This window comes from Candoia aspera, chromosome 1, assembly GCF_035149785.1.
Source record: "Candoia aspera isolate rCanAsp1 chromosome 1, rCanAsp1.hap2, whole genome shotgun sequence".
NCBI classification, from domain to species: domain Eukaryota; kingdom Metazoa; phylum Chordata; class Lepidosauria; order Squamata; family Boidae; genus Candoia; species Candoia aspera.
In genome coordinates this window covers 275,665,931-275,808,904 of record NC_086153.1, presented here as the reverse complement: position 1 = coordinate 275,808,904, position 142,974 = coordinate 275,665,931, and the positions used below count along the sequence as shown (strand labels likewise).

The window sequence follows — 142,974 nt, the reverse complement described above, 5'->3', positions numbered from 1 at the left end:
GAATGTATTAGCACTCAGGCAGATTGTACCTACCCCCCCTTTTTAAAGTGGAACTTGGAAGACTTTTTGTTTGAAAGAAACAAGCAATTGTCACAAACCTGCCTTGTCTAAAGTCTTTGCTGAACCAGTTTTGCTTCTGTCTTTTTTTTTTTTTTTTTAAGAGGCTCAACTAGACAATTAGGATTAATAAATCAAAATCCTTCATGAGCCACCTGGAAAGAAAAGACTGATGGCAAAGCCCTCAAGAGAAAGAAATGTGCAGATACATGCTACACAGAAGAAATATTTACAAGAGGTAACCAGGCAGTAATCAAGTTGAAGTATCAAAACATCATAACCATGAATTGCAAAAGGGTATAACTATTTAAATTCAGGGAAGTGACATCATTCCTTCTTGTCTAATGATAATTAGATGCAAGCCAATGGTGTCTGTCACATTCTATATTCAGACATGTCCTAGAGCATTATTTCTTGTCTTAGGCAACTTTAAGATCTATGGACTTCAACTCCCAGAATTCTGAGAGTGGAAGTCCACACATCTTAAAGTTGCTAAGGTTGAGAAACAACCTTAAGGTTGTCCTAGAATAAAGAGCTTCAGGTAGTCAATCATGTATCTTGCACACCCATAAGTAATCCTATGACAACTTCACATCTTCTTTTGATAATCAAAACTGGTATGACAAATTAGAGAGTTATTTTTTTAATTATTAAATATACACATCGGTGTTCTTTCAAATGTTATGATATTGTAAAATAGACGTTCTCTGAGGAGATGGCACCAATCTCAGGACCTGCTGGAACTTAACACCAAGAGGATGCCAAATGCTGCCCAGAGTTGACAGAAGACATTAAACCCAAGGTAGCTTGGGCAAGAGGAAAAGAAGAGACTTTTTATCTTGCTTGTGGAACCACTCAATTGTGGATTCAGATTTTTTTTTTCTTTTTAAGGAGGAGGAATGTAAGATCAAGGAAAAGTTAAAGCTAATCTCTAATCTCTTCAAACCAGGCAATGGGGATTTTTTCTCTCTCAAGAAATCATTACAATTCTAATGTATACAAGCAAAGGCAAGATAATTTCTGCCACTGTGGGAAGAAAGAAGGAAAAAAAGCTAGGAATTCAGGGAGCTGATTTTCTTTTTTTACAAGAAAAGGAAGAAAGCTAGGAATCTACAGCAAACAGAGAGCCTCTTTACTGATAATATCTCCCATCTCCATTGTGAATATTGGTCAAGAATTAAATGACTCTTTTAAAAACACACATTTTCAGAATATGTTCAATGTGGCTTCCCCTTTTCACATATACTAATAAATCAAGATTTTGCAACACTTTCATATACTGAATTCCATGGGAACCACAGTGGGGCAGGAATGCTGCCTTCATGCTTTGATCTTGCTCCTCCTTCTGTAAACCTTCACAAAGAGTTTCTACTTTGGGCACAGTCTCCCAAATCTCTGGAAAGAGTTACAAAGGAAAGAAGCAATAAAAAGGAAAGAGAGCCTGCATCTAAAAACTTAGATTTCTTTATTTATTTAAATGTACCAATCACTTTTTACTGTTAAAAGTAACCCAAAGCTAGGTATGAAACACAACAAAACAATAGAACCAAATAAAATTTCAACCATTAAAAAAACCATATAAACAGAACTGTTCAACAGCATCAAGAAAAGGCATAGCAATACAAAGACAGCTTAAGGCCTGATGAAAAAAGAATTCTGAGATCACCCAGAGCTTACATGAATCAAACCCAGTCATAACTGAGTAGAGAATATGTTCCACAATCATGAATGTTACTTCACCTGACGCTACTAGTGAAGGAGAGGAAAGGAAACTTGGTACCCTGCAAGAACCCAACTAAAAAAGCTTTTTTAAATTTAGCTGGGAAAGGGTGAGTGTATGAAAGGAAGGCTAGGCTTGAATCAAAAGTACAGCTTTTAGCAGCTAGGCACATAATATCTTACTTGAGATTTGTGGAGAGCAACTGCAGACTGTCTGGGTATCAGCATCAAGTTCCAAAGTGCTCAGATTTGATCAGGTACTTGATATTTTTGCAACAGGGTATTTCATCATTTTGCAATTAAATACTTTTATGGCAGCTTTTCTCTACCAAGTATCTTCCAGATGAGCTGAACTGAGTCAGGCTATATGGTTATGTTGCATGTTGTGTTGAAGAAGCCTGCTTTACATCATTAGTTATCCTAAGCCCAGAGCAGGCAGCTTGATGTCCTCCAGATATTTTGGACTACCTGTCATAAGCTCCAGGCACTGTGGCTGGCAATACTGAGATTTTTACTCCAAAATATCTGTTTGGCATCAGGCTGGGGAAGGCTGCCCTAGTCATCTGTAAGTTGATGCAACTGCATTAGATGGAAAAGACTTTTTTCTTCACATTTTGATGCATGTATTTCTGTGGCTTGCTCCCTGGTCCAAGTAATAAAAAAGCAGGCAGCTGATCAAAAACGCTGACCCTGGTCAACCCAATAAATGGCAAAGCCAAGCAACAAGGCTTAAAAAGTCTTTTAAGATCAGGAGTTCTCATGGCCAAATACAGAATGTCATTTTAATATTTGCCTCCTGTTGCCCCAAAATATACAAATCACAGTTACTGTTGTAACAGCCAGCAAGAGTCCCTTTGAAAATATTGTCCTCTTCAAGTGATCCAGAGATTTCTTTTAAGTAGCATGAGAGCAGCCTTCTCTTTGTTTGGAAACATTAATGCTTTTTGCTTTCAAAGTCATGGAGTGAGTGTACAGTTAAGCAGCTATTGCTATTAATGTTCTCCCCATTACTCAAGAATGCCTTGTAGTTTCTTGGTCACAAATAACTTCGGAGAAATGAATTTAACAATCTACAGGAATTATTTACCAAAGCATCTTATGAACTTTCCTTCATAGAATAATGTTTGTCAATTTTGATAATTTTTGGCATTAAGAAGAAAAAAGGGGAAATATAGAATATTTCAATTAACTTAAATCCCACAATGTTCTTATTTTTAGGCAAAAAAATGTTGCTGAATGGAGTAAAAGAAGGTCTAGATTCAAAAATTCTTCAGGGAAGATTTCAATCATCAAAGATTCAGCAACCATCTGCATAAATTAAAGTAGCTGCTCAAAGGCAAATTCTTCCTGGCTGATTTCAAAGGTTAGGGTGGATCATAAATCATATGATGGGCTTTATTTAATGGCTTTAGACTGAGGGAGGCAACCTGCTACCCCCAAGCCCCATTTTAAGGTGGGAAGACAAATACTACAATGTAAAATAGGCACTTAAAAAATTTAAAAAAATCCCTCCCAAGTAATTGGGGCGGTACACATATTCAAGTACAAGACAACATACATAAAGTTGCAAACATCTACAGATTATTTAGAAGCTATTTTGTTTGCAATGTTTTAAATTATTGTGTGGATTTTACAATACTATGTTCCCTCTTGGGATTGGGAACATGACAGCAATCCTACAAATCCTGACTTCAGAAAATACATGTACTGTAACAGACTCTAAGAGAAGCATGTCTTTCATGTCATATGCATGAGAGATACCGCATCACATATGTCTCTCTAAAACATATTTATTGTTTGCTAATTTAGAATAGCAACTCAGCACTACGTACGAATGATGTACCAGGCTAGAAAATGGGAGACCATGAGTTCTAGTCCTGCCTTGGACACAAAGCCAGCTGGGGGACCTTGGGCCAGTCACTCTCTCTCAGCCCTAGGAAGGAGGCAATGGCAAACCACTTCCAAAATCTTGCCAAGAAAACTGCAGGGATTTGTTCAGGCAGTTGCCAGGAGTCAACACTGACTTGAGGGCGCACACAGACATACACACTACGTACAAGAGATCAATGGAATGAAAACCACACACAATTGATTCCAATAGTATAGGTTTACTCAAATTGTTTATCCTTCCTGTAACATACTCAAAGCCACACAAATCTGACCAGATGCTAGATTCATAAATGAAAGCAGCAATGGGTGGAAATCCAGCTTTCTAATAAGAAATTAGTTGGTTCTGAACAGCAGCAGGCAGCACACAAAAGAGAAGGTATTCAATTAAGAATACTGTGTTAGGATCTAATCACTGAACTCTTTGAAAATGCAAAATACATTGCAAGCAGCAGTTTTGTCCATGATTTTTTGTATTGTTAAATGCACACCAATAACTTGAGGCATATTAACAATTTCTGCCCACGCTGCCACTCATAGACTCATACAGGCAGGACACGTGGGAACAAAAGAAGACCAGGAGGCAGCAACAGAGGAACGGGCACAGAGCAAGAAAAACATCCGCTGGTTTTGCGAAAAATACTATATGACTTATACTAAATACATAATGACAACTGATGCTTAGAAGAAATCTTGCCACATCATTTCTGTAGAAAGTGAAAAGTTCAGATACTCCTTCCACCTACTCCTGCCGTGATGTCACAGCATCTTAAAATAGGCAAACCAGAAACAAGTCAACGATCAACAGTATTTCCCTCTTAAAACCCCCAATTCTTTTCTCTTGGTTCCAATGTTTGCAAGGCTTTGTGGAACTGACTACCCAGCTACAATCAATATTTTTTTTTCATATGCAAAATCTTTCAGACACCACAAGAATAGTTTATGTTCAGTATGGAAAGATTTTGAAACATCTATTTTTTTTCTCCGGTTGTAAAACAAAGGCATATGAATTGTCCTATAGCAAAAAGCACTCCATAATTGTCAGCTAGTTTACTATTCTAGACATTACAGGCACTACTTAAAGCTCCTGATCTCACAAATAGCTCCATCATGGCCCCAGAAACAAGCAGAACCCTGTCCCCTACACTTAATAAAATACAACTTTGTACATAAAACCTGATGTTACTCAGGAGGCAAAGCAATGGGTTTCCATTTTTGCTCTTCAACCAGCATGATATGATTACAATCATGATAAGACCACTTAGTCTCTTTACAAATTCTTAATCTGCTGAGCTGATTGATGTCACTGGGGGCAAACACATTTGTAGTTTATTACAGCTCTTCCTAAGGGCCAATACATTTGCACATTTGGCTGTGCAGTTTTTTATTTTTTTTACTATCTGTAACAAAGTCTTTTCGTTGCTTTTTAAAGCAACCCTTCAGTGTTGCTATACTGAAAGCAAATCAGCTATATCGCCAGAATAACAGATGTTACACAACTACTCAGAATAAACTGCAGAGAAGACTCAAAATAAATCAAAGCTAGCTTTTTTTCAAGCCAGATAGTGGCTCCTATAGATAATGAGAAATATGAGAAATACAACCAAGTTCAATGATTTAAGAAAAAACTTTGGAGCATTTTCAGCCCAAGTTTAAAACACCAGAGCACCAATGAAGTCAGCAGTATAAAGAGATTTTTTTTAAAGCTGGCTATACTGTATTAACACAGATATGCAACTAATTTGATTTGAAAACATTATCCTTTCCTACCATAGGACACTATAAAGAGGACTGCTAGACCTTTACAATGGCTGAATCAAGACCATACAGACTGAACTCAAGTTCCCACTGAAATTAAAAAAACTTTAAGTTCAACTAATTTAATTTAGACTCAATCACTGCTTTGCTGAGGAACAATCATGTTTTGAAACCTAGGTGATTGCTAACAATTTTCCTATCCATAAATATGTTGCAAATATTCTTATGTAAGTAATATATGAACTCCCAAATGCAACACCAGTTTAACTGGAAGCAAAGCCAAAAGTAAACAGAGAGCGGTATACAAATACCATACATGCAATGACCATAACATTAATAGCTGATGATACAGACTAAGTGGCATAACAGATAGAAAAAGTAAACTTACAAAGAATCTAAATTGTTAAGAGAACTGGATGAAAATCAGAATTAAATGTTAACAGAGACAAATGCAGAAATAAACCAAATGCACAAGTATCAAATGGAGATGTAGTCCATGTAATTGAGATTTTAAAAAGTGAGGAAATTATTGACACTGGGTATGTTCAACCAGAGGTTGGACAGCCATCTGTCTGGGATGCTTTAATTTGGATTTCTGCACTGAAATGGCCTTTTCCAATTCTATACAGATCATACCATATATATATGTATTGTTTTCATTTGATTATTGTATGCTGCCCAGAGCCACTTTCCGTGAGATGGGCAGCTATATAAATTTGACTAATAAGTAATGACTATATATCAAACATGAGGAGAAAAAGACAATAAATATTTTTCGAAATAACGTTCTTGGAGAATATACCAAATCTGTCTTTCATTTTATCCGATCTCCATTTTATGACAAGCTAAAGAAGTCACCATGAAATATTCCATGACACCTAAAATGATCAATCTGTACAGTCATATGAAAAAGTAAGTACATCCCATAGAAATGTTTGACTTTTTCAACATATTTCAACATAGTTATTTGACCTTCATTTCAACAATAGTGATGGATAAAGGAGATATAATATAGCAAGCAACATGCACTATTTACATTTTGTAGTCCACTGTATATTGTAAATAAACATAAATGCAAATTTCACATGTGGAAAAAGTAAGCATACTCCAACATTTTATCACTGCCTCAAACAGTTAAAATTGGTATTGGTATGGGAGGAACCTATCTTATTGAAATCTCAGACATTTAGTTTGATTTGCTTGTTGTCACTGAAATGTGTAGTATCACCATGCCTAGATCAAAAGACTTCAGCAAAGGATCGTTACCTTGCCGTGGTGCTGGAGCTTGAGCACCTCAATGATGCCATGAGCTAAACCGTGAAGGGCCACCCAAGACGGGAAGGTCATGACAGAGAGGTCAGACTAAATGCGATCCCTGGGGAAGGTAATGGCAACCCACCCCAGTATTCTTGCCGTGAAAACTAAATGGATCAGTACAACCAGAGATATGTCGGTATACCATCGGAAGATGAGACCCCCAGGTCGGAAGATGGTCAAAATGCTACTGGGGAGGAACAGAGCATGAGTTCAACTAGCCCCAGACGTGATGACGCAGCTAGCTCAAAGCCGAAAGGACGGCTAGCGGCCGACGGTGCTGGTGGTGAACGGCGAATCCGATGTTCTAAGGATCAACACACCATTGGAACCTGGAATGTAAGATCCATGAACCAGGGCAAATTGGATGTGGTTATTGGTGAGATGTCAAGATTAAAGATAGACATTCTGGGCGTCAGTGAACTGAAATGGACTGGAATGGGCCACTTCACATCAAATGACCACCAGATCTACTACTGTGGACAAGAGGACCACAGAAGAAAGGGAGTAGCCTTCATAATTAATAGTAAAGTGGCTAAAGCAGTGCTTGGATACAACCCAAAAAATGACAGAAAGATCTCAATTCGAATTCAGGGCAAGCCATCTAACATCACAGTGATCCAAATATACGCCCCAACCACAGATGCTGAAGAAGCTGAAGTAGAGCAGTTCTATGAGGATCTGCAGCACCTACTGGACAACACGCCTAAAAGAGATGTTATTTTCATCACAGGAGACTGGAATGCTAAGGTGGGCAGTCAAATGACACCTCAAATTACAGGTAAGTATGGCCTGGGAGAACAAAATGAAGCAGGACATAGGCTGATAGAATTTTGCCAAGACAACTCACTCTGCATAACAAACACTCTCTTCCAACAACCTAAGAGACGGCTTTATACATGGACTTCACCAGATGGACAACACCGAAATCAGATTGATTACATCCTTTGCAGCCAAAGGTGGCGGACATCTGTACAGTCGGTAAAAACAAGGCCTGGAGCTGACTGTAGTTCAGATCACAAACTTCTTCTTGCACAATTTAGGATCAGACTAAAGAGATTAGGGAAGACCCACAGATCAGCTAGATATGAGCTCACTAATATTCCTAAGGAATATGCAGTGGAGGTGAAGAATAGATTTAAGGGACTGGACTTAGTAGACAGGGTCCCGGAAGAACTATGGACAGAAGTTGGCAGCATTGTTCAGGAGGCGGTGTCATGAGTAAGGATGGCGAGCAGGGGGCTCCTTTCCAGACTGTTAAGCGCATGCGTAGCACTGAGGAATTGGTGAGCCATTCCAAGAGGCACAGATTGGGACCGCCTTAACCTGCGGGGTTTATATGGCTGGGTTTTTCCCACGCTTGTTCAGTTTGTTAGGATTACTGTTATGTATTAGCAATAAAACATTAGAGAACAGTTCCCTGTCTCAGAGTGTTTCCTGGGACTCAGGACAGGCGGCAACAACATACATCCCAAAGAAAGAGAAAACCAAGAAGGCAAAATGGCTGTCTGCTGAGACACTAGAAGTAGCCCAAGAAAGAAGGAAAGCAAAAGGCAACAGTGATAGGGGGAGATATGCCCAACTAAATGCAAAATTCCAGAGGCTAGCCAGAAGAGATAAGGAATTATTTTTAAACAAGCAATGTGCGGAAGTGGAAGAAGACAATAGAATAGGAAGGACAAGAGACCTCTTCCAGAAAATTAGAAACATTGGAGGTAAATTCCAGGCCAAAATGGGTATGATCAAAAACAAAGATGGCAAGGACCTAACAGAAGAAGAAAAGATCAAGAAAAGGTGGCAAGAATATACAGAAGACCTGTATAGGAAGGATAATAATATCGGGGATAGCTTTGACGGTGTGGTCAGTGAGCTAGAGCCAGACATCCTGAAGAGTGAGGTTGAGTGGGCCTTAAGAAGCATTGCTAATAACAAGGCAGCAGGAGACGACAGCATCCCAGCTCAACTGTTCAAAATCTTGCAAGATGATGCTGTCAAGGTAATGCATGCTATATGCCAGCAAATTTGGAAAACACAAGAATGGCCATCAGATTGGAAAAAAATCAACTTATATCCCCATACCAAAAAAGGGGAACACTAAAGAATGTTCAAACTATCGAACAGTGGCACTCATTTCACATGCCAGTAAGGTAATGCTCAAGATCCTGCAAGGTAGACTTCAGCAGTTCATGGAGCGAGAATTGCCAGATGTACAAGCTGGGTTTAGAAAAGGCAGAGGAACTAGGGACCAAATTGCCAATATCCGCTGGATAATGGAAAAAGCCAGGGCGTTTCAGAAAAACATCTATTTCTGTTTTATTGACTATTCTAAAGCCTTTGACTGTGTGGACCATAACAAATTGTGGCAAGTTCTTAGTGGTATGGGGATACCAAATCATATTGTCTGCCTCCTGAAGAATCTGTATAATGACCAAGTAGCAACAGTAAGGACAGACCACGGAACAATGGACTGGTTTAAGATTGGGAAAGGAGTACGGCAGGGCTGTATACTCTCACCCTACCTATTCAACTTGTACGCAGAACACATCATGTGACAAGCTGGCCTTGAGGAATCCAAGGCTGGAGTTAAAATCTCTGGAAGAAACATTAACAATCTCAGATATGCAGATGATACCACTTTGATGGCTGAAAGTGAAGAGGAACTGAGGAGCCTTATGATGAAGGTGAAAGAAGAAAGTGCAAAAGCTGGCTTGCAGCTAAACCTCAAAAAAACCAAGATTATGGCAACCAGCTTGATTGATAACTGGCAAATCGAGGAGGAAATGTAGAAGCAGTGAAAGACTTTGTATTCCTAGGTGCAAAGATTACTGCAGATGCTGACTGCAGTCAGGAAATCAGAAGACGCTTAATCCTTGGGAGAAGAGCATTGACAAATCTCGATAAAATAGTTAAGAGCAGAGACATCACACTGACAACAAAGGCCCGCATAGTTAAAGCAATGGTGTTCCCTGTAGTAACATATGGCTGCGAGAGCTGGACCATAAGGAAGGCTGAGCGAAGGAAGATCGATGCTTTTGAACTGTGGTGTTGGAGGAAAATTCTGAGAGTGCCTTGGACTGCAAGAAGATCAAACCAGTCCATCCTCCAGGAAATAAAGCCAGACTGCTCACTTGAGGGAACGATATTAAAGGCAAAACTGAAATGCTTTGGCCACATAATGAGAAGACAGGACACCCTGGAGAAGATGCTGATGCTAGGGAGAGTGGAAGGCAAAAGGAAGAGGGGCCGACCAAGGGCAAGATGGATGGATGATATTCTAGAGGTGACGGACTCGTCCCTGGGGGAGCTGGGGGTGTTGACGACCAACAGGAAGCTCTGGCGTGGGCCGGTCCATGAAGTCACGAAGAGTTGGAAGCGACTAAACGAATAAACAGCAAAAAGATCAAAAGAGCTCTCTGAGGCCTTTAGAAAGAAGGTTATAGATGCCTATGAGTCTGGGAAGGGATTTAAAAAGATCACCAAACAATTGGACATCAATCATTCCACTGTTCAGATGATCATCTACAAGTGGAGAAGATCTCAACAACTGCCAACATTCCTAGGCCAGGCCATCCCAGCAACTTCAGCCCAAGACCGGAATGCAAGATGCTGAAAGAAATCTCTAAGAACCTAAGAATTTTATCGTATGACCTACAGGTAGCTCTCACCACTACTGATGTTAAAGTGCATGAGTTATTTGGCCACAGTACCAGAAGACATGTTTGGTGAAAACAAAGACAGCATTTCACCAGAAGAACCTGATACCAACAGTAAAGCATGGTAGTGGAAATGTTATGGTTTGGTGCTGCTTTGCTACATCAGGGCCTGGGCAGCTCACCATCACAGAATCCACTAAGAATACTTCATTATACCAGGGAGTGCTTGAGGATAATGAGACCATCTCTCAGAAGATTGAAGCTCAACCGAAAATGGACCTTGCAACATGACAATGTCCCTAAACTTTCCAATAAATCCACCAAGGAATGGTTGGGGAAAATGGCTGGTTCTGGAATGGCCAAGTCAAAGCTCAGATCTAAATCCCATTGAGATGCTATGGGATGATTTGAAATGAACCCTGCATGCAAGAAACCCCTCGAACATTGCACAACTGAAAACATTCTGCATGGAGGAGTGGGAAAAATTTTCTCCCACTCCTCCATGCAGAATGAGAGGTTGGTAGACAATTATAAGAAATGTCTGTTTCTGACAAAGGGGGCAATACCAGGTATTAGAGCCAAGGGTGTACTTACTTTTTCCATAGAAGGAAATGGCACATCTGTTAATTTCTTGTTGAATAAATGATTGCAAAGTCATTTTTCATAGTTATTTTGCTCAGTTACATCATCTTTATATACTCTTTGAACAAAGATAAAATATTGGTATGTCCACATACGTCGAAAGAAAAAACTTTACATGGGGTGTACTTGCTTTTTCACATAACTATATGCAAAAGTATGTTTCCAAGCCCAAGGATGCTCTTTCCAGCCCAGTTTCTGGGCAGATCGGCAGACTTCCAGACAAGCACTGAATTGTAGTCACCCAACAATATAAAAATATTAAACTGATTGTAGTGTTTTAAATTGCTTTACTTATATCTTTCACCTTGACATGACTTCTTGAAAAGTAAGCCCTGTCTTATCGAACTTTTAAGAGTGTCAGTAAGCATGTGGATACAGATTTATGTCTGATAAAATGCATCTTTGAAAGGCTCTTGATAAACCCCCATCAAAGATTTTTGAGCAGCCTGAATCATCTCAGGGTAAAAAGAAAGGGTCTCATAAAGACTGGTATCCTACTAAACACTGGGTTCTGGCAGTGGAGGGATATAAACAGTATGTTTCCTTTAAGATGAACTTACGTTCTTGTGGCTACATGAACTACATGCAGGTTTCTTGGCAACCATAGAGAAATGGTTAACCACTGCCTTCCTTCAGGATGCTTTTTGACTTCTCAATCTACTCTACAGACCTGGTGATCACCCACCTAAGTATTAACCCAACCAAATCCTGCTTAGCTTCCAAGAACAAGTATTGTCATTTGCTGAGAATGCCTTGTAAACAGGAAGAGATCCCCCCTGCCTTCTCTCAACTTATTAAACCTAGGATGATCCAAAGAAGCTGAACAGTGAAGATTAATTATAGACAAAAAGAAGTACTTCCTCATACTATACATAATTAACTAGGATAATTCACTAAAACAAGGTAGAGTGATGCACAGTAACTTGTATGTCTTGAAACCGGAATGAGAAAAATGCATGGGCAGCAAGATGACAAGTGGCTATTGGCATAAAGATTATCTATTTCTCCATGATCAGAGGAAGTATTTCTTTCAATGCTGTTTCCAGAGAACACGAGTGGAAAGAAGCTATTACACCTTGAACACATTGTGTGCCACACTGGGAACAGAACAGTGGAGTAGGACATTCTTGTCTGTGTTGTGCCATTCACAAAAAGTATTCCCTACGCAACTAGAAATATCTTTGATTACATCAATTTGTGGTTATCTAATGAAATGCCTTAAACCTCACATCTATAAAAAACATCCTGGGAGATGTAAAACTAGGCAAGACTAAGTATGCTGTTAGTTTCAAGGGGGCAGTGAATAATGGACTAATGCTGTGAGCCTAACAAATACCTATGGATTTTTAAATCGTTACTGATATTAGTCTCTATTTCCTGGAAAATAAAAGAGGCATTCATTCATTCATTGCATTATACTCATGTCTGCCCAATAACCAGACCTTTAAGAGAACCACCACCTATCAGGAAAAAAGCTACTGGTGCTTTTAAGGAGGCCAGATTGATGCTTGGGATCAATACTCAGTTAACTGTCTTTGATAATATAGGAGCAGCAGGATAATATGAACTTTGTTACTTGAGTGGAACAAGGAAGTTGGCAAATAAACCTTGTGCCCTGTACCCAAAGGCATTTAGGTGTTCCATATCAGGGAGAGAAAGAAATCTATTGCAAAGATTACTGTCTGTCAAGGAAACTATGTAAAACATATGAAGCCATTTAAGCACTGCATATAAATAAATAAATAAATTCTGAAGTTCTACCTGAGGCAATCTGCTAATCATTTTGTTGATGAGGTATAGTCCATATTACACAGTCTCACCACAACCTAGTAGTTAGAGCCAAATTTGAAGCATAGAGTTAATATATTTAATGGATGTGATCAAAGGTGCACAAAACAGCCAGAGAGGTAAAGATTAATTAAATCCTTGCTGATTAATTCCCACAGATCTTCAAATATACATGTGCTAAATATAAAAGGCAGAAACATTAGGTATTTATACAATGTAACAGAATTTGACTAAAATGAAGTATATCTTCTGATTTAAGATATACTTGTCCAGGAATACATATACAGAAAAGTACCAAATGTATGTGACTTCAAAAATGCCTAAAAGATCAGGCACACATATGCAATTTTCATCTTTTATTATAATTCTCTCCCCATACATACCACCTTCCTGCCTCATAGACCTCAAAACTGAATAGGTTCATTTGAGAAATAACGTATGTCCTTTTAATCTCAATGTCACAGTATGGAGAATTTACAGCAGGTAATCTTACTTCCCACATTACTACAGCTATTTGGTTTTTCATTCCAGCATCCCTCATAATTAGCTACAAAAAATCCAGGCAAAGTAAGAATAGTTTTCAATTATAAAAGTGTAAGGTGACATTAAAGAGCTTACATCTGAATACCTGGACTGCGGGACATTAATTCACTGGTACCAGCGGTTCACATACTTCAGCTGACAACTGAAAGGATAATTCACCCCTACATCTAAGAATGTTCACATTTCCTGCGATCAAGAGAAATGCTTATACCAATGCAAGTCATTTCTTCAACTTTTTAAAATTTGCTGTCCAAACTGAAAATATGATATGAAAGCTACAATATATAATCTTTCATTTAATCAATATTAAATGCAATGTTCTTCCATAATTAGCAACAAGCTAACAAACAGGAACCAGTCAGGTGGCAGCTCAGGCCAAGTTGAAAATAAAAGTGAGCTAGTATGCTCTTTTTAGCATTGCTCCTGAATTCCCACCTCCTCACCATAAGCTAACTTTGCCGGCAGAACCATATTAGGAAGTCCTTACGTGGTGCACAAAACTTATCTACCAACTCATCACAGAAATGAAAGGTCCACCAGATTATTCCAGAATAAGAAACCAAATATAGAATCTGAACAATCTTGGATGCATTTACAAATAAAAGAACACTCTATACATTCCAGCTATCTCAATATTCCAGATTTTTAAAAACTGCTGCAGTGAAAAGCTAAAGTATTTTCACAACCCTGTGAGATTTTAGATTTAATTTTTAAAAATTCTATCTATCTATCTCCAGTTAGCCTCCAAGAGATTTGCTTCAGGGAACTAACTGACTCAGAACCAAAAGTTTACAATTAACATTTTCCTGATTATTTATGTATTTACCATATGTTTATCACTGCCCATCTCCCCCACACAGGAGTTTACAGTTTCATTGGCACAAATGTTCAGTCTATTCCTCTGAATCTTCTGTCCAGAGAACTAATCTGTATATAACAAAAGAAGCAAATTGCTGAAGGATCCAAAGATTAAAATCTGAATTGCCACATGGTACATTCTTATGAAGAGGGAAATTATTGCTTTGCAGCATTATCCTGCATTAATTATCCAAATTTACATGCTACAGCAGCCAATAGGCACTAGAATATCAGAATTCTATGGTCTTTCCCCTTACAATGATTGCATTGTGACTGTATTTCATGCATTCTGACAAAAAAGTATAGTAGCTGATGAGGAAGACAAAGTCAAGTTTAAAATTCCCAGTCAGCCACGAAACCACTAGATATCCTTGGGCAAATTAGGATTCTTAAAAAGTTAAACAGATTTACAACTTCAAGATTTATTTTAAAAGCACATACATTACACTCTGAAATATTAAGGCTGCATCCATGTAACAGCATAGCAATCTGTCAAATTAAATTGCAAAGACAGAAGCGATAATGAATTTCTAGGAAATACAAAAAATTTAACCTGGAAAAACTTAATGATAGAGAAAATGGTTAAGATATGAAAGAAATTGAATTATTTATCAATTTACAATGCACCCAATCCCAGAGGACTCCAGGTGGTGTACAGCAATACAAAAAATAAAAATACATAATCATAGAACCCAAAAAGCTGATATAGGACTACTTGCTTGCTGAAACAATATAGCCTTGGCTTGCTTATAGAACAGTAACAAGGAAGGCTGCACATACCTCTGCAGGAAGAGTTTTATAAAGTGTCAAACGTGCAAGGTAGTCCAGACAAGAAGCATGCCCAGATGAACTAATTCTACTTTACTGTAAGGTTACATTAACAGAATCTTGCAAGTCTGAAAGCGTATTTCTCCGTCACCTTTACAGCCCAAGAAACTAGGGAGGGTCCTTCTGAAACATTTGCCATGCCCGCATTCCTGCTGCGAGCTAAACTGCCTCTTATCCAATGTTCCCCTGGCTATGGCTCTCCCCCCATCTCCCAAGGTCATTCCCACATATTAGGTGAGGGCTGCCACAGAGAATGCCTGTGGTCTAGTCCATATCTCATGAAGTAGAGTGACTTTTACTAGGTCCTCTTTCGGTGATTGAATCAGGTGGGCAGATTCAATCCTGGGAATATGGTGCCTGATAAAATCTTGATGCTGAGCTATATAGGGCTTTAAGGTAATCCCAGCCCTTCAAATTGGACTCAGAATTCTTGCCGCTACATGTTGTATCAGCTGCAGCTTCCAGATAATCTCCAAAGGCAGCCTCATACACAACATGCTAGAACAGTCTAATTGGATGCTGATCAGGGTCTGAGTTACTCTGATGAGAGCACTATGGTTCAAATACGGTTGTAACTGGAGCACTTACCAAAGCCAAATGAAAGCCACATCGCCATGGTTTCCAACTGTTTGAGGACAACTGAAAGTCCAAAAAATTCCCAAGTCATAGATCACCTTCTTCAGGGGAATGCAGCACCATCCAGAGTAACTACTAGGACTGATGTTATTGGATGCTTATTACAACTGCTCTGTCCTGATAGGATCTGAACTTATTTTGCCCCATCCAGATCTTCAAACCCTCCAGATACTGGTTCAGGACTACCATGACATCTCCAGCTTGGTGCATGGTAGTAATGTGTAGAATATCAGCAGCATACTTACGATGGCTTGCTCTTAACCAATAAATTTCTCTCCTCTGGTTTCGTGTAGATGGTAAACAGCATGGAGGAGAGCACCGAGCCCTGTGACTTCTCACCGGAGCTCCCGTGGACTCAAGCACTTCCTTCCATAACAACTGACTAGAATTGCCCACTTAAGTAAGAGTGGGACCACTGCAAAACTATACCCTCTAATCCTAATCCTTGTAGTCAGTCTAAAACAATAACATGGTTGATAGTATCTATAATGGTATGTGGGAATGACTTTAGGAGACAAAAGGAAGAGCTGCAGACTAGGCAACAGTCAGAAAAGAGGCAGCTGAGCCTGCAGAAGGAATAGGGTTATGGCAAATATCTCAGAAGGTACCCTCCCTAGTTTCTTGGACTGTAAAAGCAAGCAGGGAGAGATGTACTTTCAGACTTGCAAGACTGTTAATATAACCTTACAATAAAAATAAAGCTAGTACTTCTGGATGTGCTTCTTGTCTGGACTACCTCGCAAGGCTAACAGTATCAAAGGCCTCTTGGTTTAACAAGGCCAAGCAGGGTGTATTCCCCCCATCTAAGTCCCAATATAATTCATCTACCAGAGCAACAAATTCAGCATCGATACCATGACCAGGCCTGAATCCTAACTGAAAATGATCTTGTTTTCTCTAGGAGCTGATTCCTCACCATCTTCTCAATACCCTCACCAACAGGGCAGGTTGGAGACTGGGCAAAGTTTCCAAACAGAACGGGGTCCAGGGATGGCCTCTTCAAGAGAGAATATCACAGCAGCTCCTTCATAGTAAGTAGCATTACCCCCTTCCTCAAAGAAGCATTGATCATCCCCTGCAGCCAGCCACTCACACACTGCCTAGCTGCCCAAAAGGAGCCAGATGTTGCATGGGTCTAGCCCAAAAACTAGAGTTATTGCTATCTACTTCCTCAGGTACACCAAGCTCAAAACTACCAGATCACACCATAAGACACTGCCTTGTGCATTGCCATGGCCTGATGTCCAGCCCAGAGCAGAGATGAGTAACTTTATCTGCCAAGAAACCCAAAACTCATTTGGTGAGCTTGCAGAATTTATATCCTATCTATCTTTCCCCAAAAGGACCTTAGTAATCCTAAACGGGGCTGTAAGTCAGAAAATTGAGACTGCAACTAGCATGGAGAGGAACTTCTATTTTGTTAAGATTTATTGCCACTGTGTAGGCTTGAACATGAGCACTTGTCAGGGCTCAGTTACCTCCACTTCTAGATTTTTTTCCCACTATCATTGTAGACATCTTTTTGATTGTTTGTTTTTTTACTTCAGTCAGTTCCTCAGTAAACCAAGGAGTATCCTGGGATCTGCAAATTGGCAGAGGCCTCACTGGAGCAATCTCATCAAATGCTCTGGCGACCTCTCTGTTCCACAGATCACAAGGCAAAAGCTGGAACCGCCCACACAATTGCCAAGGAACTCCCTAAGAGCTCTCTGGAAATCTTATGGATCCATTAGATGCTTGGGGTGGACTGTTCTAATCAGTCCTCTAGCTTTATTTATTTGCTGCCCAACTCAACCAGTGTGGCTATGGGCTGTGTACAGTTTAAAAACAAACAATAAATCAAAGAAAAAACACCTAACAATAAACAATACAATATATAAATGCCAAATATAAAATGGTAACCAAGCACATACCAAAATAATCACAGGAGACTCCCACTCAACTGGCTCCTAATACCTGGGGGAAGAGCAGGGTCTTAACAGCTTTCCTAAAGGCATTTTTTTTTCAAAAAAAAAAAAAAAGCATTTTCACAACCTTGTGAGATTTAAGTTATTTTTAATAATCCTGTTACATACATCTGTCCAGTTAGCCTCCAAGAGATTTGCTTCAGAGAACTAACTCAGAATCAAAAGTTTACAACTAACATTTTCCTAATTAGCTTGCCTATGTGTTTTCATCGGCACCAATCTGAATCCTCACTGGAAAGGGTCTGCCTCCAGCTAATCTGCTTCCTCTTGAGCCCTCTGAAGCTGAAGGCCAACCACCTTCTCAACCATCTTCTCTCAAATGGGAAGGTTGGAGACTTTATGAAAATTGTCCAGATTATCTGGATCCAAGAATGGTCTCTTGAGAAGGGGACACACCACTGCCTCTTTCAGAGCCAAAGGAACCACCCTTTCTCTCAAAGAGGCATTTACCACTGCATGGATCCAACCACAAGCTCCCTTCCTAGGACCAACCAGGAGAGGCATGGATCTAATACACAGGTGGCCACATCCATAGCTAAAAGACCCTGCCCACTTCTTCAGGGCCATTAGGCTCGGACTCCTCCCAGATAACATCACAAGACCATCATCTCCATAGGATCTCGTCAGCTGGAATCCAACTCAGAGCAGTCCAAGTGACCACCAGGTGTCAAGAATAGACATTACAGTGACCCTGCAGGTACTCCACTGCTCCCTCCTGACCCAGAAGGTAGAACTGGGTTTTAGTGGAAAAAATAAACCTAGCAAACAAAATGGAGACTGCACATACGCATGCGTGCACATACATCCTTCATATATCACCAGGGTCAAACTCAGTTCCTCTCTTTGCCTAATCCCATCAGACCGAAACTGAACCCCCCCACATCCTAGAGAAATCCCATCCAGACCAAAGTATAGAAGCTTCCCCACCAGCTCCCAGCACAGCCCAAGGGCAATCTTTACAAGGAAACTGCAACCTAGAGAAACTTCAACCTTCCATCCTCCACCAGCCTGTTTATCTCAACATTTCATCTTCTTAACAAGGGGCTTGCCCAGCTCTGCTGCCCTCCTGGAAGGCCCATTTTGCCTAACAATAGAGCTCAGCCCAAGTACAGCTGCCCAGCTTCCCCAAACTGGCCAGCCAATCAGATTCCTATTATTCCCACCTTGTAGCCCTCAACTTCTATAAAAACCTTACTTTTCCATTGTTCAAGGTCCCTCTTTCTTCTAAAGCAGGCACCCAATGCCCATTGCAATAAACACTGTTCTCCTCAATGTATTGTGCTCTTTACTTTGGCAAAATTCCACAACAGGGCTGCCCTGAACAGGGCCACTGACCAACACTTGGAGGTTGCAATAAGGGTGGAGAAATAAGCCTTTTTCGCCACCCTAAATAGCCACAAGATAGGCTCTAACAAAGGCTCTTCATCTCCCTCAGGCCCTCAGAAAACCAGGGGCACTCTGGGCCCAGAGAGAGTCCGCCTAGGGATCCATGACCCACAATTTGAAGAGGAAGAGATCTGACCAGGGCCGCAACTGGGGGGAGCAAGTGGAGCATGTGCCCCGGGCACTACACTGGGGTGGGGTGCCAAAATGAGCGCTGGGGTGTGTGTGTGTGTGTGCCAAAATGGGCATGGAATCCATGTTTGCTCCGGGTGACACAGACCCTAGTTGCAGCCCTGGATCTGATCACAGCAAAAAATTGATGAAATGTCCTCCATATTCAGTTTATGCTTCATCTGCGCCAAAGTAAAGAACAGGTTTAATTTACGCCCTCCTGCATGGGTTGGAACCGTGATTACTTGCAACAAGGCCATGGTTGCCACAGAGGCCATGAACTCAAAAGCTGCACAGAAACAATCCATCAGAGCATGGAGTTGCAATCATTCTTGTTCTGAGATGAAATTCAGGGGCTTGCAGAAGGCTACTGTGGGGTAGCTAGGGGGTTGATACACCTACAATTTTGTTGTTTATTCGTTCAGTCGCTTCTGACTCTTCATGACTTTACAGACCAGCCCACACCAGAGCTTCCTGTCGGTCGTCAACACCCCCAGCTCCCCCAGGGATGAGTCCATCACCTCTAGAATATCATCCATCCATCTTGCCCTTGGTCGACCCCCCTTCCTTTTGCCTTCCATTCTCCCTAGCATCAGCATCTTCTCCAGGGTGTCCTGTCTTCTCATTATGTGGCCAAAGTATTTCAGTTTTGCCTTTAATATCATTCCCTCAAGCGAGCAGTCTGGCTTTATTTCCTGGAGGATGGACTGGTTTGATCTTCTTGCAGTCCAAGGCACTCTCAGAATTTTCCTCCAACACCACAGTTCAAAAGCATCGATCTTCCTTCTCTCAGCCTTCCTTATGATCCAGCTCTCGCAGCCATATGTTACTACGGGGAACACCATTGCTTTAACTATGCGGGCCTTTGTTGTCAGTGTGATGTCTCTGCTCTTAACTATTTTATCGAGATTTGTCATTGCTCTTCTCCCAAGGATTAAGCGTCTTCTGATTTCCTGACTGCAGTCAGCATTTGCAGTCATCTTCGCACCTAGAAATACAAAGTCTTTCACTGCTTCTACATTTTCTCCCTCGATTTGCCAGTTATCAATCAAGCTGGTTGCCATAATCTTGGTTTTGTTGAGGTTTAGCTGCAAACCAGCTTTTGCACTTTCTTCTTTCACCTTCATAAGGCTCCTCAGTTCCTCTTCGCTTTCAGCCATCAAAGTGGTATCATCTGCATATCTGAGATTGTTAATGTTTCTTCCAGAGATTTTAACTCCAGCCTTGGATTCCTCAAGCTCAGCATGTCGCATGTGTTCTGCATACAAGTTGAATAGGTAGGGTGAGAGTATACAGCCCTGCCGTACTCCTTTCCCAATCTTAAACCAGTCTGTTGTTCCGTGGTCTGTTCTTCCTGTTGCTACTTGGTCGTTATACAGATTTTTCAGGAGGCATACAAGATGACTTGGTATCCCCATACCGCTAAGAACTTGCCACAATTTGTTATGGTCCACACAGTCAAAGGCTTTAGAATAGTCAATAAGACAGAAATATATATTTTTCTGAAACTCCCTGGCTTTTTCCATTATCCAGCGGATATTGGCAATTTGGTCCCTAGTTCCTCTGCCTTTTCTAAACCCAGCTTGTACATCTGGCAATTCTCGCTCCATGAACTGCTGAAGTCTACCTTGCAGGATCTTGAGCATTACCTTACTGGCATGTGAAATGAGTGCTACTGTTTGATAGTTTGAACATTCTTTAGTGTTTCCCTTTTTTGGTATGGGGATATAAGTTGATTTTTTCCAATCTGATGGCCATTCCTGTGTTTTCCAAATTTGCTGGCATAAAGCATGCATTACCTTGACAGCATCATCTTGCAAGATTTTGAACAGTTCAGCTGGGATGCCATCGTCTCCTGCTGCCTTGTTATTAGCAATGCTTCTTAAGGTCCATTCAACCTCACTCTTCAGGATGTCTGGCTCTAGCTCACTGACCACACTGTCAAAGCTATCCCCGATGTTGTTATCCTTCCTATACAGGTCTTCCGTATATTCTTGCCACCTTTTCTTGATCTTTTCTTCTTCTGTTAGGTCCTTGCCATCTTTGTTTTTGATCATACCCATTTTGGCCTGGAATTTACCTCCAATGTTTCTAATTTTCTGGAAGAGGTCTCTTGTCCTTCCTATTCTATTGTCTTCTTCCACTTCCGCGCATTGCTTGTTTAAAAATAATTCCTTATCTCTTCTGGCTAGCCTCTGGAATTTTGCATTTAGTTGGGCATATCTCCCCCTATCACTGTTGCCTTTTGCTTTCCTTCTTTCTTGGGCTACTTCTAGTGTCTCAGCAGACAGCCATTTTGCCTTCTTGGTTTTCTCTTTCTTTGGGATGTATTTTGTTGCCGCCTCCTGAACAATGTTGCGAACTTCTGTCCATAGTTCTTCCGGGACCCTATCTACTAAGTCCAGTTCCTTAAATCTATTCTTCACCTCCACTGCATATTCCTTAGGAATATTAGTGAGCTCATATCTAGCTGATCTGTGGGTCTTCCCTAATCTTTTTAGTCTGATCCTAAATTGTGCAAGAAGAAGTTCGTGATCTGAACTACAGTCAGCTTCAGGTCCTGTTTTTACCGACTGTATAGATGTCCGCCACCTTTGACTGCAAAGGATATAGTCAATCTGATTTTGGTGTTGTCCATCTGGTGAAGTCCATGTATAAAGCTGTCTCTTAGGTTGTTGGAAGAGAGTGTTTGTTATGCAGAGTGAGTTGTCCTGGCAAAACTCTATCAGCCTATGTCCTGCTTTGTTTTGTTCTCCCAGGCCATGCTTACCTGTAATTCCAGGTGTCGTTTGACTGCCCACCTTAGCACTCCAATCTCCTGTGATGAAAATAACATCTCTTTTAGGCGTGTTGTCCAGGAAGTGCTGCAGATCCTCAGAGAACTGCTCTACTTTAGCTTCTTCAGCATCTGTGGTTGGGGTGTATATTTGGATCACTGTGATGTTAGATGGCTTACCCTGAATTCGAATTGAGATCATTCTATTGTTTTTTGGATTGTATCCAAGCACTGCTTTAGCCACTTTACTATTAATTATGAAGGCTACTCCCTTTCTTCTGTGGTCCTCTTGTCCACAGTAGTAGATCTGGTGGTCATCTGATGTGAAGTGGCCCATTCTGGTCCATTTCAGTTCACTGACACTCAAAATGTCTATCTTTAATCTTGACATCTCACCAATAACCACATCCAATTTGCCTTGGCTCATAGATCTTACATTCCAGGTTCCAATGGCATGTTGATCCTTAGAACATCGGATTCACCGTTCACCACCAGCACCGTCGGCCGCTAGCCGTCCTTTCGGCTTTGAGCTAGCTGCGTCATCACGTCTGGGGATAGTTGAACTCATCCTCTGTTCCTCCCCAGTAGCATTTTGACCATCTTCCGACCTGGGGGTCTCATCTTCCGATGGTATACCGACATATCTCTGGTTGTACTGATCCATTTAGTTTTCACGGCAAGAATACTGGGGTGGGTTGCCATTACCTTCCCCAGGGATCACATTTAGTCTGACCTCTCTGTCATGACCTTCCTGTCATGGGTGGCCCTTCACGGTTTAGCTCATGGCATCATTGAGGTGCTCAAGCTCCAGCACCATGGCAAGGTAATGATCCTTTGCTGAAGACACCTACAATAGAACAGCCAAATTCCATTCACAACAGTTGCATTCAGTCACTTCCTACATATAATCACGGCAACACCTCCTCCCCAACCTTTGCACTATGGTTGTTTCAGGACAGGGCAGATTTCTGACAGGGCAACATCCCCATTGTTATCCAGCCAGGTTTCAATAATACATGCCAGGTTGTGAATGGATGCAGTCTTCTTGATCTATGCTTAGAAATACACCAAACCCAAAGATAAATATATGCATTTACAGCTAGTCCTCATTTAACATCCACTCATTCAGCAACCATTCAAAGTAATGCCGGAACTGAACGAGGTGTACTTATGACGAGTCTTCATAGTTGCGGCCACAGCAGCATCCCCATGGTCATGTGATCATGATTCAGGCACTTGGCAACCGACTCGCAATTACAATGTCACCGTGTCCCACAGTCACATGATCGCCATTTGTGACTTTCACTTCTGACAAGCAAAGTCAATGCAGAAGCCAGCAGGAGGTCACAAATGGCGATCACATGACTGCAGGACACTGAGACCTCATGGGATTTGCCTAATGATGGCAACTGGGACTGCCAGAACTGCCATTGTAAGTCGGTTCAGTCACGTGACATTGTGCCTTATGAGCATGTCACCTACTGACAGAGTCCCTGGTCCCAATTACCATTGGTAAGCAAGGACTACCTGTATTTCCCCCACAAACCTGTTTTTAATCATTGCTTCAAAATTTCTGGAAAAAAAATTCCCATACTCCCATTATCTTAATTCAGAGGAAGAGGGAAAGTTATATTTGGTTACATCTTCTGAGCTTAGCATGAGCTCTTGATGCTTTTGGATTTTTTCAACTAGAAGGAGTATTTTAACAGTTCATGAAATAATACAGACAGGGGTAGTGATGGCGGCAGCAATAGTAACAAAAATGATGGGAAGGGGATTTATGCACACTGGAAACAAGAGTCAAATGATTCCCATGGCATTCATGGAATATACAGTAAGACAGAAAATAAAGAAATGAAGAACTACAATCTCTTAAATATAAAAGTGCTTCAAAAGTTTTTGTGTTTTAGGAAAACATTTCAGTTAATGTTGAGCTATTTTGGTCTAGTAAAAGTATCCTGTTTGCAAACTTTAGAATATGGAACAAGTACCCATAGCTGTTTCCTGTTTTCACTCACTTTTTGTGCTGCAAAACAATATCGTAACATTAAAAGCTGCGCTTATGTTTGCTTATGTGATTTTGGAAGAATTAGACTCAATATTTTAGACATGTATAATAAATGTTTAAATAATAAATCTTTCATGGTAATAAAGAACTCCTAGTAACAAATATTGTCACAAATTCCTTTCTCCCCTCATACAGGAAAGAACCGAAGCAGAGAGAATTAGCATTAGCTAAAGATACACAACCACATAGCAAGTTTATCAAATAATCGTTCGCTTAAAAAAAAATCAAACACAACAGATTTAATTATAAGGAATGGTAATTATTTCTAAACACTAAGCCAGCTGTAGCAGCAGCAATGACTACGACTTCTTTTGCATAACATGTTTAAATGTCTGTCCTTCCCTCATTACAGTATAGGAAGAATTTATTTTCAAATGCCCTGTACTTCTTACAGCCTCTCTGCTTTCAACTTAAAAGCGATAAAGATGCAAATACTGAAATATATATTAAAGCTATTATTTAACAGTTGGCTGTATGGAATTTTTCCAAACCCCAAATATATTGATGAAGGAATATTTTACAGGCAATTTTCTGATATCACTATTCAATTACAATAAATTACATATTCAGCCTAGCTGGGAAGCCTGCCATCAAAACACAACAAAAACTCCTTATTATGATTACTTCATATCTAATCTATTGGGGTAGTGGAAGCAAAAGAATAAATATGAATGCTCTAAATTATTTTCAACTGCCTAATAGTCAAAACTTTAAGAAACGTTAATGGACAGAACAGGAACAGAACAGAAAACTCCAGGAAAATATCGGTCAGTATGCTAGCTTTGAATGATGCACTGTGTACTGTATGTCAGAGGCACTGTCAAGATTTCCATCAGAACTAGGAAGTTTCCTGTACACTGTGTCTACATTACCAATGTCTCAACAAGAATGGAATAAAAATAAACAGAGTAGTGATAAATAGCTGGCCGTTTCAAATTTTTTACAAGCAGCTTTTTTAAAATGCGTGCAGTCAGCTTAGGGTTACAATACAATTACAGTGCATCAGCATCAAGCTGTTGTATTCATTTTGTTAGATTTATAGCCTGTCTTTTCCACAGACAGCTTACATGGGAATCTCCCTCAATTTTACCCCTACAACAATAACCTTGTCGGACAGGCTTGGCTGAGAGGGTGGACTTGAACCTGTTGTAATTCAACAACTTAACCACAATACAACACTGGCTGTTACTTTAGAAACGATGAACAATCCCAAGGGAAAAATAACATGTTGCATTTACAGTATTCCTAAAGATGTCAAACACATATGGCTTGAATGATATTTTGCCCTTTTAATTCCTAGCTTCGCACTGCCTTATAAAATAAACCTAAAATGTTACTCAAAGCTGAAAACCAATCTGAGTCTTTCCAAACCAACAAAACCGATATACCAAATCATTCCATGACCATTTGACTTAGACTAGTAGTCTACAATTCTTTATGCTTGATTTTTCAAATTAGAAATCAGAACTCTTCACCCATGGTTAAATCATGCTTTTTGTCCTTTTCAAAAAGACAATACTAATACCTACTCAGCAACTATGACAGATACTTTGCTCCAGTTTACTATACTAGATAAAGGTAGGAAGGAATTAGAAGTTTAAAGTACTAACACTTGAATGTGAAGTTTGACATTCTTTTTACAAGTTGGAAAAGGAAGTGTGGAGGAAAACCATCTAAACAATGTTTGATTAGCCTATATTACCTGACTCAATTCATTCACACCCTGCACATACCTCACCATTTATGGGTTTCAAGGTTCAGGCACTGAAAAAAGCAAATTGCTTTTGCCTGTATCAGAACAGAGAGTAAGAGCCTCGTGTGGCGCAGAGTGGTAGGCGGCAGTATTGCAACCAAAACTCTCCCTACGACCCGAGTTTGATCCCAGCGGAAGCTGGATTCTCGCATAGCCGGCTCAGGTTGACTCAGCCTTCCATCCTTCCGAGGTCGGTAAAATGAGCACCCAGCTTGCTGGGGAAGGTGACAACTGGGGAAGGCGGTGGCAAATCACCCCACTATAGTCTGCTGAGAAAACGTCGTGAAAGTGGTGTCCCCCCAAAGGGTCAGACATGACTCGGTGCTTGCACAGGGGACCTTTCACTTTTTTCCCCCCCATAACAGAATAAGGACAGATTCTGTCTTGTTGCTATTGTATTAAACTTATATCCCACCAGAAATAGGCAACTAATAATAAAATAACAGTACCTTAAACAGAACATTAGAATTTTAATTTAGTTGGAACAATTTACTTTTCTGAAGTAAATTCAATACTTCATAGGGCCTTACACATACATTCATTTATTTCTTGTTCCAGTTCTGGTACAACCAAGTATATTTAATTAGCAAAGTAGACTTAAAGCACCAATCAAAGCGAATATTTGTAGCTCAGGGTTGAACTGTGGAGTCCTTGGTGCTCTCTGAGCCTTGTTGTTCTCTTGCAGACGTTTCATTGCCAGACTAGGCAACATCTTCAGTGCGAAAAGAGAGAGGGCCTTGCTCTCTGTTTATATACAGTGGCTTGCCCTGCTTATGTTGGTGGGGGAGTTGTTCTCTCCTTGGGAGTTTTTTGATTGGGCTGTTGCTTGCTGCTTGGTTGATTGGCTGAGTTAACAGTTCCTAACAGGGTGTACTGTGCTGTTTGATGGTTCATCTGGTGTTAATCCTAGTGTTGATTTTTGCACATCTGGGTGTTGATTGCTGGCAAGGGAGTAACTCCTGGAGTTATTTACAACATACAATGCAAAGACTAACAGCCACTATGTAGGACAGACAGGCAGAAGACTAGCAGAGTGCATCCACGAACACCAACTAGGAGTCAGAAGACACGATGAGAACTCCTTAATCTCACAACACATGGACAGACTCAACCATAGTTTCAACTGGGAAACTGTGAGCATCCTAAACCAAGCCAAATCCAAAAACGCCAGAGAATTCCTGGAAGCTTGGCACTCAGACAAAGCAGCCATCAACAGACACATAGAGATAAACAGCATTTACATACCATTCAAAAGAGACAATAGAAAAGCCAAAAGACCAGTACACTCCCTTGCCAGCAATCATCACCCAGATATGCAAAAATCAACACTAGGATCAACACCAGATGAACCAGCAAACAGCACAATACATCCTAATCAAGGAACTATTAACTCAGGCAATCAACCAAGCAGCAAACAACAGCCCAATTAAAGAACTCCCAAGGAGAGAACAACACCCCTACCAACACAAGCAGGGCAAGCCACGGTATATAAACTGAGAGCAAGGCCCACTCCCTCCTCGCACTGAAGATGTTGCCTAGCTTAGCAATGAAACGTCTGCAAGAAAACAACAAGGCTCAGAGAGCACCAAGGACTCCACAGACTAAAGTATCATTACCATAATGCTTCAATACTAAAGCAGCAAAATGTATCTATAAATTTAAATAATAAATAAATTATCCTTCAAGTCAGCATTAATAATCTTGCCCACATATAATTAAACTTTAGAGGCTGAAAACTTGCATTAAAAATTACATCCTCCTTAGTTAGAAATATAGGTTTGGAGCATCCCATCCAAGTATCCACTAGCAGAAGAGGGGAAAGGCAATCTTTGCTGATTCCCCCTTCATTTACACTCCCTTATACTTCTGAGGATCAGCCCCAAGAAACTGTGGAACATTTTAGAATAATGTGAGTCACACAGGGTAGCCAGAGAGAGTTGCAAAAGACTGAAATAAAATCACTGCTCGTTTCCTCCAATGGAAACCCAGTGAGAATCCCTTTCATGATTGAATAAAGTTGTTTATCTATGGAGCATTGTGTTAGAATCTAATTCACTGTTATTTTTAAGAGTGATGCTCTAAAACCTCTCTCTAAAAGAGTTTAAAATCTTGAACTACAATGATAGAAAAGATCCTGCCAAGCACAGCCTTATTACACAATAAGATTTACAGGAACACAAAGAAAGCACAAGGAAACAACTTGGCAACACTTCTGAGTTACTGAGAAATTCAACAACTATTTCCACATTTTGCTTTTTCCTAGTTATGACCAATATTTGATGCAATATTGCAATAAAAGTTTTTCAGAAAGCCCCAAAGAAACATTTCCTAAGAACAAAAACATGTCAATTTAGAGCCTATTATAGGACCTCTCCACAGAAGATCACCCACTCCCAAATTCCACATACCAAAGCTTTCCTCCCAACTTTGGAATTGACAATGGGATGTAGTTGTACTGCACTTTGGGACACATGAAGGACAATAAGAGGAAAGATCCGCACTTTGTTTCCACCTTCACCATTAAGAAAGTGGCAAAGGCTGAAAGGAAGATTGATAGCATTAGTCCTTCATAACTGACAATTATGAACATACAACACAAATCAGCATCCTGACCAACATTTTGCTGTCCCTGCTCAGTAATCAAGTTTAAAACCCAGCGGCACTAAATCTATATTAAATAACCACTTTGAAAGAATTACAGACCAAGTTCCAAAATCACTGATTGCTTCCTCTTTTTTTAAACTCCTAATTCTGTCACTAATTTCTGTACTGAAGAGGTAAGAAGCGACTGTGTTCTTGCTAACAGGATGTGTTGCATACATGCTAGCATAATATTTTTTCAAATAAAGCAAATCCTCAAGACACATGCAAATATACAAAATCCCAGACACCCATTTATTTAGTCTTTGGCATAAACTGATTTGGTTAAGTATCTAAATCATGTAAGATCTTTAGCAGGGTATGGCAAATTCATTGTAAAAAAAATTAGCATGGATATAGCCATATTAATATTTTATACTGAATTTACACTATGGCAATATCATAAATACAAACCTACCTACATATACCAAAACTGTTTTTAGATGTGACTTTATGGGACACAATACAGAAATATATTAAAGAAATCAAATACTGTAACGAGAGTGTAAACCGCTATGAAAGAAACCATCAACATGCTACAATCAATGAAACTGTTGAGAATTAAACATAAAATTCTAGGACTTAATATTACTTCTTTCCCATTTATTAAAGTAGAATAACTACATCAAAGAAGTTAAAGCAGTGAGATGTAGAGTAATACTGTAAGATTAATGGCCAGTGTAACACTATAAATAATGGTACTGTTTAAAACAAAAAGTATAACAACTTACAATTAAATGTTCAAAAGAATTCAAGAGGTATCACCACTTGATACCTTGATGTTGTCTCTTACATATATTTTGTATATATGGATGAAAAACAGGCTTTTGAATGGGAAGTTCAAGAAAGCAGTGCAGCCTTTATACATGTTTACACAAAAGAAAAGTCCCACTGCATGGTGTGACTTGGCTCAGGCAAGGATAGACAGAATTGCAACTTAAGCAAATTAGAGAATATATTCTACCTGCTCCAGGTTGACATTCATATAAAACAAGATCAGTATCATATAATCATCTACTGTTTCTATTCTAGTAACCAACTACCTGATACAATTAGCAAGTCTTACATAAAGCTACTCAGAAAAGACTGTTATAGGAAAGTGATTTCTTCCTACCTTTTTAATCCAATAACAGACTTACTCTTTCCCACTTCCACCTTCTTCTACCTTTTAGGACTTATTACAAAACTGAAACCAGCATATGAATTACATTTAGAATTTCATTTTTAAAAGCCCAAATATTTTTGCAGCAGTGACTACCTAATAAAAATTATGGTTTGCTAAGAAAGCAAAGATTTCACCCAGAAATTTTCTGTCTTTTAAATAAAGAATGAAGCAACTACATTAAGCCCAGCTTTCTTTAAGAAAGCCCACGTTACTACAATATCACCCAAGCAAGCTGCAGATTGAGACACAAAGAAACTGAAAGGCATTCCACTTCCCACTCCACCCTCTACGAATATATTTCGTATAATACTTGTTCTGTTAAGTCACCCAACCTAAGGTTTCCCTTTAGCCATGGCCCAGGAGAACAGCTACAAGAGCCTTAATTCATCTCCGTTTCAGAATCCGTGGTTGACGCTAGACCGTCCTCCAGGAAGTGCTCCAAATCTGGCTGTTCCACAGCAGCTTCGTCCCGACAAGTTTTCAAGTGTCCCAGGCAAGGGGATTTCCACCACCTGGGCTTCCCTTTAAGAAAAGGGAAGAGAACTGCAGCCCGTTTCCGTTACGGACACCCCCACCTCCAAACACACACAGGGATTCACTGATGTTGACCTTCACCTCGACTCTCAAATCCACCCTTGACCTTTGCAAGCCATCCTCCGTCGCATCTACTGAGAGTGAAACCCCAGAAGTCTCGTCCTTCCCAGGCTCTGCAAAGCAGGTGCGAGCGTCTGGCAAGGGAACAATCGAGCAATTCCGACCGAACCCTGCCGGTGGAGGCGCCCAGCAGCCGTCCTCCTCGCTCGCTCTTTTACCCGTTTGGCTAACAAAGAGCCAAGAACTGAAGGGGGGAGAGAGGGAGGCGCCTTCACACCCTTCCACCCGCGCCGCCGAGACACTCCTCCTCTTTCCAAGCCAGTCGCCACCGAGCTACTCACCCAGCGGCCGCGGCAATTCGACTGGTTCCAGAACTGGAGCAGCTGGTCCCCCAATTCGGCTCCTCGCTCCACGGATCCGGGAGCCCGGGTTGCTGTAAGGCCTGCGTGCCCTTGGCTGCCTGGCGCTGGGAATGGCGGGGGAGGGGAACGGAGCCGTCTCCTCCTGCCGCAGGGCTCGGCCGCTGCAACCACATTCACGGCAGGGAGAGCGCCGCGCGCAACGGGAGGCCGGGCATGGAGCGGCCCGTGCTCGCCTGAAGCCCCGCGCGCGAGAAGGCGCCGCTTCGCCCGCCGGTCGCCTTCGCCGCTGCTGCTCCCGCCTGCTTTGCCCTCCTACTCCCTTCAACTCTGTTGCTCCGGCTTCCCCGCTGCCAGAAGCAACAGCCGCTCCGAAGTGGCTCCACCCACCCTCTAGCGCGAGCTGGCCTCACGCGCCGGGCCTGCCGAGGAGGAGGGGAAGGGGGCGGCCCTACGCGCGGGTTTAAAGGGCCGCTGAATGGCGAGCAGAGGCCGGAGTGGGAGAGGCTGGAAGGGGGGGGGCGGAGCCGTGGCTGAGGCGGGGCCTCGCCAGCTAACCAGCCAGCGCCTTGCTGCACGTGGACTGCCAGCGTTGCGGCGCTCTGTCCCTTCTCCCCCGCCCTCGGCAACGGAGTAGAGGGGTCCTCGCGGGAGCGGTGGGCGGAGGAGGGAGTAGCTTTCCTTCGCGAGTACCGAGGATGGTGGTATCAAGATTAACCAAATAAAGTGGTGTTTTCTACTCTCTCGACATGCCCCGTTTTGCATACCTTTTGCTTTGGAATATTCTCATTAACATTCCTCCTCCCTTCGCTTGTTAAAGGTTAGCAACGCTTGAAGATGCTTTGCGTGGATTAGCCTCGACACAGGAGAGGTGCTTTTCAACGCAAAATAGCGTGGCACGTAGGAACAAGCCGACAGTCGAAACTTTATGAACTCTTCCCGAGTTTTTCTCGTATCCTTTTTATCTGAGCACTATTTTCACTATCACTTCCATTCACCAAAGAAAATTTCCTTCTGCGAGATAGGAAACTTCCTTTGGTGTGCAATAGTTTCAGGAGCAGTAATTTTTACTTGTTGCAGCAAAAGCAAAATTGGGTTTGGGGCACCTTCGTCACTAGTCTTTCAGCTGCCAGAAATCTGCTTATTTTTCATGTAGCTTATCTCATACTGAATTATTTTAAAATGGAAGTGGGCATAAAACAGAAAATTACGTTTTGTTCCAAACCTGGAATAAACCATTATTGCGAGAAGTTCCACTACTCTGTTTCCGATTAGCAGAAGTTCAGCCTGTTCCAGATTTTGGCTGAGCAAGATAGTCTTAGAGCCCCTCCCAGTGGCGTCCACTGCAAATAATTAGGAAACCAAGATGATGTGTGTAGTGATGTCATCATACATATGCCTGCATTATATACTTGCATCCTGACAAGTATGTAAGTTGTGGCATTGCATGATGATACCTTGCACATTATCTCGATAAAATAGTTAAGAGCAGAGACATCACACTGACAACAAAGGTCCGCATAGTTAAAGCAATGGTGTTCCCCGTAGTAACATGGCTGCGAAAGCTGGACCATAAGGAAGGCTGAGAGAAGGAAGATCGATGCTTTTGAACTGTGGTGTTGGAGGAAAATTCTGAGAGTGCCTTGGACTGCAGGAAGATCAAACCAGTCCATCCTCCAGGAAATAAAGCCAGACTGCTCACTTGAGGGAACGATATTAAAGGCAAAACTGAAATGCTTTGGCCACATAATGAGAAGACAGGACACCCTGGAGAAGCTGCTGATGCTAGGGAGAGTGGGAGGCAAAAGGAAGAGGGGCCGACCAAGGGCAAGGTGGATAGATGACATTCTAGACGTGATGGGGAGCTGGAGGTGTTGACCGACAGGAAGCTCTGGTGTGGGCTGGTCCATGAAGTCACGAAGAGTCAGAAGCAACTGAACGAATAAACAACAACAACACCTTGCACATTTCATCGTATTGCCCACCCTGCCTCAACAGATGCCCATAAATGCCCCCTCTATCTTAGTAATACTGCATGTTTATCTCCCACAAAGCAGCAATTTGGATGAGAAAGGGGGAAAACCTAGTCTTTAAAATCAATACAAATAATTGTCTGTTTTGTTTACTAACTCTTCAGTGTTCCAGACAATGAAGATGAATGTGAAACAAATGCTTGAAATTTTCTAAACTCTCACCTAAATTGGGAAAAAAGAAAAATCTTTTGGGTGATGAACTATGCCATGTTTTGGGTTTGTTAGCATAACCTTAGCATAGCCTGCTATGCTAGCCTGTCCAGCTTACAGGATCTAAACCCTGGCTTGTCTCTTGCCTAATACTGGCCACAAGCCGGATTGCTTTGGCTACCCTGCATTTTTCCTGAAGAGAGAGACTCAGGTCCCAACTGTATCCTATCCTGTGCTCTGTCATAATAAAATGCGTCTGCGTTCTTTCATGCAGGGTGAGGTCCGTTTCACAGACTTCAGTGGGAAGGCAATTTGTTGGGTCACATGCGGATCTGGTTATGCTACCGTGAGAGTGTGATCTTTGATTAGAGGGGTGTAAGATACAGTCTGAAATGTGTTCCTCCGTGTGCCTCTCATGTTCTGCCTCCAGCTCCACCCTCTTGTTGCCTATCTCAGCTGACAGAATGTTCCACCAGCATATGTGGGAATTTCACCAGTTGTGATGGTGCCCTATCTCAGCTTCCATCTCTTTCCTCCCCCCAACTAAAGTTTTTCAGCTGGCAGAGCCTGAATAAATCTGAAACTTCAAAATACTAATGAGCATACCCTTTTCAGCATGTGAAGATTTCAAAATGGTAAATTATGCAAATATTAGATAAACTTTTGTTTTTGTAGACCATTTGAAACAAATTGAAAAATAACCATCATTGAGAGAAGCTATGACCATACTGTATCCCATATTATGCAATTTTTATTTGTCAACATTGAGTGAAAAAGAACTAAATGAACCAATCAGTTGTTAACTGAGTTCTTTCTGCAACCACAACCGACAAACAAGCTTATTTTTAACAGTGTGCTCAACAAGCACCAAGCTGCAAGTATTTCTTATCTATGTAGATTTGTTTAAGATAGTATCTTTGAATCACTTTAATTGCTTAAATGAAGGGTGAGTCTTACCAAAAAAACAAGGATACTCATTAGGAAAGCCACATCTGATGATAATATGGCAGATTTTTTTGGGGGGGGGGTAACATTTCTGATGATTTTTTTTCCCTCTCCTCAATTATAGTTTTTATGAGCCAAAAAAAAAAAACCAGCACAAAACACAGGTCTGAAGAAATGGAAAATTGTTAGAACAGTACAAACAAGACGTGTGACATTAAAAGCCAATTATACCTTTCAAGGCCATGAAGACTTCTCCCCATTATATTATAGACTCTAATTTTCCAGTGTGTGATAAAAGGAGGACTGTGTAATATAGGGCTATAGTACTACAGCCTCCTTTCAGTAATCATTTCCTTCCAGAGTGGAGATAATTCTCATCTAGAGGCATGAGACCCAAATCTCTCTTAAGAGAATCAGTTCATGTTCAACTCTCCAGAGCAAAATTAGATGGATGAAAAACTGCTGCATTATATAGTGTTCCTTATATTCTTTCATATTTCAGTCTTTACCAGGTATGCAGAACTAAGGGGCCTCTACGGCGACAGTATAGGCAGCCTGCAGAAGCTTTTGCTTCATTCCCTAGAGCACCTCAAATTAGTAATTTGTAATGTGAGAGAAGGAAAAATATTATGTACATGGAGACTGTAATTAATATTTAATTTTATTTAGATTAAAATAAATGAAATAAAAACAAAATTAGTTTTTGTCCTCATCCAACCCTCTTCTTTGTCTTGACTCCACCTAAATTTTTGATACAGCCCATAGCATGCTATTCCAAAGCCAAGTATGGCCTTGAAGAGAAAAAAGTGGCACCTGCCCTTTATCTACAGGAACTAACAGTGGCCCTCCCTGACTTCTCTTTCATTCCTGTTGGAAGTTGCTAAGAATCCTATCTGGAACCTTTCATATGCGAAGCACATGCCACTGACCTGAAACCTTTCTCAACAGAGCCATGGAGTGTTATGTAGAATGTACTTTTGGAATTCATTTTATGACTGCAATCTGCAACTGAGAAAATAAAAGCTTTTTGAATTTCAATCTGTATTTTTTTAATCCTTCAAATCACTTTGTTGATAATGGTAAATATACACACAATACATACATAATGGGTATTCTTAATTCCAGCAGTGTTACAAGAATTATAATAAAGCAGTGGCTCACAGGACTAGGCAACCTAGCAGGAAGTCTTTGCTGGACTTAGATTGACAAGCAGACAATCACCCAGTGATCTTCCCCCATTCACACTCCAAGTCTCCAGATACTGGGAGAGAATCACAATGGCATGGCGTGGTTGGTCCAGGGCAGAGATGTATAATTGGGTATCATTAACATACTGATGATTCTCTGCTCCATGTCGATGGATGATCTCCCCCAGTGACTTCATGTAGGTGTTAAATAGGATTGGGGGAGAGTAGAAACCCCACAAAGAAGGGATCTGAGGCTTGATCTATCCCCACCTACCAACCCCAACTGGATCTGACCTGGGGCAAGGGAGAAGAATCACTTCTTGCAGCACCCACTCCCAAACTCCTGAGCTGATTCAGAAAGTGCAGTTCTGGTTAGGATTTCTTCTAAAAATTTTGCTGTTGAAGACCTACTGTCTCAAGAACATTGGGTCCAAATAAGGGCCAATCTGTTTCTGTTAAAAGCAAGAGGATTTTTCCTACTTTTCATACTGGCAGGTGGTTTCCTAAGCTCTTGATTATAATAAATTGCACTTCATATGCAACCAGCAATCTTTTATACATCAGCTGCTTTCTGGGTTCCACAAACAGCACCTGCAAACATAAATCTGTAGTTCAGTTGACAGCTGCAGGGCAGATGGGCAGATGGAGTCTTGTGAGTCTGAAATTGCCACCTTTTTCCTGGCAGAGTTCACATCTTTAACATCAAAATACAGACCTTTTACAGACCACTTCCAGCAAGGGAATTTGCTGAATTTCAATTTGTTAAAACTATAAAGGGAAAATAAAGGTAGCTTGCTTTTCTGGAAGGCTCCATAAATATATGTGATACAGAAAATGGCACAAAAAGATTTTGTCTTCCATGTCTATACTTAGAAGGCAAAATGGAGATGATCAATAAATAGAATAATGGGGCTTCCGGTAGGAATGGCAGACTGAACGGCTCAGGCAGGTTTTCCTGAAGCCCAGAAACATTCTCTGGATCAAGGGGAATACCTGGAATCATCCCAACTGTCCTCCGGATGGCTGCTTGCAACCAGAAGGTCGCAAACAGCATTTCGCATTCAACTGGTAAGAGCCAGCTGGGAGGCAGGGACTTCATCACTTTCCAAGCCACACTACAGCCTTAAAGGGACACTAAGACCGGCCACCCCATTTCTAAATCACCATTTTTTTTTAAGTATATGTACCCCAAGAGAGGCTTTCTAAAGTGAGGAAAAGCTGGTTCTTTTGGTGCTTAACATTATTTTTGGGATTATTTTTTTTTAAAAAAATTAAGTTTTGGATTTCATTTGAGAGATTGAGAGTAAACAATCGTCTTCCTGTTATTTTTGTATTAAATTTGAAGATACTAGCATTTTCCTATATGTTGAATCGGCTGATCTGAATCTTCAGCTTTCTGTTTTCACTTTCCCTTGAGAACTGTCTGCTATCTCACTCTCACTTTGTGTAAGCAACTTTCGAACTTATCCATATCGCTGACTTTTGCTGATTAAGTTCCTAGGGGGCACCATAATCTACCACGTGAGACATGGAGGATTTCAAACAGATCCTTTCTGACCTTCACCAGGACTTTAAATATCTTTTGATTTTTATCAAACCTTTATGCAAGATATCCAGGACATTGTGGAAAATATGAGATCTAAAATGTGCCATCAGGTTGGGGATGTGGTAGATGAAATTGAGGAATCTAAGAGCGATAGAAAGGTTTCTTTTAAGACTGAGATTGGGATTTCTGTCAAGATGCTAGGTGAAGACTGGATAATGGAGTTGGAGAAATCTAAGGGAGAGAGTGATCTGCAAGCCATAAGTAAAATTGATCTCCTGGTGGAATGCCATGAAAAGAACCTGGAATCTTTGAGGGGGGCAGTTGGGCTGTTTGATTCTCTCAAGAGGAAAGCTCTGTGCACATTGTGGGGATATGTAACTGCTTTGGTTTATTTTGAAGTGGGATAAGGGTTGAAGAATGTTCATCAGGTTTGCTTTAAGGATTTGATTGATGCTCTTTGCCTTTAAAGATTTGGATTTACTGTTTTGAATTGGCTTTGTTTTTTGGGTTTATTAAGATTAAAATTATTAAAACTGTTGTATTAGGGTTAAAGAATGTTTATCTGGTTTGCTGTAAGGATTTGACTGATGTCAGCATGTCAGATTGTATCCACAGCAATAACTGGGTCAGCATAACAGAAGAAACACTTCTTTAACAGCGGGACAGCTAAGGATGTCATAAGAGGCAGTCTCAAATATGGGCTGGGGACCAAATGAAGGCAATGTCTCAAAGACACTTAACCTTCAACAACAACAACAACAAAAAGAGTTGTTGAAGCACATCTGTGCTATGGTTTGGAAAGTGGCGAAAGACCCTCTTACTCCCCTGCCCCCCTTTCTTGCACACACAGAATGCAAGAGTGCTACTTTGACCACAGAAGTTCCATTTTACCAGTATATGAGTTATTTTTATCCTAGCGCATACACACTCCTTTAAACATTTGCAAAGCACTTCTGTACATAATTATGAGCAGGAAGGTAAGAAAAACACATTTAGTCTGTAAGGATTGCCTACCCTAATAGATTCAGACTCACAAGCAGGAACTTAATGATATCTGATTTATTAAAGAATAGTATGCAAATACAGAGAAAGCTGAGAATGAGCAAAAGCATGCCAAATACAAACTAAAAATCCTTGGCTCAAACGTAATCCCGCCCCTCGCCCTGCCGTTGCAAACTCCGCCCCCCCCCCCCCCCAGGTGCTGGTAACCGTTTCTGCTGATGTCCTGGGAAAGGAACCTTGAACACACAAGATAACCCAAACACATTCCAATCCAGCTGCTAACATATAACAATCCTACGAGACGGAATCCTCCTCCCCTCCCAGATGAAACATGCATTAGCCAAATGACATGCGAAACGTTACGATGTAACGGTAACATTGGAACGGTGAAGATGACATAATCTCAGCAGGGGAGAAAGTTAATTTGACTACCAATTGGTGGATGCGGGGAAAAAGCAACATTAAGCTTTCTTTTTATAGTTGAAAGATCATTGCCACACTTTATCCTATACTATTAATAATGGCATGGTAAGTGAAAATTCAGCAAGTGCAACTGTAATATGAAGAGGTCAAAAGTAAGCTTGGCAGAATGCTTCTCTTATTACAGCCATCAGCTGCCACCACACATAAGCCAAGGGATAAGGAATAAGTGCTGAAGAGCTTTAAAAGGAAGGATTCTGCCCAAGTATCTCAGTGGTGTTCATAGATAAGAATAGGTGATCAAAGGACTGTTTGACTTTGTCTTGATTCATGCAGGGTAGCCACTTATGTATCACCTATAGAAGCCAAAGATCTCCATAAATCTTTATATGTGAATGGGTTGGTGCAAATCAAGAAATAAATAGAAATACACTCATGAAGAAGACTAACTTCTGGTTCTTTAGGTGAGTCATGAATTGGGCACCCTTCAAATAGAGGGCTAACTGTCTTCTCCAAAGAAGCCATCAATTCTAGCTTATGGGATCAGTGAGTGAAGAAAAAGATGTTAGGCGCTCATATTAAAATGCAGTGTGTTTGTTTGTTCGTTTATTTATTTATATGTGTGTGTGTATATATATACACACACACACATATACACACACACACTGTATAGCTCCATAACTATGAAAAGCAATTTTAACTATATATTATAAGCACAATGTACTGTAATAAATCACTATTATTGCCTGATGCATATCGTACATTATTTTTCTTAAGACTGTATAAAGTGTTCTTTATTCTGAAATTTTTCAGGAAGCAAAAAAGGTTTGTGTGTATGTTTTTTTTTCCAGGTAAAAATGTAGTTTTCCATACAGCTCAACTGTTGATCAGAAGTATAGTTCTTCTAGTTTATCCTAGAACCAAAGTAATCCAGTAAAATTTGCCTAAGCAAAATCCATAGATCCTGGGAGGAGATACAGAGATAAAAAGCTCAGAATGTTGCTACTGTGTAGGCAAGAAGAGGTTTTAGTAGACCAATAAAAGTACATAGTAGGTTTCGCTACCGAATGCCTAGGACTGCTGAGAAGAAAATAGCTTACGTATTGACAATTGCCTGGTTCGTGTTTCAATCTGGGTAGTATCAATTGGCGAAGCAGTCACAATCTCCATACCTGACCAGCACCTGGAAAGGCAAGTATGTCAGCAGAATCTACTTATTTGTAGCTTCTTCTGTGCACCAGTGTGCATAGCTTATATAGTTGCCTATATACTACTGTATACATGGTCATATATAGTATGTATAGGCTCCTGGTATAAGTTCCACTGAATGTATGGATATGAGAGATGGTCTTGATGGACCAATAGATGAACATCGTTATGGTCTGTTGATACTTTTGCTTTCTTTGAAACCCAAACCTCAAGCATATATTGCATTCCTTTATATGCAACATGTTGTTTATCCTTTTAGTAAAGATGGTGTGATGGAATGTGTCCCTGAGAAGTGGGGCGATGTGATGGATCTCGGAGCTGAGGGAGGAAAGAGTGCATTCCAGGAAGATAAACATTCTCACGTTGTTGAGAGCATTGAGAGGCCGACAAAGAAAGTTAGGCTGGCCCTGCCTTAGAGTTCCAGGAATATTTTTCTCTTAGATCAGTTAGGGTACCTTTAGTCTGGCAAGATTCTGTATATGGCAGGAACAATAAAGAAACTAGAGTGCAACTCTGGCTCAGCTTGGTTCTTGCCAGCTTTCCTGACAGATGATAAAGATTAGAAATGAGACCTCTGAAGACCAGCCTTAGGCCCTTCCTAAGTGTCTTGTGAAAAATCCAGCCATTCTTCTCCCTCCTACTAGAACAGGGTTTCTCAACCAGGGTTCCGTGGAACCCCAGGGTTCTGCAAAAGGTCACTAGGGTTTCCCTGGAAGATCACAATTTATTTAAAAAACTATTTCAAATTTGGGCAACTTCACATTAAAAAGGTAAATTTCATTCTTTATTTTTAGTTTAAGAACACTGTTAGTGCATATATACAGGCCTACACATGAAACGAACATAATTTTGTAACTTCTGGCTGTAATGGTTGCCTATCCCAAATTGTACTCAGACTCACAAGCAAGTGCTTGAATAAAATCTGTTTTATTTAAGAATAGTATGCAAGTACAAAGAAAGCTGAGAATGAACAAAAGCGCGCCAAATACAAACTAAAAACCCTCGGTGCAAATGTAAGCCCTCCCCCCGTAGAACCGTTTCAAGTTCCCCATCCCAGGTGCCCCTAACGAGTTCTGCTAATCAACGGGTAAAAAGACCTTGAACACCAACGATAACCCAAACACATTCCATCCCCAAGAAAACGGATGGACAGCCTGGTACAAGGTCTCCCAGCAGCTCCCTCCCAACTAGAATGTGCGTCTGCACCATGGCATGCAAAACGTTACGATGTAAATCAAACATCGCAACAGCGAACATGACACTGGCCTATATTTGAGCCTGAATGTGCAGGGGTTCCCCAAGGCCTGAAAAATATTTCAAGGGCTCCTCCAGGGTCAAAAGGTTAAGAAAGGCTATTCTAAAAGATTTCTCTATAGGAACCATCTTTTGCATCACTACACATTGAAGGCTCTTCTTTGATTTCATACACCAAACTGTGATACATTACATGTAATAATCATTTGGAGGATATATAAGCAGATGTTCTCAGGCTTAGTCAGTGTAAATATTCAGTTCATCTCTGGGCATTGCCTTTGTCTGAGAACACTTCCTTAGCCACCAATCACCTAGTAAGAATAGATTATACCAGGGTGAGCTAACGTGTTTTTTATTTATTTATTTATGTATGTATTTATTTATTTATTTTCTATCCCGCCTTTATTATTTTTATAAATAACTCAAGGCAGCAAACAAGTCTATTACTCCTTCCTCCTCCTATTTTCCCTACAACAACAACCCTGTGAGGTGAGTTGGTCTGAGAGAGTGACTGGCCCAAGGTCACCCAGTTGGCTTTCATGCCTCAGGCGGGACTAGAACTCTCAGTCTCCTGGTTTCTAGCCTGGTGCCTTAACCACTAGACTAAGCTAGTCTATTTTACTGTATTATTCTGAAAAAATCTATTCCTGCTAGTAAATTTTAGCTCATTAATTCTCTGTGTTATGTTACTTTAGAGACAATTTTTGAATGTATTTTTCTTCAGTTCTCTTTCTATTTCACCTGCAATTTGTCTTACTCATACCTAAACTACTGGAGTTCCTCCAGACTCATGCCTATTATTATCTAAGCCTTGTTGAATCAATGCAAAATCCGTTTGGATCCTAACTTGCATCCCACTATATTTTGTCAACTACAGTGAATGGAGAATGCAAGGGTATTTACCATTCAAAAAGATGCAGGCTACCATCTTCCACAGACTCCTCCTCTTTAACATCCATGTGGAGTCATGGAACTGATGCCAAGCTCTTTGTTCTCTACAAACAAATGCAGCAAGTTAATGGATTTTACTACTACTACTAATAATAATAATTTGTTTTTATGTACATTTGAATGGTAATTTTTATGTGGTTATGTTTTTAGTGCTATTTTATTGTAAACCACCCAGAGTCCCCCATTGGGGGAGATGGGCGGTGATATAAATTACTTAAATAAATAATAATAATATTGCATATTTGTGACAAGTAAGCAACTTTTCTTCCAGTAGTCCTACAGCTGCTGACTCTGGTTGCTCAGCCAACAGTCCTGAGTCCTGTGGCCAACTTGTCACCAGATGTCCAGAAACTCCAACACCTAACATGGTCCTTGTTGACCCAGGTGACGACTGACCCTTGAACACCATCGGCCTTGACAAAACCACCATCAGTCAGTTGCAAAAGGCAGCTTTACTTGGAACAGCTTACATCCTGTGATGATACCCTTAATATTACTAAACAACAACAACTGCCTATCCCAGGTCCTTGGGAAAGACTCAATAGATGGACAAAAATGCCAAATCCAGTCTAAACATCTGGCTGACTGTGCAATCAACCATAATATTGTCTTATCAAAGATCCGAGCCGTGAAATCACATATATATTGTGGAATAACAGAGATGGGTGAACAGGAATCCACTGTAGCTCCTGAACTTACTTGGTGGTATCCATTTTATGAATGTCTATTTGGTGTATTCTGCCTGTAGACAAAAGTCTTGTAGAGAGATTATTCAATGAAACAGGAAGTTAGATCAATAGTGAACTCCTGTAAAGCAGCTATCTTTAAAGGAAAGTTTGGCATATGACCTTCCTTCCTTCCTTCCTTCCTTCCTTCCTTCCTTCCTTCCTTCCTTCCTTCCTTCCTTCCTTCCTTCCAGAAGGTCACAAGATGCTTTCAAGGTTGGAGAAATACAGTATTGTGGAAGTTCTGGATATCAGACCAATAAATGGTCAGTTTTCTGAAAGAAAGTGGTGTTTCTGCAGAAAAATATAGGCAAAGGATATAGAAACATCAAAATCATAGGGTTTAGGATTAGAAGGGGAATTGTATCCACTCTCCTGCTCAGTGCAGGAATCCTGATTAAATTATCCCTAACCATTGCTTCTCTGTGCTTGAACACATCTAGCAAAGAGGAACTCATTATCTCCCTAAATAATTGTTTTTACCATGAAATTGCTCTTGCCAGGAATACACTTTTCTTAATATTCAAGCTGAGTCTGCCTTCCCATAATTTAAATCTGTTATTCCATGACCTGCATTCTGGAATGCTAAATAATAAGTTTATAGCTGTCTTTTGTCTGATGCCCCTGAAAGCATGTAATGCTATCATATCCTTTCCAAGCCTTCTCAAAGTTAAATCTTTCCAGTTTCCTTAATTTCTCCAGTTTCCTACCCCTTGATCATATTCTTTGACCTTTTTTATACCCATCTGAGTTTATCTGAATTCTTTTTAAAGTATGATGTCCACCACTTGAGGTGAGATCTAACCAATGGAGAATAATGGTGATTTGGAGATTATAGTTCTATTGAAGATACGATTTTGGGTAATAGTGAGGCCGCTGTAAAAAGCCTGGGAGATTAGAAGCATGTACCATGGTTTTTAGAAGAGATAATTAGATAAGAAGGCTCTGGGAAAGGCTCTGTCTTCCATACCTACAAGTCTTAATCCTGGATATTTGCATGTTCAGGCTATGCCCAGGAAGAATAATTATTACGTGAATCTCCTCTCAGAGATGAAATTACCTGTTACCTGTAAAATACCTAAGTATTGTGTTGGTGCAATGAAAATGAAATGCTGAATGCTGCTGTATTTCCTTTTTAATTATGTTTTATGTAATTTACTAGCTGTTGATCAAAATAAAGATTGAAGGTTTAGGCTAAGGATTATTTTGAATTGTGTTAATTGCAGCAACTATATGTCTGAAGTATAAAACCAAGGGTATCCAGTAATCCTCCATAACTCTTAGGTGAATGGGTACTCTTTGTTGTACTTATCTCTTTACATACACCTGGGCAACAGGAAAAGCACTGAAGGTACAGGCACATTTTCCTACTGCAGGGTTTTCAAACTTTTTTCAGGCTGTAGAACCAGTTATTTATAAAAGAAATTCCTAGAAGCCCTGACCAAGAGGCAAAGTTCTAGCGATTAAAAAAAAAATACTTACGTTTGAGTGAGCTTGGGGTTTTTTTGTTTGTTTTTTGCTCTTAGACTCTGATGGAACCACATGAAATTCTTGTGGAACGCTACGATTTGACAAAACACCTTTGAAACACACTGTCCTCCTGCATCTTTCTCTTCCTTTCCTTCCACTCATGTTGTTTCCCATAGAAGAACAGTTCTGCTTAGCCAGTTGAGAACCACCAGCATGGAAACTGGACTCATGCGATAGAGATTTCAGCTCTCATTGCCTAAAGGACTGTAAGAGAACTATATTAATTCAACCCACGTGTGGAATTAATGGATTCATTGCCCTCTTTTAATTGCATTGCTTTGTTATCAAAATATATTTGTTTAATTTTATTCTTTGGATTTTGTTGCCATGACTCTTATTTCAAGAGGAAGATGTCTCACAAGGTGATGGCTGTGGGGAAAAATGGGGGGATTTTAAGTAATTCCCTCCAATCCTGTGTAAAAAAAAAAGACATACAAAATACCAAGTTTAAATAAATTCAAATTTTCTGATCAGTGAGTGCCCTCTAGCGATGACAAATAATTAAATCCAGTTCTGTAAACTTAAAAAAAAAACCCTTAATATCTTCATGCTGTATTTTTAAAAATCTCCTTCCAGAAACAGCTTTTCTGGACCTGTATCAATATGAATTCTTATTTTGTTTCTTCATAATAAACAGCAATGCATCCATTCAAATAGACAGGTGCCTGTGAGGAATTTAAGGGGCTCAGACATCCTCCTGTAGCTCGGACTGAGGACTGGGTGTTGGCAGAATGCTGGGAAAGCCTTTAGCCCAGGAGAGATCAGAAAAGTCACACACCAGGCATTTCTATAAAAATAATTTATTTACAAAAAGCAAAACATATTTAAAGGACTTAGCTCTCATTGAGAGCAAGCCTGGCTTGCTACATATCGGCAGAGAGAAAAAGAGGAAGTAAGAAACAAGTCTGGGCAGGATCCTCCCCCCAGGCGATTTGCATGAAGCACGTGAAAGGAGACAATCAAATACAACCTCTTCACCCGGCCAAAATGATTAGATACAATAGCAGTCTTAATCGTTAGTAGGAAAACATCAACACTCCACTTTTTACACTATAGATTAAGATGCAAACCAATCTTCTGACAACTTTATATGTCTTTCCATTCACATTACTTTACCATTATCTCCCCTTTGGTTTAACAGAAAGCTACCATTCTTCTTCCTGTGTTTTTCCAAACCTAGGTTGTTATAATTCCAAGGCTTTTTTTTATGTGAAATGGCTTTTCATGCAGGCTTCAAAATCAAGCCTTTGTTTTTCTGTTGATGTGAACAGCAGCAAATCATCAACATAAATGCACAGATACATACAGCCTTGTTTGTCCTTCTTCATATATACACAGGGATCTGCTTTTCCTTTTTCAAAACCAAAATTCTGCAGTTTTTCATCTACTTTTTGGTTCCAGGATCTAGCAGCCTGTTTTAACCCATAGATTGACTTCTGCAGTTCACAGACTAGATTCTCCCCTTTTTCATAGCCAGGGGATTGCTGCATGTATAATTTGTGATCTAAATCACCATAGAGAAATGCAGTTTGAATGTCATAGTGGTTAACTGACATTCCTTTCAGTGCAGCAACTTTTAACAGTAATCTAATTGATTCACCTTTAGTAACTGGTGCAAAAGTCTTGTCAAAGTCTAAATCTTTCCTTTGAGTGAACCCTTTTGCAACCAACCTTGCTTTATATTTTTGGATTTTGCCATCAGCATCCCTTTTTAGTTTGAAAAACCCACCTACAACCCAGACAGCGTTCATTGGGAGGTAGATTTACCAGTTTCCATGTTTTATTTTCTTTCAAGGATGCTAACTCCTGTTGCATGGCAGAATGCCAATTTTGTGCAATCTCGGGTGGTAAAGCATTCACTTGTTCTAAAGACTCAGGTTCTGTGAATATGTGAAAAGCCTTTACTGTTTCAGCCTGAAAACGTGATGGAGGAACGCCTTTATTACTCCTCTGAGATCTGCCAGGTAATACAGGGCTTAAATTTTGACTCCTATCACTTTCCTGAGAAGCATCTGTCTCATCAGACAGATCTTCGGTTTGCTTTTCTGGTTTAATGTCCTCATCAGGCAAAAGATCACCATCAGCAAGTCCTTGCTGTTCTCTTGTGGTGGTCAGATCAACTGGAGAGCTAGAATTTAATCTCTTTTGTTCAGCAAAAGAAGCGCTTTTGCTAATTATTAATTTCTCTCCCATTATGAACCTGTAGCTCCTCTGGCTTTGTTCATAGCCAACAAAGATGGCTTTCTTTGTTGTGGAGCCTCCTTTCCTTCTCTGCTGTTTTGGAATGTGAACCCATGCAGTGCTACCAAACACTCTAAGATGGCTTACCTTTGGTTTCACACCATAAAACAAATGGAATGGAGTGTCCTGAATCACAGAGTTATACAACCTGTTCTGTACATAACAAGCAGTCGATCAAGCTTCTCCCCAGTACTTAAAACATAATCGTGAATCTTTTAACATGCATTCCATCGCATTTTTCAAGGTTCTGCCCTTTCTTTCAGCAACACCATTTTGCTGAGGGGTGTAAGGGTTAGAAAGAATTTGTTCTATCCCCTTTTCCACTAGGAACCTTCTGAATTTGTGAGAAAGGTATTCTCCTCCTCTATCACACTGGAGTGCAGATACAGGCCTAGGGAATTTTCCATTTGCCCATGTCACAAAACTTTTAAATTTCTCAAATGCCTCATCTTTATGTTTTAAGATGTAGATAAATGTGTATCTTGAGAAATCATCAATGATGGTCATTGCATACCTTGCTTGTCCAAGACTTGGAGCAAAAGGACCAATAATGTCAGAGTGTACAATTTCCAAAGGTCTAGTTGTAACTCTGTCACTGTGCTTACTCACAGGAGCTTTTAGTGTTTTGCATTCTTTGCAAACTACACAGTCTAAGTATTTATCACAGGGTTTTATCTTTAGGTCAGCACACAGCTGTGGCATTTGTGCTATATGCTTGAAATTAGCATGACCAAATCTCCTGTGCATCAGGTGTACACATTGGTCATGATATGGAGTGTTGCCAACTGCAGCCTTGCAGCTTGGCTTCCTTGCATTTTTCACAATGTACAAGGAGTCTTTTAACATACTAGTAGCACACAATTTTCCATTTTTTTCGTATCTCACAACCATTTTTCTTAAATGTTATGATATACCCTGTTGCAGCCAATTGTGCCACAGATAAAAGGTTTGATTGTAAATTTGGCACATACAACACACCTTTTACAGTTTCTCCTAAGCAGGATAAATACAAGTCACCTTGTCCCATAATTTTGGTCACAGACCCATCAGCCAAAGATACACTTTGTCTTTCAGTTTTAGACAGTGACACAAAAGGGCTTTTACAATTACATAAATGACAATTGGCCCCAGAATCTAACACCCATACATCAGAATTACCCTTCTCAGCAACCTGTGCAATTTGGGTTGTCTGAAGAGCCTTCTTCTGTGTTGCCCTTGTGTTCTTCTTCTCTGTCTTTCTACTCTTGGGTCTCATGGCACAGTCTCTTTGCAAATGTCCAGCTGAACCACAAGTGAAGCATCGCTGGCTGGCTAGCGCTGTGGCCTCAGGTTCCTTTCCCTTCTTTTCCCTCATTTTCTGGTATTGCAGCTTTCCAGAAGAGATGGGGGGGGATCTTTCCTCTCTCTTCTCCCATTCAGTGAGTAAGCGCTGTGTAACATACGATGGGGTGAGGTCTGCTTCAGGCATAGCCTCCAGGGTACAAATCAGCGTGTCCCACGTTGCATTCAGTGAGGACAGGAGGATATATGATTTTGTGAGAGGTGTAAATTCTATTCCTCTCTCCTGCAACTCAACAAACAGCTGCTGAATATAATGCAGGTGCTCAGGAAGGCTATCTCCTTCTGCAAGGTAGGCTCTGTACAGCTTTTTCGTCAGGGTAACTTTACTCCCTGCTGTTGCCTTTACATATAAGTCTCTCAAAGCGTCCCAAAGTTGCTTTGCAGACTGCATGCCTCGCACGTGGACTAGCTGATTGTCCTCAACTCCCAAGATAATGGTGGCTCTAGCCCGCTCATCCTGTCTCAGCCATTCAGCACTGGGATTTTGGGGGTTTTGCTCACCAATTGGCAGCCAAAGATTCTCTCTGCGAAGATACATCTCCATCTTCAGGGCCCAATTCAAATAGTTGGTCTCTGATAGGCGCTCCAGAGGCATCGCTGAGGGCTGGGAGGTAGCCATGGCTTCTTCCTTCTTTTGCAAGTCACCTCAGCTAGCTTCTTTGTCCTGTAGACCGGCAGTTGCTGGAAAATCTCCAGGTGGCTCCAAAGAAAATCTTCACAGGTCTTTGCTACCTGCCTTTAAATTGTGCATGAGGTGTGGAGCTGATCTCTCTTTTCTCTCTGGGTTTTACTGGGCTGCTCACTGGGCACATAACCTGTTGGCAGAATGCTGGGAAAGCCTTTAGCCCAGGAGAGATCAGAAATGTCAGACACCAGGCATTTCTATAAAAATAATTTATTTACAAAAAGCAAAACAAAAGCAAAACATATTTAAAGGACTTAGGTCTCATTGAGAGCAAGCCTGGCTTGCTACATATCAGCAGAGAGAAAAAAGAGGAAGTAAGAAACAAGTCTGGGCAGGATCCTCCCCCCAGGCGATTTGCATGAAGCACGTGAAAGGAGACAATCAAATACAACCTCTTCACCCGGCCAAAATGATTAGATACAATAGCAGTCTTAATCGTTAGTAGGAAAACATCAACACTGGGAATAGCATAGTCAGCGCTGGCAGTACTGGACTACTCAAACAGTAGCTTTATGCAGTGTTTCTCAACCTTGGCAACTTGGAGATGTGTGGACTTCAACTCCCAGAATTCCCCGGCCAGCGCTTCAAGTTGACAAGGTTGAGAAACACTGGCCCAATGTATAGGGGAACCCTAACCCATTCCCCAGGGCTAGATTGACACCTGAAGCCACAAACCGTGTGATTTGTGAACATTGTGGTGTTTTACTGCATGTGATGCTACAGTATTGGCTCTTTCCATGGGGTCATTATCATCAGTGCAGTTCCTGCCTGGAAAGCTGCTCACGGCATGTTTGGGGGGATATTTCTGTATTTAGTGAATGCATTTTCATGTTGGTTATCCAGAAAAGGCTTCTGGAATGGGAAACACAGATTGTGCATCTATGATAAGGCATTCCATTTGTTAGGAAGTTAGAGGAGGCCAGGCACAGTGATCCAACTAAAGGAAAATAATTCCTTTATTTATATATTTCTTTTTCTTTATTATATTCTTATTTTTTCTTTTCTATTTTTCTTTCTTTTTTTTTCTTTTCTGTACTTTCTATTTTTTCTTTTTATTCTTTTATTTTTTTAACCTGTATTCGTTTTTATCTTTTTAATTGTAACTTTTAATAAAATTACTATTTGAAAAAAGAAGCTGAAGGGCAGGCAAGTTGCCATTCGCAAAAAGTCCTTAGATCTTTCTCTTCCAGCTGGAAGTTCCCCCTCACTTCTGAAGGCCAGGCACTTCGTGTTTAATCAGGGACCCTCCACTCTTTAGGAACAATTGGAGGGGTGGTGTGGCTTTACTGCTGTTCTGCACAAGCAGTGGTTTTTTTCCCCTCCTGGCTACAAAAGCAAACATACTGAATAGATAAGCAGAAGGGGGAGTGGGGGTGGGATGCGGGTATCCCACCCTTGGACAGCTAGATGGCCTCTTTCATTCTCCCAAGCCCCAAAGAGCAGCAAACAGGGATGCTAATTGTTGGCAGAGTGCTAGGAAAGCATTTGGCCCAGGAGAGATCAGAAAAGTCACACATCAGGCATTTCTATAAAAATAATTTTATTTACAGAAAGCAAACATATTTAAAAGCTTCTGCATTCTTACAGGCTCTCAGTGAGAGCTGCTTAACTCTCTACTTGCCTACACAGAAGGGAAACTGAAACTAAAACAAGTCCAGGCAAGTTCCTCCCTTAGGCAATGCAACCATTAACACATGAAAAGGGGACAATTAAATTCAACCTCTTCACCCAGCCAAAATGATTAGTTACCATAGTAACCTTAATCTGTAGTAGAAAACAATATATTAACACTAATATGGTAATGTGAACCCTTTGCAGAAAGAGGGCAAGGCTAGCAGCTGTATAGAAGTGTACTCAGAGGAAGCAGGGGGGACCCCAGAGGATTCTCTAAAAGCTGTGTTTTAGCTTAAATCCTCTGGATTAGGGATGGGCAATTTGTGGTCCACTGATGCTGCTGACTTTCACTTCTCAGCATCCCTCACCATTGGATCTGCTGACAGGAGCCATTAATTCAGTGTTTCTCAACCTTGGAGACCTTAAGACATGTGGACTTGAACTCCCAGAATTCCCCAGCCAACATGCTGGCTGGAGAATTCTGGGAGTTACTATTTTTATTTATTATTATTTATTAAATTTGTCCCTGCCCATCTCCTCCCATCAGGGGACTCTGGGCGGTTTACAATAAAATAGTCAATTAAAACAGCAAACATACAATATAAATACAATATATAAATATATCATTACTCCTAATAAATAAATATAAAAATAAGAGTAAAAATAAGAATATGAATAAAATCCAAGTGGCAGAAGAATCCGATACAGTCCATATGTGGGAGGAGTGGTCTAAGATACCAGCCATCCCCAAGTGGAACTACTCCCCTCTCCACCCCAAGCGAGGCAGCAGAGCCAGGTCTTCAGGCTCCTCCGGAAGGCCAGGAGCAATGGGGCCACTTTCACCTCTGGGGGTAGCATGTTCCACAGGGTGGGAGCTATGGCAGAGAAGGCCTGCTTCCTGGACCCCGCCAAATGAAGTCCTCTTGCAGACGGGGTCCGCAACATGCCCTCTCTGGATGTGTGGGATGGGCTTATGTAATGGGGAAGAGGCAGTCCCTCAGGTAACCTAGCCCCATACCATGTAGGGCTTTAAAGGTGATAACCAACACCTTGAATTGGACCTGGCAGCAAACTGGCACCCAGTGCAGCTCGTGCAGTAGAGGTGTTATGTGTGCCGATCTAGGGGCGCCAAAAATAACCCTCACAGCTGCGTTCTGGACCAGCTTTAGCTTCTGGATACTCTTCAAGGGTAGACCCATGTAGAGCGCATTGAAATAGTCTATGTGGGAGATAACAAGGGCAGGAGTGACTGAAGCGCCTCCCAATCCAGGAATGGGCATAACTGGTGCACAGCATGAAGCTGCGCAAAGGCTCTCCTGGCCACGGCTGCCACCTGCTCTTTGAACAGGAGCTGTGAGTCCAGGAGTACCCCCAGATTACACACCAGGTCTGTCTGGGGCAGTGCAACCCCATACAGAACCAGAGATGACAAAGTCCCAGATGCAGAAGAGCCATTAACCCACAGCCACTCCATCTTATCAGGGTTCAGCTGAAGCCTGTTGTTCCCCATCCAGACCCCTACAGCCCCCAGGCACCGAGAGAGGGTAGTCTCTTACATCACTTACCTCACCCAGGATGGAGATGTATACTTGGGTATCATCAGCATACTGATGATACCTCACCCCCTGGTGACGGATGATCTCACCCAGTGGTTTCATGTAGATGTTGAAAAGGAGCGGAGAGAGAATTGAACCCTATGGTACCTCACAAAGGAGGGGCCGAGGGTTGAATCTCTCACTCCCTATCACCACCGATTGCAACTGGCCCTGGAGGGAGGAGGTGAACCAGCACAAAACCATGCCACCCACCTGCAACTCCCTGAGCTGCCCCAAAAGGATACCATGGTCGATGGTATCAAAAGCAGCTGAGAGGTCAAGAAGGGCCAGAATGGATGCACTGCCTCCATCCCGCTCCCGCCAGAGATCATCCATAAGTGCAACCAATGCCGTTTCTGTCCCATATCCGGGCCTGAAACCTGACTTAAAGGGATCTAGATAATTCATTTCATCCAGGATCCTCTGGAGCTATAAAGCCACCACTTTCTCAACCATTTTCCCCAAAAAGGGGAGGTGGGAGATGGCAAAAATTGTCCAGAACAGTAGGGTCCAGAGATGGTTTCTTGAGGAGGGGGTGTACCAATGCCTCTTTAAAGGCAGCCAGGAACACCCCCTCAGGGATGTATTAACCATCACCTGGACCCAACCACATGTCACCTCCTGAGCTGCCTTCACCAGCCAGAAGGGACATGGGTCTAGATGACACATGGTGGCATTTACTGTCTGGAGGATCCTGTCCACTTCCTCAAGTCTAACAGGATCAAACTGTTCCCAGAAAACTGGGTAAGCATGTTCCCCTGGTATGTCTCCAGACCATGCCTCACACTTAGAGTCTAACTTGGAGCAGATCTGAGCGATTTTGTCCTGCAGATGCCCAGCAAATTCCTCTGCATGGCCCTGTAGGTGGGTCACTAGGCCCACCTTCCCCAAAAGAGATTGAGTAATTTTAAACAGGGCCATGGGGTGGCATTCTGTGGATGCAATAAGAGCGGAGAAGTATTGACACTTTGCCGCTCTTACCGCCACAAGGTAGGTCTTAATAGCGGCTCTAGCTTGTGTTTGGTCGGATTTGGTCTTTGACTTCCTCCAGGGGTGCTCTAGACATCTCTTAACCCTCTTCAGAACCCTCAGCTCCTCTGTAAACCACGGGGAGTGTTGGGTTTGATTGGACAAGAGAGGCCACACAGGCGCAATCCTGTCCAAGACCCTGGCCACCTCCCTATTCCAGGCAGCAGCCAAGGCCTCCACTGGACCATGCAGCAGATCCTTGGGTATAACCCCCAGCTCCCTCTGAAGCCCTGGCGGATCCATCTGTCGCTGGGGGCAGACCAATCAAATGGGTCCTGCCTCCCTATGGAGGGGGACGGCATAGGAGAATCTCAGGGTCACCAGGGCATGATCTGACCATGACAATGGGGATAGCTGTAACTCTCCCCTCAGATCACATTGCCACTACTCTGACAAGAAAATCAAGTCCGGGGTGAGGCCACTGTCCTGAGTTGGGTCCTGAATCATCTGAGCCATGAACTCTCAAGCCACCTCCGAGGCACACCCCATGGATGGCAGGTTGAAGTCCCCCAGAACCATAAGCCTGGGGAACTTCACCACCAGCCCTGAGATGGCCTTCAGCAGCTCAGGCAGGGAGGTTGCTATGCAGCAGGGAGGCTGGTACAGTAGCAACACTCCCAACTGTTCTCGGGAACCCAACTTGAAAAACTGGGTCTCACAACTGGCCACTTGTGGAGCAGTGTCCCTGAAGGTCACCAGAGACTCCCAGATGACAACTGCCACCCCCCCTCCCCTGCCCTGGGGTCTTGGCTGGTGCCATACCATAAACCCGGTAAACTTAAAGTTGAAGTCCACATGTTTTAAAGTCCCCAAGGCTGAGAAACACCACTCTAAATCATAATTCACTGGTTCCCTATATGTGTTCCAGAAAATGGAGGATAATTTTGATCTAGTTTTGCAAGGACAACTTCCTAATCACGTGGTGATCTTTTTGATCAAAGTCAGTGTCATGTTCCCCGTTGCAGTGTTTCTGCATCGTAACGGTTCACTTGCCAAAGTGCTGATATGTGTGCTGGCTGGGAGGGTGCTGCTGAGAGCCTTGTACGGGAGACGTGCTGGACTGTGCCAGGGAGGAATGTGTTTCGGCTATCTCTTAAATGTCAAGGTCTTTTTACCCGTTGATCAACAGAGCTCGTTAGGAGCACCTGGGAATGTGGGGTTGTACTGGATGTGAAGGAGGGGGTGGGATGATGTTTGAAACGATGCTATTTAGTTTGAGTTTAGGCGCACTTTTCTCATTCTCAGCTTTTTACCTGTTTGCATACTATTCTAAATAAACCCAGAACCTGAATTGTAATTTTGAGTCTGAGAGTTTTATTTAGATTAAGGCAATCATTACATAAAGCTGAGAATCTTTGTTCAAACCAACCTCGCTACTCTTTACTGGAAAAAATTTCTTGCAAAAGGGGAACTAGTGATGGCAGAAGGGGGGAAGGATCCTACGGGGCTCGAGGAGGAGACGGGACAACTTCCAGAGTCAACGTTCCTGAGCAGGGACCCGAGCCCCATCCCAACCCACCCAACACCCCACTCGGGGGACTCCAGCTCTAGCCCGGGGTCAAAGAAACCACCACCAGACGATGTGACGGGGCAGGAACAATTTTTGTGGGATGCCCTGACGGACCCCCGGCCCGGCACGTCCCGCTCCATGTGGAAGCTGCGCTGGCCAGACACTCTGAGGGAGGTGCGCCCAGATGTGTCGGGGAGCCCGCTACCTGAGAGACCGGGGCTGGAGGACTCTGCCACACCGGACAGGATCAGGGTCCTGGAATCCAAGATCGGGTCTATGGAACATGTGCTGCGCTCTATGTCGGCTGCCTTTGGGGACCTCGTAAAAATAGTCCGAGGTCCCGGAGCAATGGGGCCACCCAGCCTCCCGCCTTCCCCGTCACGGGCTGCAGAAGGAAGAAGCCAACCAAGGGACTTTCCATCCGGTCCGCGAGGATCCACTCCCATTGTGGGGGCCCCAAGTCATCCATCAGGAGGGGTCCCACATGTTGGAGGAACTCCCCGGGACTTCCCGGTAAAGTTTGACAGTGACCCCGCTAACTTATCTTTCTTTCTCACCAATGCCGCCAGTTACATGAGACAGCATGGCCACCTCTTTTCTTCAGAGGAAGAGAAGATCTCGGCAGTGGCCACGAAATTGAAGGGCAGGGCTGCGGACTGGTATGTCCAGCTGTCGGAGATTGGAGCACCAGCCCTGGCAACTTTTGATACCTTCTTGGCTGCGCTAAAGTGCTATTTTGAGGATCCCTTGGCTAAAGAGAGAGCTAAGGACGCTCTTAAAAAACTGGTACAAGGCCAAAAGGCTGTTGCTGATTATGCTCTTGAATTCAAGGTTTTGGCGGGTAAAGTTCCTGAATGGTCCGAGGCCACCTTGATTGATAGATTTAAGGATGGCCTCAATCGCGAGGTCTTGCGCTGGGTGCTTGGGCGAGACGATCCGAGCTCATTACATGACTGGATTTGCCTCGCTGGTAAGGCTGAACATGCCCAGCGCACCTTTATGATGGCCACCAAAGAAGACAAGCCTGCCACCACTACCCGGGCACCATTCCTACCATCAACCTCGAGATGGGATGCAGAGAGGCAACGCCGCTTTGTCCAGGGACAGTGCATCACCTGTGGAAAACTGGGTCACTGCGCCGTAGACTGCCCCAAGGTTAAGGCAACGGATCGTCCGTCCAAATTGCCACAAAAGACAACAAAGAAACCACTCAACCCTCCTCGCCGGTTGGCGGGGGCACTGGTGACTGCGGACGATGATGATGTCTACACACCGGGAGACACTTTGGCTGCTCTGGAACAGCCAGTGGAAAACGCTTTCCACCTGCCTTAACCGGCGCCGCGGGGCAGGTGATGGAATCTGGGCACAATTCCAACATGGTGAGTGCTGATTGCCCTATCCTCGCTGTCAAAATTGAATTAGGATTTCAATTCAAGTCCGTCGAGGTCTGGGCTTTACTAGACTCGAGCTGTTCCAGATGTTTAATCCATCCTGACTTAGTCAAGGCATTGGATTTGCCCTGCTTCCCTCTTCCGAAGCCGCTGCTTTTTCAGCAGCTTGATGGCTCCACGGCGGGGGGGGGGGGGGGGGCTGCCACCCAGTTTACTGGGGAAGTCGCTTTACGTATGGGGTTGCACTTCGAACTCATTCACTTCATCATAACCCCAGTGGGAAATCCTTTAGTTGTGTTGGGGATTCCATGGTTCACCTCTCATAATCCCTACATCAATTGGAAGTCCCGCTCTATTACCTTTGAGGATGGCTTCTATCAAGCTCCTCTTCTGGGACGTTCCATGCCTATGACGGCGGGGAGAGCAGAGCTTGTTGATTCTCTAGATCCCCCGTCCCCCTTAGAGGGTCTACCGGCTACGTACGCAGACTTTGCTGATGTTTTTGGGGAGGAAGAAGCCAACCAATTACCCCCCCATCGCAAGACAGACTGCTCCATTGAACTTCTTCCTGAGTTTAGGCGCGCTTTTCTCATTCTCAGCTTTTTACCTGTTTGCATACTATTCTAAATAAACCCAGAACCTGACTTGTAATTTTGAGTCTGAGAGTTTTATTTAGATTAAGGCAATCATTACAGTCAGATTCATGGACTAAAATGGCCAGGCATTTGCCAAGGTGCAGATCCCAGTAGGGCCTCAAGAGCACCCCATATTTCAGATTCATCATCTGCACCTAGTTCAACAGATTCTTCCTCATGGAGGTTCCAGAGCCAAATTAAACTTCTTGTGGTAATGTGAAGACCATACTCTAAATGTTTAAGGGATGAAATTGATGCTTTATACCCCTTTAATCCTTCCAAAGCCAATTCTTTTGGACTTGTGCATTGTTTTGTGCGCAGTTTTTACTCGCTTGAGTACCAAGTACATAGCTGTACTGAGAAGGAACCAACATTTGATAACAACACCAGTGGACATGAGCTGGGCCCATCAAGATGCTGGGATTCTATAAAGGAGATGCCTACTGAAGGGACTTCCCCCCAATCTAACCAGTTCCTATAACCAGCAACAACTCATGCCATTTGTGTGTAACTCTTCTGTCAAGTGTCCAAACAGTGATCAGGTGCTCAGACAACTGGCTCTTTTAGATCCAGAGACAATAAACACACCAGTAGATAAAGAAACATTAAGCTTTATTATAAGCTTAAGCAAACAAATTTAAACAGAAACACAGTTCAAACAGAAACACAGTTTAGGCAGATTAAACAAAAGCATAAAAGCATAGCATAAAGAAGAGAAATCATAATATACCCAAACAAGGTGAAACCCTCTTCCCTTCAGCTGCCAGGAGCCTCCTGACCAAGGCAGCAGGAATACCCCAGGGTGGCTTAATTCCACAGCACTCAGCACGCAGAGTCTGTGCAGAAGCTCCCAAAACTCAAAAGACAATTCTAAGGGTTTCATCAAAGTCTGGCCCTCAAACCTCGTGACCCTGTTTCCATGGTACCAAGGCTGCATGGCCCAACCTTGACTGGGATAGTTCCCAGGGTCTGAAGCACCTGTTTCCAAGAGCCTGGGAGGCTATACAGATAAGATAGTGCTTAACCAAAACAATCTGGGGGTTTTCTCTTATCTCTCCCTCCACTCCAAACAGAGAGAAAAAAACAAGCCAGCTAAACATTGGCATAACTCAAAATAAACTCTAATCTTCTTTGTGTGAAGAAGAAAATCAAAATATATCTCTTGACTCCTCAAAATAACAATGGTCTTCCACACTGCCACTACAGTAACCCGGGAGTTCCTCCTGGCAGGAAAATCCCAGTCTTAACTTCAGGCTTGCCATAGGCAGGTGGTTTCATGTCTTACCAGGATGCTGGTGGGATATCCAAATGTTAGTGTTAGTGTATTAGCATATTTGTTTCACAGATTCTCCTATATGAATGAAATTAGTAACTGCATTTCATGCGTAGTCTTCAGTAGAGGTTCTTTCTTCCCATAGGCTTTTAGGGCTTTCTATGGTCTCTCTAGGATGGTTACCTCCTCCATTCTTTTTGGAACATCTGAGTTCATTCTGGAATATAAATATCAATTATTTCCATAAGATGAACACAAGCAGATCTGGAAAGTACCACTTAATGTCAAAGAAAAGGGGGGTCTGGTGTACTGTATGTTTGTAGGTCACAGATTTGATAGGTCTTTCCCCCCAAGTTTAAGTTTATACATCATGCTAAGCCCTAAGTTTCCTTCATTTTGCCTTACCATGTTATGTAAACTCAGTCACTATAGTTTATAAATCATAGTTTACAGCACAGCATGTGGGAACCCAGTCAATTCTTGCTTATTGACCATGGTTAATCAAAGAATGCTTTGTATCATATGTAGACACAATCAGAACTTACTCACTTGATCGGCATGCTGCAGCACAGTGGCAAGTCTATGACCTGCAAAATCCCACTCATTTGGGGGGGCTCAGGCAAGCTGTTTGTTCCCATTTGCAATACAGAGGAAATATCATTGGTCAGCCCCTTAATTTGTCCTAAGGGCTATTGAGAAAAAATGTTCTGGAAACTGATTTTCACTTCTGAATTTTGAGGACTGTTACGGCATCAGCAAAAACAGGGATGGGGGAACCTTGCGAAGACGTATCATTTGCTGGTGATCTATCCCCTCCGCTTAACTGAAAATACCAGCCCTCCCGTAGCTTAGCGACTCCTCGTCCTTTATTCACACCCCTCCTTTCCACCGCTCCTCCCGCATCAGCTCCTCACTGTCCCCACGATGTTGCGGGAAGCGGAAGATCGGGGGGCTGGTTGTCGTTCGGTCCCCCCCTCGCCTTTTCTCCTCCCCCGGAAAGCCAACCGCTCATCTTCACGTTGTCAGCAGGAGGAGCCGCGAGGTAAGCCGCGAGACGGAGGTGGGTCTCCTTCGCGGAGATGGGCAGCCGTTGACCTCCGCCGATTTCAGCCTGGGATTGGCTTCTTGAAATGCTTGGGACCGAGGAACCAAATCGCCAGCAAACCGCGTGCTCCGGCGGGGCTGCAGGGGAGGTACTGCGCGGCGTTTGCCGGACGCCATGCAGAGGCCGCCGCCGCCACTACGGGTTACCTGGACTGACCCTCCAGGATTGCAGCCTGCTGCCTGACAGATCTGCTGGCTGCCTCCAACCTTCTCCCCCCGCCGCCGAACGACGAAAGCACTAGAAACCCGCGACGGAAGGGGTGAGTGAACGGCAGCCCCGCCAGCGGCGAGGGCTCTGTCGGAAGCGGGCTTCCTGGGACCAGCGGGGTGGGTGGGGACGGGAAGCCTCGGGGAAGCTCCCGTCGAGTACCGAAGGCTGACAAATGAATGGCCCTGGGTTGCCTTCACCAGATCGGGGGCGTTTCTGGGGCGCGGATTTCCTGCATCCCGGATGTCAGGGAGAGGCTGTTGCTCCCAAATCGGGGGAGCTGCCGCTAGTGGTTCTGGATGTAGCCAGAATTCAGGAAAGGTGGCACGATAAACCCCATAACAAGGTCTCTCCTTTGCCTTTCGGAACGGTGATCGGGGTTCCTGATGCCATTTCCGCCCACCCACCCGACCTTCCCAGGCTAGGTCTGCTAGACAACAAAATGGGGGGGAGGGTGAGAGAAAAGAAAGGTGGGGTTCTTTCCCCGCCCCCTCGCGTGTAACCTGCTCATCCTCCGCTAGTGCTGCTCGGCGACCCTTCGGAGTTACTAAGAGCTCCCACTTTTCGCCACCGCTGCAGCAACCGCGCAGGAAGACCCGACTTCCTCTTGCGGGCATGGAGAGGCAGGGGCGACGGTGGATCTCAGCGAGGTTGTTTTTCCAGTAAAATCCACCCGATTCTCCTGCCTGTCCTTTAAATTGTCTACTTCTCTTTCAGATTCTGGAGGGAGCCAGGCATGGTGGATCCGGTGGCGGATTCTGGCAAGGGAACATGCCCCGATCCCGCGGGTGCCGCGGGGGTAGAAGAGGCTGCGGCAGCCGCTACCGCCGCGACGTCCGAGGCTGCAGTTCAGCCGCTCGCGCCCCCTCCAGCAGCGGCGCCCCCTCCGCTGGGAGACCCGGAGAAAGCTCGCGAACAGTCGCCGATGCTGCACCTGGATCTGTACAACTTCGACTGCCCAGAAGCCGAGGGCAGCCGCTACGTGCTCACCAGCCCCCGCTCCCTCGAAGCCTGCGCGCGCTGTGCCGTCAAGCCGGTGGAGCTGCTGCCCCGGCCGCTCAGCGAGCTGATCAAGGAGGCCCCCGGCAGGTCCATGCGCGTGGCAGCCGGCCTCTATGAGGCCTACGAAATGGATCGGCAGAGGAAGCTGCAGCAGTGCCGGGAGGAGCGGGACAGGATCGTCCGGGAGGAGAAGCGGAGGCTCTTCACACCCGCCCTGGCCGGCAGCCTGCCTTCCTCCCCGGCCTCCAGGGCGGCGCTCAAGAGCAGCCCTGCCCAAGGGAGCTGCCCTCCTGTGGGCAAGCTGAGGGCAGGGGGCCCCCCTCCGCCCCCCCTCAGTGGCCCCAAGACCAAGAAGAGCCACTCCCTGGATTCCCTGCAAAAGCGGAGGGAGGACTTCCTCTCTGCCAAGACCTCCTCCGACTCAGGGGCCTCTTCCTCCTACAGCGGAGACAGTGCCAAGGACAGATGGCCCCTGGGGCTGCCCAGGACTAAGACGGTGGCCACCATGACCGCCCTGGTGGGTCGCAGTTTCAGCCTGAGTGACCTGAGCCACTCCCCGCAGACCACCGAGAAAGTGGAGAGGATCGTCAAGGAGGTGAAGCAGCAGAAAGGCTTCCGGGAGGTGTCGGAGAGGGACCGGAAGATTGCGGCCCTGATGATAGCGAAGCACCAGGAGGAGAGCCTGTGGAAGGAGCAGCGGTACAATGCCCACCTCCAGTGGGACGTGCAGAGGAGGCTGGCCGAGCAGCGGAGGGGGCAGGAGGAGCGGGAGAAGCAGCGAGCTTTGCTGCAGGGCCACATGATGTGGGAGTCCCGGCTGGAGAAGCGCCGTGGCAGGCTGACCTACACGCGGGAGGAGGCTGCCCAGGTGAAGCAACAGCAGAGCTCAGTGGAGGATGAGAAGTGGCGGGAACACCTGGAGAAGCAGGAGCGGCTGAAGCGGGAGAGGCTGGAGAAGGCTGCTCTGGAGGACAAGAGGAGGAAGTGCCACCAGGAGCACAACCTGAAGGCCCGGGAGGAAGGCAGGAAAGAGGCCAGGGAGCGGGAGGTGCAGCTGCTGCAGGAGAAGCTCACCTTGGCTGCCCAGAAGAAGCTGACGAAGGAACAACTTCTGCAGAGAGGGAAGAAGCTGCTCAACCAAGCAGAGAAGCAGAAGCACGAGGCGATTCTCAGGGGGCTGGCCAGGCAGGAGGCCGAAGGGAAGGCCGTGCTGAGGGCGTCTGTGGAAGGCAGCCTGAGCAAGGCCCAAGAGAACTATGAGCAGCTCATTGAGAAGAGGAACCAGGAGCTGAGAGAGCGAGCCAGGCGGGAGGAGATGCAGATCCAGAGGGCCAAGCTGGCTGTGGTGCGCAGGGAACAGGAGCAGAAGGAGCACTGGAGAGCCTTGGCCCAAGCCTCGGAGAGGAAGCTCCAGCATGCCACTCAGGTGGCCGAGGAGGTCGTCCAGCAGAAGGCCCGGAAGGTGGTACAGAGCCGGCTGGAGAAGGAGAAGGTGCAGAAGTTGAACAAGAGGAAGGTCGAGGAGGGCGAAGATGTCCGCCGGAGGGAGATCCTGTTGTCTATTGAGAAAAAGCTGGAGCGGAGTGAACAGATTTGTAAGGAGAAGAAAAGCGTCTTGGAAAACGCAAGGTCTGTGGCTCGGGCATCATTCCACGTGCGGGAAAAAGTCCGGGAAGAGATGAACCTTCGCACCTTTGACAAGATGGCCTTGGAGGCAGAACTGCAGGCCAGCCTGGTTAAAAAATGAATTGTCTTTTCTACTTGGGGTTCGGTGGGGATCTATGTTTTGCTGCCTGCTGTCAGAATTGGGAGATTTTAAAACAATCTTTATTATTTTGTGGAGCACAAAAACTCTGGCATATACTTCATAGACCTTTTTCAAATGCTCTTGTTATACATATTCAAACAACTCATTCAACCATCCATGCAAAGAAAAGATGTATCCCTCCCTTCTTCTGTTGAATAAAATATTGTTTTCATGGAATCAAACCAAGACACATACGTTTTATATAATAGGAACAACTCTTCCCTCCCCCTACTACCCAAGGGCAATTTCATTTCCCTCATATTCAAATGAAGTATTATATTGATATATCTGAGTCTCAATTGGATGTCACTCACTTTGGATCAGACTGCAGTGGAACTTTTGGTCTCTTATAATATGTGTCCATACAATATTTGAGAAGAGTTTATTTCGTACGTCTGGCCCATGTGCATTTTATTTATCCTTGCTGTTGGAAACTCTAGGCCTTGTAACTTTTTAAAAACAAAACTGAAATTCTGATTCATGACATGAGAGCATGTTGAAAAACCTGTTCCAATAAAATTACAAACATAGAAAATGTCATTTATACAGTCAATTTCATTAACTATTATTTATTTATGTATTAATTCCGTTTGTATGGCCATCCATCTCTCCAAAGGAAAAACAAAGCTCTTCATTAAAACCAAATGAAACAATTAAATCTCCATAGTCATCAATCACATGGGCCCATTCCAGAGTTCCCATAACTCACATCCTGGCCTCAGTACCTGGGGGAAGACTCAGGTCTTCATGGCCTATTTGTAGATGATTGCATTTTGCCGTTACTTTTTGCAAGATTCATAATGGGAAGAGTAAGCCTTATGTATACTGTTGTCAGTACTGATCTATACAAATAATTGTCCCAAATATATATAGTGTACTTGCATAATAAAAGGCCACTATTTGGGGATAGAAAACAGAAGGTATAACGCTGCAGAGAAAGGTCTATGAAAAGCCTATAGATTAATAATATACTTTCATCAGCTCAACTACTGTATGCAACTGTATGTCGATGTCTCAATTGGTGCTAATAACAAAATATACAAACAACATGCCTTGGAATCAGTATGTTTTGTAATATCCCTGCTCAACAGGCAAGCACATTTTTATTAGTTGCAGAGTCTCTTAATGAAGTGTGACCCCCTGAGAATTCTTCTATGCAGAAATAAATTACCACATTTATTCTCTGCTTAGCTGTTAAAATCAAAACGCCTCACTTTACAAGTGGTGTCTTATAAATCCGGGTTCAGAAGATGCTTGCTTTCAAAGCTCCAGGGCAGGCCCTATTTTTAAGTAAGGCAATCATTTAGACAGCAGATGCTGGAAGTGAGGTGAAATAGACTAGCACTTGGAGTATTAGAAACCATGGCTGGGTGTGCTGCCTGGAAGCAGGAGAAGCTGCTGTCCTGCCAATGTGGAAGTAATCTCCAATTCCCAGCCCTATTGGCATCTAAACATGGATATTGCAGGATAATATGATCTTGTCCTGGATTTAAAGACATGTATGGTATTAAAAGGGACGCGGTGGCGCTGCGGGTTAAACCGCTGAGCTGCCGATCGGAAGGTCGGCGGTTCGAAACCGCGCGGCGGGGTGAGCTCCCGTTGCTCGTCCCAGCTCCTCACCTAGCAGCTCGAAAACATGCAAATGTGAGTAGATCAATAGGTACCGCTTCGGCGGGAAGGTAACGGCATTCCGAGTCGTCATGCTGGCCACATGACCCGGAAGTGTCTATGACAACGCCGGCTCCAAGGCTTAGAAACGGAGATGAGCACCGCCCCCTAGAGTCGGATTCGACTGGACTTTACGTCAAGGGAAACCTTTACCTTTACCTATGGTATTAAAAATGGTTATTATGAAAAGGATAATGTTGCAAGCAAAATAATATTTTAAAATTTGGCAGATGTATCAAAAGCTTTTACCCCTCTGTTTTCATATGAAGATCTAAGCAGACAGAATTTGTATGTCAGATACCTTTTGTAAAAAGGAGGCCTCTTGAAAGGTATCTCCGAAATATTTTGTTGTTGTTTAAAGGATATGGTAATAGTGATATGGCACTTGATAGTATCCATACAAAATTGGGGAGTTTCAGGTTTCAGAATGTGTAAGCTTACAAATGTGCTGAGGGCATAATAATAATAATAATAATAATAATAATAATAGTAGTAGTAGTAGTAGTAGTAGTAGTTGGAAGAGGCTATTAAGGCCACTGAGTCTAACAGACTACTCAGTCAAGACAATCCATGCAGGAATCCAAATTAAAGTATCTATAATCGATAGACTTGAGTGAGTTCTGGAGGAAATTCCTAGCAGCTGTTTAACTACGTCTCTAGGTAATTGGTTCCACTGCTGAAAGTCTGTCTGAAGTGACTTTGTAGATGTTTCATTAAAGGCTCTTTTTCCAAAATTCAAGGAATATGCATTTTTATACCAAGGTCATGCTACTCTTAAACATGCAGCTGTAATTTTTTGATGGGTCTAATATGACTATAATATGAACAATGCTTGCTGTCCAAGTATCAGTACAAGTGGATAGATTTTACTGGTTTTAAACTCCTAAAGTCAGACCCAAAGTGCATATTGCTTGCTGGAAACTCTGATGCAGGAGCAAGTTATTAAATAATTGAAAAAGGATCATGTAAACTATGTTGACTAACATCTTTTAATTCAATTTAAATATTAAGTCAAACTTAAATTTTATTCTCAGCCACCTTTTGGAGTGTGGTCCTTAAGCATGTCATTAAAGACAACAACAGCCTGAGACTGAAAAAAAAAGCATTCCTCTTTCTTAGAAGTGTTTTAGTGGGACAGAATGTTGTGAGAACTCTTATATACATATATAACTCATTCTTATATACATATATAAATAGGATTTTGTGCAACGTTTCTCAACCTTGGCACCTTTAAGACAGGTGGACTTCAACTCCCAGAATTTCCCAGCTGGCCATGCTGCCTGGGGAATTCTGGGAGTTGAAGTCCACCCATCTTAAAGTTGCCAAGGTTGAGAAACGCTGATTTAGTGGGATGCTTGAAGTCAGACTATTGTACAAGTCTCTATTTCAACCTCCTATTGTCCAGATATGTTGACCTCATTTTCCAAAATACCTAGTCAGTGTGAGAAATGCCTTGATAGTTGAGAATTATGAGAGCTGACATCTAAAATACATGGTGGGCACCAAGCTACAAAAAACAACATTATTTTATGGAAGAAATTGAGTGACATGCAGGCAAAAGGTCATTCACAGGATAGCTCCATCTATTGGGAGAGTTCATTGGCTTCCCCTATGTGCTTTTTCATCCTTTTTAAAGATGCTGTAAGAAGCTGCAGTCTTGAATGGAGGATCAAAGGGAGTTTTTGTATGTTTGTTTTTAATGATTAAAATAAACAAAATGTCACAAAAAGAAAAATAATAAAGAAACAAAAAAGATCTACATAATATCCATTCAGTAGCAATATGAAATTAAGTTGGTTCTGAAATATCTCATTCAATCTAGATCAGTGTTTCTCAAACTCAGCAACTTTAAGATGGGTGAACTTCAACTTCATGCTGGCTGGGGAATTCTGGGAGTTGAAGTCCACCCATCTTAAAGTTGTTGAGGTTGAGAAACACTGATCTAGACCATATAGAAATATATTTCTTCATCTTCTCATTCTTAGAATACAAAGACTTTTCAAAAATAGGTAACAGATTCATATCCTGAATCCATTCCTTAAAATCAGAAGGATAAGTTTCTTTCCATTTACATAAGATTATCTTTCTGTCGAGCCCCAGGCCTGAAAGAGCCAAAATTCTTTGCAGGACTGCCTGCTCCCTTGAGGATCTGCCTATCTTATGCAGTCCAATAAGAGGCCATAACTCCAGGTCCTCTCACAGAGACAATGCCAAGTTGTAAGTCCTCAGAGGCCTTCGTGCTTTTGGGACAATCTGCCCCCCCCCCCCCCCCCGCCCCTGTGGTTATATGGTTACCCTTGACCCTGCAGGCCTTTAGAAAGTCAGTCAAGACCTGGTTTTTTTCCCAGGTTGTGAGGTCTGAATGAGTGACATCCCAGATGGTTGAGCAGCAGTATATTTTAGTCTGGTTGCCATTTTATTCTTTACTATATTAGTTGTCTTTTAATTGATCCTGTTGTTTTTGCTTGGGTTGGGTTTGTGGTGATTTTACATTGATACTAAATGGATATTATGTCTTTTTTAAAAATTAGGGTCTTTTTTGTTACTCTGAGTTTATTTTAATCATCTGGAGGACCATATAGTGCCTATTTTAGTGTTAAGTACCAATTTTGTATCAGCTGCCCCCCCAAATGGTGTTATTGGCATATGTAAAATGATTAATAAATTAATCATTTTGTATCAGCTGCCCCCCCAAATGGTGTTGATATTGGCATAATGTTAAATGATTAATAAATTAATCATCCTAGTTGATGTGACCTCCCCCACAGAGACTTCTAAATGGAGCATCCAGATTATTTCCATTCTCTTATTTTGCCATCTGCTTTTTGCAGCTATGCAGGATAATGAATGCTTAAAGATTTAAAGCTTTATGGTATTGAGCCTTTTATCTTTCCTTTGCCTGAAATTTCAGGACATCCTTTATTTGTTGTTGACTTTCCTCTTTGCATGCCACCCAGAGTCACTTTGATTTGGGTGGCCATATTTTTTTTTAAAAAAAATCTATATTTTGGGAATATAGTTTAATGTCATGTTTACATCTTTAACTATTATCGTTCTTTCCAAAATTGTATAAACTTACATTATAATGTGAAACCCAAACCAAGCTACGGCTGAATAAGAGCAGTTTATATGAGTTAAAGAGCTCCCAAATTTCTTACAATGCCAACACAAAAAATCTGATGCCCAAAATTTTTTTTAAAACACCCACACCCACCCACCCACACACACACGTGTTTATCCTGCAGTATGAAAAGCATGCTGTACCAGGCAAGACCTTTAGGTGATATAGTCCTTGCTTAACGACCACAATTGAGACCAGAATTTTGGTTGCTAAATGAAACAGTCATTAAGTGAATCCAATCAAATTTTACAACCTTTTTTGCAGCAGTCATTAAGTGAATCTCCATGGCCATTAAGTGAACCACATGGTCGTTAAGCAAATCACATGGTTCCCCATTGATTTTGCTTGCCAGAAGCCATCTGAGAAGGTCAAAAACGGCAATCATGTGACCATGGGATGCTGCGACGGTCATAAATGCAAACCGGTTGCCAAGTGCTCAGATTGTGATCATGTAACCACAGGGTCATTGCAACAGTCATAAGTGCGAGCATTGGCTGTAAGTCAATTTTTTCAGCACCAGTCTAAACCATCACTAAATGAATGGTCATTAAGTAAGGACTACCTGTATATCCATCCAGCCTTTCCTTTGGCTCCTTTCTTGAAACTAATAATATCAAAGGCTACATTTAATTTTTTAAAAAGGATACCTATAGCTGTATGGGCTGTATCATTTGTTCACTTAAACTGACACATCTTTTACCCAAAGAACTAAAAGGCAACATTCACTAATGGGGGAAAAAAGACATCACCTATGAATGATTTTTTAAAAATTTGTTTCATTTTGAGTTTCTTGTATCTTCACAGAGCATTTTTGTAAAAATCTGACACTTCTGATCACAATAATAATCCGACTCATGCACAAATGAATCATGCAGATTTCAGATTTACTGAGAATGTGTACAGATCAAGAGAAAAAACTGCGATTGAAGATTCCCGCCTAAACTACCCAATTAAAAGCAAGCAGTCACCCCATTCCCCCCTCTGTCTATTCTTCCCACCGATTCTAACGGCCACACAGGCCAAGCCCAGGTGCCTCTGGCTGGTATGGCCTTGACTTTGTCCAATTAGTCCAAACAGCATACTTTCACGCTCCTTGATGCTTCCCCCTCCCCACTGGTTCCTGACATGCATTGACTCGTCATGATAGATGAGCATGGTCAAACGATTCATCCCTCTTTTGGTCGTGGATTCTGACAATTTTCCTTAGGTTTCATATACCTTGTACATATATTCATTACCACAGCAACAGCAAATATCCTTTATGAATAGAAATAAAGGATGTCCTGTGATTGGGGGAGATGGGCGGTGATATAAATTTAATTAACAAACAAACAAATAAATAAATTGAGGAGAAAGGAAAGATAAAAGACTCAATATAGTAACTCTTCAAGCATTCATTGTCCTGCGTAGCTGCAGAAAGCAGGTGACAAAATGAGAATATAGAAATAATCTGGATGCTTCATTTAGAAATCTCTGAGTGGAGGGGCAATACACATCAGTTAGAATGTTAATTTATTAATCATTTTACATTCTGCCAGCATCAAAGCCATTGGAGGGGGCAGTTTATACAAAATTGATACTTAACATAAAATAGGGGATGGAGCTATATGGTCCTTCAGACGTTGCTGACCTCTGATTCCCAGCATCCCTCATTATGAGAAGCTTTTGAAGGATCATGAGTCCCTTCCACCTCCCAGACCTTGCCAGTACTTGCAACAACAGTTAATCTGGTGTTTTGCAGTTTTTTGTACCAGAACAGCAATTTAGTAGAAGTAAAAGGTCTCGCATACTTGCTACAGTATGAATGCAGTGAACTGCAATAGGCATGCTACCCTGCTTTCCCATGATAATCAGGGACAGTAAGAGAGTTATAGACCTAGGCCAGAGGCCCAAGGGCCATTAGAACACTGTCAAAGGCTTAGCCATTCTCATTAAAATTATACTTGAGCAAAAAAAAATGTTTTCTCTTTCTGATAAATAGAATATGTTGACCCAAAGAAGACACTGGAAGTTACACTTTCCATCTAGGTAGCCTCTGTGGCTGCCAACATGTTATTAGAAAGATGAAGCATAGAAGCACAGGTACATTATAAACACATGAGCGGAAAGGCAAAGAGATGTGGAATAAAATGTGAAAATTATCTTTAGCTGGATGAAATGTAGATTATAATGTGTTTCTAATAGAAGAGAATATCCTTAGCTCAGAGCAGAACTGTAGAATTCTTGGTGCTGTCTGAGCCTGGTTGTTTGCTTGCAGACGTTTCATTCCCAACTAGGTAACATAATAAGTGCAAGTGAGTGTGGAGTTTACTACCTGTTTATATGCAGTAGCTTGCCCTGCCAGTTTTGATGGGGATGTGGTATGTCAATAAAAACACAATGTTAACTTAATGCAGTGGGTATGGATTATTTAAGAAAACTGAGTGGTAAAACAAGAAGGGATAAGGTCAACAGTGAAGCATTATGTATTGAATACACAAGTGAGCAACCAGTAAAAAAGTATATTGAAGTGGTTTTGTCCTATAGAAAGAATGAATGAGGGTCAAATAACAAAACACGGAAAGGAAGGAAAAGTTAATGGGCCAAGAGGAAGAAGAAGACAAAGAACATCATGCCCTGAAGGAACTTATGAGTTCTTCAAAGGGTGGAGAAGTTTAAAGAACAAAAGGCAGGATGTGAAGTGGTGCCTAGAGATGGTGGAAGCAAGGATGGGTAGTTTGCCCTGAAAGATATGGAGAGATACAGTGCAGGGGTTGGTATAAGCTAGAATTATCTGTATTTCTTTTTGTTACCTCATGCCTTTCATTTCTTTGGCTTACTATTTATGACTTCTTTCCTGTGTTTTGCATAATGTGGCTTATCACAGAAGGGAATAGCATGATATAGCTGTTTGAATATCTCCAAAAAAGAAATATTAGAAGAAAAAAAATCTGACTCCATTATCCTCTCTTCAACTAATATAAGACAGTTCTGTTGTTTCAAAGTGTAGATTGAAGTAAATATATAACTGTCTTTGAACTCCAAATTTCTTCTAGGACAGAGAAAAATAAATATTTCTGTGTGTTTAGCAAAAAGCTTTTAATTGTATAAATATGTTATCAGTTTACACTACTGCCTACTTTTTCAGTGTGTGTGTGTGTGTGTGTGTGAATCTATTATCCCAGGAAGTTTACTTTATTAAATAAATATGATTTGAGTGTAAAGCAAATTGATTATTCCATTTTTTTCCTCAAACTTTTGAGACCCCCGCATAAAAGTTGGGGAACATTCTGGAGTATTGAATAAGTCAGAACGTATTTATTTAATAAGGTATACTTCCTGAAAGAATGGAAAGGAGGAAAAATAATGTCAAAATAGGAAGTTAGATTAACCATCTTTTGAATCACTATACAAACGTATTGTTGGATACTGATGTGCTTAGGGATGTACAGTGTTGTTGAATCTGGTTTTCCCTTGCCCTCAAAATTAAAATGCCCTGTTTTGGGCTGTAATGTCTCCAGGGTAGGCTGTCACCAAGAGATATAAAATCAGTAAGATTTTAAGAGTAACAGGCAAGTTTTTATGGGGTGGGAAAATCTGTTAAGAGAGATGACTAAAGGTACAGAAAAGATTGCCTCATTTGCGGTTTAATTACAAAGCAAATCTTCTTTGAGCTCTGTTTCTGACAGATAATACTGTGGAGTCCTTGGTGCTCTCTGAGCCTTGTTGTTTCCTTGCAGATGTTTCATTGCCAGACTAGGCAATATTCGCTTCGATAGATAATAGTGTCTTGCACTACCAGGTGTTGTGAGGCTAAACATTCCCTATCTGACAGGAAGGGAGGGATGTTCTTATGGTTTCTGGCTTAATCATTGCTCTGGAAGCTGTTTATGCTAAGTATTCATATGCAGAACTGGAGACATAAGCTCCTTTGCTTTCAACAATTTTTACCAATTTGATGCCCATACACACTAATTTTGGCGGGAAGTGTCTTTGTCATTATGCCTTGAGGGATAATGCTTCAGACAGGAAAAAGACCATGTTTAATAACCAAACAGTAAGTCTCGCTCTTCTTGGTAAAAGAAGAAACACAGATAATTATTTTGAGATTAGCATAGATTAAGGCTGCTTCCAGATGATTTTTTTTAACATGGTTTCCTACAGCAATTTCATGGGCCATCCCAACATTTTACTTTAGTCGTTAATGTTTTATTTGCTTTCCCCAAAACATGAAAGTTCAATGGTGCTTTGCTTCCATAAATTTGGGGTAGCGGGGATTAGTAACAGCGATGATACTAATATTTCCTCCCTCTATCCCTGTTAAGGGTAGGTAGGCAGGTATTTTGTACACCTGTGAATACATCTTTTTTAACCAGGAAAATTAAACACCAGAATTTTAGAATTTCTAAACATTACAATTCTGCCTCTATGGGTTTATTTTTCACTGCTTTCAGTAGGAGGGGTTTTAATTTTCAAATGGTCATGAAGACAGCAGGCACTGCATATTGTTATTATAGAGGTTATAATATGGTACAATTTGGCACTAAATCACAGCATGCCAGATCCTGTATATGAACCCCACATATGCAGGCCATAATTCAGATGGATGAAATTATTATCTGGACTTATGCCACTTTTATAGCAGGCACACATGAGAAAGACTATTGGCAACAGAAACAGGAATAACAGAAATGTTTGCATATAAATAAGATATCAGTGTAGTCTTCTTCCCAATGTATATGAGAATTTGAGCACTGCTAACATTTATTCCCTAAAACTCTAATGATTCCCTGAGAGGAACATGCTGGCTTTGAATACAAAAATGAAGAGGAGCTTGAGATGGGTATGAGCAAGCTCACTGCACATGTCAGCATCCCTTTAAAGAAGTTGCATCTTTTCCTGGGCTTTCACCATACCAGGAAAATACATATTTGAGTTAAGGAGATGCCAACAGTGTGTGACAAGGTGCTTTGGACCAGGCATGTATGCTCTGCTGAATCCTCCTAATCTTAAATGTGTTTTTCTGAGATTGTGCAATGTGGTGTGTTGGCCTACACCCACTCCAAAGAACTTTTGGGGTTTAGGATCTGAAGGACGCAACATGCCTAATTTCTAACCTTAAAACTTCAGACACAAACACTTGTCTGTCCAAACAGATGGAATGCCAGGAGTGAGCACTTTTAGCAGGAAAGCATAAGAACACAGTTCTTACGTTCTCCAGTATAGCTGTAACCCTTGCATCCAGTATCTGCTCCACCCCTTTTGCAACATGCAATGATCACGTCAGAGTGACTTTGCTCTGATATCTTCCGGCTAAGAAAGGAGACCAAGGCAGGCTGAAAAAAGAAGGAATGGTTGAGAAGGTATAATGGATAGAAGAGGCAGAGGGCTGAAAAGATGTGGGGAGTTTGAGAGTAGAAAGGCAAGAGGGAAAATCTTATGTATGAGCTACAAAGAAGACTATTGCAACTTAAAGAGATCTCCAAGACAGAGCACTTTGAGCAACATTTCCAAGGGGAGAGGGGTATGCTGAATGTCAAAGGAGAGGCTGCATTTCATTTGCTGATTAAACTGATCAACCCAAACTTTAGTTTAATCCCAAGTGTATATTTGTAATCTAATGCAGTATAGCACAGAAAGGTTATGCATTACTTAATGCAAATGTTGAGTTTGTCCAAAGCTGGGTTCAAGGAAAGGCAATTATTATTTATATCCTATGTTCCAGTAAATCAGGGTTTGCACCATCCTTACTTCTTAAAAACCCCTGCTTGTATCCAGCAGTGCAGGTGTGTGATGAATACCTCCTCAAATAGCAATAGGAAAAGGAATACATCTTGCTCAAACAGAAGTAAATATGCTGCCATCCCATTTAATGTCCATTCTGGAGGAGGTGGGAAAGGAAAGGGGTGAACAAAGAGCAAATGCTGCTCTTCTGTCCTGCTTCAATTTATTGCCCCTTGGGGTCCCACAAAGGCTTCTGAGAGCAGCTGTTCTGAGCCACTTTCAAATAGTCTGGCAAGGTAACAAAGAAGAACAGATGGTGCCGCTGCCTGCCCTGGAGCTTCATTTAATACGGCCTTCCCCGATCTAGACATCTCCAGATGCATTGGCTTGTAGCTGTCATCATTCCCAGACTGGCTATGCTGGGAGCTGTGGTCTATAATATGGTTGGGTTGGGTTTAGTTGTGGGTGTGAACACAGACATTATGGTATGCAGACCATAGTTAGCATTGTGGCTTAGCATTGTGAGCAACCCAGACCACTATGGCTTGTTTAAATATTGTGGTTAAAACAAACAAAAGCTTAAAAGGTGGACGCAGAACATGTCTGTACAGCATGTTTGCCCCTTGCTGTTCTTCTATTTTTTTCTTCTTGGAAGAAGTCATTCCATACCCCCAAAATAAATAGTGATATTTATATATTCAAAAGTAAATTATATTGCTATTTTATTTCAGCAGGATTTACTTCCAGACATGTATTTATTTATTTATTTGTTACATAAATAAATCAAATGTATAGGCCTCCCAACTCAGCGAGTCTGGGTGGTGTACAAGACAAAAACAGTCCATGCGATACAAACCGGGAAAGGTGATAACTGAGAGATTAATATATCAACACATGAAGCCTTCCTGCTCAGCTTTTCAAAAGCTTGATGCCTTTATAGTAAGGCTGTTGGCATTGTTGCTATGGTAACCCAAGAGTTATCCCTTTTATCCAAATGTATTCATCCAGTTCTTGTTACCCGCATCCCTCCCAATAGTCCTGTATTGTGTTCTAAATCAAATTCACTCTAGCACACAAACCCTTAATGGTTGTACAATATATGATCTTTTATTGCTATTTAATGTTCCCTCACAACCCCTTTGAACACGCAAGAAAAATAGATAACTTTTTCCTTATAAGTTAGCTGGGTCAATATAACATGGACAAAAGCTGCTGGTTTGTACAGACTTGAGTATTTAAAAAGTCATTTTAAAACCTTCCAGCAGCTTATGGAATTCTTCCTTTGAACAATGTTGCTATATACTTATGAGAATCCTGCCATTAACTGGGAAGGTTAGTCTCTGACACATATTCTCTAGTGCTGCTATATGCTATCTAATAGATAGATCAATTACTACTTTCACACACTGATATAAAGCGTAGAAACATCACTTGCTTGTAAGCTGTTATTAAATAGTGCAGAACAGGATTTTTTTTAAATAAAAAGACAAAACAGGTATCCAAACTAAAAGAAAAAGAAAAAAGAGTGATCTGTTTTGTGTTTGCAGGTGTTCAGCAGCAACATTTTATTTTTATTTAAGTTATATAGTTTTCCATTAGACTTCATGGCCAACCTTTCAATATGATAGCTATCCAAGTTTATGCTTGAAACACTGACTCAGGAAAAGAGGAGGTAGATGAGTTTCACGGTCAAGTTCAAACTTAAATGGACTGAACATGCAAGCAAGATGTGCTGCTTGTGACTGGAGAGTGGAATGCCAAAGTTGAAAATAGTAAGGAGGAAAATATAGTTGGACACAGAAACAGAAATGTAGCAGAAAAATTACTTATAATTTTATCACTCCAATTTTTTATTCATCGTTAACGCTGTCTTAACCAAAATGGTATCTGATATCATGGACATCATCAGACTGGGTACACAGAAATCAGTTTGATTATATTATTGGTACAAGGAGGTGAAAAAGCTCAATTATTACAGGCCAGGGGCTGACTAAATCACAAACTGCTCATGTGCAAGTTCTAAGTCAAGCTAAAGCAGCAGAACAAAGCTAATCAGTTTCCACAGTATAATATAATCTTGAACATATTGCCACCATTTTCAAGATGAATGTTAGGAATTGCATTAAAGTCCTCAACCTCATTGATAAGGAACCAGAGGAACTGTGGAATGAAATAACAGTTAAGGATGAATGTGAAAAGGGACTGCCAAAGACCAAGAAACAGAAGAATCTGAACAGGATATCAGAACAAATGGTGGAAATTGCCAAGAGGAGAAGAGAAACCAAGGCTTGGAAAGACAAAGATCTCAGGAAGGATCTTAATGAAGGATTTCAGAGAACTGTTAGAAGAGACAAGAAGCAGTATCTTAATAACATCTATAAAGACATCAAAGATGGAAACAGACTCAGAGAAACAAGGAAAATCTTCCCAAAGATCTCCAAACTCAGAAGAAGGCTCCAACCTTGAAATGATATGTTAAAGGATGCCAATGGACAGATAGTAACTGATTCAGAGAAGATCAAATGAAGATGGAAGGAATATACTGAAATTCTGTATAGTAGAGGTGTCAACATTCAAGCTACCTTAAAAGATATCTTAGTTATAGAAGATGAAGTTAGATCAACACTCCAGGCATTACCATGTTGGAAGGCTACAGGAACTGATGGAATATCTGAAGAAATATGGCAAGCAATAGAAAACACTTCCTGTGAGAGCCATGGTGAGACAGCTTTTGCAAGGGAGATCATGGCTGGATGCGGGATCCCAGTTGGCATAATCTCTCCAGAACAAATCTTCTGTTTTCTGTACAACTCTTTGTGTTCTTCATGGCCTTGAACAGATCTTTGCAAGAGTCTCATCTGTTACAGTTCTTTTCCTTTCATTTGTGGTCTGAGTGAAAAAAAAATCAAACCTAAAGCTTATTTCAACTTTGAGCTACATTTAAACCAGCAAAACTCTTCTTTGGTTCTTGCAGTTCTGTGCCTAAATCTGGCCACCAATGAATCATGTCCCAGTAGAAATAGCCTTAGTTGACAGATCTCAAAGATATTTTGAATTTTCATGGTGAAGTTAACAGCTTTAATAAGAGATAATGCTGTTTCTAGATTTGTCTCTTTATGACAACCTCTTTTAGATTACTTGCTTGTGTTGGAAAAAAATGAAGTTTTGATTGTGGGTTTTAATGATTAGATGGTTTGTTTTGATAGAAATAATGTTAATATGGATTAATTAGTGGTAAGAGATTACTTTTTTAAAATTGTAATTATATCTGTATTGGAGGTAGTAGGAAGCCACCTTCTGTTTCTATTTTCTATTTATTCTCACTTTTATAGTTTTTGTCTTTTTTCTTTTAGTCCTATCTTCTATCTTTACTGTTCTCTCTGTTTTGTATTTTAACTATACTTTGAAATATAATGTAATATAATATAATAAAGTTCTTATTAAAAAAAGGTATTTTGAATTTTCATCTCCTGCTTTGTTCCTGCCCATTGTGCCTCTCTACATTTCCATTTGAAGTTGCACACAGTATTGTTTCTTCCCTGTGGCAGGAAGACAGCCAAGGTACTTGAGCAAGCACAATATAACACTGCTTCATGACTGTTAATTTTGTCCAACCTTGATTCCTTGTCCTGAGGGCAGCTTCATTTCTTTTCTACCAGTTTTTCTGTAACAGTGACTAAGGTAGCTGAGTGGTACTTCATGTCTTAAAATGTTGCTTCTAACATTGATGGAATGTATTTACACAAGCAACTGTTTAGAGGTTGCAGAACTTCAAGTCCCAGCAGCCCTAGCCAATGTTGTCCATAAGGGATTCTAGTGTAGTATTTCAGTAAGATTTGGAAAGCCATGGGTTACTCATTTGAGATTTAGAAGAAAACCAGTGAAAGCTCTTTTCCTCATTCTATAGAATCATGAAACTTTTCTAGTTCAGAGATTTTTGCTATATTGTGCTTGTGGGGTGGTATTCTTGGAATACATGAATACATGAGGGTCTCTTATCAGACTTAGTGAGTCAGATAATTAGATACATCTTCTTCATGGCTGGGTTCACATATTATGCTAAGCCAAAACCCAAGTCATATTATGTGTGATTAGCACACATGTGGGAACCCAACTAGTATTATCTTGCTCTCAACAGGTCTTGCTTTGTCCCACTATACCAGACTCTTAAATGAGGAAGCTATAATTGAACTTGGGTTGTGTACATGCAGAGCATCAGTTTTGCTAACAAGCAATACTGTACTGTGTTCCATATAGGTGAGGACTGATTGGGGTCAAAGTGAAGTAGAGACTCAGCTGGGATATACGGCTTGTCAGTATTAGAAGATCTTATGAAAATGGTTTCAGAGAGTTGCTTAACTCACAACTCCCATAGTTTGCCTTGATATATCTCTGATATCAGGATGCTGATAGGACAATGGGGAAGCCTAATTTATTTGTATAACATCTTTTTTTTCAAAACCAAGACTTTGAGTTTAGTTTTTCCAAACAGTAATGCATTACTTTGCTTAACATGTCACCTTGCAATCAAAATTCAGTGCATGGTATAAGTACATTGTGCTAGCCATGTCAGATAAATATTCATGAAAATAATGGTGTATTATCAGAATTTCAATTTGTCTATACACATACCTAATTATAGCTTTTCAGAAATAAACCTTAATGGAAATACTGCATGAGAAAAAAATAATTCACAATGCTCTGGTTTCTCTTCAGATTGTATAAATCTTTTGCCTTTTCATAATGCAATTTTTGAAAGGATAATGGAAAATTGATAGCAATGGCAGAGTGGTGTTGGCTGATTTTATGAAACTGTAAGTGTGTAGAGGAAGAGAAGTGGTGGGATATATACCTGAATCAATATCAGTATTATATCATTCTAGTTCTTGGCAATACCATTAGATTATTTTGTTACATAAATAATGCTGCATAGGGAAGAACTTAAATAGCTGTGTCCTGAGTACACCTCTGTTAGATTGATATTAAATAATTCTGTTACTCTTTATTTGAAGCCACTATTGAGTTGTCAACTTCTGTCAGCCACAAATGTTAAGAATGGAAATGCTACAACTCAAATCTAGATATGGTGCTTAGTTTTTCATCAGCTCTTTAGGCAATTGGCAGACTGAAATGAATAAATCCAAACTCAAGAGGACTATGTGTCTCTAATGTAGCCTGAAAATTAAATGCACAGAATGTCTCCAAAATGATCATGGTGCTGTTCATATTTCACAGGCCAACTCCAAACATAATTCATCCTTTTGGATTGTGTATCAGTGGGTTCTCTCACATGCTTCCCCTCCTTAAAAAATGCATCAATTCCCTCTTCCACTGATTAGCTATGTTATCTGTTTGGTGATTCCATGGTTTAGCTGAGATGTTCAAATATACACTGTGGGCGCTCTAGAACAATCTTTCTGTTTGATTGTGTGTAAGTCACATATGATATGATCGCCACATGGAAGGGGCAATGGAATTCAATATTAAATGCAAAACAATACCAGTCACACAGAAGCATTTTCATATCCACCACTGTATTCTTTGTCATAAGCAAATATTTTGAGCCTCATCACTACATTTCACAGAGCACCAGCTTACAAAAGTACACTTTCTAAGCATTTCATCAAAGCAATTGCAAACCATAAAGGAGGATCAGAAGTATAAGAGGGAAGGAGAAAAAAGAGGTTAAAGGCACACACGCTTATCTAAGTAATTCCAAATCATGGTTTGACATTCAGTCTGAATTAGTCCTCTAAAAGAGGTGTTCAGATGAAATGCTAAATTCTGTAAGGATCCTAGCATTAAGAAAGGCAATTCAAGGCTGAAAACACTATACACATTTCGTTGAGTGCTCTACAAAGAGGTATGCTCAACTTCACAACTCCATGCTCATCCTGTTTGATATCTTACCAACAGTCCTCTCTTAGGATGATAGAAGTCTTGCTGAACTAATTTTTTTGGTCATCTGTACAGATGCTTCAGCCAATCAATAGCAATAGTAGCACTGTGGAGCTGTTTCAAGAAATATATTTAACTGCCTTCCTTGTATAGACAGACACTCAACTCATTTTCTAAGATATAGTATTATACAACACCAGCTACACCCATGAAAATATCTCTAGTAGCCCATTGGACATATCTAAGATGAAAGCAAAAGAAAAGTACTTCCTCTGCTGACTTCTTGTCCATTAATGATGGCATTACTTGTTTTTCACAGATGTTTTGAGTGGGGGGGGGAGCCTCTTATTAATCAGCAATAGCTAGAATCTGCATTGTTATTGGGTTCCACTAGAGGGAGCAAATGTTCCTTAGTTACATTTGACTTAGCCTTCCTCTATCTTCCTATGTTAATAGCTAACAGAAATTCTGGGAAACTTCCCTGGGAAAGGCAAGTATTCTTGCCTTTTTTTCACAGGGTTCTCTACCCTTACACCCACTTAGGTTTATTCTGTTTGGAAAAAATGGCTAATGAAAAGCGGAAGATCCTTTTAAGGGAAAACCCTTCTATTGCATCAAATGAAGAGAATGTCTATCCAGGCTTTAGGCTAGCGTAACATGTGGTTCGTGGCTATTTCAACACGTTATGACCTGCACATCAGTTTAACAGCCAGTGTGTGATCTGAGTTCAGTAGTTTGGCTGTTTGTGTGCATTGAAGGAAAGGCCCACAGGGAGAAGCAGCCTGATTTTAGGCACGAAATAAAACAGTTGTACCACTGGTTTCCAAGAAGCTGCCCTGGGAAAGCTACAAGGTTATACTATTATTTTAAATAGCTCAAAAATGTCATGTAGGCTTGGTTTGCCCAAAACACTTAAACAGATCAGTTAAAGATCTAGTGATCTGGATGTTTCCAGGTTGGGATCATATTCTAAACATTCTAAAGTACCCAGTGGTACTTCATCTAACCAGAGCTCCTTGTGACATCTGAACCTGGAAGACAATATTAGAAGTATGATGTTTCTTGCCACCAAACTATAGTGAATACAGAAATTGTCCAGTAATTGGCTATCTGAATATTTGGAGAACTGTCTGCACATAAAGCAAGGAGAATTTTAGCCTTCATTGGCCTCCAATCAGAAATATATAAAAGCAGGTTGCAGTATCTTTCCCTTTATAGATGATTTACTCCTTGGGCTTATCACTTGATGCACCTCTTTTGTACATGTATTTCTTCCTGGTAGGAAAGGACTGGCCGGGCATTTTCTAAACCATGGATCTTGATAAAGGAAGTTGAGAGGAAAGCGGAGTCAGTTAATATGACAGGAATGGACAGCCAAACAGTTACAGCAAGCTACACGGAAACCTCTGATTGAGAATAATGGTCCAACTGCAACACTCCACAATGAAAAGTGTTTTGTTCACTACCTCCTGAAATTGGCACTGCTATCATACTTCTGCATCTAGGCAAATCAATTTGTCTCTTGTGGGTGAAATGAGAAGCTGAGTCTAGACCTTCCCTGACAGCAGAGTGGGCAAAGATTCACTTTTTGTTGCCTGAGGAGGAGTCCTGATGCGACACCATGATTTGATAGATGGTTTCCCGGAAGTGCTGGTCCTGGCTTAGCCTCTTGGCAGCTTGCTTCAGCTCTTCTATGTTTTCTGCTTCTGAGTACATGAATGACTGTGATTGCCGCACTGAAAACAAGAATGGTATACAACACTAGGAAACTTTCCTCATTTGTAATCCTTCCAGGGTGAAATAAAGACTTGTGGCATAAAGATACATTGGTCTTTCCTCTTATTTATGTTTTGTGGTTGGTGGACATTTTGCACTCTGGAAAACAGTTGGATAAGTCTGTGTAATTCAGGCCTGGGAATAAGAAAAGGCCAGTGTTGTGGGAACAGGAGGTAAAATTAGGGTTATCAGGCCATTCAACTAAGTAGCTATTGAAGTTCCAACCAATGAGGAAGAAAGGTGAAGGTCACCAAAGGTACTGTTTAATAGAAATAACGGAGGCATCACAGAATACCATGTGAGCCTTTCCCAATTAGCTATCCTCCAGATGGGTTGGATTATAACTCAGAATTTCTAGCAGCCATGCAAGTTATAGCCGATGCATCCAGAGGGTATCGGACTGGGGGAGGCTGACAAAGTTCAGAGCTAAGACAAAAGGACAAAGGTCAATTGACCATCCATAAGGACATCCCCTAATATGTGGACATCACCAGCATATTCAATATGGGGTTGATTTTGTCCCCAGACATCAGCTTCACATTAAGCCAATAAAGTACAGTAGCAGATTTAGAGCTTTCATTTATGTGGAGAATCTTGTCAATCAATGAATGCTTTATTACCTCTTCAAGATTATCACTATGGGAAAGAAGAATTAAAGCTGATCTCAGTCTTTGCACCAAAGTGGCTACAGTTTTGTACTTTATTAGAAGATGGTCCTGTCCCAAACCCTGAATTACCCATCAGCTATAAAAGAACTGGGACAAGTAGTACCTACAGTTATTCCACGAATTGCTGTATCTCCTACGATGAAATCGGCAACTTTTTATCCTGCGAGTGGCAGCCTTGTGGAGGTACACAGAATTTTTCATAATTACTGGCATCTTGGCTTCTAATTCAGCATTCCGGATACACTCTTCAAAGAATTCTACAGGTTGATCAGAGACAGGGTAGATGGAGTAAATCTTAGCCATAGACCATTCTTTCTCAACCTGGGCCTCTCCATGCTTCTAGGACCTCCCAGGATTACAATAAATGACCATATTAGCAAGAAGACTATGGGATTTCAAGACCACCTTATTTGGAGGACATCTAGTTGGGAATGCTCCATACAACATTCTGAAGATGAAGACATACAGTACAAATAAGCTTACATCTTAGCATTTCAATTCTGACATTTCTAAATTTTGCTTTTTAGTCTGACTACGCAAAATATTTTCATAAAGCATTACTCTTTCTCCTTTGAAACAATTTAAGGCAAAAATATTAACTATTATGGTTGTTGTTTATTCGTTTAGTCGCTTCCGACTCTTCGTGACTTCATGGACCAGCCCACGCCAGAGCTTCCTGTCGGTCGTCGACACCCCCAGCTCCCCCAGGGACAAGTCCGTCACCTCTAGAATATCATCCATCCATCTTGCCTTTGGTCGGCCCCTCTTCCTTTTGCCTTCCACTCTCCCTAGCATCAGCATCTTCTCCAGGGTGTCCTGTCTTCTCATTATGTGGCCAAAGTATTTCAGTTTTGCCTTTAATATCATTCCCTCAAGTGAGCAGTCTGGCTTTATTTCCTGGAGGATGGACTGGTTTGATCTTCTTGCAGTCCAAGGCACTCTCAGAATTTTCCTCCAACACCACAGTTCAAAAGCAAACTATTATGGTACTTACAGCTTTATAGTCAATGATATTTTGTTTATTTAAAAACCATGCTCACAACAAATACTGAGGGGGGGGGGGACAATTGAGGCATTTTTGAAAGCTTTTCCCATCTAAAGCTTGCCTGCTGCTTGCTAACTGCCTCTTAAGAGATTTCTGGGACATGTTCCCCAGAGCAGGAAATAAGCCACTTCAGTTTTATTTCTAACCTTGTGCTTATTTTATTCTCTCAAGGTAATTTGGGTAGTGGTGGAGGAGCTTTCAAAGCTTGCTTGATTTTGAATTGATTATGTGCCATCAGGTTGGTGTCAGCTCTTAGCAATCACATAGATAGATTTTCTCCTGGACGATCTGTCCCCATCCTGGTCCTTCACTTCTTCCAGTAGTGCACCCAATTACCCGCTGCTGTAATTGATGAGTGCACCACTGAAAACCCAAAGGACCAAGTTGGGGACAGATTGTCCTGAAGAAAATCTACATGGTCACTGAGACCCTTGATGGCTCATAATCAAATAATTCCAAGCTTAGTGTAATTCGAAACTTATAGAAGTGTGACAATCATTCCGTAATTAAGCACACAGGAAGAGTTTTGCTGATGTACTTCTGAATAGAAAGAACTTAGTATCCTATACTATGTGTTCAGAGAATATTATTATTAAATAAAGTTTTAATTTTTCATAATCAACTGGTCTTCTCAGTAAACAAGAGACAGGATGTAATACCACCCCTGCCTAGGATACCATATTACCAGAAAAAAAGAACCTGTAGAGAAGTGATCCCATCAACAGAAGAATGTTATCATTTTGGGGTGGTGGCAGCAAGTTTCTAAAGTATAATTACCCCCAAAATAAACCAAGAAGAAATTATGCTACTTCTGACTAGATAAATAATTTCCCCACACCTAGGAATGCAAACTCAGGCAAACAAAAATTATTATTGGGGGCAAATCAGACATTATATTAGCTGTGCCTTTGTATCTTGGCACTGATGAGAGGGTTGGATTATCCATTCCTGCCTGTTCCAATTCTAATCATCATCACACACCTCTGTCAGCAGCTGCTGCTCATCTTTTAAAAAGATAAAGTCCCCAAGTTTCACTGCTGGTGACTTTATGGACACATCTATACAGTTTTCTTAGGAGCAATATGGAAGTGGTTTGCTAATGTTTTCTTGTGGGATGCTCTATAGTTTAGTCCAGTGTTTCTCAACCTCAGCAACTTTAATATGTGTGGACTTCAACTCCCAGAATTCTCCAGCCAGATGCTGGGGGGGGGGGTTTCTGGGAGTTGAAGTCCACACATCTTAAAGTTACTGAGAATGAGAAACACTGGTCTAGTCTATAGCCCTGGGATTCCCTTGTGGTCTCTGATTCAAGTACTGCTTGCTTAGCCTCTCAACCCAGCTACCACCTGCTGAGGTTACATTAAAAAAAAAAAGCATGGAGATGCAATATAACTAAATTTCATGCTTATTTAGTTTGACCCTCTTTCAGGAAGTTCACCCATGATGATATATTTTTTTTCCCTCCTAGACTTTGTTAGCTTACATTGCGATGTTTTTAGAGTGTCAGAAGTGCCACTGCAACAGTCCTGAGGACTAAGCAGATTCGCAACTCACTGTCATGCAAGGACTAGCTGGCTCACTGGCTGATACTTCCGGCTGGAGGCACCTCCAAGGTGATACTTCTTTGAGGTGGTAGCTTTATTGTAGAGGCTACTTAGCAGCAGTGGGGAAGGTCCACTTACTTTTCAGATTGCTGACATCAGCTTTCATTTTTTCCTCCTTCTCTTTGTTGCGATGCTTGCAGTTCAAGCCTTGTTCAAGGCTCTGCAGGGCCTCTTCGGCCTCCTGCAAGCGTTTCTCCAGGTCCATGCGCACCTTCACTTCTGCCTGAGCCGGAAGGAAAGGAGGCAGTCCCCCCAAAAGTCCAGAAAAAGAAATACAAAAGCAGATTGCAAACAGAAGCAAGAAATGTGCTCCTTTCTTTCATTTTTCTGTATGGGCTGTCCTCTCCTAGAGGCATGTTTATAGTCTCCCACTCCCAACTGACAAGTAAAAATCAGATAGGAAAAGTATTTTGAAATGGTGTTAGCCTAACCCATTGAACTATTGCACCAAATAAGATTTTTTTGGGGGGGGTGTTGTTACCTGAGGGAAAAACCACAAGTAACGCTGCAGAGTTGAACATACACATTCTTAACTGTTGCGTTTTCTTGTTGGGATTGCTCAAATGACATTTGATTGGGTTGAAAGAACATCTCCAGTGTTAAAGTCAGTGGAAAATATTGAATAGTAAGAAGAGGACAAACAAAAATTCAAAGGAAAGAGAAAAAAGGAAACATTGCTAAATCTAGTTCACACCAAAACCATTCATTATATATTTCCATAGCTTTCTAATCTCACAAATCATCCGTACTTCTACCACATGCTTACATTGTTGCATACATTGCCATTTGTTTTTGAAACTTCTCACCTCTCTTTCTGAGGATCTCATCAACTCCACCCCACTTCAACTTTCTTGATCTTCTAGTTCCTCTTGACCTATTCACTCTTCCTTCATATATGTTTTGCAATTCAATCCTCATTCATTCTCCCTATATGACCAAATCAGTTCAATGTACCTCTTCGCTATTCACTTTTTTATTCAGTTCATAAGATGTCACTCTTGACTGACCTCTTCTAGTTTTGCCATTCTCATTTCTTTAATGCATACCTCATTCCCAATGCATGCAACTTGTATGTGTCTCCTGACATATTCATCTCTGACTTCTAGATAACCAAGTGGGCAGAAGCTTACTGTTATACACAGCTGTTTGATTTCTTTTCTCAAGCATTCATTCCTCACAACAGACCACACATTACTTTTTTACCTTGCTACTAGCAATTACACAAAATATGTGGCAATTCTGAGTGAGGCTGCATCTTCTTTGTAACAATTGGTACATTGCCCTGGGTTGCTCCAGTTCCCTTCTCTTGATGTTATCATTTTATTTTCCATCATTCAGCAGTAGAAAAAGGGGAGATGAGATTGTTGGCTGACCTGTAACACAGACTGGGCAATCTTTTGTTGTCTAGAGGACACACTGAAATTGTTCTGCTGAGACAAAGAGCTCAGTGAAAGGACGAACTGGAAAACTGGTAGGACCAGGGGATCAGGTCTTGCATGTGGGCATATTCAGGGTCTTCTCCTTTTTTTTTTTTAGCGGTAGGGTGGTGGGGGTCACTGTTCATCTCCGTTAAGCCTGTTTCATGTGGAGACCACATGACAGGAAACTGAAATTCATCAATGAAGTCATAAGGAGTTCTGGAAATTGAAAAAGGAAGTGGGGCCACCTCTACTATAACAGAAACCGTATTACCATACCTTGAGGTCTCTCTCAGTCTTCTGCTTCTCGGCTGTCAGCTCAGATAGGGAATTCTGTAAGGCCTGTGACTGGGACGAATAGAACTCCCTCTCTTCTTCCAGAGCTCGGGAGCGCTCTTCATTCTCCTTCATTCTATGAAGCAGCACAGGAAAAAACATTCAGTGATCCTCTCATCTCATTTCTCTCCTTCTTGCCTTTAGTTTGTGGGGCTGCCAGCTTGCAACACCCAGGTTGACTTTCTACTGCAATGGGGAACAAAGGATTCTTCTTGCAAATTCCACTTGTCATTCCTGCTTTTTGTAAAAAAAAAAATAAAAGCATGAAAACATAAAAACAACAGCCATAGGAAGGACTGATGGGCCAGAGGAAGGAATAAGCCAGGGCTGTGGAGTCTCTACTTTCTCTCTAAATGTGAAAAGTCAGCTCCCTGAGGTGTAGCAGTCAGGCAAGGCAATATTTTTGGTCTGGAAGTCTCTCCCCATCTCACCTTTTCTCTGCTAGGAGTTTCTCCTTCAGCAGCTGGTGCATTTTCTCCTCAATCTGGTGGAGGCTGCTCTGCAGATCCCCTGTAGCACCAGGTTGTTCCAAAGAGCTGTTCTGGGGCTGCAAATGACTTCCATCTTCTTCCAGCCTCTCCAGCATGTTCTGTTTTTCCAGGGAGAGTTCCTTGGAGTCAACCCAGACAAGTTAAGTAGTGGTCAGGGTTTTTTTCTTTTCCCCTTCCCATGGCTGACTTTGATTGGTTACCCTTGAAAAAAACACTTCAGGCAAACGCTGCATCAACAGAGTTGTATGGTCAAAAGCACAGTTGTCATAGCTGACTTAGCAAGGTGCCAATGCTTTAATACAAAATTTATCAAGCAGAAACTTAGCAGATTAGTTTTTTTTATCTAGAATGATACATTCATACTGGTATGAGATGGGGACTTTTCTGCTTGTCATGTAAAGTTAAATCGCAGATGCCATACCAAAAACAGATACCAAATTGTGAGATTAGGCAGAAAATCTATCACGTTCATTGAATACAAAAGAAAGCAATAATTTTGTGAGAAAATCTGCAAGACAGAAGAAAGCCAGGGTTCTTATCCTCAAGAGAACCTTTCAGAGGATCATTTTACATTAAATACCAGATGAATGAAGGAAGCATTTTACATTTTATATCTCTGCCACAGGCACACATGAAGGAACAGAGAAAAGAGGCTGGGTGGGCCTGGCTTAATATATGTGATAATATGAAGTGAATAACCAGGGGCAGCTCAACTCCTAAACTAAGCCAAATGATCTTCGTACCTCAGGCAAAACAATCTCCAGAGATCTATATCCCTGATAGTAAAAAGACAATGACAATGAAATTCTTAACCATCACCAACAGAGCATCCCCAAACAACTACTTCAGGCAACTTCCTCATTTTAACTAAGCATTGGTTTGGCTTTGAGATGATTTATTTCCCATTAGGAGGAGGGAATGGAGAATTTGTATTAACGAGCTGCATCCTTTGTTACCCTCCCTTTTAGCTTAGAAACCAAGAACAGTGAGGCACTGAACACATGTAAAAAGCCAATGTGAGACAAAACACCAGGATGCCTGTTTCACTGAACAAGCCCAATATTTCTAGGAGGTAGGAGTTCATACAGTACAAACTACTTTTTAAAGTGCCAATGCCTATGTAGCCAAAGGAGCACCATTTATGCAAAAGAGTAGGCTGGGGTTATAGAAGTATGACAAGATGGATGGATGGATGGATGGATGGACGGAAGGAAGGAATCCTTAAAAGCATGTGTACATGAAGGGGTGAGATCACTGAAGACCGCCTAACAAGGATGCTCAGTGGGTCCAGACTGCTGGTGCTCTCATTTGGGATGGGGAGATGGAATGAAAGAGGGCATGGCTGATGGGAATCCTGAAAAAGCTGTCCTTGGCACCTCAACATTTCTTTGCAGCTTTTATTTGTAATTTCAGTTTAGTTATTTCTCAGGAGGCCATTTACTAGGCCTTGAAGGCTGCCATGTCAAACACCTACTTCCAATGTCTTCTGTAATGTTTCTGTCAGACTTTGTAGTCCTTTCTTTTCTTCTTCTACCCCTTTGAGGGACTGGGCAGTCATTTCCAGCTCTCTGTGAAATAACATGCAAAGGCCATTGAAGCATATTTTTCAACTCCTTTGTGTTGTAATACAAGACAGGATGGGCAACCTTTTGATCACTTAACCTATCAAAGAGGAGGCATTCAGGATCACAACAGGCAAGGTAGAGATGGAAATGAGGGAAAATTTATTTTTTATTTTTAGAATTTTGACGGTATACTTGAATGCTTTAGTTTTTAAAACTGTCTCTAATCTATTTTAAGGCCTATGCTACAGTTTTAATGCATTTCTTAATTCAAAATGGCAAGAAACCGCACAACCAAATGTTGGCATCACAATTTCAGAGAATTCCAGATGGTGGGGGGGGGGGGAAATGAAGTCAGCTGGCTGCATGCAATCCTAAAATTGCAGGCTGTGTATTTTTTTTTCCAGACAGGGCTCATGATTTCATGATAATATCAGCAAGCACCAACATGTATTTTCTGCTGCTGTATCTTAAAAGTAGGGTGGTTTAAGATATGAGATAGATGTGGTGCAGTATTTAGAAGAAAGGGGGAAACAAATGCCTAGTACTTCCTGTCCTTTGCTTTCTCTGTCTTACCTGAAGAAGAAGGTCTGTGTTCCTTTTCAAGTGGAGGTATGGTGTTCACAATATATGAATATACTGTCTTGTAGACAGTCCATTTTCCCACTGGCAGGAATTCTCATCTCATTCCATATCCTGGATTTAGGCTCAGGCAAGCCATTTCTTATACCCCCCTTCCTCCATAGAGGTTCAACATCCTATTCCTGCATTGTTTAGAACTTACCCAAACCAGTGATTGCAGCAGCAAAGTGTGATCATGTATCATGTACTCTCCCATTAGTCAGCTGGACTGAAAGAGGGCAAGGCCTCATTGGTTCGTGATGTTTTGAGGTCAGAAGAAGTTTGATTAAGGCTGAGTTTTAAATTTTTGTGTGGAATGAGGGAGGGAGGTTAAAACATTGATAGGGTGGAAGTGTCCAAAATTGAACTGATTTCTCCTGAAGATGGCACTCCCTCAAAATGTAATTTTGTACAAAATGTGAAAAATATTTTCTCAGCCAACTCACAATTCAAGATGTGTAGCTTTGGCTCACAGCCTAGTTAGCATTATTTAATGTTTATTACCATTAGGTTCAGCTATTATTTGGTTCTATTGATGGCTAAGAGGCAATACCGTTTAATCTGCTCCTGTTCCCCTCGAAGATCTTGTACTACCTCTTCAAACTGCTGCTTTTCTGCCTCCAATACTTGGTTGAGATGCTCCAGAGCCTTAAGAAAAAGACAATAAATGTAGAATTCAAAGGACTGCAGAGTTTGCTTTCTAGTTAATGTTTGAATATTTACACAGCTATGTAACAAATATAAGTGCTTGGGGAAGTTTTTTTTTAAAAAAATGATGGGGGAGGAAAGACAGCATCTACTTCAAAGTTTTCCAACCATATCTAACAGAGCTCAGTCCTAAGAGGAGAAGTATGCTAAGAAAGTAGACAGATAACTGCATTCTCAACATTGGGATGACATGACTCCCCATCACACAGCATAATCACTAGGGGTTTGGTCTGTGATCAGTCCTTGTAGCTGTTGGATCCTCAAAGAAGAAATGGCTATTTCAAAGCAGTGGCTGCCTGGGCTTCAAGGAGCAGCCTGTGGTGGATTTTGAGGCTGCCACTCAGGAAGGAGAGAGCACATTCCAAGGAGATAAGAGGACTCACAGTCTAGAGAGCCTTGGCAGAGAATCAAAGAGAGTTAGAGTAGCCCTGCCCTAGAGTCTCCTAGGTTATTTCCCCTTAGGTTAGTTAGGATAGCTTTAGTCTAGCAAGATTCTGTCTGTATGGTGAGAGCAATAAAGAACCAGAGTTCGGAATACACTGACTCTTGGGCTGGGCCTGACACAGCCTGTCATCCCATTCCAGGACCGCCTTCCCCTACCACCTGTCTCCTGGGCTCCCACTGTTAACAACCTGGTGGGATTATCTGTGTGTCAGGGTGCCCAACTAACAGGTAGTGAGCATGGAGAGGTACCTGGGGTACAGCATGAGGGAGCACTCCCAATGCTCCTGCCCAGTGCAGCTTCTCCTCCACATCTGTGACCTCTCAGTTGGGCTATTTCTGAACACAGGCCTAGGTGCTCAGAAGGAATACTGAAGCCATGTTGAAAAATAGGCAGCTGACAGGACACATGGATGGAGGAGAGGCATGAAGTGAAGAAGCCAACAATAGCAAGCAAGTTCTGTCTTCCTTGAATAGAATACATATGGCAGGGAGAGACCAAGAAGTACAGTTCTGATCTCATGGCTGGTGTTCCTCCAACTAATAAAAGCAGTCAAAAGTACAACCACATGAAACTCCTTGTCTGCATAAGCAGTAGAAAAATTGTAATATACCCCATGGTACCCAGGTGTTATCTGAATTAGACAGCAACCTGTTCAGATGGTTGGGCTGCTGAAGGAGACCTATAGGAAAAGAAAACGGAGGAGGCAGAAGAAGGTAGTGCTGGTGGTCACCAGAGATGCTTCCATACTTGCAGCAGAGGCTAGGCTGGCATCCCAAACTGTGCCAGGATATGCCACTTCCTCTATGTTGATGACCATCCAGAAGTACTGGCTAACCAAGTACTGGTGCAGTGGACCTGGGTTTGCTCCATCTTAGCCAGGTAGTTGCCCAAATAGCATAGAACCAGTACTGCAATGGTGACAGAACTAGCAACTGGCAGAACCTGGCTCTCTCTTCTTGTTCAAACTGGCCTTCTATGCAGCATGGGGCTAGTACTCTTTCAAAGGAGTGATAAACTCAAGTTTAAAAATAATAAATCTAGTGTTCTTCAGAAGCACCAGGCTGGCATTATACTGGCAAATGTCTCTACAGAAGCAAAATGTCCAGTCTGTCCTGCAATCACAGCCAAAATGACCATGGAGGGCATTTCCCAGCCACTGGAGGTAGGCTATGTCAGCAGCCACATCATTGGTGAAGCACGCTAGATTTTATTCATGGCCAAACTGTATCAGGAGAAGAGGAAAAATACTACTTTGAAACTGGAACAGCAAAAGACAACTTTAAGTTGCCTCAGCTATGATCTGAGGATAAAACCTGGGTTATTATCTAAATTAGGCAACAGCTGATTCCAATGATAATTCTAACATGCTGAGGCCTCCACAGGAGAAGGAACCCATGAAATACTATAGGATTTACTTCCAGGAAAGCATACATAGGATTGCAGGATGCTCAAGGATTGGGAATGCCCATATCGTCCCAGACCAGATGTCTTGGCATTCAGACTTTCCCACCCAATTTTTCTCTTCTGCATGGTTTCTGCATGTCAGCCCCACTAGGTAGACCAGACCAGGAAATCAACTTCACAGGGAGATTAAAACTACTTTTACTGAGATTGTCTATAGTATAATACTAGCAGAATCTTGCAAGTCTGATTGTGCTGTATCTCCTCCCCGTTCTTACACTCCAGTGAATCAGGGTGGTATCCGCCTGAGCCACTTCCAGAGGTTTTTTCATTTATCTGGACTTAAAAAAATGTTTCAGCACCTTTTGCCTGGGCAACTGCTCCTGCAACTGTCCCTACATATCTCCCTGAAGGTCGTCTTCCTTATTCGCTATACTGCAGGCTTGAACTGCCCCTTTTCCCTCCCCACAGGGGTTCTTAGAATTCTGATCGCTCCCCCCACCCTGCACCCAAGATACTTAGCAAAAGGCCAATTCTGACATGCATCTGCTATGTGAAATGAAGGATGACGACAATGGAGCAGCAGAAAGCTACACTTCCAGTTGTCTTTTGAATGCCTGCTGAAGCTATATGCCATAGTGGGAAAGAAACCATTCTCTTGTTTTATCACAAGGTCTCAGCATCAAGGGTTCACCAAGCTGTTGCTTTCATTACAGACTAGAAATGTTGCCCTTCATGGAATTGGCGCACTCTGAGACTGTCTTTCCCAACTCACTTCCTCCATCTGGACTGTTAAACTAAATTATCAGGCTCATACCCTTAGTAACCTATTTCCAGAAACCAGACTAAAACAGGAAAGTAATACTTCTGGGTGAAACAAAGGCAACATTAAGAAGACAATGCAGGAAAAAGTAGTTACTAATATATGTTAGGATTCCAGTTTGGAGAACATGAGAAAGAACCCCTAGTCTTACAAACATAGAGACATCATATTATTTCAGCCGACGGGCAAATAATCTATTGACGGGCAAATAGTCTAATGGGAAGTCCCATGATGCCTAGCCAGCATATTAATGGGTAATGGGAATTATAGCCCAACAAATTTGGAGGGTAACAGGTTGGGGGAAGGCTATTTTAAGTCTGTAGTAAACTTTAGAATGGGAAAAAAGCAAGCAGAGTCTAACCACCCTGTAATTCAGTGAAACTACTGAGAGAGATAGATGATAGATATTTCAATATGTGAGGTAAATAATTAAAATGAGAACAAGCCTCTCTCTGCTCCCTCTGTAGGCACAGCTCCTCTGTCTCTTCCATCAATTTATCTGCAAATAGACAATGAAAAATGAAAGCAGTCACATGGAAGGGATAATTGAAAATGATCGGACATAGATTACAGGGATCTTGAAAAATGCAACTTTGCTTCTTGTGTGGCATAATCTGCTGATTTGAACCTTATGGGATAGCTCTCAGTGAACTTGTGGCAACTTTTGGTTGCCTCCATAAAAATGACGACAAACAACAATAGCTTGCCCTGCTACTAGTGATTTCCCCTGCAGAGTTTTAGATATCAACTAATATGCTAAGTTTTACAAATCTCACCAGCATTTATTTAACAAATGAGAGAAAAACAACAGGGTACATGCTAGACTAGGCCAATGGTAAAGCAGTGGAGAAGGCTTAAACTTACTAAGAGGTTATGATTTCGTTGGCAAATACAGGGTAAAATAGTCATTAAAATAATATATAGTGTTCCTAGCAATAATGTGGATGTTGAAGGTGTTGCCTAGAAAACAAGCGTGGGACAGGATTTGGTAACATTCTACCCATCAGATTCTTTTCTATAAATTCTCTATGAAGAACATCACTGTGCTTGGAGTCCAGATGTAAGAAAAAATGTAGGGCAAAGGGAGAGATACATGTAGGGGAGTATTGATTGGTACAATCTTGTAATTGCTTTCTCCTACAAAAGTTTTTTTCTTCATATGAAGGCTTTAGTTGGAAATAGGAGACTGCCTTAGACTCTGGAAACAATCTGCATTCCTGAGGTTCTCATTAACTTTGTCCTCCTTTTGTCTGGCCTCATTACTTAGTAGGTCATGCTGCTTAATTAAGGTTATTAGTGATACCAGTTTAAATATACTCTCAGCAACAATCTGTCTCAGCAGCTATAAAAGATTGCTATATGAGACTCACCAGGATGTTGCAATCTGATTTTCCCTCAGAGATTTTTAGCTACAACTCCCATAATCCTTATGACTGGCCATGGCTGGCTGGGGAATTCTGGAAGTTGAAGTTCACACATCTTAAAGTTGCCAGGGTTGAGAAACACTGCTCTGGAGGGCACCAGGCTATCTACACTTGGAGTAGACTTTATTCTTTCAAGTGCATGTCTCATATTCTGAAGTTCTCTCCTCCCTCTTTCATTTTCAGTTCCTCTGAGTTGATGGGGGAGGCCTGCACCAACCTTCCAGTTCTCCAGTGTTAGAATAGCAGCACCCAGGATTCAGAGCCAGCATGTGAGGCCAGGTTAGGGAAGACTGCTGTTTAATGACCAGCAACTGGAACAAAGTTACAGCACTTGAATAGGATCAGGAACCCTGACTGCACAGGGGAGAGGCATAATTATGCTATGGAGAACTCAGCCTAAGTTATCTCTCTTGGTGGATCTTCCTAATTCACATGGGGAGCTTAGGAGTCTTCAGATGCGCATCATCTTCATTGCTCATTTGGCATAAAAAGCACAATGAAAGATCAGCAGAGATAACAAGTCCAGCAGACTTACGCCAGCACTGAGTACCAAGGTTTAAAATAGCTGACAAGAACAGGAATTAAGCAAAATGTAGGGATTGTACAATGCAGGTGAGAAAAAGCTTGGAAGTACTGAGATATCCTGGCCAGGCCCTGAAGAGACTGTCATGTAAGAGAGGGAAGGTTCCTTTCCAAGAGCTTCCCAAAACTGGGGAGGGGGGCACCCCTGAGAAAGCCTTCTCTCTCAAGACCCTTTTCTAAACACGTGGAAGACTTTCAAAGCAGTTATCAGGACTCTGATATGTTCCTATTCTATCAGCTGCCAAGCTGGGTAGAGGATTATATGTCAAAAGTAGGCTGCACAATGAGAGGCAGTGTATGTGACATGAGTAGCTTCATATTAGGGCTGTGAAGAACTCCAGATTCAAAGGGAAAAAGTCCTTAAATTATAACGGGGTGCTCATGTGGCACTTCTCTGCAGCTCCCTGAAGTCCTCTCCTGGGACTGCGTGACTGCTCTCTGTAATTGCAGAGCGATTCCAGGAAAAAGTCTGTGAGGAAATCTCTGGGCACCATGAAGTACCGTTTTGCTTTTGCATCTGAAATGCACTGCCCTATTTAATACATTCATACACAAATATAATAATCTTTAAATATATGCTGCTATTAGTTCCAACCTAAATACTCCTGTTTCTCTTTGGCCAGTTGGAGTCCCTGAGCCTCAAGGCTCTCAATCATGGCTTCGCCCAGCTGAGCATTTCTCCAGGTCCTTTAAAAAAGGGAAGAGAAAAAGAAATCAAAGAATGAAAATAGCCTCCATTACTCTTCCCTCCTTTCCTGGGTGTCAAACAAAGGGGGAAAGTCCTTCTGTCATTTTTCCCCCAAAGACAAAGAAAAATAATTTTGAAAACAGCTGGCAACCTTGCCTTCCTTTTGTGCTATTAAGTTGAACATATAAAGGGGAGAAAATGAAAATAAATTACCAGAACTATGAAGGAACACGGAACCCCTTTCCCTCCAGAGAATAAAAGGACTATAACAACATGGTGCCTAAATAATTCAAAGCATCAATTTAATTTTCTCTTTCAATATATTGGCCCAAACTCTACCCTTGCTACCTGCAGCTCCAAACCCTCACCGCAAGTCACAAACCACAATTCTCATAATGTTTTACTGGCACCCTCTTGTACGCTAATTAGATATTTAACAATGAAAAGTTGTTCGACGTTGTGTGCACATTGCTTCCATTTCCTGCAAGTCTGCAAAGTGGGATTTGGGAATCCTAAAGTACATATGGATCAGGACACTAAGGATTTAGAGCAGGCTTCACCTCAGATGGCTGCAGAACCCAGATTTATGTTGCAGGCAGGCATGGCAGCTCAAGATGGATTTTTTTCCTTATAATGAGTGTTGGAAGAATTCCTAAATGATTGCTGCATTGTGATATAGCTGGCTGGAATGTGTTTGCTCATTTGTGTGAGAGGGTGAGAGATATTACATTAACCCCTAGTCTGCTCTCTCCCCAGGTTGAGAGTACAATAAAAAAGGAGATAGGTCTTCTTGCTGCACAGCTCTGTCACGGTGGCTAGTTTGCTCCTGCAAGCCTACTGAAGCCACATTTTTCAGAATGTTCTTGACCTTCACAGTCAAGCTACCCTCCTTAACCAAACAATTGCATGACTGCTGAAGCAATTCTTCAGAGCTATTTTAAGCTGTACCAGGCAATAAAGATGCTCTTCAGTGCTTTTGCCTTGAAACATGGGTGGGAGAAGATGGGAGAAGATGAGCAGGACAGAGCAAGTCATGAAGAAGATAATTGTGATACTGTGTAATTTCATGCCAACCTTTGTCATAGAGTTCCTAGCCTTTGTCTTTAGAGTACCCAAGCTTAAATGCAGATATCCACCTGGAAGAAGGCTGCAAACTAGAAACCAGATGGACTTGAATGGTATCTTTTACATTTATATTTTTAGGGGTGAGGTACTATTGCATCAAGAGATGGAGAGGAAACAGAGGTGGCCATCAGGGCAGAAAGGTAGCCGTGTAAATGCAGCAAAGAAGAGGACTGGAATAGACAGCTTAAATGAACACAGGTAGTGATTGAGAGAATGAGTCACACCAGATCATCCAGGCCTCCCAAGGCTTTTGTAAATGCTGAGAATCAAAAACCCAGGTTGCGGACTAATAAGAAACTCAGGATCCTGCAGTAGTTGAGAAGGTTGATGATGTCTGGGGCCAAGTCATGTGAATTGTGAAACTCCATCCTTTTTTGTCACCAACATAAGCATTGGGAGAGGAGGGAAGTGTAAGAGACTATAATCCGTTGCTCACTCTTGTACTCTCCATTTAAGTCCTGCTAAATGTAAGTTAGCCTTATCCCCCAAAGTTCCTGTTGAAATGAAAGGCAACGCAAATGGCAAAACTAGTACTGTAACAGGGTCAGAAAACTGGGATAGCTCCCCTCTTAACCTCCCACATTAGGAGACCAGTCTGGATTGCTTTCTCCATGCAAAGCTGGCAATTTGGGAAAACCAACACTGCACGCAATGGCAGCAGTATGTGATTAGATGAGTGTGCAGCCTGACCCTTGGTGTTTTATAAGCTTTCCATCAGCCAGCAATTCAAAGTTGTTTTAACAATACTCCATTGGCTGACTATTTGGGGCCATTCACAGTGCACTGCCTTTTTGATGGGTTCATCAATTCCACTCACACTGGTTACAATAATCCTCTTTTAAATTACATTCTTCATTTTTATCTGAAGGTAAGTAAGAGAAGCGAGTCAAGAGCCTTTGAACTAAAAAGGACCTGCTGACTCTCTTCCAGCTTGTTAAAGCCAGATTTGCTTATTCATTTGGCATGGAGCTTTTCCCACTGTTGAAATGAAGTGTCATCGCCCCATTCTTGAGGTGACAGAAAACCATTCAAGAACAAAATTAACTGCTGATCCCTACCCTGCCTTTGTTCCCACAGTGCTAGACACCTAATTTCTCTCCAAAATAATGGTGATAAAGCCTAATGAATTTTATATACTATGAAGCTGCAGTTGGATGGTAGTAGAATGGAGGGAGGGGGAATACTATTTTAGTACAGGCACAGGTGAGGATGACTTTGGCCTGCTTCATGCATGGGCTAGGGATGATGGGCAAGGTCATAGGGACATGGCAGAAAAAGAATATGTTGCCAGGGTATGCTTGTGCTATAGCTAGATCCAAGTGGAAGAAAACTCATAACCAAGACCATAAGCCTGAGTCAAAGATGACATTTCAGATAGGCAGAGACAAGCCATCAGCCTGGGACACATTGCCCAGAAGTCAATCTCATGGCATTCCATGAGATCCAGGAAATGCATTTTGAATGGCTGCCTGGGGTCTGATGTAACCTATTTGGGAAAGAAGCCAATGCAGGCTCCACCCCAGAGTTTTTCTTCAGAATGGCATTTCTTTTCTAGGAGACTTTTCCCACTGCTGAGTTAAAATGATATTTAGTCATCCTTGAGTCACCTCAAGACAATGCCAGTATAACATTTGCTGTCCCTATTCCCCATTACCACTCCCTCTCCTGCCTAAACTGAGCCTACACTGCATTGTGGCTGAATTGTGTTGTTCAGATTTGTATGTGTGCCACTCACAGGCCATGTGATTAGCTTGCTCCTTGGGCTTTCTGCCATCCATTTTCAGCATATCAGAGGCCAGTAGGGAAAGTGTCACCAGAAGAAGCTTTCAGAAACAAGAGGGCTTTCACTCCAGGGCTCTGCCTAACTTCTCTAGACTGGTTTGTCTGACCTTCCTTTTACATCATGTTTGCACATTTCCTAAACTTAAAATAATGGGAAAATTTAAAAAAAAACTATTGGAAGACACAAGGGCTGAAAGAACTCCAGAGAGGAGGGAAGCCCTGTCATAACTACAACTGGCTAGGCCACTAGAAGAATTGAAACTGAGTAGCCCATGGGCAACTTGCTCTCTTACTTGGAAGGCTGTGGGAGGAGGAATATTGAAATTGACAAATAGAGGGAAAATGGCACACAGCCACAAACCCACCAGCTTGTGTTCCTCAGCTGAAATTGTGCCCTCCTCCCTCTTTATTGGAAGCCTAAAGAGAAGTTGACATCAGAAACAGAGAGGATCAGGGAGGTGACAGATTTGAAAGGAACTGGGGGAACCAAGTGTTACAGCAAGGGCAGAGACAAAGAGAGTAGTATCTGAAGTGGAGGTTGGCTATTCGCCAGAAGAGGCACACCCATAAAGGTCAGGCGACTTTGCCTCTAAGAGGTTGGGTGATAAAGCATGTCAGATCTGACACATCTTGAGATTGTAATTGGACTGTGTTGAAATAATGGAAAAGATAATGTTTTTATGCCAACCCAGCCAAGAATGACACCCATCAGCTTGTGTCTCTCATGGGCTGGGGATAAGTTGAGGATAAAGGCAACACTGTAGGGACAAGAAGGGAAATTCTTATCGTTGCAGCATGATTTTATCTTGATTAAATGCAAGCGGGGTCAGGGCCTGAGGTGAGCAAAGTGGGATGAAAAAACTGTTTTTTAATTGTTTCCTGTGAGTTGCAATGGAATAACATCTTTACAGCTGGCTCTGAACTACTGGTTTGAAACAAGACCCCAATCTGAAGTGGCTTACATGACTATTAAAGGGCCCTGAAAGCATCCCATATCTCTGCAGCTTCTTGTTAGCAGTTGAATGTCTACCACCTCTGGGCCTTTCATCACTTATGTCTGTTGTGGCCCTGGCATAACATGTCTTGGCAACATCTTTTTTCTCCCACATCCCCATGATGTTGCCAGCCCATGACTGGGGTCAGCTGAAGTGAATCTGACTGTGCCTGGTGTTTTTCTCTTTATTCCACAACCATCCAAGGGCCATCTTGCCATCTTGGAGGGAAGTCAAGTGACTGCAGAAATCCAGACTTTGGGGATGGAGGCAGCAGATGTCATGCTACTATAATCTTCTGCCAACTCAGAGATGGTGGAGAGCATCTCAGATTAGCAGTGGGGAAAGTTTCTTAGAGTTCTCCAGCTGTGTTTGTGCCAAAATTACAGTAACAAAGACAGGATATATAACATCTCAACAATGGCTGGATGATGCTAGAAGATGCTATAAGTTGTTAGGGAAATGGCCTAAGGCTCTTGTGGAATTTTAAAATTAGACACATCCCTACTGGCCTAATAAATGCATGGAGTAACATCCCAGAAGAAAGGAAGAGAGAAAGAATGTAAAGAAACACCCACCCACACTGGGAAGTGGGGCATTGGATAGAGTGTGGTTAGAAGAACCAATGTCACCTCTCCCTACATTGGTGTGTGTGACTGCTATCGTTTGTTGAAATGAACTGTAATATCTGAAAGCTTGTGCTATAACAAATAGGCCTCTAAGGTACCCCAAGACTCTTGCTTTGTTTATGATCTCGTAACGTATCCATCAGGGATTAGCTTCTAAAATTAAATAGTCATAAAACTATTGGTTCTACTCAGAGCAATGTGAATATCATCAATTCATTAAGCATCTACCAAGTTGGGCACTTGCAGGATCCAACCACATTCTTAAAATCAAGGCCACAGTCCTAAGCAAGTTATACAGTTAGCATTCTATTGATTTTGTTGGGAGAAAAAAGCATATGTCTAAAAGCACAGTGGAGTTGGGGGGCCTTATACATTTAATTAATAATAGCAACGACAACAATGACAACAGCAGAGATGATCAATGATGTGCTGCACCCAAGAGTGTCCTGAGAAAGCAGATAAAATAAATAGCATCAGCAAAAGCAGTGTGTTGAAAGTACTCCATGGTGAGTTCTTCCAGGGTTCTAACCCTTATGGGATTAAACTCCTTATATTAACCAAAATATTTGCAAAATCAAAAAGCACTTCCAGGCACGACTTGGACTGAACCTTGGTTTTCCTTCGTGTTGTCACTCTCCATTTATAATCCTCCCATCTTCTCTCTATCCAGGCAGTCTTCTTTCTAGAGAAAAACTGCTAAAGGAGGAAACATCCAAAGCACCATAGCACACAATGCCTTTGACTGTGAGAGCTCCAGAATAGAAGTAATGGTGGCTTGAATGCATTTCAAAATCAAAGCAAGCAAAATGGAGTAATTGCAGGCACACTTACACTTTTCCAGACTCCTGAAGCATCTCCAGCCACTGGGCTTGTTCATATTCTGATTCTGCTGCTAGCACAATGTTGCCCTAAAAAAAAAAAACCCAACATAAACATCACCATATCTTTCAAGAGAAGCTGGCATGTAAGCAAAGATCATCAAAGAGGAAAACAAGCAACTACTTCTGTTACAAAAAGACTATCTGGAAATACATATATCAGTTTTACTTGCATGACTTCCCCAAAGGAATCCTGGGAATAGTAAATGTTACAAAACAACAATTTTCAGAGATCCCTGGAAAGAGGTAGTGAAAGTTAACCAATTTGGTCTACAAAGTTAACCAAGTGATGGTCTACAAACAGATGAAAAATCTCAGGGACTTATAATGTTACTGCCAATAGTTCCCTTTTCTGGCAGTTGCACTTAAGTAAAACATCACAGGTTATTCAGTCTGTTAGTGAATAAGCTAGCAAAGGGGAATCAGGCTGCTTTGCTGCTTGGGTATCTCAGCTGCATGCTTATGTGGGGAAATCTACTTCCTTCCTGTCTAATTAGCAACTTGCTGCAGCATTAAAATGCATTAAGTGGAACAAGAAAGAAAAAAAAATCACTTTACATGGAAGTCCTCGTGGGAGATTTTCATTGCATAAGGCATACTGGGTTCTTCTTTAGTTTCTACGATGCAACCACCGAGAGGTATGACACCCTGAGGAGGCACCAAAGATTTAGGACACTTGGTTAAAATCACCACTGAGAAGCGACAGGATGCAGTTAGGACTAGATACGATTGAGAGATGTGCATCCAGAATGGTGGTCCTCACAAAGCTACCGATAACTGATAAAAGTATAACTCAAAGTCTCTGGGTCAAGGCTCACCTTGATCACAGATACTAACACACTCTCTCAGCTGCAACATCTCCACAATGTGAAGGTACTTTGTAAAGAAAATTAGTTGAAAGAAAAGAAGGCTTATTAAAGGAAGGTATTTCCAGACTGATCACTTCTAGCTCTGCCTGATTATTGGCAGGTTTATTTTCTCAGTTCTTCCTTAATGTTGTTATTATGGAAAGAAAATAAGTGGAAGTGATAAGAAATCATAAGCTGGTAATGATTGAAAGTTATCATCATGTGCCCCGTCTTCTGTAAATGAGGTGGGGTGTTTACACAAAAGCTTTGTCTGGAAGCCGTCTTAGCTTCCCTGATCCATAAGAACCTCTTCCAAATAGGAAAAAGAGTATAAATAATTCAAAACATCTTGTTGCTAGTTGCAGACTCTCTTGGCCTAGAGATCATTTGGCCACTATTATCCATGCACTGGTGACCTCTAGCTTAGACTATTGCAGTGCATAGCTTATGGATCTATTCTATAGTATTTCTTCAACATTTCAGTTAATGCCAAATTCAGCAGGTAGGTCATGTACCTGGGCCAGTTACACTAAACATATTTTGCCACTCTGAGAGAAGAGGAACTCTTCAACCATGGCATCCTATTGCCAGAATGCCCTTAAGGTGGCTTATTTAGATCCATTCGCATTTTTCCCCAGTGCCAGTGAGGATGTTTCTCTTGTCCCAGAACCTCCAGCATGGTACAAAAACTGGCTGATCATAGAGATTTCATCTTCTGTGCCAAATTCCCTTGTTTTGCTTTGTGCTTATTTTAAATGAGCTGAGTCATGAGCATTTCCCATGAGAAAAATGCTGCTGATTGGCAAAGAAAGAAGGAAGGGATTTTCATGGATTTGTCAGTCCCCTATAGCCTCCTGAAACCTGCCTTGCTCAAAGTTTGGCATGAGATACTACAGGAGAAGTGGAACTGGTGAAAATCTTGTTACACATCCCCAACTGCCTTGGGGGAAAAGGCATCTTTCAAGTCTTAAGCCAAACTGCTGTGATGTTAATATTTTATATAAAAATATAAACATGTATATTTTGTACTGGGGTTTTTACTAAAATGCCAGTTGTAAAAACTGTTTTATTAAACAAATCTATTAAACAACAAACTATAAAAATGTATCTAAATGAGTGCTATGGAGGAGATAGAGCATAGATCAGGATCAGCTGGTAGAGCTCTAAGTTACAAGATATAGATGAAAAAGGACTTCTGACTTCCAATTAACTGTGTTGTTTATTCGTTTAGTCGCTTCTGACTCTTTGTGACTTCATGGACCAGCCCACTCCAGAGCTTCCTGTCGGTCTACAGGAAGCTCTACAATTAACTGTAGAGATAGAAAATACACAGATGTTGTCTGTTTTCTAAATGAGGCTGCTGAAAAGAAGAAATCTTGGGGAGTAACAGAAGCACATCCAGAGAATGGTATGCTCTATTCCCAGGTTGGGCATATGCTCAGTGTCACCTTTTACTCTAATGGCATAACCACCTCCATGAACTATTAATTTACAAATGGACCCATGAGTTTCTGAATAAAAACAAGGTGAATGTCAGAAGCTTGAAGCCAGTCCACCCTGATACATGGGCCCCACAAGTGCCTTCTGTTTTTGAGATACTTAAATGTTCACGGTGATCAGAAAAGGATTAAAACTTCATGAATAAGCAGTTTAGAATGGAGAAGCATTATTTACTTACAGATAGTCCTTGGTTAATGACAAAAATTGGGACCAGAAACTCTGTTGCTAAGTGACACAATCGTAAAGTGTGACCTTACATGACGGCACTGACTTACAACCATAGTTCCGGCAGTTCCAGTTGCAGTCGTTAAGCAAATCCTGCCCAATCGTTAAGCACAATGTCACGTGATCATCATTTGCGACATCCTGCCAGCTTCCCTGTTGACTTTACTTGTTGGAAGCCAGCTGTGAAGGTCTCAAATGGTGATCATGTGACTGTGGGATGCTGCGACTGTCGTAATTGCGAGCCAGTTGCCAAGCGTCCAAATTGCGATCATGTGACTATGGGGATGCTGTGATGGCTGCAACTTTGAGGACTGGCTGTAAGTCTCCTCATTCAGTGCTGTCGTAACTTTGAATGGTTGCTGAACAAATGGTCGTTAACCGAGGACTACATGTATTTATTTACTTACTGAACATAGAGGGCATGCCATTCAGCTCCTAATGGCTCTGAGCTGCTTACCTCAAGCAACAAATATCATTAAAAGAGAATCAACTTGATCAAAACAATTTCTCCAAATGGCCCCACACAATCCTCATTGTCCCCAGATGCTTTCCTGAAGAGCCACAACGTCAAGGCTCTTTGGAAGCTTAACAAGGAAATGGTAGTCTGGTTCTCAAGGGGACAGCTGTTCCACAGAAGGGGACCATCACTGAGCAGGCTCAACGATGGGGTTCCTGCAGACAGCATTAAAAATGCATACTGTATTTGATTGTTTACTATCCACGTAATATTAAATACACAATGTAAGTTCATTTAATTTTTTTTTTTAAAGTTCATTTTAAGTACACAAATATTTTTTGTGAAGCAGAGATCCAGTCATTTCTAGACTCCCTTCTCATGAGACCATATCTGAATATCTTTGGAGATGTTGTTCACCTTTGGATGGATATTGAAGTACCGATTATTTTCAAAGTTCTTCTTTTCATTCTCAGCATAGTAAAGCAGAAAACTTTCCTTGATGATAAAGAATCTGAAAAAGAAACATTTCATCTTTATGTAAAATTTCCCCAGCAGGCAGTGATATCATGTAGTTATATGAACCCTGATGGATGCCATGGGTCCATGATGCAGTAGAAAGTGCTGACGTACCTGAACACACATGAATTGGATTTTCAGTAGCTCTAGCCATTTTCTTATGACATCTTTTGCTAACCCACTAGCATCACTTTGGGAAAACTTGCCTTTTACTGAGTTCTCTGCACATCCTATTTTGCATTGCAGTGATTCCAACCCATAGATTTACATTCTTAAACCTAAAAGAACATAGTTGAAATTCCCTTTTAAGTAGCTAGTTTATCTAGTCTAAGTATTGCAACATACATGCCAAAGTCCCAGAAAAATCACATATGTCTGCTAGTATCACACACTGAATCTTATTGGAGAAAAAAATAACTTAGTGTGGTACTTTTAAATATTTATTTATTTGTAAAAAAAAATTCTATACCACTTCCCATTATAGAAGGTTTAGAAGCAGTTAACAATAATTTTGAACTCCTTCTAGCATAAGAACAATTCAAAAGGAATACTGGTAGTCCTCGCTCACCAGCTGCCTTATTTAACAACTGATCGAAGTTACGACAGTGTAAAAGAAAAAGCTCTGCAACCAATCTTCGCATTTACGACCATTGCAGCATCTCATGGTCATGTTATTGCCATTTGTGTGTTTTGCAACTGGCTTGCAACAAGCAGAGTTAATAGAGAAGGTAGAAGTAAAATTGTAGGTTGTGGTCATGTAATGTTTTGCTTAATGACTGAAGGGGAAGTGAGGTCGTAAGCCCATTGCAGTCATGTGATGTTTTGCTTAGTGACCGCAGCACTTAGTGATGGAGTTGCCAGTCCCAATTGTGGTCACTAAGCAAGGACTTCCTGTAGTGGGAGAGTTAGTGGCTGGGGAAAGCCACTGTGAAGAGATGAATTTCTTTTTTTAAAAAAAACGTATCAGTGTTGTGTAATGGTGGAACATGAAACAGTGTTGTGTAATGGTGGTACATGAAAATGTTCTTCGCATTATCAAATTCAGCCTAGTAGTTATACCTAAGTGGGTATATATAAATATACTCTCTTGTACTTCTCCCTGTAATGATTCACCCTAGTCATTGTACATGTACAAACAATATTCACTTAAGATATATTATACATAATGTACCAAATGAATGATGAGGTCTAGAAACTTTTTTTTAAAGATGCTTTAGATTGCCAGGGATAAGAATGCTAATGAAATACGTCAAAATAAATCTTAGAATCCACTGGCATTGTCTTTGGAGCAGAAGACCAAAGCAAAATATAATTATCCAGACTGGAAATATCTTTCACAAAAGGAGCTTAAGATGAGACACGTGTTTGTCCTGAGTTAACAGACATACTTCAGAGCAGTTCCAATCCTCAGTCTTAGCAAAGGGAAAACATTTTCTGTCTAAACAGAACAAAGGCACCTCTCAGCTTATATTCTTGTAAGTTCCTGAACAAGTGGATTTTTTTTTTACTTCCTCATAATTCAGCCCAGAAACATTTCTGTCAACAATGGCATGGCTAAGCACCAATTGCTTTACCACCCATATCTCAAAGACAAAACATCAGCTCCGTAATATAGGCACATTAAAATCAGAATGCATGCAAATTTTTAAATAAATGGAAAATAAGTTATTTTTGAAGCAGTAAATTTGCAGAAGGATTATCTTGAGAGTCAGAGGCACTGTGGACTGGGTATTCACAAATCTGGAAATTGGGTGACTTGGGGGCTGCTTTCTTCCTGAAATAACGGTCATATCACTTGAATGTTCTCCTAGATTCATCCTCCTCGTAATTCAACTAATCTCAGCACCCTGGAATGTTTTTGGACAGCTTTACCTGGACTGCCACCTATATCTGTTCCTGGACAGAAATAACCTGCTACAGATATTCATGCACAGAAACCGTAGTTGGTACTAGATGTCATTCCTAACACGCTCATTGGTTTTAGAACAGCCCTTGCCAACTTTTTCCTATATGTAGAGCCTTGTATCATCCCTGAAAGCTTTTGATGATCACCCCATAAATCTGAGATCAGAAGCACAGCTCCTGCAAGCTTTGTAGCACACACAGCTCCTTCAGATTAATTTAATTTAATTTAATTTAGGCACTGCCTGACTCTAAATGACTCTGTATACAAGGCTTCAACATTTGGTAAGAAAAGCTAAATTGACAAAATTTTGCACCAGTGCCAAATCACAAAAGACTATGGTGTTCCTGCCTGAAATCTTCCAAGATTTTGAATAAGAAGGCCCCAAGCTCACAAGATTGGCAATCTAGACAGGTCAAGCATTGTGAGTGTGTGTATATGTATGTGTATATAAGGAGGGAGAGGGAGACTTTTTTTGTTACCCCCATGAGGGATCACCAGCAGGACCTTTGCAGTCCAGAAATACAAATTCCCACAAATCGGGAATTTGTGTTTCTGTATTTGGATAATTACATTTGCTACTAGGGTTGCTATATCTGGGCTGCAAAAAATCTGGACAACCATTAGATGGCAGCAAAGAGTTTTCTATATCTCTTCCCATCCAGAATTTTGCAATTTGCAAGTGCAGGTGGGCGTTCTGCTGTAAAATCAAGAGTGAACTCTGAGCTGTTTGTTACAAAATGAGTTATGCATACATCTGGCATAGTTGAGAAAAATACAGTACATACATTCTGTGATCAACCCTCAGAAAGTCTGTTTTCTGCAAATAAATGCTGCTATGGTTTCTAATATGTGCAGTTAATGAGATTAGTTAGCTAATATTTGTAAAATCTTTGAAAACATAAAAGGACCCAGTTAAGTACTCTCGGAAGAATTTTAACATCATTCTTGGGTCTAAGATCTACACAATCCTTTTTTCCTTTTTCTTCTGTTCTAAAAGCTCCAGGTACTAAGTACTGCAAATAATTGAAACTGGGATTATTTTCATCACTTGGGGGATATATTCTGTTAGAAATGGAACAAGAGAGTCTCCAGGACTCTCCATATCTAAAATGTTCCAGCTGAGAGGCTAGGATAGGAAGCTTTTCTGTTATACATTTTGGCAACAAAAGCATGGGGAGATGAGACTGGCAGAGTTGCCTATTAAATGGAAGAGGAGAGAGATTTAACTTGGGGAGGAAAAATCCTTCAGTGTGATTGATTCTAAGCATCTTTGTAAACTTTTCATGCCTAGCTTCCAAATAGAAGTTGAAGTTTTCTATTTAATTCAGTGCACTCAGAAACATGGTGGAATTCAGTACTTAGAGCAGTTGTTTCTCAACCTTGGCAGGTTTCAGATGTGTGGACTTCAACTCCCAGAATTCCCCAGCCAGAATCAATGGCTGGCTAGGGAATTCTGGGAGTTGAAGTCCACACATCTGAAACCTGCCAAGGTTGAGAAACACTGACTTAGAGAAACAGGGGAAGTTCTTCTATTAGTAAGATAAAATTCCTGTCAATTTTGGTGTGGGTTATGCAGGAGAAGAAATGTCAGTGATCACTAACATGATATTGTCAGCCCGTTGAGGAAGTCCAGGTTGAAAAACAGGCATGGCAGGGATTCCAGGAATGCTCTTTACTGTAGTAAGGAAGAATAAAAGTCTTGAAAGTCTGTCCAGGTTTTTCTCTCTGCTCCATTTTTCATTAACCAAAATCAAGGTGAGGTTATTTTGAGTTTCTTTCTCAAGCTTTCCTCTTTCCCAGAACTGAGTAATCTTTCCTCAAAGTCTGCCCTTAACTGCCCACTCATTCCTTCCCAATCTCCAAGATCAGTTCTACACTCCTTCACTTATGTGTATGGGCATTTTGGGAACTTGGAACTTGGCTGGCTGATGGTAATGAATGACAATGAAATTTGTCTTCTCCAGTGTTAGAAGGTCTTTACCATTGTACTCCCCAAGTGAGACCATTATTTTCTTATTGGAAAAAATATATATATTTCTCCATTCTCCGCTCCAGGTGTGTTTCATGCCTTCCTTTTAGTTAAAGGATTAGTTGAATTGCATCAAACTTTTTATTTCATGAATGGGAAAGCTGCTATTATTCACTAAAGACAAGCCTTTCTGTGGCTGGGGACTGCACTGCAGCCATACTCTAGTATGACAGTCAAAAGAAGAAGCTGATGACAATGGAACATCATGCAGGTGAGTGAAAACATTTTGGAGAAATTTGGGGTGGGATTTTCAGGTTCTGTTTTCCTGTTTTAGATGTATAGTGACTTTTGCATCTTATTTTTTAGTTTACCACTGGATACCAGTAAGAACCATGCTGTCCCTGGATCAAGACAGTTCTGACTGGGAATAATAAGTGTTGAAATCTAGCACATTATCTGGAGTTTATAAGTTGAGAACATTAGGCTAGAGGCATTATTCTTCAGGTGTGAGAGCTGAGTTTATTCAGCTTCTGAGAAAAGAATGTGCCTATTTTTAGAGAAAGGACTGTATCTCTGTAGCAGAACACATTTTAGTTAGGGCTGCTGCAGAGTAGGTTAGGAAAGAGTCCTGTCTGAACAGTGAGTGGACCAGACATAGGTAACCAGGTATCTTCCAGATGTTTTAGAATACAAATCTCATAATCCCTTGCCATTGCCCATGTTCACTGGGACAATGAGAATTGAAATCCAAAGCCTCTGGAGTGCACCAGGTTGCTAACTTCCAACCCTATGAGCCTAGATGAGTATCACATTCTTAAATTATTTTATTTGTTTGTTTGTTTGTTTATTTGATTTCTATAGCCACCCATTTCAACAAGTGAGATAAGTATTAGTACTTTTGTGCATAGGGAGATCTGCTTCTTCCAATGACCTTCATCAAGGTTTCAGCAAAGTTTCATAAAGGCCAGTTCAGTGCTTAAATGCAGACTGTTTTCTCTAAATGCAGACCCCAAATCCATCTGGTAGTTAGATATGATTTACTTTCCAGTTCTTGGGAACTAGTAGACGGTGAAAGCCAAACTACCTGGCAATGCATTGCAAAACAAGTTGTAGTGTTGCAGGTTAAAAAGAATGGTGGTAGGGGGAACTTCTAGACCAAGACCCTGACATGTGAGATAGGAGGTTTTAATATTTTGCTCCTGGTTATTTGCAGTATATGTTTTGGGGAGAGGGGTTTAAATCAAAATCACATTTGGGCAAAATGTTTAACCCTCCCTTTCATATCTATTGCCTTCTACATTGAAATCACTCCACATGCACCTAGGTTTCTTTTTTCCAATAAATGCCATGGCATGGGGTTTGTTTCTGTTACATGAATTTGATGCCAATCTACTGTGGCCCACTGAAGGGGCAGCTGAAGACCTAATAAGTTTGCCTAGGTGTCCCTAACACAGAGGCTTCCACTGAAGCTAGTAGCCAGCATGGGGGCAACACCCAGATGGGGATTCTGTGGTGGAAAACAGGAATTGCACACTTCTCTGGATTCCATCCAGATTGCCCCTGCACTTGCTGTGGGTCTTGGTGAGGACTGCTATCCTTCAAGTTAATGGGAATGGTTGTCTCTGTGCAAGTAATAAGTTTGCTTGCAAAAGTGAAATATCTTGGCTATTGTTTCTTACTTCTCATTACAAATTAGTAGCACTTAACCTGTGGTAAATTTGTAGAACGAAAGGAAAGATGGCAATAACCATACATCTCATGACAGTAATCCTTTCCACACCAGCACACTGTTCTTGAGGGAACAATTCCTTAAATGATGTGTAAGTGTTCTTGGTTACACGTCTACATGCATCCGTTAGCTGAAAGCACAACTAAAACGGAGATTCCAGGCAACTTTTTATATGTTGGCCTAGCATGATACCAGAGGTCTCTTTTTAAAAGTCCCTTCTGTTCTTTATAGGTTAACGACAGAGAATGAGAGTTTTCTCTGCTGCAGTACTTATTTGTTGGATCTTAGTTTTCACAGAAGCATGACTGGAACTGAAGGAAAGAAAAGAAGCTATTTCAGCATCTCTGTTTGGGCCGGCTTGATGGAAATAGGCAGCTCAGGGGTGCACAGAGGACAGCCATTTTCCTGCCAGAGAGAAGGTCCTGCTTTTCTTACAGGGCATTTCGTTCTCTAAAAAGAGGGACACCCGCCACCCCCTTGCTCAGCAGTGCCAGAGAATATTTAGTTCTCTGAGAAGATGACAGCTCCTCATTGCCTTTCTTGGCCACCTGCTCACCTCGCAAATTGTTTTATGACTTGCATTTTTACTGTGTTTTAGACATATGCAGCCTGTGGGGGGAGGTGCTACTCAGTACAATGCCCTAACACTGTAGATGAAAAACATTTTGAAGAACCATCACTATCCTTATTTATTCAGGAATCACTTCTGTTTGGTTCTGTACAGTTTGCTAAGTCATGTAGCTTTCAAATCAATACCTCCTCTGCTTCAGAAGAGTTATGCCATTAACTTGTGCCTCTATTTAGCTGCCTAAGGCCCACTCATTTCTATGCACACGGCCTGAAATACCTTCTCTGAGAGTTCACAGGTTGGTGGGAGGGGAGAAGAAATCCAGGCTGAGTGGTATCTCTACCTCACCTCTTCTTCCTTGCTCTGGCAAACTAGCAATGAAATACGTATGTTAATTAAAAGGATTGATCCAGAGCTTCATTTTATGAACAGATGAGCTCACTGAGTGTGCTATACCAAGGAATAGCATTTTAGAGGTTCTTCACGGGGGAGAGCAGGGGTAAATTACTTCCACAATGTTCTCCTCTCTGCAGTTCCTCTTCTGTACTGGAATGATGAGGCAAAATGAGAAAAAGAGGGAGGAAGGATCAGCAAAAATTATTTCCCATCGTTGCTTCAATGGAAGAATCCTGCAAGCAGAATTTCCTTCACAGGAACCCTTGGTCCAAGTTTCTCTTTATATTTATCCTCTATGCTTTCATGTTGAGCTGGGCTATACATTAACTGCAGGTGTAAAATATGCACATGGCATTCAAGATGAAGAATGCACAGAGACAGATTTTGCTAGAAGGAATTATCAGTGTAGCAGGAAGATTAAGAAGAAACCTTGTACATTAACTATTTCTGGCAATAGAATAAGTCACTCCTGATTACAAACATGGTTGTTAATCCAAAAATCAGTATAACCAAGAATGGGATCTTTATTATGGGGATGGCGCTTTGTTCTCAGTACTCAACCCATAATATTTTGTGACCGAGAAACGTTTCCTATTTGTCCATCCGTTCTGAGAATGAGTGCAAGATAAATACGTGCGTAGGATTAGATAGTGATATCATGGGATATCACAAACAGTTTGGCTCTTCCCTGTTGTGTTGGCACCATGTCACATTTCAGGTCAGGCAGCCAGCATTCCCAAAAACGCACTCTGGAATTAAGTTCACACGACATGCAGCAAAAAAAAACAAAAAACAAAAAACAACCCCTTTACTTCTTGGCTGAACTTTCCCTAGAAGCAGGTGATCTCAGCTTAGCCCTACATTCTGTTAAAAATGCATGGCATCCAGATGGAAATGTTGCGTGAGTTTTCCCTATCTCCTCTATGCAGTTGGCCGAATGCCAGGTCAGCTATGCCTCTTCCCTGAGGATTACAGAGAAATGCAGGCAGAGAGTCTATGCCAATCTACAAAATGGATCCCCGACACAAGAGTTGTGGTTGCCCAGATTGTTAATTTATAGATTCCATAAAGTTGCACAATAATGATGATGGTGGTGATGATTTTTATCCTACACTTGAACACAGCACCCTTTCTGAGTCTTTGACTCTGGAACCCATCTGTCTGGACATTTTAAGATCGTGCCTATTATCCTGAACCCTGGTTTGAATGCTGTCCCAGATTTTCTGACTTTTTCTTCCCATTACGGACTCTATTATCCCCTTCTCTTCTCTCCTCTCCTCTCCTCCCTTTTTGCCTCTGCAGCTCTACCCAGACACCTTCTGCCTTACCTCCTGGACCATTTGGCTGACGGTCTCCCGAACGGTCTCTTCCAGAGCACTCCATACAGCTGCACTTTGGTGCGGATATCCAAGGCATCCAGATCTGCAGGATCCATGGAGGGGGAAGGAGAGACCGAGTTGGATTTTGAAGTAAACATTATTAAAAGACCGACTTAAAAAAACAACAAAAAACCACCCCCTAATTCTCTGCCTCTGCTCTGCAGCTGTAGGAATCCGATTAAATGCAACGAACCAGAAAGACGTAACTGCTTGCTCGGGGAGAGAGGGGGAGAGAGTGAGGCTTAGCTCTGACTCAATAACTGTGCTGCCAGTGCTCGATATTTGTCTCCCTGATGCAGAGATGATGTGAGCTTCCTCGTTTCATTTTACTTCCTGATGCCCTGAACAGAGAGGGAACATTCCAGACGAGCAGGAAAAAGTCTTTTTCATAAAGAGAAGGAGCCCTCAGCGTAACAGGCCAAGGCAAAGTTTGTGTGACAGTGTAGCACTCACAAAATTCAGTTGCAGGTAAAATGAAATGGCACCCATCTGCTTCTATCCTAGCCAGTCCAGTATGATGGTTAAGGTTCAGGGCTATCTGGGTTCAAGTCTCCAATCCATTCACTGGGTAATTCTTGGGCTGAGAAACAGTACCAGCCCAATCTACCTTATCAGGTTGTTGTAAAGATAAAATGAGAGGGGGCTCCAAAAAGGGACCTTGCGGTCTAGTGGTGAAGGCACTGGGCTAGAAACCAGGAGACTGTGAGTTCTAGTCCGGCTTAGGTATTAAGGCTGAGTGACTTTGGGCCAGTCACTCTTTCTCAGCCCAACCCACCTCACAGGGTTGTTGTTGTGGGGAAAATAGGAGGAAAAAGGAGTATTAGGTATGTTCACTGCCTTGAGTTATTTAAAAATAATAATAATAGTGGGATAGATAAAGAAATAAATAAACAGTTATGGAATAAGAATTCCTTTAATGCATAAGCTGGATGGGACTAAGCACATCTGAACTCAGTGAGGATTGTATTTCTCTTTGAGGGATGTGCATTAATCTGTGTTTGAACATGAATTTCACTAATGTGCAAATTAGCCAAGTTCCCATTCAGATGTGAGATTTAAGGTTGAAAAGACTTGATTCAAATTTGTGGTCCAAGGTTTTTTTTTCAATTTTATTTTTAATATTCTCTAGGCAAGAAAAAACAAGAATACAAGATAACAGCTCAGAACAATATATGTCAACATTCAATCACAGGTTTCTTGTAACTTGAGATCCAAGATTTGAAGACAAGATTCATTTTAAACGAATCAGAGATGGGACTTGAAGCTTTTGATGATAAGCTCTAATGGGGAGGCATTCTTTGGCAGAATGGGGTGGAAACAGGCTTTTAGAGGACATTCACCCTGTGAAATTTCAGCTAGAAAGCTTCAACTTTTTTTTTTTTATCCCACCTGCATTCTTTTAAAGCAGAAATAAACAAGATAGGGAAAGGATAATACAGCAGAAATTGTCTTATTGAAGCTTAACAATAAAAATATTCAAAAACTGTTCAAAAAGTAAGCTTTTGCTAAACTGGTCATCAGCTTTTCTGGGCAGGCAAGCTTGTTGCAATGACTCATTGACATGGAACACTTTGAGAAGTGTGTGTTATCGCTGTGTTGTATATAATATACAACGATAGAAATGTGTATTATATGCAATAGTTTAACCACAAGCACAGTATGTGAAACCTACTCACAATGTGAGTACACTGAGCCTCTTTCTCTCTTAAAGCAAACTGCCTAAACAAATTCTAGCAGGAGTGTGAGACATACTTAGCAGCGCAGCACCAGCAAAAAGACACTTAAAATCTTCTCTTCCCTGCATTCCCTTTCAGTCCCTGTGGAATATTGGGGACCGTCCCATAGATTGTGGGTTGTGGTCAGGGAGGCTTTTAGAGGTGCTGCTGCCTGACTGCATCCATCAACAGAGCCTCCTGATTCTCTAGACTGGGCTTCTAGGGTACAGATGGCTGGAGGAGAAGTCTTTTTTTGAGCATTACAGTGTGGCAGATGTGGTTAGTTTATAGCGTGCTTAATGTCCTAGGACTAACCTTTGGGCTTCAACCTTTGTCTTGTCTAAAATTTCAGATGGGATTACCATTTTGTAATTTTTCAACTTAAGTTTCTAAAACCTTTGGACCTAAGGGTTAGGTTTGAACATTAGTTTGCCCTCCAGACTGAATCCTTCTTAAACTGAGGTTCTATGGCTAAGCTTATATTATTCAAAGTTTAGTGGAGATCAGAAAACAAAAACAAAAAAGGAAACTGATGGAGTAGGATGTAGAAAGAAGGTCATGTCACCAAAGAAGAATGCATTTCCTTGACTGCTCCTATTTAGAAAGAGCAACAAGTAACGGTTTACATCTGAAGCTGCAGTTGATTAATGTCTTGATAGAAGGATATTAATATAGCAGCTACTGCATGTGATCTCTCAAGTATGGGGGGAAAAAAACTAATGAAGGGGTTCACACTGTAATGAATTTTCAGGGATGGATTATTTTTTTATAACATAGAGTGCAGAGATGAAAAAGTTTCTCAGGAGCAGGTAACAAAGTTTCCTATTAACTTAGTGAGATGCCAGAACTGTAAAGAGGTATCAGGAAAATTAAAGCTCAGAATGAACTGAGCTTGGTGAAGAATAACAAACAGCTTCTTTAGATATGTTCAGAATCAAAGGAAAAGAGTCAGTATACCAGTTATTCAGTGGAAGTGGCAAAATGCCAATGCATGATCTGTAATCACTGCAAATAAGTAAGAGTCCAATTTTGGTTATCAATGTCTCATGGTATTTAGATCAACTGTTGCATCCTTTGATTTCACCTTATGGAAAACAAACATCAGTTCATTCATTCTAAGTCAAATCAGTATGATTTGAGTGCAAATTATCCAGATCTGCCTTCTGCACAGCTTGATACTATAATATTTGCATTGAAGTGATATTTACTATTATTTTGATTGTTGTTGTTTATTTGTTTAGTCGCTTCCAACTCTTCATGACTTCATGGACCAGCCCACGCCAGAGCTTCCTGTCGGTCGTCAACACCCCCAGCTCCCCCAGGGACGAGTCCGTCACCTCTAGAATATCATCCATCCATCTTGCCCTTGGTCAGCCCCTCTTCCTTTTGCCTTCCACTCTCCCTAGCATCAGCATCTTCTCCAGGGTGTCCTGTCTTCTCATTATGTGGCCAAAGTATTTCAGTTTTGCCTTTAATATCATTCCCTCAAGTGAGCAGTCTGGCTTTATTTCCTGGAGGATGGACTGGTTTGATCTTCTTGCAGTCCAAGGCACTCTCAGAATTTTCCTCCAACACCACAGTTCAAAAGCATCGATCTTCCTTCGCTCAGCCTTCCTTATAGTCCAGCTCTCGCAGCCATATGTTACTACGGGGAACACCATTGCTTTAACTATGCGGGCCTTTGTTGTCAGTGTGATGTCTCTGCTCTTAACTATTTTATCGAGATTTGTCATTGCTCTTCTTCCAAGGATTAAGCGTCTTCTGATTTCCTGACTGCAGTCAGCATCTGCAGTAATCTTTGCACCTAGGAATACAAAGTCTTTCACTGCTTCTACATTTTCTCCCTCGATTTGCCAGTTATCAATCAAGCTGGTTGCCATAATCTTGGTTTTTTTGAGGTTTAGCTGCAAACCAGCTTTTGCACTTTCTTCTTTCACCTTCATCATAAGGCTCCTCAGTTCCTCTTCACTTTCAGCCATCAAAGTGGTATCATCTGCATATCTGAGATTGTTAATGTTTCTTCCAGAGATTTTAACTCCAGCCTTGGATTCCTCAAGCCCAGCTTGTCGCATGATGTGTTCTGCATACAAGTTGAATAGGTAGGGTGAGAGTATACAGCCCTGCCGTACTCCTTTCCCAATCTTAAACCAGTCCGTTGTTCCGTGGTCTGTTCTTACTGTTGCTACTTGGTCGTTATACAGATTCTTCAGGAGGCATACAAGATGACTTTTGATACATTTCTATAAAACATATTGATGGAAAAGTATTCTTCAACTTAAAATAGTGATAAAAAAACAAACCAAAAATTGGCATGGGTAAGCAACCGATAGTTTGCATGTGTTTCTCTCCAGCCTTGATGTAGCCTCCAATTCTAGCAAAATGCTTGCGTTCTGACAATGAGTAAAGTTTTTTAAAAATAGAAAAAATATTCAACATTGTATGATTTAAAGCTTATGGAAAACTTATCAAACAGAAATATCTTGAAATTGCTTTACTTTCTAAAAGGCCTTTTTTAAATTGCCCACTTAATTAATGGGCTGTGTTAAAAAACAAAAAACAAAAGCTGGTTGTGAATAGTTTATTCTTTAATTACAGGGGGGGGAAATGCAATTACATTGACAGGATTGTGAGAGTATACTATGCTGTTTGGTAAGGGTTTCAAGTCCTTAGTTTGGTGCTTCTGGGTTTCCATGAGAGGCCAGTCCCAGCAACAAAATGTTTTACACACACACACACACACACACACACACACTAACAGCTATTTGAAAGCAAAACCAAGGGGGAAAATATTTAAATATATTTTAAATGTCAAGAGAAATCCAAACTATAGATGTGGTACAAGTCCATGTGCACAATTTTAAACCATGAATTATTTTCAGGTTAAAGTAAATTCAGTATCACACTTGTTTTTTAAAATATGAAACATTTCTTGATATTGATGCATACCCCATAGCAGTCTGCCATTCTTCTAAGGAAGGAATTACGTATGTGTAATTCCCAGTGAGATGCATAAAGTATCCTAGAAGATGTTGTAACACACAAGAGCTGTATGCTTAATATATTGAAAAAGACTTAATAGAAAATCAGCTGGCAAGAAAAATATTTAGAATTTGTTTCATTCTATGATTAATCATCTTCCAGAATTGTTGAAAATTGTGGCACTGTCACCAAGTATGAAAAATGATTAAACCTCATTAAATGCATTTCTAACAATTCGTTTAATATTAATTATCCATTTTGGCAATGAATACTGATGTAATATACCAGTGCAAAATAATTTTGAACCAATTTTCTCTGAGTAAATTTGCAGTACATTTGATACTTATCTTCCATTGATATTCCCTTTGTTGCATATCAATTGTCCTGTTTAAATTCTGTATCCACTCAGTCACACCACCTGTGACTTGTTCATTTCTGTGTCATATTCAGTAACAACTTATAAAAAAGCCAGAATAACTGTTATGGATTTTGCATTATAAGCCTTTCAAATTCAGTCAGATCAGAGATCTAAATATAAAATTTTACCTTGCTTTTTGTTTGTTGTTGTTGTTCTGGTGCCATAGTTTCCTGTTCAGATTTCCTGCATAATAAGGCTTGTCAAGGCACCCAGGACTAAAAGTTCCTTCACTGACCAAGAAGTGACCCCCTAACCGTAAGTCTGCTGAACTGGTAGACTTACCTACTTGGTAATTCATGGCTCCATGCAAAACCATATCCTTTGGAATGGAAAGAAGAAAATGCAAAATATTCTCTGAAAGTTTGCTGCAATTCCATTTGAAATTTATGTTGAAATTGCTATGGCTTATTAGAGCTCAGAGCAGCTTTTCCAGAAGCATCACCTGATTTGAAATATGAGCTGCCATGTTATGAAAAAACTTTTAAGTTTTCATTTTTTGAGGCAATATGAATGATTCATTCTCACAGTGTTGAAGTCACCAAATTCTGAGTTGAATCTAGGTGTACAATACAATACAGTCACAACCAATTTGTTTGTTGTAGGCACCTATGTTTTAACATTCTTTGAATATCATGACTGGCCTTTGAATGCTTAAAATAAGGCAGCCAGTCCACGTTACAGGTAGTCCTCAGTTACGATGGCAATTGGGACCAGAATTTCCATCGCTGATGCAGTCATAAAGTGCAATGTCACATGACCGCGCTGCTTAGTGATGGCAATTCTGGCACATCTGGTTGCCATTGTTAAGCAATCCTGCACTGTCGTTAAGCGTGACATCACATGGTCGCCATTTGCGACCTCCTGCCTGCTTCCCCATTGACTTTGCTTGTGGGAAGCCAGCAGTGAAAGTTGCAAATAGTGTTCACATGACTGTAGGGATGCTGCGATAGCCAGAACTTTAAGGACCAGCCGTAAGTACCACTCGTTTTTTCAATGAAGGGACCCAGAGTGTCTTTTCTCCTTTAGAATATGTGGGATGGGCAGATACCCTCAGGAGCAGGCAGTCCAACAGATAAGCCAGCCCTATGCCAGGTAGTGCATCTTGAATTGCACCTTGAATTGCACCTAGTCTATAGCTCACAGAAGAAAATCATCACGCCAACATAATAAGGAACATCCATAACCATCTGGGCTGCTGCATTCTGGACCAACTGAAGTTTCCAATGGTCTTCAAGGGTATGTAAATCACCAAGCTAGCTTCATATAACAGGCTTTGTAATTAAAAACAACATATTTAGGTTAAGAACATTGAATACTTTAGTATGTTACATTTGGATGTGTGAGGGGACAAAGTATGCTGATGCATTATGCTTTTCATTGGGCTCTTCTAAAATTACTTATCTGATTTGTGTCTAAAGCGAACAAGGAAGATAAAAATGAGATAAAGGAAGCTATAAACCATTTAAAAAATCTGCAAATTATTGGCATTTTTTTTTGTTTTTTGTGACCATTAAAAATAATGAAGCAAATTCTTTCAGCAATGCAGCAAATAATTTTTTAATGTAATAAAAACATATTCAAACTGTTCACAATTAAAGTGAAAATTAAAAATAAGGCAGCCATCCATGGAATGATCTCATGTGTACAAATGATTTAGAAAAGACACTAAAATTACACTTTAGTACACAGAATCAGGTATACAGCTGTGACCAGGGAACACTACCCATAGATTTATAACTGGTCAGAGACGTAACAGAAACACGTAAAAGTTCATATCATTTTGAAATGGATAATCTCCTTCCAAATGCTGCTGCAAGGGCTTCCCATTTTCTGAGTTTCCTATGGTTCATCATAAACAACACAGCAGCACAATATATTGTTCAAGCTTTCCCATTCTGGTACAGCTGAATACTAAAAAAAATGCCAACTTATTTTCACTTAGGATACTGGAAAATCACTTTTGAGCTTCTCTGAAGACTACTTTTCCACTGTTTCAGAAATTCCAAGAAATTTCCTTCCAGTTGAAGATAGTGCTTTTCCTTGCTATATCTGCTCTTTCATTCTGTCAAATATTGCAAACTGAAGTGTCTCCAGCACAGGCAAAAGATTGTTTTATGAATATTGACCGTTAAGTGACCGAATGTAATATTGCACACAGACACAGCTTATAGTAAACATTTCCACATTCAACTCAGTCCACAACTGATATGAATGGTGGAAGTGTTGGAATTTGTGAGAATGTATTAATGATGCATCTCTATTTTAGCAATCCATGGCTTTCAGGTTTACTGGGAAGCTCAGATTACAATTCGTATGTGATTAGTAATAAGTGTCAAGAAAAGTAGAATTAGACTACAAAAAGCAATGATTTTGCATTGATTTTTAAAATCTGGGCAAAGTCAAAATCCATTTGCTCAAATCCAGAAGATCCCTCAAAACTGGGATTCTCAGTATTACAAGAGATCAGATTTCTGGAATTCTGCTACAGAATTTCTTTCATAATCTAGAAATTCCCTTCTCATAGCTCACCACTTCTACAACAACAGCCAGCAATTCAGTACTGACAAAGCACTCAAGGCACCTTTGTTCCCAACAGGAGCAAATCAGCCCCACAAGCATTTCCTGTACTGCCTTGTGACTTCTTTCATGTTTACTGTATAATACATATCACACAGTAAGCCTGTTCACTGCCTTACAAATCACAGATAATAATCTAGTTCAAGACACTGGGCCCAGGTTAATGAAATAGGGAAGATAGAATTAACCAACTTGCTTTCATAAATTTGATTTAGTTCAGGCAGCTTCCAACTAAGCTTTGTGAGGAGCAGTGAGCACCTAAAGCTGAGTCTGGCTTAGAGGAGAATTCCTGAAGTGCTCTCTCAGTTACATACAACAGTTAAAAATGATTTTTAAAAATGTGTGGTTTAACCCCCAAATTAAATCCCAGAATCCCAATTCTTCCAAATATTTCTATATTAATGACATCTCAATCAATTTTGGTGAGTTCTCATTTTGCCATTATTTCCCAACTTGCTAGTTCAAGAATAGACATTCTCGTCATTTTTCTCAGCAATGGAAACTTGGCATTTCATGACTTTATTTTCAATCATTAAGTATGCAAATGTGACAGGCACATTAACCACCCCAGTTCATATATCAAATAGTACTCCTGTTTTCTTTACCCCATGTTTTGACAGGTGTGTTTCTACTCTGTAGCACAGAAAAGAATTCTTATAAAACCGTAATCTTTGAAAGGTTTAAATGCTTTCTTACAGATCAACCACAGCTGGCAGATACCATTCGTGATGCACTAGGCATTTGATAACACCCTTTTACGATGCTTGACCCACACTAGCACAGGTGATTTATCCAAACTACTGATGATATAAATTCATGTAGCTGATATACACAGGTTAGAAAGGATAGCAGTGGATAGGTCTGTTGAGTATTAGGTTTAAAAAACCCTTAGGAACGATCACGTTTATATTACTTCATGTGAATTCTTTTCCGGCTCTAACAGTATGCCCTCTATAAAAGGCAAGATTCTTAATGAAAAACTGATACTGCCTATTGCTGCACAACCAGTAACTTCTCAGTGAGTAGGAACTGCCAGTTAAAGCATAACCATCCCGAACAATCTTAACAACCACTGCCAACGAAATATAAGATTTGAGCAAGGCAAGGAAAAGAAGTTCCATTAATTACTGGACCGTAAAAGATGCTGAAGAAAGGAACAGATTTATCCACTGAATTAACCAGTCCTGTAAAAACCATTTAACCCACACATTTATCTTGTTCACAAATAAAATCTTAACTATTAATGAAAGACTTTTGACAATGTAACTGAAAATTTAAAGCATATGCAAAATTGTGCACTAGTAATGAACACATATTTTTAAATGTTTTATTTTTAAACGAATGGCTTTTCCATTTTTTTCCCCCAGAATTACAGATACCTCTTTGAAAAAGAAACACTATGATTTGCAGAATTGTGTTCTAGAGATGTATTAATACCCAGTTTTAACAGGCTTCAGACGTTCAATTCCATACAAGCTCACAACCTGGAATGATTTTTGGTAGTAACATCAGGAAGTATTAAAAGTTTCAGCTTTTGAGGTTGATGTCTGCTGACCAGGGCTTTGTTATTCTATTTGAAAAGAAACATTTTTTTGTAAATAAACTAGCATCCATTTCAATAAATGCCTACTTAGAGCTCAGAACAACCTAACCTCCTGCTGAACGTGGCTCTCCCCCTGCACTGTATAGTCTGTTAAAATCAAGGGACAAAACAAATGTTTCCATAGTAATTCAATGCAAGAATCCTATCAGCCTGCTTTATCTAATACAAACTTTGCCTACAGCTTCATCCTCACAAATATTTCTTCACCAGATGCCTCCTTCTAAGACAACCCTTGCCATTATTAACGCATGAACATTTGGAAGATGTGAACAATCTTCCCACGTTAGAAGGCAGCATCAGAATGTCAAGAGATCAGCTCTGAATGCTGACATACAGAATACTTGGATTACGATTTCATGATGAATTGCAAGGATCATCCCAGATAATATCCAAGTTCCAGCTTCCCTGAGAATAGGTAGGAAGTCATAATTAAAATATCTTCAGAAAAGGAAAATTATGTAGGATTTATAACTAGTCATCAAAGAGTGCTATCTCTCTCTTATATTGAGTTTTCCCACAGTTTTCTTGTTGCAATGATGATCCTCTCCAACTCCTTAACAGGACGGGTGGTTAACAGGACAAGAGAGACAGCGATAAAAAAGCAACTGACTGCTGCTTGTACCAGATTGAGGGGGAAAATGCTGGTGTTCCAAGTTTTAATGTTGGTGTCCAATAGATAAAATCAGAGGAATCAAGCAACCCAGAACCAATGCAGCCACCTCCAGGCGGCTGAGTCCTTTGCCTCCAGCAGATTCAGGCTTATGGCTATGTCCCATTCCACCCACTTCAGGAAGAACATGAACTGTGGCAACATACAGAAAAGTCCCAGCAGAGAACAGCATGGCAACTCCAGTGGCATTGACTTCTGAAAGTGCCTGTTTACTGCTCTGTAAAACAAAAAGAGGCAAAATGCAGATAAAATACAAAGCTCCTCCTTCTTTAAATTACACTTCAATTGCTACTCTATTGAAACTGCAAAATCATCTTTGGAAAGTATTATACCTTACCTCAAAAGAAAACTAATGTTCTGGAGATCTAACATCCTCTATTACCAGTGGAAATTTACTCAGTAAGCACTTGTCAGTGCAAAAAACCCAGATGCTGACAGATGACTTACATAATACCCATAATTTGATGTTAGTAAAAAAAAGGTCAACACAAGACCAATTGACTGCATTTTGAATGCACTACTTTCACTCACAACACAACAATCCAAAATCTAGCAAAAATGCTCTATTAAAGGAAATAGCAAATATGTGAGCATCTGCAAAATTAATTCCCCAACAACTGGCTGGTAAATATGATTAATGTGAGTTAAGTGATTATTTAAAACTTTTCATGTTCCCCAGCTGTTTTACCTTGCTTAGTCCCAAGTAAGTCACCATTGACAAAACAGGTGCTGCTAGTGCAAAAACCAGCAAGTGCTTCCTGATTCGATTCCGTTCAAGACCGGCATGCATAAGAAAAGAGACAAGCCCAAAAGCAGCAGGTGCCTATAACGTAAAAGCAATGAAACATTTAATGCTGAAGTATAAATAAAGTTGCACTCCCTTCATTTGCAAAATGGAATGTTTAGTCAGACCAAATGCTAGTAGCACACTACTGAGCCCTTCCTTAGGTCTTCTGGTGGTTGAGTATAATGTATCAAGAGTATAGCACTTCCTCAATGCGAGATGTATATATCAACAATTGAGAGTTGCGACTAGCTCATTGTAGCTAATGGGGAAGATGGCACACTTCTGGTATTACAAAACACGTTTCCTTTTTCTTTATACCACTATAAAATTGAGAAAAACAATACTTACTAAAATATATGCAGATTTTTGTGGTAGAAAGCATCCTGGAGAGCTAGAGAGGATGGTGGGTAGCAACTTTATTAATTTGCCTTCTTGTAATTTTGTGATTAGACACATTCACCATGGCAGTCATGTTGGGAAAATACAATCTCTATGGCAGCCATTTTCGGAAAATATCCACTACATGCTCTCAAATTTCTAGTCCCTATCCCTGTTTGAGATTCCTAGATTTATGAATCCTTCACGATTCCCTTCCTGTTTTTTAACAAAACAAAACAAAAACAGTAGGGCAAATGCACAGTACACTGCTGAACTGGCTGGCTAAGAAACTTGAACCAAGAAAATGAGAGAAAACATGGTGAACCCATTTTCAGGCTACTGAGGAGGAAAGATGAAAAATCAGATGGGAGGGGAGAGAGACTTTAGAAGTAACATATCACTTCTTCTCAAACTTGGAATTTTTGTCTCCTATTCCATGTTACATGTTTTTCTTTGCTTCAGCTCCATGCCCACCAGTCTTTTTCTTCCCTATTACATCACCATGAAAAAACATACATGAACAGTTTTCCTTTCTTTAGGGTAGGGAGCTATATAATGATTTTTAATGCAGGTAGTCCTCACTTACCAATGGCAATTGGGAATGGCAACTCCATCGCTAAGTGGTAGTAAAGTGAAACATTGCATGACCACACCGACTTACAACATCAGTTCTGGCTGCGGTTGTGAAGCAAATCATCTGTGGTTGTTAAGCGCAGTGTCATGTGACAATGACTTGTGACTTCCTGCCAGCTTCCCCACTGACTTTGCTTGTCAGAAGCCAGCTATGAAGATCACAAATGGCAATCATGTGACCATGAGACACTGCGACCGTTGTAAATGTGTGCTGGTTGCCAAGTGCCTGAATCGCAATCACGTGACCGTGGGGGTGCTGCAACAGCCACAACTTTGAGGACCAGTCATAAGTCTCCTTATTCAGTGCCGCTGTAACTTCAAACAGTCACTGAACGAGTGGCCAGTAAGCGAGGACTACCTATATTTAAGCATTAAGGTTGTTCAAAATGTTTTGAGTATCAGTGAATTCAGAACACTTAGTTTCAGATGCAAAATGGACTGCTTCAAAAATTTGCAACAAACAAAGTGTTCCAAATTCAGAATGGTTTGAGGTCAAAGCATCTGCAAGCTCCGATTAGACACGCCTCAGGATTATCTTCCATGTGCAGAGACTTCCTGTTGGTGCCTGAACAGTACCAACCTGATTTCAGGAGCATCAGTGCACTATGCAGAATCCTACAACCGTGCCTGCCACTAGAGGGCACAAAGACGAGAATGTAACTCTGGAAAACCAAACGGATTGCCTAGCCCTGTTACTATAACAAGAAATCCAAAAGATAAAGTGTAGCATAGCTTCAGGCCCAATAATGGTTCAGAATTAGCTACCATTTCCTACGTAAGATCTATGTGATTCTGATGAAAATTAATTGTATGTAAAGTATGTTATAAGTATATTAAATTCAGGAGAGAAGCACAGCTACTTACTACAAGTCATTACTGGGGCAGCAGAAAACTCCCACATAGACAACATGTAACTGCGTATCTCTACTTCGAGATACAATCCTAAATATAAAACAAATTGAAGTGCTTTAAAAAGCACAGGGGTATTTTCTTAAAGACAGCTTTGCCCTTGGCTGAAGTCTGTGACTCCCAGTAGCAAATACCATTTCACTGATGCATGCAGCAAAGAAAAGGTTCATGCTCAAAGCTTACCTTATGCAGCATAATTGCCACAAACACTATTAGCTGGACACTAGTCTGAGATGTAGAAGCAGCTGCACCCAAAGCAACACCATCAGCTTAATGGGGGAGGAAGGAAAAACAAGCCACACAAGAGTGAATCCATCCATTGATCAAAGACTTACCGGAGCTAAATTATACAAGAATGAGTCTGTCACATAATTCCCTTATCTTAACCTGCTCTTCCATTCCTGATGATGGTTTTAGTATTTATGTTTTGAGAGTAGATCCATGGCAAAAGTTTTGAATCAAGAACGGATACACGGTCTTCCAGGCAGTGAAACCGCCAATAACTCTGCTTAGTCTTTTACAATATTGTTCTAAGTATATGTTTTGTTCCTATATTTTTGATTCTTCTAGTCCCAGTGACCTCCCATCTCTGATTCTGAATTGGGTTGTATTTCCCCATTCAGAGGCGGTGGACAATTGGGAAGTCATCCTGGGCTCACAGTTCCTATCAATGAGCAGGCAGCAGCTGTGGCCAGGAGGGCCTTTGCGCATATTCATCTGGTGTACCAACTATGCCCTTTCCTGGACTGGGAGTCCTTTGCCACAGTCATTCCTGCCTTGGTTACCTCACATGTGGCAATTGTTCACCTCCCCGAGTCAGTTTTGAGTTGGGGTAGCTTTATAAATCAACATTATGAAGAAATAAACTTACATTAAATACATTTATTTCTTAAATTATCTGCAGATTCATCATCCAGCCTAGATATATTAACTGTCAATTTTCCTTTACATTAACTAATTGAGGATTTAAAATTCTTTTCAAAAGACTCATTCTAGAAGTTGAAAAGGGAATCTGTTGGAGGGCAGGGGATTAGGATCTAGGAGTTCAGATATATTGGTATGGTGTTTAAAACTAGCGTATAAAGTAGCAGTAGTAAATTCATTTATCATGCACCTATAGCTAAGTACAGTACAGAAACAAGACAGGAACAGTAATTCGTATTATAACATGCTACAAACAACTGTAAAAACACAAAATAAGTATTTTTTTAACTTTACATTTTAATGGCTTTGCAGAAACATAGCAGCTGTAACTACCGGGATGATGTCATGCAATTACGGCTTAACACTAACTCACATAACTTGAGTATGTCTGGCATTTTTTAAAAAAACATAACCACCAACAAAATTAACCTACCTGCTGCGTGGACAACTAGTCCTAGTGTAGTAGTAATTTTGGAATTGCCCGACCTTGCTGCTTCTGGGTCTGAAATAATTAAGAAACCTTAGCCAAAGTGATACAAACAAGAGAGTAGAAAGAGAAACCTAAAAGAAGAAATATTACAGAACTTAGAGCTGGTTTGGTCTAGTGGTTAAGGTGCTGGCCTAGAAACCAGGCGACTGTGAGTTCTAGGCCTCCCTTAGGGATGAAAGCCGGCTGGGTGACCTTGGGCCAGTCCCTCTCTCTCAGCCCAACCCACCTCACAGGGTTGTTGTTGTGGGAAAAATAGAAGGCAGGAGTATTAGGTATGTTCGCTGCCTTGAGCTGACACACACACACACACATATATTACACACATACGTGTGTGTGTGTGTATGAATAAAAGGCAGGATAAAAAAATAACAACTTTTCACCAAACTAAACTATAGCTATTATATCAGTGCCTTTGAATCCTTTCCAATTAATGGGATGGAATATTCTATGAAATTGAATCTTTTTGAAGGATACTGTTTAACATTCACACTTAGTCACAATTAAGCAGTGAAAATGCCATACTGGAGCTTTGAAATGCAGCTGTTGGCTGGAGCAGTCAGAAAAGCATGGCCTCCAAATCACCTGTACGTGATTTAGCAACGATTTAACTAATCAATTCAAGAGAAATATTATTAGTTTCTGCCAAGTAGAATATAACTATGATTTGCAGGTTAGTTATGGGTTAAACCAATTTACTGGAGGTACAGACTCTGTTTTTTGTGACAAAACAGTTGGTGTAGAAGACATACCTCTACAGGTACTTGCACAGAACTAAGCACAGTGCATTCAATCCTCAAGTATTTCTGGTTAAAATATGATGAATGAACACTTTCTGCCACTTTGTTTTATAGTAGAAATCTCAATACTACTAACAGTGAATTGAGCCATCAAGGTACTAGTTTGTGTAATGTGTTAAAGGTTTATTTACTCAAAAAAAAATTCCTCATGCATTTAGTAAGTTTCATTTAAAACTAGAAGTTTACTACTTCATTTTTAAAAAAAATCTCTAAAGATCCTATTTAAAGTCCTTTGAGTACAGGTAGTCCTTGCTTAATGACCATTTGTTCAGTGACTTGTTCCAAGTTACAATGGTGCTGAAGGAATGGTAGTCCTGGCTGGTCCTCGAAGTTACAGACCTCGCAGCACCGCCATGGTCCTGTGATCAAAATTTGGGCGCTCGGCAGCCAGCCTGCATTTACAACTGCAAGGTGGACTTCAACTCCCCCCACCTCCCTATCTCACCCCCATCTCTGCCCCTTTGGCCACCTTGCCTTCTGCTGCCCCTGCCCCCCTGCGCCCCACCTGGCACCCCCACTTCCTTGGCCTCCACCACCCCCTGCCACCCTTTGCAGACTTCTTCCTCCCACTGCTGAGGCACGCCCAACCCCGCAAGGCCAGCGGAGTGCAGGGCACCCAAAAGGGTAGAGATGGGGGGGGGGGGGAATAGGCAGACAGGGGGAGTTGAAGTGGAGGCAAGCACAGCAGGGCAGGACAAGTATGAGGTCCTGGCCTAAAGACCACAACCAGGACTACTGAAACTGCCATTGCTAAGCAGTGCAAACATGTGATGTTTTGCCTGATGACTGCATCGCTGGGTGATGGAAATTCCCATCCCCATCAGAGTTATTAAGGGAAGACCACCGTGCACCACTTGCTTTCCTTCACCACTGAGAGTGTGAACTTTTGAGCAAATGTTGCAAAATTTTAAGGCTGCGAATGATGTTAATTTTGCTTCAAATCCACCCATCCACCCCATCCTTTCTAATATACACTACATCATATACAGCAGCTATTCAGTTATTTGAATATTTCTGAGTAATTGTTCTCAGTTTGGTTGTCTATTAGGAAAAGCTTGACTTACCATCTGCAGGGTGGACATGAGAATTGCCAATCTGATCTACCAGCAGCATAAAGACAAAGCCAAGAACAAGGGAAACACCAATGTAAGCATGTAATCTTGAATGGTCGTGGCTGTGGTTATGATCATGCACCTCTGGAACATCTGCTTTCTCAGATTCAATCACCTTTTGACTCTCACTGACTGGGTGGTGCTTTGCTGAAGGAAACCAAAAAGAACAACTGAAATTAGAGTCGCAGAAGTCTCAATGCCTAATACATTAAAGGCCAAATCAAAATGTGCTTCAGGGCATTTTTAATTTTAAAAGTGACTGCTCAGTTTTCAGATCTTGTAATATTTTTAGAGTAAGGTTTATTTTATATTGATCAGAAACCTATTTTAATTAACATGATCTCAATGCAACACACCTTGACATTTGTTTTAAATGCAAATAACTGAATAAAAGCAAAAGGGTACATCTGCAGACAAAACAAGCAGACAGGAATCTGAATTCCTAAAGTCTAGTAATAAGCATTTTGGGAAAAATGTCTCCAGTGCCTAGTGGAAGCCTTATTTTTAGTGTACTCACTTTCCATTTTTGGCAGAATATTTTATGGTTCAGATGAATCCACAGTCATGTGAAAAAGTAAGTACATCCCATTGAAATCTTCTCCTTTTTCAGTACACAGACATTTGATCTTCATTTCAACAATATTGATAAAGAGGATATAATATACAGATATCACCATTTTGATATTTGTGGGAAGCCAGCAGTGAATGCAGGTGGAAAATGTAACTACATCCCTACATTTATCACTACTTCAAATACCTAAAATTAGCAATGCCATCCAAATCTCAAATATGCCCTTCTAATTCCAATAACCTCCTGTTTCTCAAAGTCAGCCAATCTTTCATCCATACTAAGCAACAAGCTGCAAAATACAACTTCAAATCTGGTAAACCTAAATCTCCTCTTTCTTTAGCATCTTGTAGCACTTTGTACTTAATTCTTGGTTTTTTACCTTGCCACACAAATTTTGAAATATCTTTCTGCCATTGTTTAAATGGTACATCAGTTGTCAAAACAGGTATTGTCTGAAACAAAAATAACACTTAGGTAAAACATTCATCTTAATCACAGAAATTCTTTCCAATGTTAGCTTTTATCTTTTTATATTGAAAATTTAATAAAGTTCAGTTTTAAAAAATACTAAAATTGGGACTAGGTGCACTAGATAAGGTACAAATGATTAGAACATTGCTAGAGAGGATCTGGGAGGAACCTGTCTTATTGAAATCTCAGACATTTAGTTTGATTTGCTCGTTGTTGCTGAAATGTGTAGTATCACCATGCCTGGATCAAAAGAGCTCCCTGAGGCCTTCAGAAAGAAGGTTATAGAGGTCTATGAGTCTGGGAAGGGATTTAAAAAGATTTCCAAACTATTGGACATCAATCATTCCATTGTTCGGAAGATCATCTGAAAGCTGAGAAGATTTCAAACAACTGCCAACTTGCCCAGGCCAGACTGTCCCAGCAAGTTCAGCCTGAGACCAGAATGCAAGTTAGTTAGTTAGTTAGTTAGTAGATTTATAAGGCCGCCCAACTCACACACAGTGACTCCGGGTGGCTTACAGAATTAAATGCATAACATCATTCAAAATTCAGAGAAATGTTCATTACAAAGTATAGAGTAAGCAGGGAAATTTGCTGGCCTATTAAATTACACAAATGCATAACTTGCTGAAAGAAGTCTCTAAGAACCCTAAAATTTCATCATGTGACCTACATGGGAGGTGTGCCAGAAGGAAACCTTTGCTGTCCAGAAAGAACATCAAGGCAAGACTAAAATTTGCTCATGAATGCCTAAACAAAGACCAAAACTTCTGGAACATTGTGCTCTGGACAGACAAGGCAAAGATATAGTTATTTGCCATGGTACCAGGAGACATGTTTGGAAAAAACCAAAGACAGCATTTCACCAGAAGAACCTGATACCAACTGTAAAGCATGGTGGTGGAAATGTTTGGGGCTGCTTTGCTGCATCAGGGCCTGGGCAGCTCACCATCACAGAATCCACTAAGAATACTTCATTATACCAGGGGGTGCTTGAGGATAATGAGACCATCTCTCAGAAAATTGAAGCTCAACTGAAAGTGGACCTTGCAACATGACAATGACCCTATACATTCCAGTAAATCCACCAAGGAATGGCTGGGAAAAAAAAAAGCAATGGAGGGTTCTCGAATGACCAAGTTAAAGCCCGGATCTAAATCCCATTGAGATGCTGTGGGATGATCTGAAACGGGCTGTGTGTGCAAGAAACCCCTCAAACATTGCACAGCTGGAAAAATTCTGCATGGAGGAGTGGGAAAAGTTCTTCCCAGTTGATCAGAGACTGACAGACAGTTATAGGAAATGTGTACTTGAGACTGTTTCTGCCAAAGGGGGCAATATCTGGTATTAGAGCCAAGAGTGTACTTATTTTTTCTACAGAAGGAAATGGCATATCTGTTAAATAAATGATTCCAAAGTCAATTTTGCATAGCTTTTTTTGTTCAATTACACCACCTCTATCTTTATATACTGTTTGAATGAAACATGCAAATGTGAGTAGATTAATAGGTACTGCTTCGGCAGGCAGGTAACGGCATTCCGTTTAGTCATGCCGGCCACATGACCACGGAAGTGTCTATGGACAAACGCCGGCTCTTCGGCTTTGACACGGAGATGAGCACCAGCCCCTAGAGTCGGACACGACTGGACTTAATGTCAAGGGAAACCTTTACCTTTACTTTTACCTTATGTCCACATATGATAAAAAAGAATTTTTTTTTATATAGCTGTACTTATTTTTCCACATGCAAAATTTGCATTTATATTTATTTAAATTAAACAATGGACCACAAAATGTAAACGGTGCATATTTGTTATATTACATCCCCTTTATCAATAATGTTGAAATGAAGATCAAATATCTGTATGTTGAAATATGTTGAAAAAGTTAAAAGATTTCAATGGCGTGTACTTACTTTTTGACAGGACTGCACTTCCCATATGGCTAACTGAACAATTATGGTACTGAATAACAAAAGCCCACTTTTTTTTTTAGATATAATAATAAGAAACATAAGAAATACAGAGTTTCTTTGCAATAATCATGAATACTAGAAACATGCTTTGAAATGGCCACTATCCTCAGGTATCACATTGTGCATCAGCCACTATACATGGCCATTTTGCATGGCTGCTGTAGTGATCTTGACAATCTAGTCTCAGTTACACTCCATCTTCAAATATACGAACCAGAGTGCCTCTATTTAACTTCAAATTTAAAACTTTATTAAAATGCATAACATCATTCAAAATTCGGAGAAATGTTCATTATAAAGTATAGAGTAAACAGGCTGGCCTATTAAATTACACGAATGCATAAGTAGCATTTGCTCATGTTTTCTTTTTTCATGTCACTGGACCATGAATTGAGGAACCTAATCCTACTAATCCACTGAACTCTTTTCAAGTGTAGGAAAGAAACTCTTAATTGTGTATTTGTGTTTTCTCCACCCCTTCAGAAGCAGCCATCAAGATAGCTACTGCATCTGGTTCTTTGGATGGCCCCAGATTATTATCCTCCAGGCAAATCCAGCTCTTCCCTAGCAATCTATTTGATACAGGGGTTATCAGAACAAAAGAAATAACCATGGAGAAGGGAGGGTCTTCTCTTTTTTGACAGGCTGCAATACTCTGATTGCTATTTAGATGCTTGTATCTCTTGAATTATTGTTTTGAGATGCATTCCATGTATCCACATTATATTAACAATGGAATTCAGACTTTTCTCAATATCTTTGAGAAAAGATTGCATATGTGGTTTATGGTAACCGAGGTTATTAATTTTTGCAGACAAAAGCAAATATTACCAAACTAAGATGATACAAAGACAATTCCCTTTTCTCAACTATTGCTGCCTCTCACTCACTGAATTGTCAGCGTATCCGAAACCATGCGTTAAGGATAAGGATGTAGTTCAGGATGCTAAAAAGGCTTCAAGGTATGTCATCAAATAATAGGTTTGAAGAAATAACCTTTGCCCCATCCCCCAAATTAGTAAATACTGTTTAACAGTCCTGTAATGTTTGAAGAAAGGTTTTGAACAGAGGTCATTACTAACAGGGAATAATAGCCAGTAAGGGAGCCAGTATGGTGTGGTGGTTAAGGCACCGGGCTAGAAACTGGGAGACCAGGAGTTCTAGTCCCCGCTTAAGCACAAAGCAGCTGGATGGCCTTGGGCCAGTCACTCTCCCTCAGCCCTAGAAAGGAGGCAGTGGCAAACCACTTGTGAAAAACAGGCAGTCACCAGGAGTCAAAAATTGATTTGAAGGTACCAACCCACCCCACCCCCGTGAAAAGCAAGTAATACTGGAATTTTATGGAGGTGGTGAAGGAAGGGAGAATATAGTCTGCTGATAGGGTACAGAGGGAAAAAGTAAGGAAAATAATTTGGGATGGTTTGATAAATCCCTTCAGCTATTTTACAAATGAAAACAATATAAGTACCCAAAATTTTACGTTGTTACTCATTTTTTGTTTTTTAAAAAATCCAAGCAGTATTTCTCTATGAACTTTATCTGAACACCTGAGATCAGATGGACTCTAGGCACCTTACAGAATATACTTATCAGAAAGAAGGTACAGAATCAAATGATTAAAACACTAACAAAAATACAAGCTAAAACACTATAAAACTGTAAGAAATGTTATTGCTAATACAGTTAAACCCCAAAGCCCTCTAGCAGAGCCATGTTTTTCACTTGCTTCCAGTAGGCCATGAGAATTGGGGCCTTCATAATAAGCCTACATAAAGATTTCTGTGGCCAAAATAATCTGCTATCCCACCACTGAGAAACTCTAATTTCCTGCTTATCCAGGTTCCACCAAACCTATATTTCAGTTTTTTAATGCCTATCAGCACCCTGTTCTGTCCCTCTCAAATCAACATGAAAAAGCTTTCAAAGAGGCAATACATTATTAAAGGCTTCACTTTAATATACATAAGGCCCAGCCATTTGCTGTACTATAAGGTGGTTTTGTTTTAGATTTTTATCCCACCTTTTTTCATATACAACTCAAGGAGGCAAACATACTAATACTCCTCCTTCCTCCTATTTTCCTCACAACAACAGACATCTTGATGTAAGAATTGTCCAACATTGCAAGAATTGGGTAAAATACAGAAATTGAAGCTAGTACGTCATATGCAGTTATCCAAGAAGGATAAGTCTGGAGTATGTCATATCATGCTGATCCTTCTCTAAGATATATGGGTAGAAAGATTTAAGTATTATGATTTTTTTAAAAGTATTGAGATTCTTTATAAAGCTGGACTGCACTACCAAATTGCCTATGTTAGAATCAAAAGTATGTAATCATATAAACTAACATACATTTGCTTATTTTAAATAAATTCTTCTATGCTATTTATTTCAGCCTCCTGCAATCCATGAGATTCTCCACGATTACATCTGGTTGCTAGAACAAGTGAAGGAACTAGGGAGTAAGAAATACTGTAGTTCTGCCCCTGACCTATTAAATATTACCTTCAAGCTCCTACGTTATTTTCCAAACATAATCTAATGTCTGTAAACATAAGGAAGAGAAAGCTACAGGCTGCTAAGCTGTGTTTAATACAAAGTTCAGTTGTTATACAATTTCATCACATAAATTAGATCATATAGTCTGCAGGAGTTCAATTTATAAACCCCTTTTAAATCATAACAGTTGCAATTAGGTGTAAAAAGCAGGATACAACGAACTAATTACTGTACAAAGCTTTCATATATGTATATAACCTTTGCAAAAGTGGTGATAGACTAAAAATGGGGAAACACAAGTCAACTCCTCAGTTAAGATTTTTGCGTGATCTTTGGCCCATCTCCCTCTCCCAGGCTGTAAAATAGGATTTCCTTGGAGAAAGGGACTAAGAAAAAGCTAAGCTTCATATACTACCTTTTAATCACAATATATCACAATTGAATTTTTAAAGCACCATGAGGTAAAATCTATCTGTTTTGAAAAAAATGAAATCCTCCTGCATTAAGCATTTCATCTGGGGGAGGGAAAAACATAAATCTCTCCTTCATAGTAGCCAATATTTATGGTCTGAGCAATAGGTCAGCTTTATTCAGAATTCTTTGTGCTGGAATAAGAGTTGTTTCCTTACCCTCCAAAAGATCTTCATAAAGTGCATGTACTCCTTCAGGCACAATGACAGCCAAGGCAGTTCCACAAAGGAGCCCGGCACCGAGAACGGTGACCAGCTTTAATCTTTCCTGAAAATAAAATACAAAATAATTAATCAAAGGAAATTTAAAGATAAATATTGTATGTACATGAGTGTGGATATATGTGTATTACATACATACATACATACATACATAGTGTATATATATGGAGAAAAGCAGCCACATCCTTCCTCTACAGTGCCTACGTTAGTGGTGAGTAGCCAAGGTGCTCTAACCCTGCTAAGCCCAGTTTTCCTCTCTAGCTTGGAGCTGGAAAAGGCCATGGACCTCTTTGCCCTCAGACCTTTGAACCACACTGTATTGCACTTCCTGTCTCATTTCCATTCCAACAGAGACAAAAAAATTAGGCCTTTCATCATCCTCATCCTGAATACAAAGAACAGAAACGTGGATGTCTACTTACACAAATAAGAGATACAGTAACTTATTGTTTCTAAGTACATACATCTGAATTGGTATCTCATTGAGGGTTGTTTTACACTGATATTTTACATTTGATTCGTCTAAGTCCAGTAAGACAAATTTCAAGAAAGTAATCACTCAAGAGATTTCTGGACTGTGTATGCATAAAACACAGATTTTTAGCTTGTACAATATAAGCATGTTGTCAGCTTAATGTATTGTACAGCTGTGAACTGTGAAAGACAGAAGATCTCATACTGTTAAAAATTAATCCAAAGTAAAATATTTGATCATATGAACGCCACATAAACCCAGCCTTTAAAGATTAAGCAAACATCAAAAGTAACAAAAACCAGGTTCTATGGTTTACAATAAGTATACATATTCTTCATTATAATACACACAATATCAACAAATACTATTGGAATACTTTGCTCAGGACACCTGAGTTATATTTTATTAAGGAAGTTAAGCAATACAAATCTATGTGACACATGCATTTGGGGCTTTCACAGTAAGTGATTATAACTGTTCACATTATCGTTTTTTTATTTTACATGTATAGTCCAGTATTCATCTTTCTTTACAAAACTTGAAGCTGCTCACAACATGCTGAGAGTCCCTTTTGATTGTGGCAGCATAGAAATACGTTTAATAAATATTTGATTAACTCTGAAAATGTACAAATACTACTCAAAGAACTGGACAGGGATTCTCCATATCAGTGTGAAACCATTTTTCCAATAATTAGTACTGTCTGTTTATGTGAAATTCTAGAAAAGTGTTACTGAATACTCTATTTAATAGAACTGCATTCAAAAGTATGCATATGCTATACTTGTAGCCCTCTGACAAGTGACCAATATCTATCATGGCATATATATAGTTTTTTGGGGGGGGCGGGAAATAAATCTGAGAATTCTATAAGAAAAGTTTTGGATTATGTGCCTAAATAATAGAAAAGCTATTGATAAACACTATCCTCCCAGGCAGAGTGTGGGAGAGTCCACTCACATCCACTCAGAAGCCTCTGCACATTTATGGTACCTGTGAACATTAATCTGCTGCTGGTAGCTTTATACTTGGGAATAGGCCCCAAATTGGGAGTTATTAAGACACAAGGTACGACTTGGATTCAAAAGATCTGTTGAATTTAAAGCTCGTTTCTTCACTGGGCCCTCTCCACACCCTCCTAGAACTAGCATGAATAATCCCACCACTCAGAATCAAAAACAAATATCTCTGTGCAAAGAAAATGGGAAATCTAATCCACCTGGCTAGTGTGATCCAGCAGGGCTTCAGAAATGGCAGAAGAGCTGACATTCATACATACACACAACTCAGCAATTTAGCAATACAGTATATTTATAATCACAACATACAATACTGTCATTATACTTGCACTCACAGTACATACTTATTCAGGAACCACAGGAATTTGCAGTTAAGAAAACAGTTTAAAATTAATATTTTTGTTTAGATCTGTTTGACTATTTAAGGTCACCTTGATTTAAACCATCCTGAGATTTTCACAAATATTTTCAAATCCTTACAACAATTTCAGTTTAGAAAATTATTTTTCTCACATAATTTAGAAAATAAAGAATCTATTTTCTCTAAGTAGGCAGACTAATGACATAGCACACGCTAGTTTTATACAACCATCTACAAGAATAAGTAATTCTATACGTAATAAGCCAACTGGCCAGGCAATTAGCTTGCCAAATTTTGTAGCGTGCAGGTAAGTTTACATGTGTGTTTTTTTCCCTGTGAACAGACAAGGTATTTATTTGTACAGGATGGAAAAATAACGTAACTAAAGTTTTCTCCTCATGCTATTTATTTTAACCTGGCAATATGCTTTGTTATTTTTAGACATGTGCATTTATGCACTAATATTACCAATAAAACTTCAGCTAGAAAGATCCTAAAGCAATCCTATTTTGTATGTATTGTGCACTTGCTGCTTATTAAATAAACCTTATTTCAGCGACAATTCCATATGCTTCACTGGATTTGATGCTTACTTTTGAATTGTGCAGTAAATGGAACATTAGGCTTTCATTATTAAAATAAGTTGTCATTTTTGCAGACATCTGATTTGTATAATTGGAGTAATTTTGTATAACACTGGCTTGGTGTTTTTGGGGGGTTTTTTGGTCACATGCATAATCTAAGTAGAATGGCAATTAATATACAGAGTTGCCTTTGCCTTGCTGGTTCTTTTAAAATATATTGTAAGGTGTTTCTTCCAAACTATAGAATATTTTACTATCTCTCATATAAATACAATGTGGGTATAGATTTCTTTTTTAATACTCACTTTTAAATGGACATATGCAAGGAAGCAGAGAAAAACAACCACATAAGTTTTCCTTGTTCAAGTTTTAGTCTACTGAAAAAAGGATAGGGCAATTATCTGAAAACTCAGTATTTTGCATATAGCAAAACAATTACTTATATCTTATTTCAAAAACAAGACTGATTCTTTCAAACTTTAAAGCTACTGAACTTATTAATATCTGACACGACAAAAGGAAACTGGGCTTTGCAGAAAGAATTGTAGAGGGGAAAATCCTCCAGTTAAGTAGTCAAAATATATCTCAAATATGACACAATCTTTAGTTTCTGCCATTTTATCTTTCATCCTGGGTCCTAATTCTGCTATACAAGTATTAAGGTGAACAAGCACTAACCTAACTGCGTAGCTCATACCAAAGTGTATTTACAAGGATTTTTGTTTCCCATTGTTTGTTATTTGACCTTTGCAACACTTCCATCTCAATATTGGTTCTCTAAAGTGAAAAGTTACACCGTTGCTAGGCCTGCTCTACGATACTCGCTTTCTTTTGCACACCTGGATGGCAGGTGTTCAGAACCTTCCTTACCTCGGAAAAATTTACGGCCAAAGGGATGATCCCCGCCACATAGCAGCCAATCAGCATTGCTAGAGAGAGCAGGCTAATCGACAAAAAATCATCCATGGCCGGCTTCTCCTCTTGGGCTCAGCGGTTTAGCGGCTTGTCTCGGTTCAGCAGGGAATTCGCCCTCGCGGCTCCGAATAAAGCCACATGGGCCAAAACCTGGCTGCGCTCCGTAGCAGCAGACAAGCGGGCGAGACAGCGAGGGACGCCCCCTTTTCACGCAGAAAAAGAGAGGCCGAGCCGTTAGGGCTCAGCTGCTTTCCTACTGAGACCCACGGGAACCACCGAAGAGGCCGCCTCTCAAAGCCCCGTTCCGGAGAGAACAGCGCTCCCCTTCTCCCCTTGCCCGCAGCCAGGCTCCACTCAGCTCAAGCGACGGGTTCCCTTTTCTTCAGAGGGAAGGCAGGCGAACCAGGCCTCATCACCCAAGCGCGCCCCTCAGCCAATAAGGAATTACACCATGGAAACAGAAGACGGGAAGAAAACGCTCCTGCTCCTCCGTCGCCTACCGCCACCGTATCCCCATCTCCCTCCGCTAGAGCCGTAAAGGCCAACTGGCAGCCCCACCTCCACTTCCTTCCCCCTGCTCAATATCCGGGAGACTTGGCAGTTGAAAGGAAACGTAAGAGTTTAGTTGTTCTTCCCCTTCCTGCCCGATTTAAGATGGCAGATATAATAATTCCAAGGCTCTGTTGTGCATTCTGTGAACAGCGACACCCTGACCAAAGATGGATGCCAGGTGAGAACTTCCGCCTCTTGCAAAGAGGGAGGAGGAAAATCTCGCGGGACAGGCATTGAGACCTCTCTATCTTCTGAAACTCGAGAGCAAAAGCAGCGGCGTCTCTATGGTTCAACCCAAAGTGCTGGAGGATGTTACAACGCATGGAATACTAGGAGCCATATATCCGGTGGCCGCGGTGCATTGTGGTAGAGGCGTCGTTGGGAGTTTGTGCTTCGCGCCTGAGCTGAACGGAACGAGTCGCCATGGTGAGTAAAAGCAGATAAAGCGTGAGCGGCCTCGTTTTTAGGCTGAGGCATGAAAAGGTGGCCGAAATTGTTTGCAAGAGAGTAAGGCAGTCCATGTGAGTAAACGGCTTCGTCCCGTTACTCCACTGCGGTGGGCCTGAGATGGCCATGACGGAGAAGGGGGGTCGGTCGGTCAACTGCTTGCGTTTCTGGGAAGGGGACCCCCCTTCTCTTCCTCTTTCTCTCTCGGGAGACCCTACAGTATCTCCAGAAGTACGAAACGTCTATAGTTCCGACCCGCCCTCGGGATGCCCAGGGCTACTCGGGAGAAGATGCCAGCCACGCGTCCAAATCCGTGTGGAGTTCCTTCGAAGACGACTTTTTTTTGTCTCCTTGTACTTGCCAAACCAAAGGAAAGGACCGCCTTGAGCGGAGAAGTAATGGTCCTTTTAGGTAGATGGAATTTATTGAGACAGTCATCATCTGGTTTCTAATTATTTAAAAAGTGAATTGTAGAAATCATCGAAAAGCAATTCTGATGATAAAACGATAAGAGGAGTAGAAACAGTATAATTATAATCAGTAGGCCTTTAAAATGATTTTTAAAATTCTATTTTTTCTGGAAAAAAGTAGATTTAGAGCCATGTCAGAGGCAGGTTGCTGAAATGCAGGGTTCAGTCTTCCTGTAGCATGCATGCATCAGCTTAAAACTTTACATGGGTCTTTCAGTATGTAAAAATACTATGTACAGGAAAAAGAGTATTTGGGATTGACAGATACAATTTTTCATGGGACTTTAACACTTCTGCAATATTTGCTGATACTCTTTAAAAGTATAAATATTGTCTTTTCTTTTCAGTCTCATACAATTCTGCTTGTTCAGCCTACCAAACGACCTGAAGGCAGGACTTACGCAGATTATGAATCTGTAAATGAATGTATGGAAGGTAAATGTTTTTTGGCTTTAAATGAGGCTATTCCTGCTCTAGCAGTTTGTCGCATGCAAATCTTGTGAACCCAATTCCCATCAGCTTTGGGCAGTATAGTCAGTGATGCAGAATAATGAAGCAACAACATCTGGATGTTGTTAAGCTGATCCACCCCTTACTAAAGGAATATGGAAAAATTTGATTGTGTAAACAGTTTAATGAAGTTCAGAAATGGAGAATCTAGCATCTTATTCATTCTTCACCTCAGTTTTTTATTACAGTTCTTATACAAAATTGTAAAGGCATTTTATTCTGTGTTTGTACATTTATCCACCTAATGAGTGAATCTGTTGCCTTTAAGGTTAACCTCCTAGCTTTAGCATTCTTCTGTTCTGATTGCCTGTTGATGTGTTTCTTAACATTCAAGTACTCTATGACAAATAGGCCTCACAACTCTGCAATGTAACTGCTGAACATCATCCTTTCTTTTTAGGAGTCTGTAAAATGTATGAAGAACACCTGAAGAGAATGAATCCTAATAGCCCTTCCATTACATATGATATTAGCCAGTTATTTGATTTCATCGATGATTTGGCTGACCTTAGCTGCCTTGTGTAAGTATCATGTAATTTAACTTTTACAATTTTACTTCTACTGTCATGCGTATGCTGGTTTGCACATATGCAATTAGATTTGTAACGTTGCTAGTCTGTGCTTCTGCCTCTCCAATTAATATATGACAGATATTTAATGCATGTATTACTTTGAATGTAATGTGATCTTGAGGCAAATATAATTTATCCAATACTGCTTTGGTTACTTAGAAGATAAATCTCCTCTAATTTTTATTTACCGTTACAGAACCAATACTTAGGTAGTTTATAATTGACTATAAGCCTGAAATTAGCTGGCACTGTAGTTCAAAATCCTGATTTGGAGCAATTGCATTCAGTATTAATTGGTTGGGACTATTATCAAAATACCAGAATTCCACAGTTTATATCTGGCATGTAGTGGGAAATGGTGATTGCTGCCAATGGTTAATGGACAATTAAATAATTTTGGGGTCGGGGTGCTTTTGACTCCTGGTGACTGACTGCCTGTACTAGTCCCTGCAGTTTTCTTGGCAAGTCCTACCCCCCCCCCCGGGGGCGTGGTTTGTCATTGCCCCATTCCCAGAGCTGAGAGAGAGTGACTGGTGCAAAGTCACCCAGCTGGCTTTGTTTGTGCCTACAGCAGAACTGGAACTCACAGTCTCCCAGTTTCTAGCCTGATGCCTTAACCACTACACTAAACTGGCTCTCCAAAGAATGTTTAGATGGAAGAAATTTCCAGTTTATTGAATTGATTACTAACCTTAATTCCAAGAACATAACAAGAGTTCATGGAATACAATAAGATATAAAGGAAGTAGTTAATGGAGGAAGAGTTAACAAAAACTGATGTGAACTGAAGATAAGAAGTAAATCTAGGAAGTATATCTATCTGCTGTGAGAGAAAAGCTATTTGTGATGAGTCCTCCCTCACCTTATGTAGGCTTTATAACTGTAGTCTAATGGAAATGTTAATGGTTCTTATTTTTTTGAACAATCTCAGTATAAAGAAAAATTGCAACAAATATTTGAACAGTAGAACTATTTAGAAATCTACCCATAAGTGTTTAATGTTGTACTAATTCACTGGTAATACGTCTTTATGAATGAATTGATTTTGGGCGGTGTAGATTTTGGATTTTATGTACTAGTTAAAAAATAGTGGCCAGTACAAGATAACAATGCAAAATGTTGTAAAGGCTTCAGAAGAAAAAAAGGATGACTTCTCAGAATGATGTAAATGATGCAATTTCATCAGCTAAAGCAAAAGAATCCCATGGAGATCATAACTGAAAGAGTCCTTTACCTGGTCATTATATTCATGTCTCCTAGTGTGGACATTTGGACTAAGTACTCTGAAATAGTTCCTAGGTTTTAGGTGGCTGCACATCAGAGGAGGCATTCCTTTGCACAAGTCTTTTAGTAGGGCTGTACAACAATCCAGTTTCAGAGAAAAACGGTGATTTGGAGGACAAATCCAAATCTCCTTAAAATCTTTTGAAATCTCCTTAAAATAAACCCAGCTTCTTTAAGGAATTCCTGACAGGTATAACACAAGTGTCCCTGCAATCTGTACATCCCCTTTTCCCTTTCAGGTCTAGATTGCTGCACAGTCCTACTTTTTAGTGCTGTAATGTACAACTAGTACATTGGTGTGAGCCCAGGAGCTCACTGAAAGCCAGTGCATAGATGAATTGTATATTCAGAATGGTATACCATTAATATTTCTGTCATGCTCTAAACCAGTGGAAGTTTCCAAACCAGATTTAAAGTTTGGAACAAGTTACAATAATATAATCTGCATGCATGCTGTAACAGCATGCGTAACCATAGCAAGGCTATCTCTCTTTTGGAGGAGCAACAACCTAAAACTGTAAACTCACCTATCTTGAGTATCCATATTAAGGTCAAGTTCAGGCAGCATTCCCCGAGTAAGAATTTTCTGATTAACAAAGAATTAAGTTCCACTTCCTTTGTCTGTTGAGCATGTAGCAGCAGTACTTCCATCTTATCTGTACTGAATTTCAGTTTTTCAAACCTCTCCATTGTTATTGGTTCAGCACTTCCATTGTCTCACTGGATTCTCTTGTGAAGAAGTAGAGTTGGGTGTCATCAACATACTGGTGGTACTTTATTCTGAACTTCCAAGCAGCATTACCCATTTATTTAATTATCTAGAAGATCATCATAACCATGGACCAATCTATTGGGAGTATACTACATTGCCAACTCCAGTGCTGTGACAGTGGATCTTCAGAATGCATTCCCTTTGTAGGATCAGAACTATTAAACAGTACCTATAGTCCCTAAAAAGACAGCTAATGTTATTGTGATTAATCATTGAGCGTTCAGATTTTAGGAAGCCACCAGAGGGCATGCATGGAATACTATTGTTGTGAGCTGCCCAGAGTTGTGTTTTACAAGATTGGGCAGCTGTATAAGTCTTTTAAATAAGTAAATAAATATATTTTTTCTCTGTAGCCATAGAGGGCTAAATGATACCTCTGGTCCTGCACTTTTCATGACATACTATAGTATATTAATGGTATATGTCTACAATAAAATTCAAAGAGCTTAAATTTAAAAAAAGATGTAGAAGTGTTGGTTTTATATGTTTTATTACATACTGAAATACAGAGAATTGTTTGGTGTTTAAAACTGTTTTGCAGAAATGTGTGATAAAAAGCAATATTAAGCAATATTAATTGACCTTTTTTTTCCCCTACTAGCTATCGTGCTGATACTCAGACATACCAGCCATACAATAAAGACTGGATAAAGGAGAAGATCTATGTTCTTCTCCGCAGACAAGCTCAGCAAGCAAGCAAATAATGGGGCAGTGAGGGAGGGTGTGGACATCAGGTGTGTACAGCATTCTGTAGTGAAAGTCTTGTATTGTAGTCCTCCTGTTCATTCTTATAAACCTATGATTAGGACTGAGTCAGAACCGTAAAAGACTTGTTCAATTTCAGAAGAAAATGTCTTTTACAGGAGTTTAGTTTTAATTTTTCACTTTACGTAGTTTATTTTGTTCAAGCTTCTCAAGGTTATTCACATCTCCTTCACCACCGTTGCTATATATGCTCCTTCGGGGGAGGGGGGAGATCAATAGTATTACTTGGAGGCAGTGAAAAGTCATAGTGAAAAATAAAATAAATGCTCTTTAGTTAAATACGTTGAGTGGTGGTTTTATAAGCTCTATGTATAAAATATAGACCATTTATTGAAGAAAAAATACCCTTTCATAATATATTTTCCACTTCATACCAGATTCTGAGTTCACATGTTAACTCTTGGTATACTGATAATTTGTTGAATAGATTCACACAACACATTAAAGTATAAACCAGGAATGGGCAATCGATCACTTCTCAGCATTCTGTACTGCCAAATTTTGGTGACAGAACGGTCAAATTTAGGAATTGTAATTTTTCCCCTCCTTTTCAAAAATTAGGATTGGCATGGATGACTTTAGGCTTCTGGATTCCATCTCTGCTCTTAACCCCCGCCCTCCAAAGCAATCCAGAATTGGTATTTTTGGAGCTGATTTTACGTATGCTTGGCAGTTCGATGGGGTTTAAAGATGGAGATAGGAGCAAGTTTATGGGAGTCATAGTGCTTCCATCCTCACCTTACACTAGGGCTACCAGGTGGATGGCAGCAAAGAATGTTCTAATTCTTTGCTGCCATCCAGTAGCTGTCTGAAGATTTGCAGCCCAGATCTGCTGCTGTAGCTTAAATTTCTCAAAAACAAATAACTGAATTATTTCAGGGGGTGAAGGTAGTTTTAGGAGTAAGAATGGAAGAGGGGAGAATTTCAACCTTAAAAAACATGAAAAAAGGCTAAAACGTTTTGGCTCTGCCCTTCTTTTCAGTGGATGGGTTCCTACAGTCCCTACCCTGCCCCTTGGACATTGCCCATTCTAGCCAGAGCCAAAGGTTTATGCATTGAGATAAGCAAAAATAAAAAAAAAGACCATGTACCAACTGTTGAGTGTATCAAAACATTTTATTATATACAAAGGAAGCAAGCCAAAGTGAAAAATGCTGCTCTTGGAGTGATAATATGTCAAATTATTGTCAATATAAGTGATGCAGATTTCTTTTTTTAGACTTAGCATGACAGATTGTTAAAAAAAAATGTGAGTTAATGGAGAGGATCTGGTTTTGACTAAGGTCAGTAGACATTACTGCTTGTAGAGAACAAAGCATTGTTGGTGATGATCTTGTTCGGCTGAATCTCTTTGCCATCCTCACTGTTGCCTCTCACATTCCAGAGGATCTCCCAAATTTTCAGGACAGATTTACAGGGGGCAGAGTGGGAATCAAAAAATCAATTCTCAGGTACCATGTTCTGTGAGTAGAGTACTACTCACAGATCGTCTGTTTTTAATTCAGTATATAAACCATGGAGGATATAACACTTTTTAACCAAGCAAAATGGAATTGCAACTTCAGTTGACAATTTAAGTGTGATTTGATTGGATTTGTATATTGGTTTTTAATCTAGAAATATCTCCAACAACTTAAAGAAAAGCCAATTATATTGGGATGTTCTGTTTCCTCTGATATGTAGCATTGCTGTACGTCATTACCCACTTCATTATCACAAAGTCTAATTCTCATTAGGTGGTTTTGGCTGGTTCCCATCTGCTTCTCATTGCACTCCTCTGAATGCTGGAGGTTAGATAGGTATAGCTTGGCTATGTTTTATTTACTCCTTGTCTGCATACATATCCTATTTATTTATCAATCAGTCATATTAGAGTCCCCTTTTTGGGAGAGATGGGCGGTGATAGAAATTTGAATGAATGAATAAATAATTTTTTTATTTCCACCCATCTCCCCCACACGGGGGACCCTGGGTGGTTCACAATAAAAACAATTTAAAATTCAATAAAATTATAATACCAATAATAAATATAAAATACAATAAAATCCAAGTAAGGGCAGATCAAATTCAGCCCGTAAAGGGGTAAGATCAGTCCCAGCAGGGCTAGGAACTAACCAGTCCCAAGGATGGCTCTTCCTCTCCCTACTCCAAGCCAGGTTACACAACCAGGTCTTTAACTGTTTTCTGAAGTCCAGGAGGGAGGAAGCTAACCTCACT

General features: G+C 40.9%; 4 protein-coding genes across 8 annotated transcripts; 2 read left to right on the top strand and 2 right to left on the bottom strand.

Annotated features, from left to right (window-relative positions):
* The first annotated feature begins 58,058 nt into the window (after positions 1–58,058).
* On the top strand, positions 58,059–61,084 carry CCDC177 (coiled-coil domain containing 177). The gene is made up of 2 exons (XM_063293363.1): positions 58,059–58,189; positions 58,855–61,084. Exon 2 carries the CDS (start codon positions 58,874–58,876, stop codon positions 60,884–60,886), a length of 2,013 nt encoding a protein of 670 aa, XP_063149433.1. The 5' UTR covers positions 58,059–58,189; positions 58,855–58,873; the 3' UTR covers positions 60,887–61,084.
* Positions 61,085–62,643: 1,559 nt separating this feature from the next.
* ERH (ERH mRNA splicing and mitosis factor) lies at positions 62,644–141,036 on the top strand. Of its 2 annotated transcripts, none has more exons than XM_063289819.1 (4): positions 62,644–62,649; positions 137,202–137,289; positions 137,765–137,885; positions 140,594–141,036. In XM_063289819.1, the coding sequence occupies exons 1-4, from the start codon at positions 62,647–62,649 to the stop codon at positions 140,694–140,696; spliced, it is 315 nt and encodes a 104-aa protein (XP_063145889.1). In that variant the 5' UTR covers positions 62,644–62,646; the 3' UTR covers positions 140,697–141,036. The 2 variants fall into 2 exon arrangements, with proteins under 2 accessions (XP_063145889.1, XP_063145888.1); XM_063289818.1 differs by lacking the exon at positions 62,644–62,649 and adding an exon at positions 136,223–136,363.
* On the bottom strand, positions 77,808–110,043 carry PLEKHD1 (pleckstrin homology and coiled-coil domain containing D1). 2 transcript variants are annotated; one of them, XM_063289816.1, is made up of 13 exons: positions 109,777–110,043; positions 101,782–101,875; positions 98,893–98,982; positions 98,288–98,364; positions 92,836–92,927; positions 90,681–90,733; positions 87,411–87,505; positions 86,149–86,242; positions 84,615–84,793; positions 84,127–84,259; positions 82,508–82,652; positions 79,884–80,037; positions 77,808–79,072 (listed from the first exon to the last, which is right to left on the bottom strand). In XM_063289816.1, exons 1-13 carry the CDS (start codon positions 109,923–109,925, stop codon positions 78,847–78,849), a joined length of 1,581 nt encoding a protein of 526 aa, XP_063145886.1. In that variant the 5' UTR covers positions 109,926–110,043; the 3' UTR covers positions 77,808–78,846. The 2 variants fall into 2 exon arrangements, with proteins under 2 accessions (XP_063145886.1, XP_063145887.1); XM_063289817.1 differs by having other exon boundaries at positions 78,824–79,072; positions 79,888–80,037.
* Positions 118,881–135,955, bottom strand: SLC39A9 (solute carrier family 39 member 9). Of its 3 annotated transcripts, XM_063289814.1 has the most exons (8): positions 135,341–135,953; positions 131,969–132,077; positions 126,770–126,842; positions 125,772–125,966; positions 123,854–123,922; positions 122,680–122,765; positions 120,478–120,612; positions 118,881–120,006 (listed from the first exon to the last, which is right to left on the bottom strand). In XM_063289814.1, the coding sequence occupies exons 2-8, from the start codon at positions 131,993–131,995 to the stop codon at positions 119,776–119,778; spliced, it is 816 nt and encodes a 271-aa protein (XP_063145884.1). In that variant the 5' UTR covers positions 131,996–132,077; positions 135,341–135,953; the 3' UTR covers positions 118,881–119,775. The 3 variants fall into 3 exon arrangements, with proteins under 3 accessions (XP_063145884.1, XP_063145883.1, XP_063145885.1); XM_063289813.1 differs by lacking the exon at positions 126,770–126,842 and having other exon boundaries at positions 135,341–135,955; XM_063289815.1 differs by lacking the exons at positions 126,770–126,842; positions 131,969–132,077; positions 135,341–135,953 and adding an exon at positions 126,337–126,455.
* Positions 141,037–142,974: the final 1,938 nt, after the last annotated feature.

What these genes read in the sequence shown, in the direction of transcription:
- CCDC177 (XM_063293363.1), top strand. Translation starts at nt 58,874, where the DNA reads ATGGTGGATCCGGTGGCGGATTCTGGCAAGGGAACATGCCCCGATCCC.
- ERH (XM_063289819.1), top strand. An exon ending in TGTAAATGAATGTATGGAAG is followed by an intron (nt 137,290 to 137,764) that starts GTAAATGTTTTT and finishes CTTTCTTTTTAG; the next exon opens with GAGTCTGTAAAATGTATGAA. An exon ending in GCTGACCTTAGCTGCCTTGT is followed by an intron (nt 137,886 to 140,593) that starts GTAAGTATCATG and finishes TTCCCCTACTAG; the next exon opens with CTATCGTGCTGATACTCAGA.
- PLEKHD1 (XM_063289816.1), bottom strand. Translation starts at nt 109,925, where the DNA reads ATGTTTACTTCAAAATCCAACTCGGTCTCTCCTTCCCCCTCCATGGAT. An exon ending in CATTACAGAAGACATTGGAA is followed by an intron (nt 84,794 to 86,148) that starts GTAGGTGTTTGA and finishes GTTGACTCCAAG; the next exon opens with GAACTCTCCCTGGAAAAACA. An exon ending in AAACTCCTAGCAGAGAAAAG is followed by an intron (nt 84,260 to 84,614) that starts GTGAGATGGGGA and finishes GCTGCTTCATAG; the next exon opens with AATGAAGGAGAATGAAGAGC.
- SLC39A9 (XM_063289813.1), bottom strand. Translation starts at nt 135,436, where the DNA reads ATGGATGATTTTTTGTCGATTAGCCTGCTCTCTCTAGCAATGCTGATT. An exon ending in TGGCCGTAAATTTTTCCGAG is followed by an intron (nt 132,078 to 135,340) that starts GTAAGGAAGGTT and finishes TTTTATTTTCAG; the next exon opens with GAAAGATTAAAGCTGGTCAC. An exon ending in TCATGTCCACCCTGCAGATG is followed by an intron (nt 123,923 to 125,771) that starts GTAAGTCAAGCT and finishes TAATTATTTCAG; the next exon opens with ACCCAGAAGCAGCAAGGTCG.